At 37.7% G+C, this 144,179-nt stretch overlaps 4 protein-coding genes and 1 long non-coding RNA gene across 15 annotated transcripts; 3 read left to right on the forward strand and 2 right to left on the reverse strand.

The window, feature by feature from the left end:
- Positions 1-15,134: 15,134 nt before the first annotated feature.
- Positions 15,135-17,318, forward strand: LOC149926356 (uncharacterized). The gene is made up of 2 exons (XR_016474109.1): positions 15,135-15,410; positions 17,297-17,318. It is a non-coding gene; the product is annotated as an uncharacterized LOC149926356 (long non-coding RNA).
- On the forward strand, positions 16,967-110,855 carry LOC149926357 (uncharacterized). Of its 10 annotated transcripts, none has more exons than XR_016474102.1 (15): positions 16,967-17,401; positions 17,842-17,987; positions 20,635-20,703; positions 22,109-22,217; positions 22,654-22,799; positions 25,447-25,515; positions 26,921-27,029; positions 27,466-27,611; positions 30,259-30,327; positions 31,886-31,994; positions 32,431-32,576; positions 35,891-36,311; positions 36,385-36,722; positions 109,890-110,222; positions 110,292-110,855. XR_016474102.1 is itself a non-coding variant. In XM_090159417.1 (12 exons), exons 2-12 carry the CDS (start codon positions 17,844-17,846, stop codon positions 35,350-35,352), a joined length of 1,257 nt encoding a protein of 418 aa, XP_090015543.1. In that variant the 5' UTR covers positions 16,967-17,405; positions 17,842-17,843; the 3' UTR covers positions 35,353-35,976. The 10 variants fall into 10 exon arrangements, 3 of the variants coding, with proteins under 3 accessions (XP_090015543.1, XP_090015542.1, XP_090015544.1); XR_016474104.1 differs by lacking the exons at positions 109,890-110,222; positions 110,292-110,855 and adding exons at positions 72,630-72,655; positions 72,720-73,209; XR_016474105.1 differs by lacking the exons at positions 109,890-110,222; positions 110,292-110,855 and adding an exon at positions 51,850-51,906.
- LOC149926358 (uncharacterized) lies at positions 77,928-79,633 on the forward strand. 2 transcript variants are annotated; one of them, XM_090159070.1, is made up of 4 exons: positions 77,928-78,235; positions 78,294-78,805; positions 78,867-79,147; positions 79,211-79,633. In XM_090159070.1, the coding sequence occupies exons 3-4, from the start codon at positions 79,075-79,077 to the stop codon at positions 79,486-79,488; spliced, it is 351 nt and encodes a 116-aa protein (XP_090015196.1). In that variant the 5' UTR covers positions 77,928-78,235; positions 78,294-78,805; positions 78,867-79,074; the 3' UTR covers positions 79,489-79,633. Both variants share the same exon structure in this region; 1 of them encodes a protein (XP_090015196.1).
- LOC149926359 (uncharacterized protein F54H12.2-like) lies at positions 80,120-81,456 on the reverse strand. The gene is made up of 2 exons (XM_090157683.1): positions 81,193-81,456; positions 80,120-81,133 (listed from the first exon to the last, which is right to left on the reverse strand). The coding sequence occupies exons 1-2, from the start codon at positions 81,454-81,456 to the stop codon at positions 80,120-80,122; spliced, it is 1,278 nt and encodes a 425-aa protein (XP_090013809.1).
- Positions 85,589-86,304, reverse strand: LOC149926360 (uncharacterized). The gene is made up of 2 exons (XM_090157684.1): positions 86,236-86,304; positions 85,589-86,192 (listed from the first exon to the last, which is right to left on the reverse strand). The coding sequence occupies exon 2, from the start codon at positions 86,189-86,191 to the stop codon at positions 85,589-85,591; it is 603 nt and encodes a 200-aa protein (XP_090013810.1). The 5' UTR covers position 86,192; positions 86,236-86,304.
- Positions 110,856-144,179: the final 33,324 nt, after the last annotated feature.

Genomic DNA, 144,179 nt, shown 5'->3' on the forward strand with positions numbered 1-144,179 from the left:
CGTTACTCGGTTTATTGCGAACAACCCTAAAAACACATTTCTATCTCTTTGGTTTACGAATATGGCCGTCGCTATACACAACACCGCAAAATTTGACTAATCGCGTGAGTCATTAGTCAACCCATTACGTCATCAAATTATTATATATATATATATATATATATAAGGCACTCAGCCCATCCTCCATCGTCAGTACAACACATCCAGTTTTTCGAGCATCATGTCTAAACGAACCTGTGTAGATAACGTTCCAGGACCGACTAAAATGTTAATATTTGACCCGACTCAGCGGATAATTAACCCTCGGTATTCACTTTCATCCGAGCTTTTCGTTACTATGGGTTTTACGTCTCAGTAGCCATATGCAATAAAATCTCACACCAGGTCTTTGAGATGTCTTCGCGAGCCTGGGACGATTTATACGGCCACTGGGAACAAATAAATGATCCACAAAGGTTGCCCTTTCGATCACCGTTCCCGCTAGCGGATGCGATATTGACCGCAGCCATGTCTGACCAAAAAGAATAAACTTTGCAAAGTACGTTATCCGAAGCGTCAGTCGTAATCAAAGCGCCTGAAACTCGAGAATTGGACGGACTCAAATATTTCATTAATTCGCACATTCAACTCCTTACAGTGAACCAAAAACTCTTCGAATTAATGGGTCACGTTATTACCGATAATTATCGTAAAATTTACGAAATATTGTATAAAGAACCATGCGCACGAAACAATTTATTTCTATCAGTTGAACATGAAAGGTTTGATACCGTTGTACGCTACGCGTCCAATTACGTAACAGCATTTAAAATTATTGAAGATTTTAAAGAAACAGTGGCCAACCAATATGTTCTGCGTGTTTATCTTTTTTAATTTATTCGCTATGGTGTCTACAAACCATAAATATATTAAAAATAAACCGTTTTTATAAAACACTCGGCTCTTTTTTCCACACCACTTTTAGCGAGAACACCCGCTGTGCCCATTTTACGGGGCAAGCTACCCTTTACCCCTTAGGGGCGATATAAGACAGCTTTGCGCGCAAGTGTTTGAAATGGAAAGTGTTTGTCGGTTGGAAACACAAAAGGGTCGACCCATTTATTACATAACACCACTCGCACGTGGAGAAAGAGTTTGACAGATGCCGTAGGGGGACATGACGGACAGCTTTGCGCGAAAGTGTTTGAAAATAATGGTTTGCCGGCGGAAACCAAAAACGTACTTACGCGAAATTATCTAAAAAAAAATTTAAGACTTTTAGAGTCGGCAAGTGGTCCAAAATGAAAGGTAACCATACCGACTTTAAAAGCGACCAAAAACGTAATTACGAGGAATTATCTCAAAAACAATTAGGACTTTTAGAGTCGGCAAGTGGTCCAAAGTATTTGGTCACCGTACCGACTTTAATAGCAACCGAAACCGTACTTACGAGGAAATTTCTCAAAAACGTGTAAGACTTTTTCAGTCGGTATTTGGACCAGGATCCATAAGCGACTTTTCGACAAAAGCCAGACCCTTAGTGCTACAGGGGCGGATATCTGTGGATACAAAAAATTTATACGGGACGACCTCAAGATCAATGAAAAGTCACTCGGGGAGCTACTCAAGAGCCATAGAGGTTGAAAGCTTTGCAAAGCGGGAAGCTCTGGATCAGCATGCGGCGCTGTGAGTGTCTTGATTGGGCCGACAACGGAGCCAAAGTCCGACATAATATCACGCAAGTCCGAGTTTTCTAAGAGGGGCTGCACTTTAGGAACTACCACACGTGTTGGAGGGGTTCCGTAGGCGTGCCATTTTACAACTCACTAGACCGTTTCCTTTCTGATAAGCGGCTCCTTGAAAGGAACTAGACTCTCCGGTTTAAGCTAATAGTTTTTTATAATAATAATAATACTTATTTTTTATTAAGACAGCATAATCGTACAGATCTTTGAAGGCCAAGTCAAAAATCGACTTTTAGGCCTTAAACAAAAAACAACAATGTGTCAATATGAACAAATTTAAATAAATATGTAAGGTCAAACATGTTTGTTTAAAAAGGTCTACTTCATTGATAATAGAACCGTCAAGTTAAATCGCAGCGTGATGGGGCGGGGTTTATTAATATTCGAAAATACAATATTAACTGTCTTGTCTTTTTTAATGTCATGGAAATTACTTTTAAGCCAGTTATTCAGATACTTTAGTGTCTAATTCGCTTCGATAATTAATAAAGCGTAAGGGAATCGTTATCGTCTATCACTGTATTGTCATTGATGAATAGATTAAATAAAATTGGAGAGAGTATAGAGCCTTGGGGGACGCCGCAATTAGTCGTGTTTTCTGCAGAGCGGGTTTCATTCAGCCTAGTTTGACATCAACGATTAGTAAGGTACGAATGAAGCCAATCGTGACAGATCCCTCTTAAACCCATAATAGTTTTTGGAGGAGGCGATCCTGATTTATGGAATCGAATGTTTTCTTAAGGTCTAGAAAAATTACTTCGCATATTGACGGTTATTCAAGGCATCAATTGTTTTTATAAACTTTAAGGTTTGCTAGTTCAACATTGGAATTTTCACTGAAACCAAATTGATTATTAGAGATGCGATCATTTGCTGATAAAAACATTTGTCAGATATTTTTGCAAATATAGAAAGTACCGAAATGGGTCTATAATTTGTGGGTAATGTAATATCGTCTTTTTAAATATTGGGGTTTAAATTAATTAAAGTCCTAAGTGGATTTAAGATTATTCAAGCCGCATATTTAAGAATTTTGGGTAGTACTTAGTCAAATCCACGTACAGAGTCACTTCTAAGGCTGTTAATTATTTTACGGACTTCGTGCTCCTCCACTGGCAGTAACTCCAGAGTTCGGCAGATTTTTGACTCCTTGAAAATCACGATTTGTACCCGGGATATTATCAAAGTTGGTGGTAGAAAAAGTCATGGAAATTCTGAGCCGTATCAGTTTTCCCTTTTTAGTTTAGCCCAGTACGTCGTTTATCACTTTCCACGATTTTTTTGGGTCACCGTGACATCGTTTTAGTTTATTATAATAATAATTGATTCTTTAAATTCTAGTTAAATTATTGCATTGATTTCTGATAATTTTATAAATAATAATATTTTTATTTAAGGGCTGACTTTCCGCGATATTTTTTAAACTTCTTTGTCTTATTGCAAGGATAATGCCAATATTAGTCGGTTTTGGTAACCTTAGCAAAATTCAGTTGTCGAATTCGGACCGAATTGTCATATGAGTTGGTCAGTCATATCTCCTTAATACGCCCCTTCCTTGACCTATATATTAAACTATCCGTATCATGGTACAAAACGAGATTACCGAGCACTTCTTAATGCGAATAGAGTCTCAACCTAGCGGAAGCCGTGGTGTAGCAAACTAAAACTACATTAACTTCGGCTAAAGCGGGTTAATTTTTTTCAGATGTTCCCATTTGACCAACAAAGTCTTATCGTTGATCGCCAAAACACACTTCCGTTCGATATTCGGGTCGTTAATCGGTTTAAAAAATTATTTCCTGTCCCTAATGATATTAGTTTTTACGATATTATCGCTTTCCCCACTTCCCGTAAAAACTGTTAAACATTAGTTTGGCGTCCGTAAGTTTACCGGGGTTTAGAAATGATATATTTATTTTATATATCATATTTTTCAATGTAACCGGCGAACAAACCCCTTCTGTCTCTTTGTTATACTGCGTTTTTTTATAATTCCAAGCCTCGTACATTTCTATTACCCTATACGCTCTAGAAACGGCGAGTTTCCGTTAGTCGGAGACGAACTTTCCGACTATGGCTCGTTCGGGGTCAGAATGGGGACATTTACTTTGGTAGCTTTGGCGCGCGCAGCTGCCGCATAGGAAGAAAAGAAGATGGAATTGCAGTGCATGGGTTAGAAATGGAGAACGCGGCACTTAATTAACTTGGCTTGCGAATCGAGATCTTCCGGATCTATGAATATTTTAGGGTGTCCGACCGGCAGTCTATCTAAGAGGTTCACAGTCGGATAGCTTATCGACGTTATTGATACGTTGGTCGTCTGAAACCTTATGCTAAAGACAAGTGGCGTTAGTCCTCCCCCTGTAAAAGTAGTCTCTAGGATTTAAGGGTCAAATCTACTTTTTCGTACGTTTTCTAAAACCTTCTTGTTCTTGGGTTCGTTTCTGGTTTTCTCGTAACCACACTCCCACATTTCCTTAACGTTTTTTTTTTAAAGTTTCCCTCGTTGCACGACCACCCGGGTAGTTGTTTTTATAGAAGGTTAAAGGTTATCGAGGGGTCGGTCTCTTCCCAACACTTGACAGCGGAGGCAACCGTGAAAATAACACCCTTGAAATATCGTTTCCGTGTAACCCTAAATTTTCCCTACATTCGCCTTGCGCCCCCTCGTTGCCGAAACTATTTTAATACCCCTACGTTTTTATTCCCAGGCCATCCATTCATGACCTACTATTGACTGTCGATCTCTGTTCTGAAAACTGCCAGATGGTAATAATCCTATTGTATCAGGAATGAGGAAGTGAATTCATAAAACGTAATTGCAAGCCATCGGAAGTATTCTGGCAGCGCGGAAGTGAGCCGAATCAAAAATCTCCATTATTTAACGGCGAAACGTCGCGCAACCCAGCCGGATAATATTGACGTCGGAGGTACAAAAAGAGATAGCGTCCTTGAGGAAGTCAAAGCGTCCCTCCCCCGCGGCGAGTTGCTCGTCGTGCCATTTAAGGAGTGCTTCTCCTTCCTTTAATCCGAGGTAATTAGCACCACAGGCTTCCAGAGGAGGGAAACTATAACTCTTTGGTGAAATAGTTAGTCGTTAAGGGGTCGGTAGGATCGAAGCTATTCTCGACAAAGTTAAAAAGAAGGTGGGGGAATCTACCTTTTTCTAAATGCCCGCGAGTGTTCTGAAATATTCAACGGACCTTTGAACGCAGTTTCAATCGTAACATTTTTTACGCCGGAACTAAAACGGATGCAAGTGCCGCAAGAGAAGCTAGGCTCTCTCTCGTCTTTACACTCAAAGAAAACAATTTGAGAGATTAGGAGGAAAGTTTCTTGTTCGAAATCCGCGGTCTTATACGCGTGACATTTATTTTGAATACTTTCGATGTCGTTAAACACAAACACTCGTTTAGCCATCTTTGGAGTTCTCCCCTTTTGTATTTTTTTTTAGTCGTCGCGGGGTCGATGTGATATTTTATTCGTTGAACAAAGCAAAGATGGGGACGGGGAGTGCTTTTTGCCGATTCAACAGAAAACTTTCGAACATCAATAAACCTTTAGTACACGTATTTGTAACCGTCTTTGCAAAATTTTAACCTGACTACCAAGAGACGGAACCGATTCTTGATGAGTTTGATTCGTCGCAATGGATGAGCTCTCCTTCGCAATTTTGGGATCTCCAGCAGGATTTACCAAAATAGCGCAATAGAAGAAACTATGAAGTTCTTGTCTAGAACAATTGCAGCTCCGTACATCTGAATCAATTCCTACGAATTAGGCACCAGTTCTATATAGTGTTACATATTATAATAATTATAAATCTGGCCACAACTGCAGTTCTCTACATCCTGAAATGACTTTTAAAGTCTTTTGAAGTATAATTTAGCACAACACTTACAACTTTATCAGAAATCCTAGCAGGTGTTGACTGATTCTTAGTATTGAATAAAATAATACTAGCGGCCAAATTACCTGCAATAGATTGTTTTAAGAATTTACTTTTTAATTGAACTATTATTAACTTCAAATACATTTCCTTCGACTAGCGTATTCATTTGCTAATAAATCAAGTAGTTTTCTTTTCTTACAATTTTCAGGACCAGAAAACGTAGCAGCCGCCATTTAAAAAAGAAACGAACCAAAGTTATTGAATGTATTCCTGAATTTTTTTGTAAATATACTTTATTATTTTCTTTAGCTTATATTTATAACGTGCATTTCCACGTATCATAGCCGCGTAACAGCTCTTGAAACCCGGGTGTTGCCCCGTATATCCTACCATGGCTTTTATATTATAGTTTAATATTAGAAGTTGTTGGTCGAGTTTACGAATTCAAACTCGATTGTTTAAAGATGAATTGATCGAGACAGGGGGGCCCAAACTATGGCGACAAAATTTAAGAATGGCCAAGTCAACATTTTTAATTTTAGGAAACGAAATTATGCCATTCATTGAAAAAAGACATTAGTAGCAACCGCCGTTTATAAACTTGCGACAAACGCTGAATTCAGAACCCTTGGTACGTCGACTGTTGGCATGATTTTTATAGATTTTTGTTATGCAATAGCTGAAAATCTGTTGGAAAAATACTTAAGAAAGTTGCTGAAGGAATTCCAGATGTATGGAATTATCCTCAGTGCGCGGGGGAGACTTATGGATTACATATTCCCATAAAGCCCCAGTTGAAAATCACTGCGACTTTTATAATAGAAAGTTTTTTATTCCATAATTTTGCAATCAGTAGCTGATTATAAGTACATATTTACTGACACTTCGTCAGATGGCCTGGAAAGGTCCATGATGCTAGGGTTTTGGCAAATAATAAAATATATGATGATATCCGCAATAGGTCCCTGAATTCAATAGAAAATAAAAAGGAAATAAAGGGAGAAGATGTTCCACTAACGTTGAGTTGATAAAAACGTAACCCAGACCAAGAAAAGTTTAATTTTAGCCGTGAGTAGAGCGCGAATGGTTATTAAGGGTACGTTTGGAAGACTGAACGTGCGATGACGTATACTCCTAAAACGAATGCAGAATAACTTAAATAATGTTAGCAATATTGTTGCAAGTATTACAAAGAAGAATTCGACCAATCTCTTACCCCAAAAATTACAGAATACAGACGTTAACGAACAAATAATTGATAGTGGCGATGAATCGGATTTTGAAGATATTGAAGCGGAAAAACCAATTTAGGAACGCACTCTGGGAATATTTTAGTAAAATGCCCAAGGCTCCTACAAAACACCACAAATTAGACTTCGAAATAGTTTTTTTTAAATAATACATTTAGTTTTTAATTAAAAAATTGAAAAGGAAATTTTCGAAATTATTCATTAGAATAAGGTTTGTTGGGAAAACGTTGATGATCTGAGCTTAAAAGGGTGCAGATGGATACATTGAACTCACTGCATCGTAATAAGGGTGACAAGGTACTCAAAAGGCTTGTAGAGGATCCTCTTGGTTGAAATGGTGTATCATGGACAAATGTCCTCCTTATTGAATTGGTGACTGTACCGGCAGGTGCCATCCACGTAGGTAATCTTGGTTCCGAAAAACTTAATCTTCTCTATCCCGACCGGAAATGCAAGTTTCTAACATTATCTAATTGACTTAGGATGTGATCTTCCCCGCAAATAGATATTAACCAGATGGTTTCTTCGTCACTCCGCGTACTGTCGATACTACTCCTCAATTCCTGTCGAAGTTCAAAAATGAAATGTTTAAACGAAGAAAGTGGAATAATAATTATCAGCTAAGCTAATACCCAAGGCTCCACCTTAGGCCTTAGTCATCAAGTGACTTTTGAAGCCATTAATTTAGGGGACCGGGTTTCAATGCGTAGGAAGTTGATGCTATTTCGGGTCTTCCCTTTTTTGGGATTTTGGCACTCGAAAATATGATGTCCACCCGTTAGTCACTATCTTCCCCTAACATAATTTATTAATTATTTAACTTATATTAATGAACCTTTAGTTTCGGGTTCCGTAATTATGGCCAATTGATAAAATTCCGAGTTACATAATCGTCACTTATTAATATGAATTTAACATCTTACCAAATTAATACAACTAAAAATTAACTGTTAACTATTTTTCAGTCAGCCTAATAAATATTACTCATTCATTATTTTTAAATAAAGGATAATTTCATTTTATCTAGCTCAGTTTTGTTTCCACACGTACTGATAAATAGAAATAAGCCGAAACCATTCTAAGGGAGCCGCGCTGAACCCGGGCCGAGACCTTCACTTTTCGCTAGTTTCAGTCCAGTTTCGGCCTGCGCTACTTTTTGACGTGTGAACACGACTATCCCCGTTCCAAACCCGCACTAAAGGCATCGTGTTGAAACAGCTTCGGAAAAAACGAAGAGTTTCAGCTAGGAGAGGCAGTGATAATAACATTTAATTTATGTATTCACGCCGTGGATAAGCATTTGAAGGAAATTGATAAACAGAGAGACCATGGTCGAGGTGCTCAAACTACACGTCAAGCGAGTAGCCGGTTATCCTTACAGCGATAGTTTCGAAGACATAAATTTTGGTCCCAGAGACGGAGTTATCGTTAAAGTCGTTCGCAAGTTGGAAAATCCTTTTACCGTACTCACCGATTATAAGCATCTATTTGAAAGACGTACCTCCTCATCTTCAAGCGTAAAATCTGTTCATTTACGTTTTACCCATTTACCGAATCTGGTGTTATCAAAATTAGAAACAAAAGTTAAAAATAGAGTAGTTATTCCACATACCGTATGTTCTTTTGAAGCAATTGAATGTACGCGATGAATGCGTCTTATTGTTGAAAAAAAAGAAGGGAGAAGATAGTATTCTTCGATGGAATTCCCGGGTTGCTATTGTTACGGAAACAGACGGAAAGTCGTCGGGTGCGTCGTTCCAAAAATAAATCTCTTAATCAGCAAGTTGAATGGGAAACATTATTGCAGGTATATATAAAAGGAGATCTATAAAAAGGCTCTGGCGGGGTTCATAGAATCAGAGGGATGAAGATATGTATAAATATGGATCGCTTAGGTATCCACAATAGAGGTCGATAATCCGCTTATTTAAGCCCAGATTATATTCTGACTGTTGCCGGTGCTTCTGAAGCTATGCATACCCTTTTTAAATACCTGGAAGACCTCAGACCGGTGGTGTTTCATAGAATTATGCGATAAAATAACCGAAGCTGATGAGAAGTACAGTATAGATCAGCCAAAAACAAACCACATTAGGAAAGTTCCAAAAACTAACAATACAAAATTCAAACTAGTGCGAATCACACTTTTGATACTCCTTAAGTAAAACACAAAGCTTTCCATTTTGAAATGTTACAGTAGATTTGATCAACTAGTTATCAGGAAGTACAAATATTAAGAAGAAGCAAGTTTTGCCTTCGCGATTCCTCTAGTAACGCGTCGACTTCTACCCTCTCAATCCGTGAAAGCCCCGCGGGGACTTCTCGTAAATTTTTAAAACTGACTAGCGACGATAACGGTTCCATTTCATCATTCGAATGATCAGAGTGAAGACGATCCCCCTCCCCTCTGACGAAGAAGAAGAGGAAGACAGTGAAACGCGAGTGCGGGTCATTTAACATTAACAGTCTAGTTCATTTTCAATTTGTTCTTGCGCACTATCAAAAATTGTTGTAGAGGTAGTCAGTGACACACCAGAGGAAATAGAGAACCCTGAAAATTAAATGTTTTATATAAAACGAGAAACATTACGACGAAGTGGTCAAATTGACGCCAATTTTCGTTACAAATTACGCCTCCTCGAAATGACTTGACGGGTACGAGCAAAAATCAAATTATCGCGGGTCAGGACGTGGGTAGGGGTATTTTGAATTAAATTGTTTAATTCTAATAGATTATTACATTTCAGAGGTACTCAATTATTTCCCTAAATGCGTTAACCAAATCAATACCGTTAACCCAGTTCGGTATGAAATCGGGCATTGAAAAAGCAGGATTACCTGTCTATTGCTTGTATAGTATTGCAAATCTGCTAGTGACAAAAATTCAGTTGTTGGTATGATTTCAACCGGTGAGCTTAGTTTCCCAATCAAGAACTGAAACGCATTTTGAACGTTATTGAAATTGGTCAAGCATCAGATGTTTATGAAACATCCCTACCAGACACAATAAGCCCTTGCGGTGGTGATATTTTTGCATGATTAAAGATCCAGAGTTAGATGTAATCAAACGTTTTGGAGGGTAGGTGGAAACACTTTAAGCGGGGAAAAGTTAAAAAAAAAGCCTGGAGTTACTTACTACCGGTATCTGAGGACTGGTACTGATTTGGAGTTCACCACTGAATTCAAACAGGGAATTCATAAGTTACGACAACATAATAGCAATTCTTATTCACCACAATGGGAATGAAAATTTCGCAAAGAAACGCCAAAACGACAATGATTTATCGTCAAATCGACCATTCTGTCGAACAGCTCCTAGTCAAGTAGAATCGTTGAAGCAAACTTCCGCTTCTAGAAAATTAATACCTAAAATGAGTTACTTGAAAGGTCTAAATGAGTTAAACACTACTCGTAAAAGTATTGCTAAAGCGACCAAGATATCTGACGAAATTGAATATGGTAATGAAAATTTGCTTTTTTCACGGCGATTTAGCAACAAACTTAGCAACACGACACACAATGAAAAAAGTCTGAAGGTGAAGTAACAAACACACACGTGTCTTTAACAGCTCAAGAACTTGCCGGTACTAGCCTAAGAAAACTGAAGCAGACTCAGAATACAAAATATATCATATAAGAAGACCCTGTTAAAAACATTTATTTGCTAGCCGCTAACAGCAAAAGTTTCGAGCGCTTCATATTGCACATGACTGTCCATCCACATTAACTGGTAGTTTTTGCACATCCTGAAGCTTTAACACCAGCAAAGCGACTTCTCAAGGCTTCGCACTATAATGATACTCTCGAACAAGTTATCACTTACAATACAACATTTGAATTCGGAATATTTTATATCTCCCCAGTCATGATGAAAAATACCGAAGTACAAGGCAATCCTTTTTTAATGCATTAAAGACGTTCAATTGAAGCGCACAAACGACACTACTTTGACAGCTTGGTTTCAACTTAATCAAATTAACTCCGACGCACGCTGAAATTCCAGAGCATTTTGTTTTTGATAAGCGGAATAGTTAATGGAAACGGAGGGCCCGTAATTCGAATTAAATAAGCCGAATGTACTTAGTCAGTTTATCCGACCAAGAGTGGTATTATTTGCGGCTACTGTTGTTAAACGTTCGAGGCGCGCAAAGTTTTAAAGATTTAAGAACTGTTGATGGTCTAGAATGCTCAACATTCAAAGAAGCCGCGAGCAAAATAAATTTATTGGCCGATGATTCCGCATGGGATAAGGCTTTAACAGAAGCAGATTTTTTTGAAATGCCGAAACAATTCAGACAACTTTTGACATTTATTTGTATTTTCGGAGATGCGATTACGCTTTGGGAAAAGCAGACAGACGTCAGAGGATTTTCGCACAGAAACTCTTCGGACCCCAAAAACCAAGCGCTCTGGGATATACAAACAATTTTAGTCGTACACGGAAAAAAATGTGCTGATTTCCATTTACCAATTCAGAAACCGCCTACTTTGATTCCTTCCCATTATTCCTCATACTGTCTAGAAATTGAACAGAACCATATCTTTCAATTAGCTATGAAAGCCGTGAATGATGACACCGAGGCCGTGAGATATTTCTTCGTGGACAGTCCTGGTGGTACCGGAGAAACGTTCCTGTACAACTGAGTCTTCACTTAACTTAAGCTAACCGAAAATCTCAGTACCGGCGATGAAAAGACATTCGCGGAATGGCTTATTAAAGTGGGAGAGAGCCGAATTTGGGATTATACGTTTTGGAAATTCCACCCGAGATATTATCTAAGTCCGACTCTTAAGTCACCGTTATTTCTGGAACTTCTTTAACCGCTACTCAAGGAAAAGAATTTGCGAAACGAGCTATTGTCTGTCCGAAAAATGACCATACTTTTCAGATAAATTCACGCGTATTAGCTAGATTGGAAGGTTCACAGCAAGTTTATTACGCCATCGACTCAATACTGACTGATAATTAGCAAGAAAGGCTCAATTTTCCAACCGAATTTCTTAATACACTCACGCCTTACTAAGGAATATTAACACAAAAATTCGTTTGTGTAACGGAACTAGGTTGGTTGTTACAGCAATGAAAATTAACGTTATTTTCGCGGAGATTTTAACTGGGCGGTCAAAAGGATAAATCGTTTTTATTCCTAGGATAGATTTAACCTCTTCGGATACAAATATGCCCTTTGTGTTAAAGAGACGACAATTCCCGGTTAGGAAATCATTCGCCATGACAATTAACAAGGCTCAGGGTCAGACACTCAATAACGTTGGTTTTTACGTACCGGAACCAGTGTTTTCGCTAGGTCACGTAAACTCATAAAAACTAAAAAAGATTTCACTAGAAATGTTGTATATCAAGAAATACTTTGATAAATTTGTATCTTTGTTCTACATTAAATTATGCATTTTCTTAATTTCATAAAGTTTTCTTCTTTTTCCCAAATTCCGTTAGTTATTAGGCTGATTTGAAGTAATTAGTAGTTCTTGGAAATTATATTAAAGGTATAGTTAAACTAACATAACTTACTGAATTCGACTAGCTGAAGGCCTGCCCTTGCGACTATAACACCGAATAGAGAAACTAAACCTTAATATTAAAAGTTTCAAAACGAGTTGCATAGCAACGGAAAGCCGAATAGGGGGAGAGTGGTGGAGATTAATATATACGTAATGAACTGCATTGTAAAGGATGATAAAATTGGCCTACAGCTAGTTAAAAATTGGGAACAACTGGTGACAGTACATTTACAGACTAGCGATTCTTATCACCATTTACTAAAAGAGATGTTAAGCGAACTTCGTGGAGGTTTTATTGGAAGCTTCTGTAGTTTGTTTGACGAAACGTCCTGAAACGGCAGTTGATGTTTACACGTTCATAACGTTGGGTACTTAACCACTCTAATGTTAATATATTATCCCCACTATATTTCAGAATTTAAATAATCAGTTAACCGTGTGGAACCCACATTAAATGTACAACGGATACTGGTCCCTGATTTGGTCAAATGCGCAATTGGGAATAGGGTGCCCGTTAAACCTCCCGAGAGGTCCAAAGCTCCATTTCACAAATCTCTATTATGTTTGAAAACTGTAGGCCTTATGGAAATACATTATTTCTTAATGTAGTAGAAGAGGTTAATAATACCAAACAAAATCTTATACCTTTCAAGCATTCTTGCAATCGCCAATTGTCTACCTTAATTATAAAATGTATTATTAACGTTAAAAATATTAGATATAACGTAAGCTAGTATATCGATAACTAAACATGAACTTATATGCAAAATGATATACAAATAAATTAACTACCTTCAGGGGTCCCGCTATGTCTCTACCTTTAGCAATGGGGTCATTATGTGACAGGTAATCTTAATCCAACATCAATCGATCAATGAAAGCCATGTGAAACGCTTGATGCTGGGTTATACAGCTCACATGCACAATATTTTCCTCCACGGTTGGTTTTTCCCTACAACTCTGACCTGCGTCACGGGTTTTCATTGGGCGAAAATTTCCACGGGTACACCTGTATACAAAACTAACTTTAATTTGTGTTTCAAATATTGTTAAGTATCATAAAATTGTTATTCTTACCATTCAGCGTTGCGTTGTTCGTGAGCGGCCGCTTCATTCTGCACATCAATCTATTAGGTTTTCGCAGCCGTGTTGTCTTTATAATAACCAAATGTGAAGCTGCCTCCAGGAACTATTTGTCTATATTGTTCGCGAGTTCCCCATGAAATGATGACGGACTACGAAAGGGCTCTGAACAAAGCCTCATGCGACAATTTCCTGGGTGCTGGTTCTCCTACACGCAGGTTAAATTAAAGCACTCTTAAAAACATTTTGTTTCATAAAATAACCTTTTTATATAATGTTGAATAGAACTTAATGATATTTATTCTGTTAATGGTCTTGTTAGGGACGCCGTAAAAATGTTTATGGCCCTTCCTCAGTTGCCAGCCAACCGAATACAAGATGATTTAATTTCATTCGTTCATGTTCTAGGTAAGTTCAGAAATCTTTACTAGTATTAAACAATATGTAAATTAAAAATTAAGAGTGATATTAAATATGATACTTTCTTATATTATTGCGCAATATAACTATTTATTTATCAACTTCAACAGCTCCACTTTAAACATTATCGCGCAATACGTGCAAGATTTTTTGCTTTATATAGTAACCCCGAACATGCTATCTGTTTTGACCGTTTGCGTCAAAATAACAACAATGTGGAATCGTTTCATGCCCAACTATATAAACTTATTAATCAACAACACAGACTTGGACCCTAAAAAATTAACGTATAAATTAGCGATATTTGTTGCTTTATATTTAAGAAAATATATAAATATTTATGTTATATAGAGATCATGTAGCTTGTAGAAGATGCGCAACGAAGTGACCATACCAGCGCCCTTAATGTCCAAGAAACTAGGTCTCGATTTAACAGGGTGCACGATAAAAAGAACTAGTAAAATAATATTGAATCCATATTGGTAATAATTGATATTAACGTTACGTTATTTTTGAAGGTGAATTCTAATGCTTTCGGAGACAAGAAATTTCGATAGAAAATTTCCTTCTTACCGCCCCAAACTAAATAAACACAGGCGGTTTGCGTTCCGGTAGACAACGAGCAAACGATAATATACAAGCTTTTAAAGTAATATTGTAGCTGGGGCAGCTCAAGAAGGGTACATTCAGCATATCACCTCTCATATTTCGACCAAGAGAGAAAAAAACGACGCTTTCAGGAGTGTAATACCTCACAAGTTATCGAGTCCTCTGCAGATCTAGTAAAATGGTTGTGCTCTTATGATATTTACGTTTGTCTGTCTAACGCCGTATAACGCTAAGTTTCTATTGATAGAGAAACACTTTTTACAGCCGTGATAATAACAACCGTGATATTGAAACACTTCGTTATCGAGAAGTCCGTCAACGTTAATATTAAGAATTCTAGGTTCAAATCCATTAAAAGCGGACTGTATTTCCTTGCCTCGTAAGTGAGACATCCATTCAAGCCATTCAATCGCGCCAAAACTCTGGTTACAGTTCATACGATAGCCGAAAGGAGGCACTACATCAATCGTATCGGGCTGTAAAAAGTGTTTCCTAAAGATAAAACTGCATACTCCCGCAATCGTTATCGCGGTTAAGAACGGGTCTATTTCGAATTTATCCATGAAAATAGAACGATAAGATAAACAGCCTTGCAAAAGAATGTTTACGTCCTGGCATAAACGTGAAGAGTGTGGTACTAAAGGATAGGTTAACATCACGTCAAGTATTGGTCACGCCAAAACCCCTACGGAAGAAGTCTATAATACCACCAATGGCCGATGAAGAAAAGAGGTTAGCAGAGCTAGAGGAGATTATGGGGATGGAGACAGATGATGTCGATCAGCAGGAAACTGATTCTGAGGACCGAGCTTTCTATTTGAATACCTTAAAGAGCATGAGTCCCCCAATGGCATATGGGTACTTGATGAAAGCAAGAGTCTGCCCCCCTGATCAGCAAGACAGATTCTCTGAGTATGAGTATGCAAGTTTTTTTTTTTCCTTTTATTATCTTTGCAATATTTGGTCGTGTACGTTGAGATATGTACGACAATGCTGCAGCGTACATAAAGAAGTTGGTCCCAGAAATAGATGAGTTAGTAATGCTCAATGCAGTTAAGGAAGTTCGTGATGTTCTAGAAAGTGACATGAGCATAAACGTGAAGAGTGTGGTACTAAAGGATAGGTTAACATCACGTCCAGTATTGGTCACGCCAAAACCCCTACGGAAGAAGTCTATAATACCACCAATGTAGAATCGAGCTCCGTAAACCATCGCCTCCCACTCTGTTTCAGTCCATATATTGCCTTGCGTAAATGCCAGACATAGTTGTTTTTCCCTGGAACTTCAAATCCCTTTGGTTGTGCAATAAATATGTCCTCTTCTAGGGTACCAACTGTCTGATCCATCTATTATTCCCCATAGACTATATTCACATAACACCATCTTCATATCAGCCTTCCATTGACTATAATTCTCATCATTAAGCTTGTCAAAAGTGAAACTAGTTGCCAAAGATTACTCATGTCTGCCCTCCGCCATATTTGATTTATTCACCTACTTTTCAACATGGTAGCAGAGCGTGGTTAAAAGGCAAAGAAGATTAAAGGAAAGTAGATGGAATATTTTTGTTTTTGGAATTTTGCCACTAAGGCCAAGGCTTAAAAAATAGACGAAAAATCCAATATGGCGGAGGGCAGACATGAGTCATCTTTGGCAACTAGTTTCACTTTTGACAAGCTTAATGATGAGAATTATAGTCAATGGAAGGCTGATATGAAGATGGTGTTATGTGAATATAGTCTATGGGGAATTATAGATGGATCAGACATTGAACCAACTGGTGAAGGTGTTAAACCAGAAGAGAAGGCAAGATACATAGATAGGAAACAGAGAGCCCTTTCTAGAATTTATTTAGCTGTTGATAATCAACATAAGAAAATTATTGGCAATTGGGATATCTTATCTGATACCCACGAACCCAAGTCAAGGGCACGCATTGCGGTCAGAATTTCTTAGTTTGAAATATAGCCCTCCAGAATCAATGTCTGCCTACATTTACTAACTCATCTATTTCTGGGACCAACTTCTTTATGTACGCTGCAGCATTGACTTCATATCTTACTTCGTCTTCCAATCCCTTGGGCATCAAGTCAAAACTAACTTCAGTAGTGTGGTATGTGGACATGTAATGCTTTGTTGCTTCCATCATACCGGCAATTATGTTTATCCTAAGGACTATTGTATCTATTTCTGGGACCAACTTCTTTATGTACGCTGCAGCATTGACTTCATATCTTACTTCGTCTTCCAATCCCTTGGGCATCAAGTCAAAACTAACTTCAGTAGTGTGGTATGTGGACATGTAATGCTTTGTTGCTTCCATCATACCGGCTATTATGTTTATCCTAAGGACTATTGTATCTATTTCTGGGACCAACTTCTTTATGTACGCTGCAGCATTGACTTCATATCTTACTTCGTCTTCCAATCCCTTGGGCATCAAGTCAAAACTAACTTCAGTAGTGTGGTATGTGGACATGTAATGCTTTGTTGCTTCCATCATACCGGCAATTATGTTTATCCTAAGGACTATTGTGTCTATCCTCCCTCCAAACTCTAGAGTCCTACTCCCAGCAAGGTAAGTGTAAGCCTTGTAGATGCTTTTTTGCCTCTCTGTGCTTGATTTTTGCTTCCCTGCCTTATTAACTAACTTTGCATAGGCGAAGGACCATTGTGCTTTGTAAACCAAGACTGCGTCCTTGATGTCACTGCTACTTATTGAAACTGTGTCATAATCCTCGTACTTTAGCGGAGATATCTTGTAAATAATCTTTAAGACTATCCTTTTGAACAGCAGAAGAGAATCTTCCTTGTTGTAGTAGCTCATTATAAGTGGGAGCGTGCTGGGCCCATAACCCAGAGGTCCGTGGATCGAAACCACGCTCTGCTACCATGTTGGAAAGTAGGTGAATAAATCAAACCTGATTTACATAAACTGATTTATTATTGTATTTCGTTAAGGTTAAAGTTAAAATTACTATACATATTTACAAGACCACAAAGGCCTATGTTCTAGTTATAGTATTTGGGGAAGCTAATTCATCACACCCTGTCAGCTCAAGTTCTCCTTGACAACTTTTCGATAATTATGTCATATCTCTTTGTCATTATTTCTTCATAGTCATAGCTAAGGCCTAATGTATCACATAGTTGTTCTATGGATGATCTATTCTTTGATCTCACTCCCATGTGCATTAGCCTGTGTAGGACCTGTCCTTCATACCTAGGCCTATCATCTACTCTGGCCATTGCAAGAATAAGGACAATTTATTAGATAAGAGCGCAATGTCAATTGGTGAATCCATTTCCGTATAGTTATAGAACCATTCTTTCCTGTTGCAGAAATGGTGCGTTGCTGCGGAGTCATATGCAAAGGTGTCTCTCTCGCTGATTGCCACCATACATGTTGCAGATGCATAAAAAGATTGGGCTACGCTTCTTCTATTCCGGGTATCACGACCTCGTGTCTGTTGGGTATAAACTCTACGGTTAGCATTACTTCTTTGATCAAATCGGCAATCTTGTGCCTTATGTCCCCGTCCGTTACAATTTGAGCAAGTTATTCCCTCACGGTTAACTGGGCATTCACGAGAAATATGACCCATTCTATGACAAGTAAAACATTCAGCGAATCGTTATACCACTGGATAAATTCATCGTAGGCCTTACCGCTTAAACGATTAGGGTCGTACGCTTCGATCGGAGGCAAGTCATTATGTAGTACGTAATTGGTTTCATTCGAACAGGCGGGATCAAATTCATGGTCTACGGTATTAAACAATAAATGCGGGAAATGTCCCTTATTCAAATTATTATCTAAACCGAATGTGGAAACGAATTGAGAAAGTGCAAAGGGCATAAAATTTAAGGAATCTAAGAATTTTAATTTTTTATACTGTACATTCATGAATTTGGTCCCGTCTGTCAAGACTTTAGGGGTCCACTTTAAATCGACCATTTTACGTACTATAAATTGCGCATCGTAACCTTTAGCGTTATGGGCGATACATATTATCTTATCCGCCACTCTGTTAAGCGTACGAAGATACTCCAGAAAGTCGCCGACGGGGTCTTTTGAGAGAAATATTTTCTCCCGAGGACCTCCACCGCATTTAGCGCATGCGTACCGATTATCTTTTTCTTCGAAACAGAATTTACACGCTTTTTGCGAAACGCATAAAATTGGATCGTGAATCAAAGCATCGGCATCAGTACATTCAAAGTCATAACAAACAAAGACTTCCGTTTTTGGAGTACTTCTCTTGGTCGGTGGTGATTGTTCATTGTCGGAGTCGTGGACCCGTTTATTATTGCCATTTTTTCGAGAACGAGTAGTTTTTCGGCAGAATCTTTACGGTCGGTCTTTAATGGTTGCATATAACATATTTGACCTGCGGGGCTAAATTCACTACACGAAAGACAATAAATATCTCCGCAAACGTGTACTGCCTTACGCTTAAACATACTGACAAATTTCTAGCAAAGATTACAAACGTAAATTTTATTACATAACGTTTCGGGTCCTGATAAAGGGTAATCGTAACAATTTTGATTAGGGAAAACTCTTAAACATGTTTGGCAAGTTATTTTAGTCACTCCCTTCTGACATTCTTGCTTTCTACAACAAGCGTTACAGAAAAGAGAGCATTTATGATCTGTGAGATGATTATATCCTACCAAACATTTCTCGCAAAATCTATTAAATGCGAAAAGGGGCTTTGGGTTAGTAATTACGTTGAAATGATTGTCAATATTTAAAAGGTAAAGACGTTTGCGGAGAGGTCCATTGCATTCCCTCTCTTCATCTACGTCACCGAAAACAATTACAGGAGCCGGATCGCATTATCGAAAAACGATAATACTGTATTCGGGCAAGATTTCTTGGAACCGAGTTAACGCGTCCGGCCCCGAGCAATCGTCATCGGATAACGCGGCGTAAGATAAAAGTTCTCTAGCTTTCAAGGTCTGAAGCAAAGCTTCAATGTTTTTACCTCTACACTGTCTGATAATAGTATATTTTCTTTTAAGTTCTAAATCATCTTTATTAATTATATGCTCTCGGTGAGCTATAGCTACAACAAAAGCTCTAGCTAAACAAATTTTATTGTTATCGTTATCGTGCATTTTTTATAAAAAGAAAACTCTTTTTCGAGGTAAATACCTAACCCAGCAGGTCTAGTTCCTCCCTGGGGTAGCCTGACTCGATTAAAAGTGACCGTAATGATTCCTTCAAAAAAACTGCCGTCGTTCTCGGATCTATAGCTTTTTTCACCGATATACGTCATCAACCATTGCAAATCTAATTGGTCCCTTCGCCGGAAACTGACGTGAATTTGGAAGCCGGGTTTGTTGACATTCACAAATGAAACCGAAACCATATCGGAAGGCAAACAGTCTTCCAATAAGGTTTCCATCAACGTATAAATACCATTTTCGATATTATTTTCTAGTCTGACATTTAAAGTCCGTCCCAATAGTCCACAATTTGGGAAATTTTCGACATTAAATTAGGAAAGGACGGAGGCGTTATTGGAACGTCAGCTAGAGTACCTCCAACTTGAGGAAGAGACGAAGCGGGGTCAGCCAAATGCGCATTCTCGGGGTTCGCGTTACTAATTTCCGTAGCCTGAGGCAAGGGCTGTAAATACTGTGGAGCTCGTGACGGGCCTGCGACAGCTATGGGGTCATTATTACGCGGAGGGGAAATATTACGAGGGGGCCTACTACTACTACTAGCCGTACGGGCAGCTAACAACGCTTTAGCTTCCTCGAACATTTCGGCTGCCCTAGCGGCTGCAGCGGCAAGTTCCTCCGCGTCCCGTCGGGCAACTTGTACGTTCTCAGCTAAGCGATGAATGCTGTCCGTACTGGGCGACGACATGATAAAATTATCTTCCAAAGATAAAGAGTGGCACGTGTCATCTGATTCTAGAAAGGGTGAGGGGGCATTCGTAGGCGTATACGAGGACGAATTACGTACTGCGACAGGTGGAATAGAACTAGAACTTAAAAGGGGGGAAGGTAAATTAACGATAGGGGGCGTGCTCATTTGACAGGTTAGTTGATAAGCAGATAAATAGTCCATTGCCAATTCCATATATATTAAACGTTCAACCTGTGAATCTGTTACTACAGACTCTGGTGATGGGGGTACTGACTCAAGGCTATCTGTTAAATCTATTACTTCTATTTCTGGAGAATCAGGTAAAGTTACTATGGGTACTTCCGGGAGCTCGTTATCAGTTATATCAACTAGTTGCCAAAGATTACTCATGTCTGCCCTCCGCCATATTTGATTTATTCACCTACTTTTCAACATGGTAGCAGAGCGTGGTTAAAAGGCAAAGAAGATTAAAGGAAAGTAGATGGAATATTTTTGTTTTTGGAATTTTGCCACTAAGGCCAAGGCTTAAAAAATAGACGAAAAATCCAATATGGCGGAGGGCAGACATGAGTCATCTTTGGCAACTAGTTTCACTTTTGACAAGCTTAATGATGAGAATTATAGTCAATGGAAGGCTGATATGAAGATGGTGTTATGTGAATAAAGTCTATGGGGAATTATAGATGGATCAGACATTGAACCAACTGGTGAAGGTGTTAAACCAGAAGAGAAGGCAAGATACATAGATAGGAAACAGAGAGCCCTTTCTAGAATTTATTTAGCTGTTGATAATCAACATAAGAAAATTATTGGCAATTGGGATATCTTATCTGATACCCACGAACCCAAGTCAAGGGCACGCATTGCGGTCAGAATTTCTTAGTTTGAAATATAGCCCTCCAGAATCAATGTCTGCCTACATTTACTAACTCATCTATTTCTGGGACCAACTTCTTTATGTACGCTGCAGCATTGACTTCATATCTTACTTCGTCTTCCAATCCCTTGGGCATCAAGTCAAAACTAACTTCAGTAGTGTGGTATGTGGACATGTAATGCTTTGTTGCTTCCATCATACCGGCAATTATGTTTATCCTAAGGACTATTGTATCTATTTCTGGGACCAACTTCTTTATGTACGCTGCAGCATTGACTTCATATCTTACTTCGTCTTCCAATCCCTTGGGCATCAAGTCAAAACTAACTTCAGTAGTGTGGTATGTGGACATGTAATGCTTTGTTGCTTCCATCATACCGGCTATTATGTTTATCCTAAGGACTATTGTATCTATTTCTGGGACCAACTTCTTTATGTACGCTGCAGCATTGACTTCATATCTTACTTCGTCTTCCAATCCCTTGGGCATCAAGTCAAAACTAACTTCAGTAGTGTGGTATGTGGACATGTAATGCTTTGTTGCTTCCATCATACCGGCAATTATGTTTATCCTAAGGACTATTGTGTCTATCCTCCCTCCAAACTCTTAGAGTCCTACTCCCAGCAAGGTAAGTGTAAGCCTTGTAGATGCTTTTTTGCCTCTCTGTGCTTGATTTTTGCTTCCCTGCCTTATTAACTAACTTTGCATAGGCGAAGGACCATTGTGCTTTGTAAACCAAGACTGCGTCCTTGATGTCACTGCTACTTATTGAAACTGTGTCATAATCCTCGTACTTTAGCGGAGATATCTTGTAAATAATCTTTAAGACTATCCTTTTGAACAGCAGAAGAGAATCTTCCTTGTTGTAGTAGCTCATTATAAGTGGGAGCGTGCTGGGCCCATAACCCAGAGGTCCGTGGATCGAAACCACGCTCTGCTACCATGTTGGAAAGTAGGTGAATAAATCAAACCTGATTTACATAAACTGATTTATTATTGTATTTCGTTAAGGTTAAAGTTAAAATTACTATACATATTTACAAGACCACAAAGGCCTATGTTCTAGTTATAGTATTTGGGGAAGCTAATTCATCACACCCTGTCAGCTCAAGTTCTCCTTGACAACTTTTCGATAATTATGTCATATCTCTTTGTCATTATTTCTTCATAGTCATAGCTAAGGCCTAATGTATCACATTGTTGTTCTATGGATGATCTATTCTTTGATCTCACTCCCATGTGCATTAGCCTGTGTAGGACCTGTCCTTCATACCTAGGGCTATCATCCACTCTGGCCATTGCAAGAATAAGGACAATTTATTAGATAAGAGCGCAATGTCAATTGGTGAATCCATTTCCGTATAGTTATAGAACCATTCTTTCCTGTTGCAGAAATGGTGCGTTGCTGCGGAGTCATATGCAAAGGTGTCTCTCTCGCTGATTGCCACCATACATGTTGCAGATGCATAAAAAGATTGGGCTACGCTTCTTCTATTCCGGGTATCACGACCTCGTGTCTGTTGGGTATAAACTCTACGGTTAGCATAACTTCTTTGATCAAATCGGCAATCTTGTGCCTTATGTCCCCGTCCGTTACAATTTGAGCAAGTTATTCCCTCACGGTTAACTGGGCATTCACGAGAAATATGACCCATTCTATGACAAGTAAAACATTCAGCGAATCGTTATACCACTGGATAAATTCATCGTAGGCCTTACCGCTTAAACGATTAGGGTCGTACGCTTCGATCGGAGGCAAGTCATTATGTAGTACGTAATTGGTTTCATTCGAACAGGCGGGATCAAATTCATGGTCTACGGTATTAAACAATAAATGCGGGAAATGTCCCTTATTCAAATTATTATCTAAACCGAATGTGGAAACGAATTGAGAAAGTGCAAAGGGCATAAAATTTAAGGAATCTAAGAATTTTAATTTTTTATACTGTACATTCATGAATTTGGTCCCGTCTGTCAAGACTTTAGGGGTCCACTTTAAATCGACCATTTTACGTACTATAAATTGCGCATCGTAACCTTTAGCGTTATGGGCGATACATATTATCTTATCCGCCACTCTGTTAAGCGTACGAAGATACTCCAGAGAGTCGCCGACGGGGTCTTTTGAGAGAAATATTTTCTCTCGAGGACCTCCACCGCATTTAGCGCATGCGTACCGATTATCTTTTTCTTCGAAACAGAATTTACACGCTTTTTGCGAAACGCATAAAATTGGATCGTGAATCAAAGCATCGGCATCAGTACATTCAAAGTCATAACAAACAAAGACTTCCGTTTTTGGAGTACTTCTCTTGGTCGGTGGTGATTGTTCATTGTCGGAGTCGTGGACCCGTTTATTATTGCTATTTTTTCGAGAACGAGTAGTTTTTCGGCAGAATCTTTACGGTCGGTCTTTAATGGTTGCATATAACATATTTGACCTGCGGGGCTAAATTCACTACACGAAAGACAATAAATATCTCCGCAAACGTGTACTGCCTTACGCTTAAACATACTGACAAATTTCTAGCAAAGATTACAAACGAAAATTTTATTACATAACGGTTCGGGTCCTGATAAAGGGTAATCGTAACAATTTTGATTAGGGAAAACTCTTAAACATGTTTGGCAAGTTATTTTAGTCACTCCCTTCTGACATTCTTGCTTTCTACAACAAGCGTTACAGAAAAGAGAGCATTTATGATCTGTGAGATGATTATATCCTACCAAACATTTCTCGCAAAATCTATTAAATGCGAAAAGGGGCTTTGGGTTAGTAATTACGTTGAAATGATTGTCAATATTTAAAAGGTAAAAACGTTTGCGGAGAGGTCCATTGCATTCCCTCTCTTCATCTACGTCACCGAAAACAATTACAGGAGCCGGATCGCATTATCGAAAAACGATAATACTGTATTCGGGCAAGATTTCTTGGAACCGAGTTAACGCGTCCGGCCCCGAGCAATCGTCATCGGATAACGCGGCGTAAGATAAAAGTTCTCTAGCTTTCAAGGTCTGAAGCAAAGCTTCAATGTTTTTACCTCTACACTGTCTGATAATAGTATATTTTCTTTTAAGTTCTAAATCATCTTTATTAATTATATGCTCTCGGTGAGCTATAGCTACAACAAAAGCTCTAGCTAAACAAATTTTATTGTTATCGTTATCGTGCATTTTTTATAAAAAGAAAACTCTTTTTCGAGGTAAATACCTAACCCAGCAGGTCTAGTTCCTCCCTGGGGTAGCCTGACTCGATTAAAAGTGACCGTAATGATTCCTTCAAAAAAACTGCCGTCGTTCTCGGATCTATAGCTTTTTTCACCGATATACGTCATCAACCATTGCAAATCTAATTGGTCCCTTCGCCGGAAACTGACGTGAATTTGGAAGCCGGGTTTGTTGACATTCACAAATGAAACCGAAACCATATCGGAAGGCAAACAGTCTTCCAATAAGGTTTCCATCAACGTATAAATACCATTTTCGATATTATTTTCTAGTCTGACATTTAAAGTCCGTCCCAATAGTCCACAATTTGGGAAATTTTCGACATTAAATTAGGAAAGGACGGAGGCGTTATTGGAACGTCAGCTAGAGTACCTCCAACTTGAGGAAGAGACGAAGCGGGGTCAGCCAAATGCGCATTCTCGGGGTTCGCGTTACTAATTTCCGTAGCCTGAGGCAAGGGCTGTAAATACTGTGGAGCTCGTGACGGGCCTGCGACAGCTATGGGGTCATTATTACGCGGAGGGGAAATATTACGAGGGGGCCTACTACTACTACTAGCCGTACGGGCAGCTAACAACGCTTTAGCTTCCTCGAACATTTCGGCTGCCCTAGCGGCTGCAGCGGCAAGTTCCTCCGCGTCCCGTCGGGCAACTTGTACGTTCTCAGCTAAGCGATGAATGCTGTCCGTACTGGGCGACGACATGATAAAATTATCTTCCAAAGATAAAGAGTGGCACGTGTCATCTGATTCTAGAAAGGGTGAGGGGGCATTCGTAGGCGTATACGAGGGCGAATTACGTACTGCGACAGGTGGAATAGAACTAGAACTTAAAAGGGGGGAAGGTAAATTAACGATAGGGGGCGTGCTCATTTGACAGGTTAGTTGATAAGCAGATAAATAGTCCATTGCCAATTCCATATATATTAAACGTTCAACCTGTGAATCTGTTACTACAGACTCTGGTGATGGGGGTACTGACTCAAGGCTATCTGTTAAATTTATTACTTCTATTTCTGGAGAATCAGGTAAAGTTACTATGGGTACTTCCGGGAGCTCGTTATCAGTTATATCAACTAGTTGCCAAAGATTACTCATGTCTGCCCTCCGCCATATTTGATTTATTCACCTACTTTTCAACATGGTAGCAGAGCGTGGTTAAAAGGCAAAGAAGATTAAAGGAAAGTAGATGGAATATTTTTGTTTTTGGAATTTTGCCACTAAGGCCAAGGCTTAAAAAATAGACGAAAAATCCAATATGGCGGAGGGCAGACATGAGTCATCTTTGGCAACTAGTTTCACTTTTGACAAGCTTAATGATGAGAATTATAGTCAATGGAAGGCTGATATGAAGATGGTGTTATGTGAATAAAGTCTATGGGGAATTATAGATGGATCAGACATTGAACCAACTGGTGAAGGTGTTAAACCAGAAGAGAAGGCAAGATACATAGATAGGAAACAGAGAGCCCTTTCTAGAATTTATTTAGCTGTTGATAATCAACATAAGAAAATTATTGGCAATTGGGATATCTTATCTGATACCCACGAACCCAAGTCAAGGGCACGCATTGCGGTCAGAATTTCTTAGTTTGAAATATAGCCCTCCAGAATCAATGTCTGCCTACATTTACTAACTCATCTATTTCTGGGACCAACTTCTTTATGTACGCTGCAGCATTGACTTCATATCTTACTTCGTCTTCCAATCCCTTGGGCATCAAGTCAAAACTAACTTCAGTAGTGTGGTATGTGGACATGTAATGCTTTGTTGCTTCCATCATACCGGCAATTATGTTTATCCTAAGGACTATTGTATCTATTTCTGGGACCAACTTCTTTATGTACGCTGCAGCATTGACTTCATATCTTACTTCGTCTTCCAATCCCTTGGGCATCAAGTCAAAACTAACTTCAGTAGTGTGGTATGTGGACATGTAATGCTTTGTTGCTTCCATCATACCGGCTATTATGTTTATCCTAAGGACTATTGTATCTATTTCTGGGACCAACTTCTTTATGTACGCTGCAGCATTGACTTCATATCTTACTTCGTCTTCCAATCCCTTGGGCATCAAGTCAAAACTAACTTCAGTAGTGTGGTATGTGGACATGTAATGCTTTGTTGCTTCCATCATACCGGCAATTATGTTTATCCTAAGGACTATTGTGTCTATCCTCCCTCCAAACTCTTAGAGTCCTACTCCCAGCAAGGTAAGTGTAAGCCTTGTAGATGCTTTTTTGCCTCTCTGTGCTTGATTTTTGCTTCCCTGCCTTATTAACTAACTTTGCATAGGCGAAGGACCATTGTGCTTTGTAAACCAAGACTGCGTCCTTGATGTCACTGCTACTTATTGAAACTGTGTCATAATCCTCGTACTTTAGCGGAGATATCTTGTAAATAATCTTTAAGACTATCCTTTTGAACAGCAGAAGAGAATCTTCCTTGTTGTAGTAGCTCATTATAAGTGGGAGCGTGCTGGGCCCATAACCCAGAGGTCCGTGGATCGAAACCACGCTCTGCTACCATGTTGGAAAGTAGGTGAATAAATCAAACCTGATTTACATAAACTGATTTATTATTGTATTTCGTTAAGGTTAAAGTTAAAATTACTATACATATTTACAAGACCACAAAGGCCTATGTTCTAGTTATAGTATTTGGGGAAGCTAATTCATCACACCCTGTCAGCTCAAGTTCTCCTTGACAACTTTTCGATAATTATGTCATATCTCTTTGTCATTATTTCTTCATAGTCATAGCTAAGGCCTAATGTATCACATTGTTGTTCTATGGATGATCTATTCTTTGATCTCACTCCCATGTGCATTAGCCTGTGTAGGACCTGTCCTTCATACCTAGGGCTATCATCCACTCTGGCCATTGCAAGAATAAGGACAATTTATTAGATAAGAGCGCAATGTCAATTGGTGAATCCATTTCCGTATAGTTATAGAACCATTCTTTCCTGTTGCAGAAATGGTGCGTTGCTGCGGAGTCATATGCAAAGGTGTCTCTCTCGCTGATTGCCACCATACATGTTGCAGATGCATAAAAAGATTGGGCTACGCTTCTTCTATTCCGGGTATCACGACCTCGTGTCTGTTGGGTATAAACTCTACGGTTAGCATAACTTCTTTGATCAAATCGGCAATCTTGTGCCTTATGTCCCCGTCCGTTACAATTTGAGCAAGTTATTCCCTCACGGTTAACTGGGCATTCACGAGAAATATGACCCATTCTATGACAAGTAAAACATTCAGCGAATCGTTATACCACTGGATAAATTCATCGTAGGCCTTACCGCTTAAACGATTAGGGTCGTACGCTTCGATCGGAGGCAAGTCATTATGTAGTACGTAATTGGTTTCATTCGAACAGGCGGGATCAAATTCATGGTCTACGGTATTAAACAATAAATGCGGGAAATGTCCCTTATTCAAATTATTATCTAAACCGAATGTGGAAACGAATTGAGAAAGTGCAAAGGGCATAAAATTTAAGGAATCTAAGAATTTTAATTTTTTATACTGTACATTCATGAATTTGGTCCCGTCTGTCAAGACTTTAGGGGTCCACTTTAAATCGACCATTTTACGTACTATAAATTGCGCATCGTAACCTTTAGCGTTATGGGCGATACATATTATCTTATCCGCCACTCTGTTAAGCGTACGAAGATACTCCAGAGAGTCGCCGACGGGGTCTTTTGAGAGAAATATTTTCTCTCGAGGACCTCCACCGCATTTAGCGCATGCGTACCGATTATCTTTTTCTTCGAAACAGAATTTACACGCTTTTTGCGAAACGCATAAAATTGGATCGTGAATCAAAGCATCGGCATCAGTACATTCAAAGTCATAACAAACAAAGACTTCCGTTTTTGGAGTACTTCTCTTGGTCGGTGGTGATTGTTCATTGTCGGAGTCGTGGACCCGTTTATTATTGCTATTTTTTCGAGAACGAGTAGTTTTTCGGCAGAATCTTTACGGTCGGTCTTTAATGGTTGCATATAACATATTTGACCTGCGGGGCTAAATTCACTACACGAAAGACAATAAATATCTCCGCAAACGTGTACTGCCTTACGCTTAAACATACTGACAAATTTCTAGCAAAGATTACAAACGAAAATTTTATTACATAACGGTTCGGGTCCTGATAAAGGGTAATCGTAACAATTTTGATTAGGGAAAACTCTTAAACATGTTTGGCAAGTTATTTTAGTCACTCCCTTCTGACATTCTTGCTTTCTACAACAAGCGTTACAGAAAAGAGAGCATTTATGATCTGTGAGATGATTATATCCTACCAAACATTTCTCGCAAAATCTATTAAATGCGAAAAGGGGCTTTGGGTTAGTAATTACGTTGAAATGATTGTCAATATTTAAAAGGTAAAAACGTTTGCGGAGAGGTCCATTGCATTCCCTCTCTTCATCTACGTCACCGAAAACAATTACAGGAGCCGGATCGCATTATCGAAAAACGATAATACTGTATTCGGGCAAGATTTCTTGGAACCGAGTTAACGCGTCCGGCCCCGAGCAATCGTCATCGGATAACGCGGCGTAAGATAAAAGTTCTCTAGCTTTCAAGGTCTGAAGCAAAGCTTCAATGTTTTTACCTCTACACTGTCTGATAATAGTATATTTTCTTTTAAGTTCTAAATCATCTTTATTAATTATATGCTCTCGGTGAGCTATAGCTACAACAAAAGCTCTAGCTAAACAAATTTTATTGTTATCGTTATCGTGCATTTTTTATAAAAAGAAAACTCTTTTTCGAGGTAAATACCTAACCCAGCAGGTCTAGTTCCTCCCTGGGGTAGCCTGACTCGATTAAAAGTGACCGTAATGATTCCTTCAAAAAAACTGCCGTCGTTCTCGGATCTATAGCTTTTTTCACCGATATACGTCATCAACCATTGCAAATCTAATTGGTCCCTTCGCCGGAAACTGACGTGAATTTGGAAGCCGGGTTTGTTGACATTCACAAATGAAACCGAAACCATATCGGAAGGCAAACAGTCTTCCAATAAGGTTTCCATCAACGTATAAATACCATTTTCGATATTATTTTCTAGTCTGACATTTAAAGTCCGTCCCAATAGTCCACAATTTGGGAAATTTTCGACATTAAATTAGGAAAGGACGGAGGCGTTATTGGAACGTCAGCTAGAGTACCTCCAACTTGAGGAAGAGACGAAGCGGGGTCAGCCAAATGCGCATTCTCGGGGTTCGCGTTACTAATTTCCGTAGCCTGAGGCAAGGGCTGTAAATACTGTGGAGCTCGTGACGGGCCTGCGACAGCTATGGGGTCATTATTACGCGGAGGGGAAATATTACGAGGGGGCCTACTACTACTACTAGCCGTACGGGCAGCTAACAACGCTTTAGCTTCCTCGAACATTTCGGCTGCCCTAGCGGCTGCAGCGGCAAGTTCCTCCGCGTCCCGTCGGGCAACTTGTACGTTCTCAGCTAAGCGATGAATGCTGTCCGTACTGGGCGACGACATGATAAAATTATCTTCCAAAGATAAAGAGTGGCACGTGTCATCTGATTCTAGAAAGGGTGAGGGGGCATTCGTAGGCGTATACGAGGGCGAATTACGTACTGCGACAGGTGGAATAGAACTAGAACTTAAAAGGGGGGAAGGTAAATTAACGATAGGGGGCGTGCTCATTTGACAGGTTAGTTGATAAGCAGATAAATAGTCCATTGCCAATTCCATATATATTAAACGTTCAACCTGTGAATCTGTTACTACAGACTCTGGTGATGGGGGTACTGACTCAAGGCTATCTGTTAAATCTATTACTTCTATTTCTGGAGAATCAGGTAAAGTTACTATGGGTACTTCCGGGAGCTCGTTATCAGTTATATCAACTAGTTGCCAAAGATTACTCATGTCTGCCCTCCGCCATATTTGATTTATTCACCTACTTTTCAACATGGTAGCAGAGCGTGGTTAAAAGGCAAAGAAGATTAAAGGAAAGTAGATGGAATATTTTTGTTTTTGGAATTTTGCCACTAAGGCCAAGGCTTAAAAAATAGACGAAAAATCCAATATGGCGGAGGGCAGACATGAGTCATCTTTGGCAACTAGTTTCACTTTTGACAAGCTTAATGATGAGAATTATAGTCAATGGAAGGCTGATATGAAGATGGTGTTATGTGAATAAAGTCTATGGGGAATTATAGATGGATCAGACATTGAACCAACTGGTGAAGGTGTTAAACCAGAAGAGAAGGCAAGATACATAGATAGGAAACAGAGAGCCCTTTCTAGAATTTATTTAGCTGTTGATAATCAACATAAGAAAATTATTGGCAATTGGGATATCTTATCTGATACCCACGAACCCAAGTCAAGGGCACGCATTGCGGTCAGAATTTCTTAGTTTGAAATATAGCCCTCCAGAATCAATGTCTGCCTACATTTACTAACTCATCTATTTCTGGGACCAACTTCTTTATGTACGCTGCAGCATTGACTTCATATCTTACTTCGTCTTCCAATCCCTTGGGCATCAAGTCAAAACTAACTTCAGTAGTGTGGTATGTGGACATGTAATGCTTTGTTGCTTCCATCATACCGGCAATTATGTTTATCCTAAGGACTATTGTATCTATTTCTGGGACCAACTTCTTTATGTACGCTGCAGCATTGACTTCATATCTTACTTCGTCTTCCAATCCCTTGGGCATCAAGTCAAAACTAACTTCAGTAGTGTGGTATGTGGACATGTAATGCTTTGTTGCTTCCATCATACCGGCTATTATGTTTATCCTAAGGACTATTGTATCTATTTCTGGGACCAACTTCTTTATGTACGCTGCAGCATTGACTTCATATCTTACTTCGTCTTCCAATCCCTTGGGCATCAAGTCAAAACTAACTTCAGTAGTGTGGTATGTGGACATGTAATGCTTTGTTGCTTCCATCATACCGGCTATTATGTTTATCCTAAGGACTATTGTATCTATTTCTGGGACCAACTTCTTTATGTACGCTGCAGCATTGACTTCATATCTTACTTCGTCTTCCAATCCCTTGGGCATCAAGTCAAAACTAACTTCAGTAGTGTGGTATGTGGACATGTAATGCTTTGTTGCTTCCATCATACCGGCAATTATGTTTATCCTAAGGACTATTGTGTCTATCCTCCCTCCAAACTCTTAGAGTCCTACTCCCAGCAAGGTAAGTGTAAGCCTTGTAGATGCTTTTTTGCCTCTCTGTGCTTGATTTTTGCTTCCCTGCCTTATTAACTAACTTTGCATAGGCGAAGGACCATTGTGCTTTGTCACTGCTACTTATTGAAACTGTGTCATAATCCTCGTACTTTAGCGGAGATATCTTGTAAATAATCTTTAAGACTATCCTTTTGAACAGCAGAAGAGAATCTTCCTTGTTGTAGTAGCTCATTATAAGTGGGAGCGTGCTGGGCCCATAACCCAGAGGTCCGTGGATCGAAACCACGCTCTGCTACCATGTTGGAAAGTAGGTGAATAAATCAAACCTGATTTACATAAACTGATTTATTATTGTATTTCGTTAAGGTTAAAGTTAAAATTACTATACATATTTACAAGACCACAAAGGCCTATGTTCTAGTTATAGTATTTGGGGAAGCTAATTCATCACACCCTGTCAGCCCAAGTTCTCCTTGACAACTTTTCGATAATTATGTCATATCTCTTTGTCATTATTTCTTCATTGTCATAGCTAAGGCCTAATGTATCACATTGTTGTTCTATGGATGATCTATTCTTTGATCTCACTCCCATGTGCATTAGCCTGTGTAGGACCTGTCCTTCATACCTAGGGCTATCATCCACTCTGGCCATTGCAAGAATAAGGACAATTTATTAGATAAGAGCGCAATGTCAATTGGTGAATCCATTTCCGTATAGTTATAGAACCATTCTTTCCTGTTGCAGAAATGGTGCGTTGCTGCGGAGTCATATGCAAAGGTGTCTCTCTCGCTGATTGCCACCATACATGTTGCAGATGCATAAAAAGATTGGGCTACGCTTCTTCTATTCCGGGTATCACGACCTCGTGTCTGTTGGGTATAAACTCTACGGTTAGCATAACTTCTTTGATCAAATCGGCAATCTTGTGCCTTATGTCCCCGTCCGTTACAATTTGAGCAAGTTATTCCCTCACGGTTAACTGGGCATTCACGAGAAATATGACCCATTCTATGACAAGTAAAACATTCAGCGAATCGTTATACCACTGGATAAATTCATCGTAGGCCTTACCGCTTAAACGATTAGGGTCGTACGCTTCGATCGGAGGCAAGTCATTATGTAGTACGTAATTGGTTTCATTCGAACAGGCGGGATCAAATTCATGGTCTACGGTATTAAACAATAAATGCGGGAAATGTCCCTTATTCAAATTATTATCTGAAACGAATTGAGAAAGTGCAAAGGGCATAAAATTTAAGGAATCTAAGAATTTTAATTTTTTATACTGTACATTCATGAATTTGGTCCCGTCTGTCAAGACTTTAGGGGTCCACTTTAAATCGACCATTTTACGTACTATAAATTGCGCATCGTAACCTTTAGCGTTATGGGCGATACATATTATCTTATCCGCCACTCTGTTAAGCGTACGAAGATACTCCAGAGAGTCGCCGACGGGGTCTTTTGAGAGAAATATTTTCTCTCGAGGACCTCCACCGCATTTAGCGCATGCGTACCGATTATCTTTTTCTTCGAAACAGAATTTACACGCTTTTTGCGAAACGCATAAAATTGGATCGTGAATCAAAGCATCGGCATCAGTACATTCAAAGTCATAACAAACAAAGACTTCCGTTTTTGGAGTACTTCTCTTGGTCGGTGGTGATTGTTCATTGTCGGAGTCGTGGACCCGTTTATTATTGCTATTTTTTCGAGAACGAGTAGTTTTTCGGCAGAATCTTTACGGTCGGTCTTTAATGGTTGCATATAACATATTTGACCTGCGGGGCTAAATTCACTACACGAAAGACAATAAATATCTCCGCAAACGTGTACTGCCTTACGCTTAAACATACTGACAAATTTCTAGCAAAGATTACAAACGAAAATTTTATTACATAACGGTTCGGGTCCTGATAAAGGGTAATCGTAACAATTTTGATTAGGGAAAACTATTAAACATGTTTGGCAAGTTATTTTAGTCACTCCCTTCTGACATTCTTGCTTTCTACAACAAGCGTTACAGAAAAGAGAGCATTTATGATCTGTGAGATGATTATATCCTACCAAACATTTCTCGCAAAATCTATTAAATGCGAAAAGGGGCTTTGGGTTAGTAATTACGTTGAAATGATTGTCAATATTTAAAAGGTAAAGACGTTTGCGGAGAGGTCCATTGCATTCCCTCTCTTCATCTACGTCACCGAAAACAATTACAGGAGCCGGATCGCATTATCGAAAAACGATAATACTGTATTCGGGCAAGATTTCTTGGAACCGAGTTAACGCGTCCGGCCCCGAGCAATCGTCATCGGATAACGCGGCGTAAGATAAAAGTTCTCTAGCTTTCAAGGTCTGAAGCAAAGCTTCAATGTTTTTACCTCTACACTGTCTGATAATAGTATATTTTCTTTTAAGTTCTAAATCATCTTTATTAATTATATGCTCTCGGTGAGCTATAGCTACAACAAAAGCTCTAGCTAAACAAATTTTATTGTTATCGTTATCGTGCATTTTTTATAAAAAGAAAACTCTTTTTCGAGGGAAATACCTAACCCAGCAGGTCTAGTTCCTCCCTGGGGTAGCCTGACTCGATTAAAAGTGACCGTAATGATTCCTTCAAAAAAACTGCCGTCGTTCTCGGATCTATAGCTTTTTTCACCGATATACGTCATCAACCATTGCAAATCTAATTGGTCCCTTCGCCGGAAACTGACGTGAATTTGGAAGCCGGGTTTGTTGACATTCACAAATGAAACCGAAACCATATCGGAAGGCAAACAGTCTTCCAATAAGGTTTCCATCAACGTATAAATACCATTTTCGATATTATTTTCTAGTCTGACATTTAAAGTCCGTCCCAATAGTCCACAATTTGGGAAATTTTCGACATTAAATTAGGAAAGGACGGAGGCGTTATTGGAACGTCAGCTAGCCCACCTCCAACTTGAGGAAGAGACGAAGCGGGGTCAGCCAAATGCGCATTCTCGGGGTTCGCGTTACTAATTTCCGTAGCCTGAGGCAAGGGCTGTAAATACTGTGGAGCTCGTGACGGGCCTGCGACAGCTATGGGGTCATTATTACGCGGAGGGGAAATATTACGAGGGGGCCTACTACTACTACTAGCCGTACGGGCAGCTAACAACGCTTTAGCTTCCTCGAACATTTCGGCTGCCCTAGCGGCTGCAGCGGCAAGTTCCTCCGCGTCCCGTCGGGCAACTTGTACGTTCTCAGCTAAGCGATGAATGCTGTCCGTACTGGGCGACGACATGATAAAATTATCTTCCAAAGATAAAGAGTGGCACGTGTCATCTGATTCTAGAAAGGGTGAGGGGGCATTCGTAGGCGTATACGAGGGCGAATTACGTACTGCGACAGGTGGAATAGAACTAGAACTTAAAAGGGGGGAAGGTAAATTAACGATAGGGGGCGTGCTCATTTGACAGGTTAGTTGATAAGCAGATAAATAGTCCATTGCCAATTCCATATATATTAAACGTTCAACCTGTTAATCTGTTACTACAGACTCTGGTGATGGGGGTACTGACTCAAGGCTATCTGTTAAATCTATTACTTCTATTTCTGGAGAATCAGGTAAAGTTACTATGGGTACTTCCGGGAGCTCGTTATCAGTTATATCAATCAATTCAGGGGAGTCGATTATAATCATTTCCGGGGTATCAACTAAATTAATTTCTGGGTATTGTAAACCTTTCATTTTAAGGCCAATTTACTTTGAAAATGAAACCTAATTCCAAAAATTATGAAAAATATATCAAATTAAACTTACGTAGAGAGAGCGCTTCAAAAATCCTGGTACTAGACGCACAAAGGACAACAATAGAGTGACGTTCCCCGGTTTAAGAACCCCCTTATATAGGGCCGAGGGGAAGATAGTAAGTTTTCTCTTATTCCCAAAGAATATTTTAGGGTTATACTTATTTACGAAAATATTCCCTTTAACTTAATTTCCGATATGGACTCGGAAGTCTAAACATCGGCTATAATCGCCGTCCTGAAAAACCCATCTAAAATTATTGCCGTAGTGATAATTTTAATTACAATTTTCTTATTTGAGTTCATTTTATGGTATTTTGAAAACGTTTCTACCGTAAAATTGTAACTTTTTCCACTGTAGTTCGCAAAATCGTCTTAATCGTATACTAATTTAATGTAAATTTCTATTAATTGTATTGTTTTCTAGGATATTATTGCATCAAAAGCTCTCGAGAGAAATCTACATTGTTTTTTTTTCAAGTGGGTTAATTATGTGACGTCAAACAATAGGTTCCACTTTAGATATTAAACTGGGTTAATTATGTGACGTCTACAATGGATTTTTTTCAAGTGGGTAAAATTATATGACGTCAATGGGAATAATTAGATGCAGTTTCGAGCACGAGCCGGTTTAATTTCGAGTGTCTAGAACTGTTATCTCAGAGAGAGAGACAGCCAATAGAATTTGAGGGTTATTTGAAGTTTAGATCACGTAATGAAATAAATCTCAACAAGATAATAACTGATTAATCTCCCACGCGTCATTTCTCTCCGAGACGCTGAACTGAAAAGAAGTGCATCCGCTTTGCTCCCGTCGTCTACCGTAAACATGGAAAAACGATCTATTGGTAAGACTAATTTTATTAATACTATTACTTTTTCAATAGACAAAGGCTAAACATTTTTTTTCATTTTCTATAGACGAGACGCATACCGTATCCAAACGCAGGGCCCAAGAAAGACGTATCAACATAAAAATCACGTTAGGTGGATCAGTCTTCATTTCTTTTAGTTTCGACGGATCAAAATTACAAGTTCTTTTCTTCAAAAAATCGAACGAAAATATTCTGTTCCTGACCTCCGAAGCTTTCAACAATCTACTCTCTCTTTGGGAAAAACTTTTCCCTGCTACGCAAACCGAAGCATCGTCGCTAGCCCACAACATCATCGACTATCACGGCAACAACGTTTCCATCGTCGCCACATCAAATTGAACTCAGCCTACGGCCATGTTCTGGATCTGGGAGCTCGTGAAATCGGTGAGTTCCAAAAAAAATTGATTTTATTCGGTTTCAAATAGATCTTTTAAATGAGCATAAAAATGTTATCGAATGCATGTACTTAGCTATTGTTAAAAACCTTAAAGAAATTCACGAATTATTATATGGTAAACCTTTCGAGGGTTTATTTTTGTACCCCGATCATTTTAATTCTTACCATAAAGTAAAATCTTATTTTGGCTGTTTTAAATCACCCTCGGAAGCAGGGCCGTCTTAAGACCTTTTGGGGGCATGGGCTAAATTATTTCTTAAGACCTTTGCGATCCCCAATGGTCAGCCTTTGTATGTCCGTTTTCTAAATTGAACTACACAATAATCAAACCAAAGCTTTTAAAAGTATAACATAGTCCTACTGAAAATAAGATTTTTACTGACAGTGACTCGCTGTTAGGTTTTAGAAATTGTTGGTACCGTATGATGTGCGATGTGGCGATGAGTCAAATTACTTTAGACGTAGCTAAAAGATACATATTATTTATACCCATTTAATATTATGTATGTATGTATGGATGGCCTTTCCGGGGCCCCCAAACTGGCTGGAGGCCCTGGGCTGCAGCCCACTTAGCCCATGCCTTAAGACGGCCCTGCTCGGAAGTACTACAATATTTTACCAATTTACTCGTAGATAATCAATTAACCTGTAAACTTAGCTACTTTAATATCTAATGGAATATCTGATAGTACCTACTAACATGTAAACAAAGTTCTAAAATAAGAAATTTAAATTTAAATAACTTGTTTTTATTGCCTAGAGATTAGAAATTATGGTTAACGGGGTGAACAAAGAGGGCTTGGGGAGATATAGGGAATGGAAGCGTTAAAGAATTCTGGTGATCAGGGGGAGGGGTGAAATCCATTCTCCAAAAAAACTGTGTTAGGAAAACTAATTCTGGAGAACGGGAAGAGCAGAGAGAATCTGGTGATTAGATATTCTGGTGATTAGATATTAGAAAATATAGCCATATATTTATGGGGTTTAGGGTGGGTGTAAGCAGAGAGAGAGAGAGAATCTGGTGATTGGAAATTCTGGTGAATGGAAATGATAAGAAAAAGCGACTGGGGATGGGAGAGCAGATAGAATCTGGTGATTGAGAGGGGGGAGGGGGCTGAAGGAAGCAGAGAGGATCTTGCTGTTACCATCTGGTGATTGGAATAAGATATCAGACTGATTATTCCAATCACCAGACGATAACAGATCTCGAAGAACCTGATCACGACGAATATCACCCCTGATGTACCCATCATCAAACCCCAGTGGTAACAGAAGAAGAGGAGTAGTGAGTCCTTGGACCGCCAATCCCCCCGTGCCCATAAAAATGGGTTGATGAAAGAGCCGGAAGAAGGAATATATTTCGTAGGCATGCCCTTGTTTGGACCCTTAGAACGGTGGAAACGGGAAAGTGAACCTACTCCCCCGCCAAGCTCTAAAACCGAAAACCCCAAAAAATATCGTGCCTGGAATAATTATCCCCGAGACCCAACCATCCCCACCACCAACCTCCAACCCCCATCTCCTATGGAAGAGTATATACACGGGTACGCGCACACTCAACCCGACCCAACACCTACATTGTAGAGCGACCCCCAGCATCCCAGATCAAAAACTAACTATCCGTACCTCATAGCGGTTATCAAAAATGGCATCAACCGCAGAGCAAACTGGAAACCCCACCGAATTACCCCAACCCCCGCAACTTCAACAACGGAGACGCCAACGACGCGTCGGGATTTCAACAAGCCCGCCCACGCTGTCACAATTGCCGACGAGTCGGACATCAGACCTCCGAATGCAGCCCCACGAACACCGACAAATCAACCAGCACCTCCGATTGAGGTTCGGGACGAACTGTGTGGAACCCCCTCATGTTACCCCTGTGGCGCCATATGACGAGAAGTTTTTTTATTAATATTTTCATATTTAAATTCCCTCCATCGAGGAAGAAAAAAGTGTGATTGTTTCTTTTTTTATACGTTATTAATATTTTTTTCCCTTATCTCATAACATTCAATAAAAAAATTTCCCCCGCATAACGGTTTAAAATAACGAGAATCACTTTATCATAGCCACATAAGTAAATAGTAATGAGTAAGCCGACAATAATATTAAAAAGTAAAACTAGTTTAAAACCAAGCCTATATAAATAAATATCTAAATATAAAACTAATAAATAAAATAACCCATATAAAATCGTAGTCATAAATATTGTTTGTTTGTGTTTTTCGTTTTGTGTATACCATCAGTGAATGTTAAATGTAGAATTAAGATTGCTTTTCGTTTGTGTATCCCATAATCCTATATTTGATAATTTACCAAAGAATACACCCAGTTTTATCAAAAATCCCCAATTAAATAAAAAGTGATCAATGGCGATGTCATCCATGGGTTTATCTATTTGAATGAAAATAGACCTTCGTATTATCTACCAATTCAGATAAAAGAAAGCTTAACCGGAACATTTAATTTTATACGTTTCACCTTTGACCCCCCCCCTTATCTGTATGACGTTCAAACCATATAAATAAACCGTCACTTATGATCAGAATTCAATTATTTAGATTATCTAATTAGGAGGTCTATCTGAAAAAAGATAAAAAACAATTGTTCGTTGGGTAAATTATCCAAAATTTAAATAAAGTAGACATTCTATCAGATTAAAACAACATAACCTTTATCTCATTCGTTTTCGTAATATACTTGGTTTTTGCAAATGAACATTGCATCGGTTTACCAAATTTTTTTTATCCGATTATCCGTTACGAGGTAGGCTACATAGTTTGGTAGAATTCACAGGTGACTTGTAAACTCAGTTCCCGGATAAACGGATTTTCAAACGGAAGTGTGGCAGGCACCTCTAAACTAACAGCTCGCTTGGCGGGTAAATTTCGCTCGTTTTAAAAATTAATTTCTCGTCATTAAAAAAAGATACAATTTTACGACTGATATTTTTGGGTATATTTAAACGTGATATTTCAAATAGACCCGACTTTTCCTTTAAATTCACAGCGGGGGCACCCCCCTAGCTACTTTTCTTCGGGAATATATTGGGCAAAGTTGTTGTTTACTCAGGATACGAAGGTTTTTACCGAAAATAATATTGTCCCAGACATCTTGTTTTTGCCCTGCTTTCGTAAAAACGTTGGCAAGCGTCTGCTAATTACCCACCCGTGGAGGTTTAAACGGTTCTAGCCCGCGCCTAAAGTAACCCACGGGCGTAGCACTGTATGCCAAAATACCCTTGTTAGGGCTAGAAAAGTCAAAGAATGTACTGCATCAATAGCCTTCATACATTTTGGGAATCAGAGCCCAAGAAATTGGACATTGTCAAATTTACTGTTTTCGGTGGTTTCGCTTTGTGTAGTAGATATTTTGTTAAAATTAGGTCCGATAACGGCCAAAAATATTAATAGGTTAAGATTCAGCGAAACTACATTTTCCGTTATATCAGTTATTATTGATTTTAAGTATGGTTTTCGGGGTAATTTACGTGGTTTTATATTTTCGCCTAAAAGTCGAAATAACGTTCCTTAATTTATGTCCGATTTTCATGAAAGTTATATTTTTGAAGAGTTGTGGTTTCCATATAACCTAGTTTTGCAATTACGTTGCGTAATTATAAATTAAATTTTTGGAGCAGTATACAAACCCCGCAACTTCCAACATTGTCAATCCGTGTGTTTACAGAGGTTTATACGCTAGTTTTCTTTTCGCATTTTTCAAAGCTGTTCTCACACTCGACCAGTTGCGTACCTAGACCCTTTGACGCTCGGGGCGCATCACGAATTTGCCGCCCTCCCAATTTCCAAAAGTGTCATCGTTAAAAACAGTAAAAACTACAATACAAGGCACTGTAGGCACATCCTTACGAATAATGGTGTTCTAAAGGCTAGTAACCTTGCTTTATTATCTACAAATTATTTGAAATATTTCAGCAAAAGTACAAAAACACTAAGAATACGCATTCATTCTTGCCAAATGAACAAAAAGCTAGTCTCATTACTAAAAACAGGCAATTTTCTTTACTTGAATGAAAAATGTCGTCCTATAGAAAATGCCGCCCAGGGCGGATAGCCCCCTCCGCCCTCCCCTAGGTGCGCCACTGCCCTTGACAGAAAATTAACAACGTAAAGTTGAGCGTGAACGGTATATCGAATGTGAAACAAAATTCCTCGCGGCGTTTATCGTAGACACTCCGTAGAGTGTGAAACCAGCTTAAGTCGTATGCCTCGGTTTCAACGTATAACCAGAAATAACAAATAAGTGTAACACTTTTCGGAGCAGTACACGTTGCTTCCAACGTATGATCCGACGTAACATATATAAGTGTGACACTTATCGGAGCAGTACGCACGTCGCTCTCAACGTGTGACGAAAAGTTTAAAAATAAGTGTGACATTGAATTTAATCGGGTTTTCGACAGGATTGTGTGTATTCTGGCTGCCGTACGTCTTGTTTCAAAACGAAGGGCTTTGGAAATATCAGCCTGCATAAGCAATTAAGGGGTCGGCCTTATTCGGACCGCAGGCTTTGACGGATTTCGGGTGGCCAACCCCACTCATCTCTAAAAAATCGGAAGAAAAGTACTTCGGTACTATTGTGTTGAAATACGCTTACGTGATATATTTATTTATATAGCAAAGAACAAAAACCGTATGTAACGGTACCATGGTCACATTAGGACAACACGAATTTTCAGGACAAATAGTGGTTTCCCTAAGAAATGTAGACTAGCGCTGTTTAATTTATTTTAGTTACTTGCAAAATGCTATTTCTTCAATTGTCTGATTTTTTTCTTTTCGTTGAATAAAGAATTGATATGAACTTGGTTCCCGATTCTATATCATTAGTCCTAAACAATTTCGTATCGCTCAAATAATAAAACTAGCTTTCTAGAGCATTGTGGGAGTGCTTAATAAGGCTCCCTACACCGACCACAAAATTTAAACAGAGCCACGCGAGTAAAGGTTAAATTTCGCAAAAACAAAATTTACCAAATGGCAATAAATTTTGAATTTAATTTCCATATATATTGCGATATCATTATTAATCATTTCCAATTGACGGTAATCGCATTAATTTTAATTAGGCTTACGTTAAATTTAACATGTGGCAACATTTTGATGAGGGTGTATGAGTCTACCAGGGGTTGAGGGATACACAACATTGGACAAGTGGGGGTTGAGTCCAAAGAATAGCTAGATCACGCGTAAAACATCTCACGCCCGTATTGGCTTCCCTCTGGCTACAGGCCTGGTGTCTATAACCATCTGCCCACGCTCGCGATAGCCGTTGCCCAACCCACAACGTACGATGATTTATTCTTGAAGTGACGACATGGATATTGGTCAAGCTGATTATTATTAATTAATTTATTTAATATTAATAATAAATATAAATATAAATTATTTATAATAAAATATATATTTTTTAAACTTATATATCATTTAATCTTTATTATTGCATTTTATATGGATAAGTTTAATTCCATCTTTGCAGGCGACCTGCGCAAATTTTATGTATTATAATTCTTCAAACATTTTGTATTTTGTTAGGCAGTTAGTGTGTTGTTACGCACTTTAAAAATTATGTCCGTGGCCATGGACTACTTTATTTTTTGTGTACATTACATTTTTGTTTCCAGAAATTTTTTATCGTATATTTTGCATTGTTAAAGCTTGGTTCCGATTCATTACGAACAATGATAAAGAACAAGTTAACCATTGTAACATTTCCGGGACGAATTGGGGGGGGGGCGACAAAAATCACGAAAAGAACCAATAATGCCACTGTATTCTAAGCCCAGTTCGCACTATACAATTAATTGGCCCACTTAATTGTATCAAACTAATTGTAAGGAAGAAAATTGTATACAATGAACAGGACATTTGTAACAATTGTTCCCACTATACAATTATCAGGCTTACAATTAAGTGGCCCAATTAATTGTACAGTGTTAACTAGGCTTAATAATTATAAAGTGTGGAATATTTCAAGTATAACAGTAATGTTTCTATTAACGCCTAGATATTTCCAATTTTAGAATAGACAAATCGTTGTCTAAACAATTATTCGAACGGCCACTTTTATTCGAGGAAAAAACCACGCCATTGCTCAGCGTGATCAAGATTCGCCCTCTACTGGTTTTCAAAATTGAACATCCAATGCCGTCGATCGGGAAGATATTTCTCGACGCCCCGCTATTCGCTTTCAACTGAAAAACTGCCGCGCCGCTAAAGGGATTATCGCTCAAAAGTGAAAAGATTAGCCCGTTGATCGGCCGATCTCGCTCACCGCGCCGTGATTTATCAGCCAGTGAAAAAAACTATTCTGCGTTCGCAATGAGCTTGCTCAGTTGAGGATATATAAAATAAGATTGCCTGTCGTTAACACTCGCTCACTTGAAAAATCAAGGTAAAAAATTATGAGCGTTCATGTTGGACAGCTGCTCACAATTTTTGCCCACCTCTGTAATTTAATGCCGCGTGAAATGTTAATTTTCATATTCTAACATGTTTAAACATAATGATTTAAAACGAACAAATCTTCGATGATAAAAGGTAAATAATATAGTTGGCTTTCATTTCAACCTAAGTTTTGTCACTTTACGGTATTTGGTAATTCTAAATCCAGGGCCGGCGTTAGGGGGGGTAAGCGGGGCAAAAGTTACCCGGGCCCGGGCCTCCGAAAGGGGCCCGCCGGAACGGGTGCCTAACTAAAACTATCTGACTATTTCCAAAAAAAAAAACAAATTTTGGAGTAAAAATTATCTGGGGCCCGAAAATCCTAGCGCCAGCCCTGTAAATCGATTTAAATAAAAGTTAGGTTAAAATTTTTGCCTTGGGTATTATCACTGCCATAATTTAGGAGCCCGACTTTTCGGAATTTCACCTGGAATTTGGTAACAGCTTCACGGCGCATAGTCAATGTAAAAGCACCGAGATATCGAATACAGGATACGTATTATCTTTGGTTGAACTAAACTATCAGTATTTTTGACGGCTGTTAAGTTTGACAACTAATAATTTTCGAGCTTTAAAATGCAAAGGAGGCAAAACGACGGGCTGAGTATTTGCGCAGCAAAGGTAATTTTTAATAAATTATAAAATTGGGATGTAATTCTTGTAAAGCACCACGTCTCATAAATGGGCATATATTATAACAAAAACAGTTTAGAGCTCGTTAAATGTGCAGCCTTAATGGGACATATATTATTTTTATTGTTGATTAATATGTCAAATTCATTTAAAGTATTAAAAAATATTAGTGTGAACAACAGAATGACGTCATTCCGCCTTTCAAATCACAGTCCCATGCTCCTCCAATTTTTAACACAAAATCTCTGATTCAATTTTGCCCACAAAGGTATCCATATTTATATTTATTTTCTTCACTACACATTTAACATAAAAATTTATTCTTATTATTATTTATTTATTGCAATAATCTGCAACAAAAATAAAATAATAATAAGAATAAACTTTAAAATTTTTATGTTAAATGTGTAGTGAAGAAAATAAATATAAATATGGATACCTTTGTGGGCAAAATTGAATCAGAGATTTTGTGTTAAAAATTGGAGGAGCAGTGGACTGTGATTTGAAAGGCGGAATGACGTCATTCTGTTGTCACACTAATATTTTTTAATACTTTAAATGAATTTGACATATTAATCAACAATAAAAATAATATATGTCCCTTTAAGGCTGCACATTTAACGAGCTCTACACTGTTTTTTTCAGTTCGAAGAACTGTTTTTGTTATAATAGATATATCGACGTACTGCCGGATTTATCGGATTCTTATAACAACAACTTCCATAGATATATAAAATGTAAACCCGTTGAAGTAACAAGAGGAAATTCAAAACAGATATCGGATAATTTATATGGGAAAATTGATTTTTCTCCTCCTGACAAGTTTCATTTTGAAATAGGCGACTTACTTCGAATCAGAAAAAATAAAAGCTAACTTCACCGAGGAATTATTCAAAGTAGTAGAGCGAATAAACTCGAAGATTTGAACTCCGAGCTCATTTGGGAGTATTCTACAAAGAGTAAATACAGAAAATAGAGAAGGACCTCAACAATTGTAAGTTTTAAAGAGTACAAAACCTGACGGAACTTAAGAATTTATCTTGCGTTGGCGTGGTTACAGTTCCGATTTCGAGTGTGTAATTCGAATTTGGAAAACAATTTCGGAAGAATCAAAAGTAAAGCTAAAAAAACAAATGCAACAGGTAATGGATTTCGAGAAAAAAAGTAATACCACCAGGGTAATATGGAGTTGAGGATTTACTAGAAATTCTGTCGGTTGACGATTTTGGTCAGAATATAAGCTCTAGAGACAAGTTTCATTATAACAAACCAAATCGCAGGGTCGTGGTAACATTGGAGAGGAAGAACCAAATACATTTCCCCCACGAAATTGCATCTATATTAGGGTTAACGAGAGACCCCGGAGAAGATGTAACTGTTGACACCTCCATGACTGCACCTTTCAGCTGGGACATGGACGCGGGTTTACATTCCCTGTTCATCTACTCGGATATCGTTTAAGCCGATCGGTCGGTGACTCTGACTTACCCCTTTTGCGAATTATAAGTATTCAAGGGAAATGGTTGAGAAGGAGTTTTCGTAACCTCATTATATGCCTATATAATGATTGAAATTAATATTATGACTGAAATAGGCCGTCCGGTATATTTTAACGGGGAAAAGTGCACGTTTCGTTACACTTTAGACCAAGAAGAAAACCTAAGGAAAATCAGATTTATCTGCATTTACGACGTCAAAGAAGAAACATGCCGTCTCATAATTTTGATTAATTTTCCGTAAGCGACTTTCAAAATTACTACATGAATCAAATTGGACACGGATACATCCCTGTATATCGGGGTGTCGCTGTTCAAAGAGGGTATGGGCTCGGAAGTATATTGGCTTCAGCATTTCGATCTGACATGCCCATCTTACAAAAGGGAGCTTCCTTTTTAGGAAGGAAATTTTTAAACACAGGTGCTAAAATCGCTTCAGACATCTCCGGCGGGGTATCACTCAAAGAGGCTTTAAAAACTAGGGGGGAAAGAAGCGGGGAAAGAAACTTTGAGAAGAGCCGCTGAGCACGTGAAAGCTCTCACCGGTAATGGTAAAAGGGAAAAAAAGCGTGGAAAATAATCAGTTCAGTTTGAACCAGGCGTAAGCGAAGATCTGCTCGCCCAAGCTTCGATATTTTTTCATAATGCCACTCGCCCACCCCCGCTCTCAAAACCTCATTAGCTCGGAACTTGATTTATTTCGCGTACCGTAAACTCAATTTGGAATAATAGGAAAACAGTGGGTAGAATATAACCCTACATCAAACGTTAATGAAAATCAGACAATAACTTTCTCCATCACAAAAATATCAGCGTGCGTGCGTGTATATATATATTTATTTATTTAGTACAATTGGGAAACAAATTGACACATTTTCAAAAATCCAATTAGAAAACATGGAAGCCCTTTCTACGGCGCAATTTCGTGTAGATTTGTGGTTCTGTAAACATCGGATCGTTGGCATGTTGTCAATATCCGATGCTTAGGGGCAATTGAAGTTGTTTAAGTCATGCACTTTTCGTCCCAGAATAATTGCAAGAAGGACGCACTTTTCGGCCCCCCTTAAAAATATAAAATCGCAATCTTCAGTCAATATGTTGACGACCTGGTTTAGCTTTGTGTAGGACATATGACCCGCATTCCACAGGAGTCCGTGTATATTTCTCGATGTCCAAGCGTTTTGTTGTCTGCATTTAGCGGGGAGGGCGTCTTCAGCAAATGGAGGACTATCCACTATCGGTGATGAATCAACAGTCAAGCCTACGATCTCCGTAACTACTTCAGACGGTCCATCTGCGTCGTTCTCCAATCAAATAATCGATTTCAATTACTATAGCTTTCACGTTAACCATTTAATAAACAAGAAAAAAATCTAAGACTTCATATAGGAAAAAGAAAAACTAAATTAATTATTTTAGGTGAAAAAACACTTAGTGAATCCTTACAAATTGAGAAACACTGCTGGAAAATATTAATCTCGATAGATGAACCCGAAGTCTTTTGCACGAATCTTGAAGACTGATGCTCATAAGTTTGGTACGCTCTTTTAATACCGAACGGCCGTAACCCTAATATCCGGTAGTACTTGCACGCCAGGTGGATAGTCGTAATTTCCAATTTTCCGAGTTACCTGCCGGAAGCGTCAATATCCAATTAACCAGGGTTGCCAGTCGGAACTTCCAACTTGCAGACATGATTGAAACCCACAGTTTACCGGAACTGCTTATATCCGAAAATATGTGAATATAAACCCGTGGTCAATCTGAGGAAAGCACAAAATCTACAACTTAGATAGAGGGATTCATTACTGCCGATCTTCCGATGGATGTATCCTACATCGAAGTGGATGACGACGCTAGTACGGTCGCAAAACTCAGATTTGGAAAATGTGTAAGATTTCGTTTGTTAAATTTATCTTCGTTAGCGGTGATGATGCAGAAGAACAATATACGGCACCAAAAACTGCGATGGGAGGTACATTACACGAAACTTACGTGCTTTTTGGACCCGTGTTCATGATTTCGGGTATTACTGGACGCAATGTGTAGGATTGTCTCCGATCACATGGATTTTGAGTAAGAATTTAAAGGGAAAATATATATATATATATATATATATATATATATATATAATCTGTTATAGCCCCCTCCCCCCCCCCATTTAACTCCTGACGCTGACGGGATTGCCATACTGAATGACGTTATGACACTAATGATAACGAGGCGAAACGAATATCGCGACGTTCAACTTTCAGACTCCGAGTTTTCCCGCCTTAATAATTCGAAATCACTCATTCTTTATCAAAAAGAAACTTGTTAAATTTAGCTTGATCTTAAAGCAAAAGATGGAAGAGATTTAAGTCAGCGTTGAAAAGTATATTATACTAAAGAAGTTTACAAAGAACGAGTATTCCACAGTACTTAGTGGTGGAAATAACATACGAAAATGTAAATGTGATCGGTCAGAGGCAATAGAAAAAATTTATAAACTTGAACTGAAGATAAAAAAAATTATAAAATTACTTTTTCTGATATAGCAAAACGCATAGTAAACATGAAATTTAAAATTTCAAAATCCGTAATTTAAAAAAGATAATTCTAGGTTGAAGAAAGAAAATTAAGAAAACTTTATGCAGAAAGTAAAATTATTTTATAGAAAGAATTTTCTAATAGTCAAGTTAAAATGTTAATGGGCAAAAGAAGATTTAGCAAACGAATAAATTTGTACCTGAAAAACAAAATCAACATACCTCTGCCATACATTTCTACTTTAAAGCGATATGCCTATAAATTAGATTTCTCTGGGGGTATTTTAAATGGTGTTATCAATCTAATGAAAGCCCATGCCAAAAATATGCCTTTAATAGACAGAATAACAGTTTTAACTTACGATGAAGTGAATTTACGCTCAACTTATGACCCGAAACGTGAAAAATCATTGGAATGCCTAGTCAAATGCAAGTGCTCATGGCGAGAGGCTTATTCTCTAGTTGGTAACAACCAATTTATTACGCCTTTGATCAATAACTGACTAAAGAAATATTTTTCTCTACCATTAGAGCAACATGGGGTTCTGGCGGACACTCGGGTTATCCATACACAGAACCCATTTTTCTAATCCAGCCAGTCCTAATGACGATATTTATTGTTTCACCGATGTCCACCATTTGCTTAAGCTTATACGTTTATGTACTACGGATTTCTACATAATAACGTCAGAGATAAGGGAGGCGATCTACCGATAGGGGCCCCTGCGGGCGGGGGAAACGGGCCCCTGTGGGGGTAAGCATTCCCCCCCATTTTGCGTACATTTTCGGCGGGTCAAAAGGTTAGGTCAATAGGTTAGATGATTTACGATGTTATACCACCTCATAAAACCTAGGTGGTAACCCCCCATTGTGGGTCAATAGGTTATCTGCCCCTATGCCGGTATGGACAACGATGTTATGCAAACAGCTATAAACCGTTAAATAGGGTGAAACGGGCCTCTGTAGGGGCCCCCATTTTGCGGCAATATTCGGCAGGTCAATAGGTTAGGTCAATAGGTTAGATGATTTACGATGTAACCCTGGGTCAATAGGTTATCTGCCCCTATGGCGGTGTGGACAACGATGTTATGCAAACAGCCGTTAAATGGGCCCGTCATAGTTAATATCTGGAGGCACACCATTTTAGGTCAAAAGGTTAGCTGATTTACGAGGTTAGATGATTTACGATGTTAAAACCCAGGTGTTAACCCATTTTAGGTCAATAGGTTATCTGCCCCTATTCGGCAGGCGGTGTGGACTGACACGATGTTATGCAAACAGCCATTAAATAGTTTCCGTCATAGTGAATGTCTGGCACCTGTCTTTCGAGTTGGTAATAAATAGTTCAATGGGTTTTCGCCGACAAACACTTTCAAACACTTTCGGGCCCCTAAGGGTTGTAAAAGGGTATCGTAAAATAGCGGGTGGTCATCGGTAAAAGTGTTTTGGAAAAAAAGAGCAGAGTGTATACAAATTATAAGGTTTTATTATTGCTCCCAATCGCTAGAAATTGGCTTTTTTTTTCCCATTCACTATAAATCGCAGCAGTTTGCCAGAATTAGTTTTATCTCTCCGAAATAATTAATGTACCCAAAATTGGACCGCCAGTTTATTATTCTTTTTAGGGGGATCTCTATGGGCGTTTAACATTACAATAAAGCTAAAGGGTCCAGTTTGGGGTACATTTGGTCCGAAATGGGGTACATAGGGGCGAAAATGGTGACTTTGGTCGTTTTTTGGGTCCATTTTTGGGTACATCCGAATTGCAATTGGAAAAACGAAGAGCCGTAATTTGTTCCACCCATCCCTAAACTCCTTAAATTTATTGCTATAATTTATTTATCGCTGGCGAACCCTAGAATATAATTAATAAGGACAAGTTATTTAAATTTAATTTAGAACTTTTGTTTACATGATTACGACTAATCCGATATGATATATAAACCGTTTAAATCGTAATTTATCTATATAATTGTAATTAATTCGATATTTTAAAGGGTTGAAACGAACTACCTTCTGCAACTTGTATAAATAATTTAATTAAAAGTTCTAACTCACGTATTTGTAGTGTCTAGCCGCAGTATCGTCTGACATACGAGGGACAGCGACTTCCCACCCCACCACACCCCACAGTCGCATTCGAATCTTCTTTAACTAAGAACTCTCTGCATAATTAATTTTTATAAAGTAAAAAAATAACCTTATTAATAGTTAATTAATAAGATATATAAATAATTATGCTTTATATGCTTTACGTAATGTGTTTACTTCTATATTAAGCTATTTTAAATACCATTATTGGGCTCAAGTACATACCATAAATATAATATAGCAAATTTGAGGGTGTGTATTGACAATATAAATACCAAAACAGTAAAAAAAAATAACCTTGTTTAGCGTTTTTCGATTAGAAATTTATTATCAATGATCGTTATATAGTGATATACCATTTCTTATCTTGATAAGTTTACAGATAGAGGTAACCATTATTACGTTACAATGCGGTTTTTGTTATGGAACCAATGACAATAAGCTTTAAAATTTGCTTATCTTTGAAAAAAAGTCTCTTATTTCCAAGAACTATCTTATCGTGTGTAGATGCTCTAGAATTTTTAAAGAGGAAGTGGCTGTGCGATATAATATTATTTTGGCGTATTTCAATAGGTTTTTCTATAAAATGTTCAACGGCCGGTCTCCGTCACGCAACACCAACTTCACTAATAAAAGTTGGCAGTACTTTTTTATTTCCTCTTGGCCATCGAAATCTCATATGTATCTAGAATGCTGCCGCCTACGGCCGAGCTTGTCGCCAGTTCGTTTTGAACCTTCAGCCAATGAGAGGCCGTAGAGTGGTTCCACCAAGGAGGATAATAATTCTCCTTGGTAAATATAATAAAATAGAAACTTACTTTTTTTTCTCTTTGACGGTACAAAGGGATACAATATTTCCATCAACGCGACTTCCCACCCCACCACACCCCACAGTCGCATTCGAATCTTCTTTAACTAAGAACTCTCTGCATAATTAATTTTTATAAAGTAAAAAAATAACCTTATTAATAGTTAATTAATAAGCTATATAAATAATTATGCTTTATATGCTTTACGTAATGTGTTTACTTCTATATTAAGCTATTTTAAATACCATTATTGTCTCAAGTACATACCATAAATATAATATAGCAAATTTGAGTGTGTGTATTGACAATATAAATACCAAAACAGTAAAAAAAAATAACCTTGTTTAGCGTTTTACGATTAGAAATTTATTATCAATGATCGTTATATAGTGATATACCATTTCTTATCTTGATAAGTTTACAGATAGATGTAACCATTATTACGTTACAATGCGGTTTTTATTATGGAACCAATGACAATAAGCTTTAAAATTTGCTTATCTTTGAAAAAAGTCTCTTATTTCCAAGAACTTGTATAATTATCTAGAATGTACTAGAGCTATTAGATATTTTGGATGAAAGGCGATCTAAAATTTATGCTTGTTTACTTAATTATCTCATTTTGGGTATGATCACTCTAGTACAAACATTGATCATAATCGATATCCTGAAACAATCATCAAATTGATAATATTATATTTTTAATGATTAATTAATCGCTTGTTTTATTTTTTATTACCTTAAGACATTTTCTCGTTATTTATTAAATTAATTGTACATTATTTATCGTTATTTAGTTTTTCGTTGAGCAAAGTTTTTTGTCTATGATTATTTGATAAAAAACGTCTCTTATTCGCAAGAACTTGTATATTTATCGAGAATGTACTAGCGCTATTAGATATTTTGGAGGAAAGGCGATCTAAAATTTATGTCTATTTACTTAATTATTCCATTTCACTCTAGCCTTAACCCAACCAGTGCTTATTCTTTATATTTAAATAAAGCATATGATGTTTTTTATATTGACAACATTCCGATTAAACAGAAGCGAAGATATAAGAAAAGGTTTTTATTGGAATATCCATTTCAGAAGACCAACGTCAGTGAATGAATTGGGCTAAATTTGGAATGATGTAATGAATAAGGGAATTATACATAACATAAAACTGAATTGTTGGAAGATACAGGGTTATATCAAATGAAGGTGCGGAATAAGTAAACGTTATCTGAAACACTTAACTTGGAAGAAAATCAAAATAGGGCTGATATTATTTCTACCCTCAGAACCCACATTTTATACTTTATATACGGAGATCCCTCAAAAATCGAGAACAGTTTATGAATAGACTCGGTTCGAGTAAAACGTATGTGTTTTTCTTCTTCGAATATAATCCAAATGGGTCGAAACAAATATATTCAGTGTCCAAGTTGCGAGAAACGAATACGTGGCTATAGATTAAGAACCCATAAATGTAAACGTACATCGTGTACAACATGCAATAAATCGTTTAAATCACAACTGAGTCGGCATATTAGACGGTGCAGTCTAAGCCCTCACAAAGTAAACTTGGGTAAAGTAGAAGCGGAAATTGATAAACAACGAGTCCGCGCAGAAGTCGTTGCTCGATCGGGACTACCATCGCATCTTTTTGGAAATTTGACAAGTGCTTGGGTGGAACAAATGAAAACCCCTAAACGAATAAACAAAGATATAGAACTTAGACCATGGCAGAAAAGTTTATTGGAACATTTAATTCTCTCAGACAGAAAAATAATATTTGTAATAGGAAAAGATGGAAATGAAGGAAAATCGTGGATGTTAAATTACTTGAAATCCCGTAAGCCCGACTTTGTACATTGTCAGCAAGTGACAGTTTCGGGGAGTGAAATGCTTTTTCAATTGAAAAAAGTTTGCTCTGGTGTGAAGCACTTTTTCTTTAACACCTTGAGAAGTATAAAAATATGCGACGAACACTTGGCAGTATTTGAAAGTTTAAAAGATGGTGAAATTGTTAGTACGAAATATAATTGTGTGAGTATAAATATTAGTACTCCAAATGTAGTTTGTGTTTTTGGAAATTATATGCCTGAATCTTACGGTTTAAGTTCTGATAGAATTGTACGATTTTATATAAAAAATAATTATTTATGTAAAAATTAATTATGAAATATGTATAGTAGAAATGTTAATATAAAATTTGCATAATTGAGGACGTGTGAATATAAAAATAGTAAACTTAAGGTTGTTTGTGTTTAATTCCCGTTTTTTTTGGTATATGTTCATATTATAGCCGTCCTCAGGTTATCTATATAAAAACAAATGGTTGTACAAAAAAATGAAAAGAAAGAATAATAAAATTGTTGATTTAAACCAGAAAAGGTATGTCGGTCAAATGTTTGAGTTTTCTTAAATTTATTTCATATACATTTCTACATGTTTTTATTTCACTGTAATAAAGTCTCTAACACTTATGAATAGATAATTGTATAATTGATTTACAAGTTATTAGAGTTAGAAATTTAGTCTTAGCAATTGTTTTTTCACGCTTTATTTAAGTCAAGCAATAACATTTTTAAAAATGAAAGCTGTTAAACGAAATAAAATAAGCATTTCTGAACTTTTTTTATTAATTATGTTTTATTATTTATAACGATATGGATTTCAATACATTTGAAGAAGCGAGTAAACTCAGCTTATCAGACTTGGGCAAAGTGGTTTTTAATTGATGGTGTTATATAATAAAATATACTTCAGCTTTTGAATAAGATTTTTTTCTATCCAACCGATATCCTTTATATAAAAGCTGAAGTAATTTATCCATTCAATTCAACAAGCATTAAAAAACCCGGTTCAAGTCAGAATAGCTGTGCAAAGTACTAATAACGTAGAAAATGTTTTTGGGGGTTCCATTGACCTGATGAAAAATTTTCATAAGATAAAGTTACTGGACTGATGGAAGCTTCAGTGTTTTCAGAGCGAAGTCTTAATTGCATATTCTAAGTTTTTTTAAAAACAAGTTTATTTCTAAAAATGAAAAGGACATGTTTTATCGGGGGGCAAACTTTTTCCGTGTGAATGGAGAAATGATAATTAAAGAGTTAGCTATTTACGATACGGAAACGGAGAAGCATAACGTCTGGACCTTTAAACCACCATATCCATATTCCAGTCTTACGGAAGACGATAAATGGCATTGTAGATGGTTGTATTGGAACATTTGTGATCTCCGTTGGGACGACGGACAGGAAGACTACAACAGCCTAGGAGCCATCGCGAATTATATAAAAGAACAAGGGTTAAAGTTTTTTTTTGGAAAGGTTTAGTAAAGGCCAAAGTTTTATCGGATTTCATAGGAGTTAACGTCAAGAACGTCGAGGATTTAGACTGTCCTACCATTCTTTGTATAAGTGCTCCTAAACATTGTCATTTTCACCGTGACCCTAATAATTTCGCCGTTGTGAAATCTCACAAAATCGCTGTGTGGTACCGAAAAATCGTGTGTAAGAAAATATAAGTCGTTTTAAGATTATTTTTGCTACTTTTTCATCACATTGGTTTTACGTTATGTCTGTTTTCTAAAATTACGTTTCTTAAATAGCGTAACGTATTAAAGTTGAATAAAGAGTTTTTCATTTTATAATATCTTTCTGACTACATGTGTATTGTTTAACTTCTTTCATTTTTAAAAATGAAATTGCTTGATTTAAATAAAGCGTGAAAATTATTAGATTCGAAATGATATTTACAAATCTTATCCAATCTAAAGTCCATCGTTCGGGTATTAGTAAGTATTTCATACAAACTAACTTAATTAAGTATTTTTAGAAGTGAAGAGAAAACACATTGTGAAAAACCAAATGAAAAGAGACTTTAAACGGTTTTAAAAATCTTAATATATATATTTAAAAAATCCAACGTTTCGGCAGTGTAGCATATGAAAGTATTAAGTTTCAAAAAGTGCATTTAAATTGAAGTGAGGCCTATTTTGGGATTCCCCTTGTTCCTCCTTCTTTCATCTCAGCATGTTTCCCCTTTTATCATGGTTTCTGTCCAAAAAATAGCCAAAAATCTTAAATCAGTAGGTCTCGATCCTATTTATCACCCACCGCCCAAATTGTCAGCTTTATTATGTAATAACAAAGAACCAACAAGGCCATCATTTATAAAATCTCCCGTGTTTGTGGTGATTATTACATGGGGGGGCAATGCCGTAGCCCATTTCATCAAAGGCGTAAAGAGCCCCAAAATTATAAACAACCCGTACAATAATTCTCCCCCTTAGCGAACACCTTCGTGTTTTTGGTGCCATAATGCTAGATGGGACTCAATAGACATACTAGCTCAACCCAAAATTACATAAAACTCATTTCAATGTACGCGAATCCATCGAAATTTAAAAAAATTAATCTGCGCAATGTTTAAACCGTGGCGATGGTTCCCTTTAACGTAGCCACGTTTTCTCCACTGTTTAAAACGTGTTTATGGTCCTCACCCTCTCACACACACACACACAACAAACCAATTCATCCTCTCGCAGAATCCACCATTCCGACATAAAAGCCTCGAGCGCGAACGAAGATATCGAGCCCATATAACACTTCGACGGGGGTCGACTCGCCTTTGAGAAAAAACGCTCGCGGCTAAAGAACAGTAGCCCCCACTATATGTATGCATAAATATTTTTTCGTCCCAAAGTTTTACCATCGTACTGTCAGACTTGTAAAAATCCCATGAAGAAGGAGGAACAGTTCCTCCGAAACGTTCGATTTTTTAAATAAATATATTGTGAATTTTAAAAACGGTTAAAGTCTCTTTTCACTAAATATTTTTAAATATTTGAATATCGGAATTGTATTTCGTTGCGTTAATAGTAGAGTTTAGATGTATAGTCGTTTTAAGAAATACTCGTGATATAGGTTCAAGTGCCAAGCATATTTAAGTACTACAATGATATTAAAATAAAGTTTAAAAATATTTCCATTCTACGTTACTTTAACAACGAATATTCTATGACGTCAAAACACACAAATCCATGTTTCAAAGTCAAATTAACCGCGCAAAACACTTAAATCTATGTTTTCATTTGATTTTTAAATTAACCGCGACGCGCCCCCAGACCGCGCCCCCGAGAAATCCGCGTCCCCCCCAGGGGAAATCAGCGCACGCGCGCAAGACGGCGAGGTGGGGAGGGTAGCATGTCTTATGGGAAACCAAAGTCATTTTAAAATTTGTTTCAGCTTCAATTTTAAATATATATAATTAAACAAAATAAAAGAAAGAAAGAAATAAAAAATATAAAAAACATAGTTTGAAATTATGGTCGTTGTCTGAATTCGCGAACATATAGGGTCTTTTATCTAAGCGCGATTCCACCTTTGAGGTTGGGGATGGTTAACTTTTATTCAATAGATAATGCTCTCAAAATTATTCGTAAAACGTTTTGATCAAGTAATTTATATTTCTGTATTATCCGATTACGCGCGTCGCTCAGGTTATGACTTTTTACGCGTTCTATCTGTTTGTATTTGGATTTTTTAGCCATTTCTATCTGGGTTGAAAAGGAACGAGTGGGCTCGAAAAAGCTTCCCCAATATTCTTTTTAATAAAAGTTTATTTTAAACCATGAAGTATTTGTCTCTATAGTATATTAATTACTATTTACTAGTTTAAATTAACCATGGTTAAATATTGCGTTTAGTCATTACTTACTATTATTATTAAACTACGTTAGTCATTACATATTATTATCTTAAACCTCCACGAGTTATTATCGAAAGGGGAAAACCGATGAGCTCCGGGAAGTATTTGCGTCGACGAAGCCGGCATGTCCTTTTTGCCCTAGCGGAAACCAACTTTTAAAAGCTTTAACAATTTAACGGTATACGTTTTCGACAATAAGGCAAGTTCGCATTAACTTACGATGGACGACGTTACCTTTTTTGGTATGAACGAATCTTTTCTCTGTCACACAGGAAAAATAAATTCCGTTTTAATACTTTATTGAAACAGGTCTGCTCGTAACTTCAAACAAAAACTAACTCGGCTTGGAATTATTCACAAAAACGGGATACTAAAATATTCAGTGGATTAATTAGCGAGACAATCTAACTAATCTGAAGTTTCAAGTAATGAAAGTGCCCTATGTGTAGTTACAAATGTTTTTATGACGGTTAGATTTATTTAGTTATTTATTTAGTTATTTATTTAAGAGACATACCTACGAAGCCGGAACGACTTACATGTAGTCATCACGATATGTGGTTTAGCTGATTGATTGAATGATTAGCGCGATATTTTGCAGCGATGTTAATGTAACTGCAAGGCGTTAACCGACGCCTTGTGAAATACCTTGTTTATATACATTATACAGAGATGCTAATATTTTAATGGTAAGTTGCGAAAATCACAGTGCGCGTAAAACTCAGACATTATATAGTGACTAGTAAAACAATATAGCATAGTGAACAAGTTTGCCTGAACACAATATGTTGATATACGAAGCCCTCCCCACCTCGCCGTCTTGCGCGCGTGCGCTGATTTCCCCTGGGGGGGACGCGGTCTGGGGGCGCGTCGCGGTTAATTTAAAAATCAAATGAAAACATAGATTTAAGTGTTTTGCGCGGTTAATTTGACTTTGAAACATGGATTTGTGTGTTTTGACGTCATAGAATATTCGTTGTTAAAGTAACGTAGAATGGAAATATTTTTAAACTTTATTTTAATATCATTGTAGTACTTAAATATGCTTGGCACTTGACCCTATATCACGAGTATTTCTTAAAACGACTATACATCTAAACTCTACTTTTAACGCAACGAAATACAATTCCGATATTCAAATATTTAAAAATATTTAGTGAAAAGAGACTTTAACCGTTTTTAAAATTCACAATATATTTATTTAAAAAATCGAACGTTTCGGAGGAACTGTTCCTCCTTCTTCATGGGATTTTTACAAGTCTGACAGTACGATGGTAAAACTTTGGGACGAAAAAATATTTATGCATACATATAGTGGGGGCTACTGTTCTTTAGCCGCGAGCGTTTTTTCTCAAAGGCGAGTCGACCCCCGTCGAAGTGTTATATGGGCTCGATATCTTCGTTCGCGCTCGAGGCTTTTATGTCGGAATGGTGGATTCTGCGAGAGGATGAATTGGTTTGTTGTGTGTGTGTGTGTGAGAGGGTGAGGACCATAAACACGTTTTAAACAGTGGAGAAAACGTGGCTACGTTAAAGGGAACCATCGTCACGGTTTAAACATTGCGCAGATTTATTTTTTTAAATTTCGATGGATTCGCGTACATTGAAATGAGTTTTATGTAATTTTGGGTTGAGCTAGTATGTCTATTGAGTCCCATCTAGCATTATGGCACCAAAAACACGAAGGTGTTCGCTAAGGGGGAGAATTATTGTACGGGTTGTTTATAATTTTGGGGCTCTTTACGCCTTTGATGAAATGGGCTACGGCATTGCCCCCCCCATGTAATAATCACCACAAACACGGGAGATTTTATAAATGATGGCCTTGTTGGTTCTTTGTTATTACATAATAAAGCTGACAATTTGGGCGGTGGGTGATAAATAGGATCGAGACCTACTGATTTAAGATTTTTGGCTATTTTTTGGACAGAAACCATGATAAAAGGGGAAACATGCTGAGATGAAAGAAGGAGGAACAAGGGGAATCCCAAAATAGGCCTCACTTCAATTTAAATGCACTTTTTGAAACTTAATACTTTCATATGCTACACTGCCGAAACGTTGGATTTTTTAAATATATATATTAAGATTTTTAAAACCGTTTAAAGTCTCTTTTCATTTGGTTTTTCACAATGTGTTTTCTCTTCACTTCTAAAAATACTTAATTAAGTTAGTTTGTATGAAATACTTACTAATACCCGAACGATGGACTTTAGATTGGATAAGATTTGTAAATATCATTTCGAATCTAATAATTTTCACGCTTTATTTAAATCAAGCAATTTCATTTTTAAAAATGAAAGAAGTTAAACAATACACATGTAGTCAGAAAGATATTATAAAAACACTAAAATTAAAATAAAATGAAAAACTCTTTATTCAACTTTAATACGTTACGCTATTTAAGAAACGTAATTTTAGAAAACAGACATAACGTAAAACCAATGTGATGAAAAAGTAGCAAAAATAATCTTAAAACGACTTATATTTTCTTACACACGATTTTTCGGTACCACACAGCGATTTTGTGAGATTTCACAACGGCGAAATTATTAGGGTCACGGTGAAAATGACAATGTTTAGGAGCACTTATACAAAGAATGGTAGGACAGTCTAAATCCTCGACGTTCTTGACGTTAACTCCTATGAAATCCGATAAAACTTTGGCCTTTACTAAACCTTTCCAAAAAAAAACTTTAACCCTTGTTCTTTAATATAATTCGCGATGGCTCCTAGGCTGTTGTAGTCTTCCTGTCCGTCGTCCCAACGGAGATCACAAATGTTCCAATACAACCATCTACAATGCCATTTATCGTCTTCCGTAAGACTGGAATATGGATATGGTGGTTTAAAGGTCCAGACGTTATGCTTCTCCGTTTCCGTATCGTAAATAGCTAACTCTTTAATTATCATTTCTCCATTCACACGGAAAAAGTTTGCCCCCCGATAAAACATGTCCTTTTCATTTTTAGAAATAAACTTGTTTTTAAAAAAACTTAGAATATGCAATTAAGACTTCGCTCTGAAAACACTGAAGCTTCCATCAGTCCAGTAACTTTATCTTATGAAAATTTTTCATCAGGTCAATGGAACCCCCAAAAACATTTTCTACGTTATTAGTACTTTGCACAGCTATTCTGACTTCAACCGGGTTTTTTAATGCTTGTTGAATTGAATGGATAAATTACTTCAGCTTTTATATAAAGGATATCGGTTGGATAGAAAAAAATCTTATTCAAAAGCTGAAGTATATTTTATTATATAACACCATCAATTAAAAACCACTTTGCCCAAGTCTGATAAGCTGAGTTTACTCGCTTCTTCAAATGTATTGAAATCCATATCGTTATAAATAATAAAACATAATTAATATAAAAAGTTCAGAAATGCTTATTTTATTTCGTTTAACAGCTTTCATTTTTAAAAATGTTATTGCTTGACTTAAATAAAGCGTGAAAAAACAATTGCTAAGACTAAATTTCTAACTCTAATAACTTGTAAATCAATTATACAATTATCTATTCATAAGTGTTAGAGACTTTATTACAGTGAAATAAAAACATGTAGAAATGTATATGAAATAAATTTAAGAAAACTCAAACATTTGACCGACATACCTTTTCTGGTTTAAATCAACAATTTTATTATTCTTTCTTTTCATTTTTTTGTACAACCATTTGTTTTTATATAGATAACCTGAGGACGGCTATAATATGAACATATACCAAAAAAAACGGGAATTAAACACAAACAACCTTAAGTTTACTATTTTTATATTCACACGTCCTCAATTATGCAAATTTTATATTAACATTTCTACTATACATATTTCATAATTAATTTTTACATAAATAATTATTTTTTATATAAAATCGTACAATTCTATCAGAACTTAAACCGTAAGATTCAGGCATATAATTTCCAAAAACACAAACTACATTTGGAGTACTAATATTTATACTCACACAATTATATTTCGTACTAACAATTTCACCATCTTTTAAACTTTCAAATACTGCCAAGTGTTCGTCGCATATTTTTATACTTCTCAAGGTGTTAAAGAAAAAGTGCTTCACACCAGAGCAAACTTTTTTCAATTGAAAAAGCATTTCACTCCCCGAAACTGTCACTTGCTGACAATGTACAAAGTCGGGCTTACGGGATTTCAAGTAATTTAACATCCACGATTTTCCTTCATTTCCATCTTTTCCTATTACAAATATTATTTTTCTGTCTGAGAGAATTAAATGTTCCAATAAACTTTTCTGTCATGGTCTAAGTTCTATATCTTTGTTTATTCGTTTAGGGGTTTTCATTTGTTCCACCCAAGCACTTGTCAAATTTCCAAAAAGATGCGATGGTAGTCCCGATCGAGCAACGACTTCTGCGCGGACTCGTTGTTTATCAATTTCCGCTTCTACTTTACCCAAGTTTACTTTGTGAGGGCTTAGACTGCACCGTCTAATATGCCGACTCAGTTGTGATTTAAACGATTTATTGCATGTTGTACACGATGTACGTTTACATTTATGGGTTCTTAATCTATAGCCACGTATTCGTTTCTCGCAACTTGGACACTGAATATATTTGTTTCGACCCATTTGGATTATATTCGAAGAAGAAAAACACATACGTTTTACTCGAACCGAGTCTATTCATAAACTGTTCTCGATTTTTGAGGGATCTCCGTATATAAAGTATAAAATGTGGGTTCTGAGGGTAGAAATAATATCAGCCCTATTTTGATTTTCTTCCAAGTTAAGTGTTTCAGATAACGTTTACTTATTCCGCACCTTCATTTGATATAACCCTGTATCTTCCAACAATTCAGTTTTATGTTATGTATAATTCCCTTATTCATTACATCATTCCAAATTTAGCCCAATTCATTCACTGACGTTGGTCTTCTGAAATGGATATTCCAATAAAAACCTTTTCTTATATCTTCGCTTCTGTTTAATCGGAATGTTGTCAATATAAAAAACATCATATGCTTTATTTAAATATAAAGAATAAGCACTGGTTGGGTTAAGGCTAGAGTGAAATGGAATAATTAAGTAAATAGACATAAATTTTAGATCGCCTTTCCTCCAAAATATCTAATAGCGCTAGTACATTCTCGATAAATATACAAGTTCTTGCGAATAAGAGACGTTTTTTATCAAATAATCATAGACAAAAAACTTTGCTCAACGAAAAACTAAATAACGATAAATAATGTACAATTAATTTAATAAATAACGAGAAAATGTCTTAAGGTAATAAAAAATAAAACAAGCGATTAATTAATCATTAAAAATATAATATTATCAATTTGATGATTGTTTCAGGATATCGATTATGATCAATGTTTGTACTAGAGTGATCATACCCAAAATGAGATAATTAAGTAAACAAGCATAAATTTTAGATCGCCTTTCATCCAAAATATCTAATAGCTCTAGTACATTCTAGATAATTATACAAGTTCTTGGAAATAAGAGACTTTTTTCAAAGATAAGCAAATTTTAAAGCTTATTGTCATTGGTTCCATAATAAAAACCGCATTGTAACGTAATAATGGTTACATCTATCTGTAAACTTATCAAGATAAGAAATGGTATATCACTATATAACGATCATTGATAATAAATTTCTAATCGTAAAACGCTAAACAAGGTTATTTTTTTTTACTGTTTTGGTATTTATATTGTCAATACACACACTCAAATTTGCTATATTATATTTATGGTATGTACTTGAGACAATAATGGTATTTAAAATAGCTTAATATAGAAGTAAACACATTACGTAAAGCATATAAAGCATAATTATTTATATAGCTTATTAATTAACTATTAATAAGGTTATTTTTTTACTTTATAAAAATTAATTATGCAGAGAGTTCTTAGTTAAAGAAGATTCGAATGCGACTGTGGGGTGTGGTGGGGTGGGAAGTCGCGTTGATGGAAATATTGTATCCCTTTGTACCGTCAAAGAGAAAAAAAAGTAAGTTTCTATTTTATTATATTTACCAAGGAGAATTATTATCCTCCTTGGTGGAACCACTCTACGGCCTCTCATTGGCTGAAGGTTCAAAACGAACTGGCGACAAGCTCGGCCGTAGGCGGCAGCATTCTAGATACATATGAGATTTCGATGGCCAAGAGGAAATAAAAAAGTACTGCCAACTTTTATTAGTGAAGTTGGTGTTGCGTGACGGAGACCGGCCGTTGAACATTTTATAGAAAAACCTATTGAAATACGCCAAAATAATATTATATCGCACAGCCACTTCCTCTTTAAAAATTCTAGAGCATCTACACACGATAAGATAGTTCTTGGAAATAAGAGACTTTTTTTCAAAGATAAGCAAATTTTAAAGCTTATTGTCATTGGTTCCATAACAAAAACCGCATTGTAACGTAATAATGGTTACCTCTATCTGTAAACTTATCAAGATAAGAAATGGTATATCACTATATAACGATCATTGATAATAAATTTCTAATCGAAAAACGCTAAACAAGGTTATTTTTTTTTTACTGTTTTGGTATTTATATTGTCAATACACACCCTCAAATTTGCTATATTATATTTATGGTATGTACTTGAGCCCAATAATGGTATTTAAAATAGCTTAATATAGAAGTAAACACATTACGTAAAGCATATAAAGCATAATTATTTATATATCTTATTAATTAACTATTAATAAGGTTATTTTTTTACTTTATAAAAATTAATTATGCAGAGAGTTCTTAGTTAAAGAAGATTCGAATGCGACTGTGGGGTGTGGTGGGGTGGGAAGTCGCTGTCCCTCGTATGTCAGACGATACTGCGGCTAGACACTACAAATACGTGAGTTAGAACTTTTAATTAAATTATTTATACAAGTTGCAGAAGGTAGTTCGTTTCAACCCTTTAAAATATCGAATTAATTACAATTATATAGATAAATTACGATTTAAACGGTTTATATATCATATCGGATTAGTCGTAATCATGTAAACAAAAGTTCTAAATTAAATTTAAATAACTTGTCCTTATTAATTATATTCTAGGGTTCGCCAGCGATAAATAAATTATAGCAATAAATTTAAGGAGTTTAGGGATGGGTGGAACAAATTACGGCTCTTCGTTTTTCCAATTGCAATTCGGATGTACCCAAAAATGGACCCAAAAAACGACCAAAGTCACCATTTTCGCCCCTATGTACCCCATTTCGGACCAAATGTACCCCAAACTGGACCCTTTAGCTTTATTGTAATGTTAAACGCCCATAGAGATCCCCCTAAAAAGAATAATAAACTGGCGGTCCAATTTTGGGTACATTAATTATTTCGGAGAGATAAAACTAATTCTGGCAAACTGCTGCGATTTATAGTGAATGGGAAAAAAAAAGCCAATTTCTAGCGATTGGGAGCAATAATAAAACCTTATAATTTGTATACACTCTGCTCTTTTTTTCCAAAACACTTTTACCGATGACCACCCGCTATTTTACGATACCCTTTTACAACCCTTAGGGGCCCGAAAGTGTTTGAAAGTGTTTGTCGGCGAAAACCCATTGAACTATTTATTACCAACTCGAAAGACAGGTGCCAGACATTCACTATGACGGAAACTATTTAATGGCTGTTTGCATAACATCGTGTCAGTCCACACCGCCTGCCGAATAGGGGCAGATAACCTATTGACCTAAAATGGGTTAACACCTGGGTTTTAACATCGTAAATCATCTAACCTCGTAAATCAGCTAACCTTTTGACCTAAAATGGTGTGCCTCCAGATATTAACTATGACGGGCCCATTTAACGGCTGTTTGCATAACATCGTTGTCCACACCGCCATAGGGGCAGATAACCTATTGACCCAGGGTTACATCGTAAATCATCTAACCTATTGACCTGCCGAATATTGCCGCAAAATGGGGGCCCCTACAGAGGCCCGTTTCACCCTATTTAACGGTTTATAGCTGTTTGCATAACATCGTTGTCCATACCGGCATAGGGGCAGATAACCTATTGACCCACAATGGGGGGTTACCACCTAGGTTTTATGAGGTGGTATAACATCGTAAATCATCTAACCTATTGACCTAACCTTTTGACCCGCCGAAAATGTACGCAAAATGGGGGGGAATGCTTACCCCCACAGGGGCCCGTTTCACCCCCGTTTCCCCCGCCCGCAGGGGCCCCTATCGGTAGATCGCCTCCCTTATCTCTCTAACGTCTGAAGAATTTTTAGTGATTGATATCTCGAAATGCCTAGTTCTTTTGATTCTATTTTGCTTGGGAGAGCTTTTATTTTAATTTTTTACGCGCAGCTAACGGACTGAAACATTAACTGGGTTCTTATAATTTTAATTGAAGATTGAATTATCTAGTTAAGCTTATGATTTTGAATAAATTATCACAAGGTTATTTAAGACTAAATATTTTATTGAATGCTGCTTTAGCAGCCAAGACGCTGATTTTGGCCTTTCTCTGACAAGGTTTGTTTTTAATCTGCCCTAACTTCTCTCTCTCCTTGCCGAAGAAAGCTCGGTTTTTTCGGTCGGACCCACTATCCTGCTCATTGTTCAGGTGGGGAGGACCAATAATCCCCTAGCGTCTTTTAGGCGACTATTAGACGTGCATTACTCTGGAAATTTTCCCTTTTTTCGGGCGAGGAGATAGAGAGTTGAAGGGTTTTCCCAGAACTGACCAAGTTACAATAGGTCGGAAAGTTTTTGGGTTTTTCTTTCCTTTTGAAGCAATGTCCCTTAGAAACGAGCATTTTACAACGGTTTTTACATTTTGTCAAATTTCGAGTTTTAAATTATTTTATACAATTTTAGAAGATATAATTTTAAGTTTAAGATTTTAGTTAGAATTAAATTTGAATTAAATATTTTTTGAAGTTTTAGGATAAATTTCTTAACAATATCAAAAGAGCCAGTCCAGTTACCTTTACAAAGCTACAATAAAGAGTTAAAATCTTTTCATAAACACACAAAACTACATAATAATAATAATCAGCTAGGCTAATACCCAAGGCACCACCTTAGGCCTAAGTCATCAAGCGACTTTTGAAGCCATTAATTCAGGTGGCCGGGTTACAATGCGTAGGAGGGTGGTGGCAAGCCCTGTATGCCATGCGTTCGAGCCAACATCTCCCTACACTAACTATTACCGTTCAGACAGCGAGGCAGAATGTAAGATTAGCTGCAGAAGTATTATCGCATACGGTTGCTACGGCAGTGAATAGATTAAAAGTAAGTAATAATTTACAAGATCAAGAGCACAAAGCAACAGCTGAGATTATCGGGAGAACTAATAAATGGTTCGATGTAATGGATTGTTACCCTAACAAAAGCGCATTCGGTGTAAATTTCGATGAATAAAATGAAATTCTTAATGATATGACCAACATGAGGTGAATTAAAAAATGTAATTCTAAAAGTAAGAATAAACCAAAAAGTAATGAAATTCCCCAACACGGTTGTTTGCAGACATTTCAGAAAGGTATATTAACTTCGACAAAATCCTTAATCAGCCTTTGGTACGAACTAAACAAGAAGTATGGTATCAAATACATACTTACACATAGGTTAAATCAAGACTTGTCTGGAAAATTTATTTTTGCAGTTAAGAACGCGGGGAGGGTTTGACAACGACCCCACCCCATTAAATGCTATGTACCGCCTTAGGATGATTATTTAAGGGGAAAATCCAGGAATTGTTCAAAATAATGCGAATACAATTGCACAAGCAACATATGAATATTATGTCACTAATATGTTTAATTAATCAGGCATAACATATGGAGATCTAGACCTAGATTTTGAAACTAATGAAATTCTTAGCATAAACGAATCTGATACTTGCCCTACTTTCAATGATAAAATTGTTTCCCTCACTAAATCTTCTATGAGTAAGTGACATAAATCGAAGCAATGGTAGTCCCCAGCAAAACATTGTTTCTCAACCCCCCATTAAACACTGGAAAAGAGAACACGACCAAAAAAATAGTCTTAACTAAAGAGGAAGACGGTGGAATGGAATATTTGGCTGGTTGGGTAGCCAAAACGTTTTGGGAAAAATATCTTGACATTAGTTTAAAATGTGAATAAAAAAAGCAATAATCAATAACAAGTGAATGCAAAGTTGGGTAATTCAATTAAGGTATGGCGGAATGGTTGTTCCATCTAATGATTTTCTAAATGACGTAAAAGAATTTGAAAATTTGTTTTTAAACTAACATGGCTGCGGTGATAATGTAAAATCAATTTCTACCGAAGAAGATTTAGTTAAAAAAAGTCAGTGATACCATTTTCCAAAAATTTTAAAAATATCCTAGATAAATTATTTTGGCTCACGTAAAAATGAGAACTCTAATACGAATGAAATTTTTAATTCTTGTTAATAAAGAGAATGATGCTCAACCCAGGGTGGACAAGAACATGTTAAAATTTAAAACATAAGTGCAATGTAAACTATTATACATATATAAGTGCAATGTAAACTTAAATAGTATTTTTTTAGAGGCGGCAAGAATCTCATCTAAAAAATTGTTACACTTTTCATCAATTTGAAAATAAAAAAAGTTCAAATTTATAATTGAAATAAATGATTGTTTCTAAATACATTATAATTAAAATATAATACTATATATTTATACAGGGTCTTTTTTTTGCTCGGAAAAGTGTTTTTTTTTCAAAAATTATTTATAGTACCGATTTCAAATTTGGAAGGTCAATTCTCTATACCGGGGGACATCAGTTTGAGAAATTTGAGCGTTTTCGGTAATGTTTTTCACCAATTTTGAAAAATTATTTTTCGACCACTAGGTGCGAGATAAAAAATTTCTATTATAAAGTTGTAGGCCGTCATCGAAAACCCTTAAAAATTGTTCACTCGACGAAAAACAACTTATTTATCAGTGAAAATTCGAGCTTGAAAAATTTACAAGTTGGTGAAGCCAAATTACGATTGTTTGAAACGATAATTGAAAAGGGAACAAGTCTAATACAAACGTAGTAGAGTTTTCACACTTGAAAAAATGTACACGTTTGGTTTTTAAATGCAGATATTTTATTCACATAAATTTTTACAAAACATTTTCAATAATATCACCATTGGCTGCAACACAGGTTTGTGCGCGGACAATTAAGTTCTCAAACGCTTTCTCTACCATTTCTGGTGTGACGTCTCGGCAAGCACTGATTATTCGTCTAATGAGTATGGGTGATAGCGATTCTTACGAAGAATTTTCCACACACGATTTGCAGAACAACCCAAATCAGCAGCGGCGTTAGCGCAACTGTGACGAGGATATGCCACAAAGTACGCGAGTACATTGTTCTCGAAGTCTAAATCCGGTTGACCCAATCCGCGAAACCTAGGTTGCAAGTTACCAAATTGATTGAAATCGTGAATTGCTCGTCTTACTGTATTTACAGATGGTGCTCCATTTGGATGTCTTTCTGCGAAGATTTCAGTCACTCTTCTAAGGTTTTGCGCTGCTTCTCCATAGTAAATGGCAACTATCTCGGTACGCTCAGCTACTGAATAACGAGGCATTGTTCGAAATATTATCAAACACTGATAATAATCTCCCAAAGTTTTCCTTTAAATACCCAATGCATGTTTAGGATTGGCCTATAGCCTCGTGTTTTTTAAATCCGGTCGTTTTTTTAACCAAAGTTTCAACTGGATTAGGTAATTCGGTTTCAATTATCGTTTCAAACAATCGTAATTTGGCTTCACCAACTTGTAAATTTTTCAAGCTCGAATTTTCACTGATAAATAAATGGTTTTTCGTCGAGTGAACAATTTTTAAGGGTTTTCGATGACGGCCTACAACTTTATAATATAAATTTTTTATCTCGCACCTAGTGGTCGAAAAATAATTTTTCAAAATTGGTGAAAAACATTACCGAAAACGCTCAAATTTCTCAAACTGATGTCCCCCGGTATAGAGAATTGACCTTCCAAATTTGAAATCGGTACTATAAATAGTTTTTGAAAAAAAACACTTTTCCGAGCAAAAAAAAAGACCCTGTATATTTAACTCAATCTATACCTTAATATCAAGGTTCGAAAAAATGCTTGCAGCATTTATATGCTAGTTTCAAAACATAAGGCGTTAGACAGACAAACGTAAATATCATATGAGCCCAACCATTTTACTAGATCTGCAGAGGACTCGATAACTTGTGAGGTATTACTCTCTGCACGCGGAAGCGTTTTTCTCTCTTGGTCGAAATAAGAGAGGCGATATGCAGAATGTACCCTTCTTGAGCTGCCCCGGCTACAATATTACTTTAAAAGCTTGTATATTACCAAGAACTAATTTATGTATAAGAACGATCTACTGTAGCTTTGAAGCCTGCAGCTGCACTCATGTACGTTGTAGCTCCACCCTTTTTTTTTATTTTAAGTACAGACCGCCATCTGCCGAGCCACTGTGAAACTATTAAACAAGATTTAACATGGAGGGATCCGTTACATCCGTAGATCCTTTATTCCGTTAACTTCGGCTTTATCGTTTCTTTTCATAAAAGGTGATATATGTAATGTTGAGTTAATTCTTATTAGTGAAATTCCAAACAGTTCCGGGATTATAATAAAAACTCGGTGTCATTTTCACTTCCCTATGGAAATCAGAATATCGTGGGTTCGCGACCGGCTCCCGACCGAACAGTTTTTAGTGTAGAGTTTTATTAATTCAAATTTTATAAAACCAATTTAACATAATATATTTTAGAGAATTATAATTATGAATTATTTAGAAGAGTTAAATTTCAGTTTTGTAAAATTTAATTTTAAAAACTCTATAGTAAAAACCGTTCCGTCCGGAGCCGGGCGCGAACTCACGATCTTCTGATTGCCAGAAGCAAGTGCTCAGTAAAGAATGCCTGTGTGGAAGGCGGCCATAATTCCTCAGTAGATGGCGATGTCGAAAGTCCAAATACGAAACTCCGCCCATAAAATAAAAACAACTAGTACTTGACGCCTAGAAAATATGGCTCCTTGTTCGTTATTATACATAAATTAGTTCTTGATATTACCGTTTGCTCGTTGTCTACCGGAACGCAAACCGACTGTGTTTATTATACTCCGCGGCCGCGGAGTATATTTCGAGCTCATCTTTTTCCCCCATTTCCACCTCTGCTGCGCGTATATTGGCAATTTACCGCTTTGGTCGTGGAAGACGTCAACTCAGCTTGAGTGACTTTTAGGCCTTTTTTGGGTCGCGCTCTAACCTCAACCACTTGTCGTATTTTAATTCTGTAAACGGATTTAAAATCACCGTGTTTCACTTCATAGGCCCGTCTTTTCACGATTTATAATTTAATCAATAACGCCGAGAAAATATAAGTTTTTGAAGCCAGGAAATTACGGTTTCGAGGCATCCATTTTCCCTCTTAAGTTTCAGATTGGCGCGCATGCGCAACGGGAACGGGTGGAAGTCGGAAAAAAGTTGCCGACACGGCTTCGTTTGGATGGCGGTTTTAATGCCGCGTGCCCGGCTGCCCGCGTGAAATGTTAATTTTCATATTCTAACAAGTTTAAACATAATGATTTAAAACGAACAAATCTTCGATGATAAAAGGTAAATAAGATAGTTGGCTTTCATTTCAACCTAAGTTTTGTACGGTATTTGGTAATTCTAAATTGATTTAAATAAAAGTTAGGCTAAAATTTTGGGCCTTGGGTATTATCACTGCCATAATTTAGGAGCCCGACTTTTCGGGATTTCGCCTGGAATTCGGTAACAGCAGAGAGGGTAAAGTCGCTTCGCTACTGAGAGGCGTCTCTCGTTCAAAAATCCGTATTTATTTTTTGCCGCGAAAATGCCCATAGGATCCGAACGTTTGATGGCGGAAGTCCTAGCGCGCGATTCAATATTCAGTTTAGGACGACGCAAAAATTGATTAGTTTTTAATTTACATTTTAAGTAGTTTTTAAATGTTTTAAATATGCCTGGACCATTGTGTTCCGCCGAAAATTGTTCTAATACGAAAAATAAGAAACTTTCTTATCCCTATCATAGTTGAATAATGTAAAAAACGAGAAACTGACAAATAAAACAACGGAATACCTACACTTTAACCATAGGTTTTGCTCTAATCATTTCACTGACGATAGTTTTATGAATATTAAAACTAAAAATAGTCTAATCATCAGCTGTGCCAACAATATTTTATGAACACTACTCATTTTCCAGTACAGTTAGTAAAGGTAAAGAAAAACATCTAAGGGCTCTTAATGTCGTTTAAAAAATTTACTGACAATTAATATACTAAAATGTATAGCATATCCATACGCGACATATGAACATGGGTTGGAAGAAAGCGCGTTGGTCACAAACGCATCACAACCAATTTCAGAGGAAAACACATTGAATGTTCTAGATGAACATAATTACACTTTGTCCAACAGTATTTCATGCGAAAATTCAGAAAATGGTAATTGAAATTTGAAACTGTCTATCTCAATAATAAATAATTTTAATAAATTACATTACTTTAGTTGTTAATTACAATGGTAAAAGAACTTTAGATTTAAACACGCAATTGTCATCATCTTCTAAACAGAGCATATGCAATTCAATTGGGAGTCCAAATCTACTTAAACAAATTGTCCTTAGCTATATATCAGGATATTTAATCCATCGCTGATTTTCAAACCACCAATGCTCCTCTTGCCTCAGCCAACTCAAAAAGAACGATCCAATTATTGATCCTATAAATGTGCTCTTCTTCTTTTGGTAGCCTTATAGTACCTACTGACAATTTTTTAATGTTTATTACAGAAACAAATGAGGTATTTGATACTAGCTTTAAACTACTATCTCACATGACAAATGTCAAAGAGCGTATGGAAAAATTTATTACACGTCGAATTGACAAGACTTGGTTTCAAGCTTCAATAGATTCAACATGTCCGACTGTATTTCAAATCATGATAAGTTTCTTCGTTGAGTTTTACATACACAGTGCCCTGAAGAAACAAAATCTCGATCATGATTAAAAAAGACTGGACACCAAATTGATGAAGATACCTCATATTCGTCTTTTTTTAACTACTTCGAAGCTTTATCTTATATATTTATTTTCATTAAGTTATTTGATCTTATTTCATTTCCAATATATTAATTTCTATTGTTATTGTTGTTAGGCCTTGGCTATTTATGTTTCCCATTATTTTAGGCTGTTAAAAAGAATTGACACTTCAATATTCAAATATAATATTTAAAAATAATTAGTTGTACTTACTTGCGTCATAAATTCACATGAAACAACCATTTCACATTTTATTTAAATTTTTTAGTATCAGAATTCAGAAATAAGAAAATAATCGGTGCCATATTGCGGATGTAACAAAAATCTTCTAAAAAAATTTAACTAGCGACACCCTGTAGCACCCTGGTAGTGGGATCCTGAACTTCATTTGTTATTTCTTCTATTCGCGCGTGCGTCAAAAACTGGTAACGAAATTTTAACATTGCGGGAATAGGAAGAGACGCCTCTCAGTAGCGAAGCGACTTTACCCTCTCTGGTAACAGCTTCGTGGCGTATAGTCAATGTGGCGGCGTGATATCGAATAAAGGGTACGTATTATCTTTGGTGGAACAAAACTATCAGTATTTTTTGAATGTTTAATTTTTTGACAACAATGACAGCTGTTAAGTTTGACAACTAATAATTTTCGAGCTTTAAAATTTGAAATGTAAAGGAAACAAAAGAAAAGGGCAAAACGACGGGCTGAGTATTTGCGCAGCAAAGGTAATAATTTTTATGTGGTTGAACTAATATAACAATATTTTTTGAGTTTTAAATTATTTTTCTATGCAGGCCTTAGTTCGGCACTTTTATAAGAGACACTACAAACATTTAATTTTTAATTTTAGAAAGCACTAATTTTTTAAAAAATTATAAAATTGAGATGTAAGTCTTGTAAAGCACCACGTCAGTAGGGTAATCCTGCCGGTCCCAGGACTTAAACAGTGAAAGGCCTCCACCCGTGTGGAGCGGGGAGGAGTATGATGAAACGTTTGAGGGTGACGCAACGGTTGCAAATAAGTGAAAGGGTGGAGAAATGTCATCGTTTTGTGGAGAACCCCTTAATAAAGTATACATAGTTGGATATCCAGAGTGAATATCCATTCGAAACTCAAAAAAATATTTACCTCCACAGATCATAATGGAACCAACAGGAGCTGTGTAAGTATCCCTTTTAACAATTTAAGGGTCGTAAGATTTAAAATTTACAGGTGTTTTCTATTAGGGAGAGAAAATCTATTGTTGTCGACTTTTAGTTTCTCGACGGTCAGATAACGGGAGAGACCCCCGCCAGAATAGTGAAGGAACTTGCAGCATGCACGTCTGAATCATCACCACGGGTGGTGTCTTGGTTGTTTCTACCACCGTACCCTCTGTCCGATCTTCCATGGCGTATTCAACGTCAGAACACCTGGGTGGAAAAGAATATTCACGGACTAGCTTGGGACTATGGTTTCACCCCTTACAACAAGTTGGAGGAGTGTATAGATATGGCTGTTCAAGGTTACGACCGTGTCTTTTGTAAAGGGGAAGAGAAGTGTTTATTTTTGTGTAGTATAATCCACCGCGAAGTTATAGACTTAAACGGGGTTAGATGAAGACGGACCCATGTTTTTATGCCTAATTAAACACAATACTAATTTTTTAAGTAAGAAATACTCCTGCGCTTTGGAAAAAAGTAATTTGTTTGCAGAGTGGATATATGTATAAAAATAAGAATTATGTAACTACCCAATTGTTGGATGAATAAAACTTGAAATTAGTTGAACATTTTTTTTTTTTTCAAACACGAAATGAAACGTCAAATTTTTTTTCAATTTCTCCTAAAATTGTTGATATGATGTCCTTTGCCAACGCCCGGTCAACCTCGCTCATCAACTCAATAGCATCATTTGGTAGTTCATCTTGTTGCATAACCCGATACTCTCGTCTTTTGATAAAAAATGATGAGATTGCAGTTTGCACTCTAATAAAAGTTAAAGATAAATTAATATATTGGTATAATATATATATAGGTTCTTACACAAACCCGTCGGCGTTTGGGCTTGGATGTCATTCGGGAGATGTATACTCCTGTGCGTCATTCCGCGTGAGACTTTTATGGCAACAATATCTTCCAGTGTCTTCATTAACAATTCCGTGGAATCGCCAGGTTCCTCTACGTGTGGGTACATCAATTCCCTTATGTAATTGATGATTCTAAAATATGGAGCAAAGCAATTATTCTATAATTTTCTAACCCTTTTTTTAAGTGAATATAGTTATTCAAAATTATTTACATTAGACCGTCGATATTAAAAATTTGAGGTATGAAAACCTCACATATCTCTGGAATTGTGTTGGCTATCCCAGTCAATCTTTCTCTAATTAGAAATAATAAAGTAATTATCAAAATTCAACTCACCTTATTACATTCATTAAATCAATTTTTAAAAAGCCAAACAAATACTTACAGTTCTTCCGCTTCGTCCTCGACGATTTCGTTCTCTTCCACGGGTATTTCATCATCAATATCTATAAATTCTTCATCATCGGAATATTGCGATCTTAATTCCTCAAACATCTCCAAAGGGACATGTCCTAAAACCATTATTTTTTTGTATAGGGAGACAAACCTTACGAGTATGAAGTTGAAATAAATATGGTATTCCTACTTTCAAGTCGTGGTTTTTATATCGTGGGTCTTAGGGGTCAATGGGTATTTCCGTAGTAGTAAGTAGTAAGAAAATCCCTAAAGGACATCATAACGTCTCTCATCCTAAGGATGTAAAATCCTAATTTAGTGCAAAAAGCACTATAGTCGTAAGGTCGTCACTTACTCTAGGAAAACCCAAAAAAAATCAGGTGTACCATTTAGCGTCACTTTGTTATCGAGTGGTCCTTTACAATTGGAAGAAGCGTAAAGTGCGGATTACCTCTTTTACGTGTCAATCAAAACGCACGGGTTCCTTAGTAGGGGTCGTAGAGGTGAAATATAGTAACTAAATTTCAAGATCGTCATTCTTTAAAATATTGCGTTATTTTCTCGAACTTTCCATGTAGATGTCATCTTTACCCAATAGATGAAAATAACCACAAACACATGAACTGAATTACATCATTACTTTAAGCTTACAACCAATGAGGTCTTTGGATAATTTTTAATTACGTCATGTAGGCCTACGGTTGGTATAAAAGGCTAAACACAGTCCGTTAAGGTCATATTCAACCTAAAGATGTTTTCTTGTGATGTATGTCCAGCGGTTTTCACCGAAAAGCGGAACCTCGACCGTCATGTGTTTTCTAAACATAGTAATATAACCTTTAATTGCGCCGAATGCGATAGAAACTTTTCTCGGAAAGACGCGCTAATACGCCATCAACGAAAACTTAACCGAGGTCTACCGTCCCAAACTCAACCCGAGGTCCCCGTACTACCGACCGAACCGCCTCGGCGGGAACCGTTGGTACGGACACCAGCTGATTGTCAACCGTCAAAATCTAGCGGTGTTACTGCTTCACCGCAGCCGGGTCCATCTCATCGTGTTACACCACCGAATTCACCTGTAAAGAGGACTACATCACCAGTCCGCAACTATAACAAAAAAATCCGAATTGAAAATGGTATTTATTTATATAATTAAATGTATATATATTATAATTTTTTTTAAATTTATATAATATAATACATTTTTTTTTATTATAAATAAATTAAATATATTTATATTTATATATATATATATATATATATATATATTTAATTACATTTATCTTTAAAAATTTATATAATAATATATATGTATATATTTAGAAATCCAAGTTCGGAAGTCATCGACTACACCGGATGTTGATAATCATCAGCATCTCGGTAATATTATAGATGGTGCAGTTATTGATGTTCAAAATGACATACGTAATGGCGTGGTTCTCGATGAAATAGAATCTATAGACTTCCTTGACGAACCCGTCGAGAATATGAAGGTTTCTACACCACGTATAGAAATTACAGACATTGAATATGACCGTGCGGTTGACGCGCTTGGACAGCTGTTTAATAAAAACCAATATGAAAAATTAAACAAGCAAGTCACCGACGGTAATACTGTGGATAATACAGTTGCGGAACCAAGGTTATTGAACGCACCCCCACAAGACTCTACCCTGACGAACAACCAGCACGAACAGGAAGTCTCTGAGCTGGCGGAATTGGTTCCTAAAACCCAATTCTCGGAACTGAGGGATAGTCAGTATGACCGCGAAGCTATGGAATTAGGAGAAATTATGGAGGATTCCCAAAATGATGAAGAAATGGGAGACTTTCTTTCCAATTGGGAAGTTCAACAGCAAGACGCTAGTCTGCAACAACCTAACCAACCCGCTGACCCACCGATAGTCCCACCCATTGATCAACCTGGTGGGCAAGTTAATCAAATTGAAGAAATTAACGCGCTTGGAGATGCAATTTTTTCGGCTCGGATAACGGCACCAGATGGCGTTACTGACCCTGTACTTTTCGTAAATGAACACCGTGAAACGGTTGTGGGTTATCTAAGAAACCAACTAATCGCTAAGAAGTGTGTAAAATGGTATATGGTGGTGCGTGCACGATATACGCGTGAACTTGGTAACACCGGTACGGACGTTGAGGTATCACCGTATTTCAGGGGGTTTACCCACGCGACACTGTCACCTGAGGTAATCCCTCAACAAATAAACTCGAGTCGAGACAAAATCGCGGAAAGTATGAATAGCTACGAGGGGCTTGGAAGTGGTTGGGTATTGGACCGAATTTTATTTTTACAGATAAACATTATTCAGTATTTACCACTCGTAGGCGGAACTTATTTCCAACTACCACCCGTAATTGCTAATAAACGAGCTACGGTGAATATCAACCCAGAAGACCCAAGTGACGGCAAATGTTTCATGTGGTCTGTGCTAGCCAAGCTTCACCCAGTAAAAATACACCCCAGTCACATACATCATTATAAAAGGTATGATAATGAACTTGTTTTGTGCGGGATATCATTTCCATTTCAACTAGACTCCTATAAACTAAAAAAATTCGAACATGTAAATAATCTCTCTATAAACATTTTCGCGTACGAAAAGGGATTTTTCCCTCGCTATGTCAGTGACAAAAGAGTACCGGAATCCAGAGAAATTGATCTTCTCTGGGTATCAAACGGACAAATTAAACACTTCGTATTAATTCGAAGCATAAGTCGTCTCTTCAGTGGTTTCACTAAACATAACCACAAGACATTTTATTGCCGTCTCCACACTCAACATGTGCGTGATTGTAATGTTCACGACCCGCAACGTGTGGTCATGCCGCATAAAGAACCGATTTTAAAATTCAAAAATTTCGGATGGAATCAAATGGTATTTTTTTTAATAATAATTGATAAATTTCGAAATAATGAATTTATTGATTTTATAGGTTCCATATACCATATTTGCGGATTTCGAATCGTTACAGACAAAGGTGGCAACTTGTTTACCGGACGCAACGTTATCTTCGACAACGACCCTATCTTTACACGTGACGTGCGGGTTTTCATACACAATTATTGGACTTAATGGTGAGACAACACAAATGTCAACACAAAACGTATAGAGGTAAAGATGGGGCGTTGAAATTTCTGAAAATGCTTTTAAATGAATCGGACACTATATCAGAGAATTTGAAGAAAAATATTCCAATGCAACTAACGGTGGCCGAAGAAAATTCATATCAGTCAGCAAATAGCTGTTACGTTTGCGATGAACCCTTCACGGAAAAGTCAGTAAAAACCCGAGACCACGACCACTATTCGGGAACCTACAGGGGGTGTGCGTGTCAGAGCTGTAATTTGAAGTTAAAAGCACCCAAATTTATTCCAGTTTTTCTGCATAATCTAGCAGGTAACCTAAATGTGTATGAACTGGAAAACAATACGATATCATAAACAATTTATTCACGTAGATATGATGCTCATCTCATCATGCAACAAATCGCGAAGATCAAAAATAAAAACATAGACTGCATCGCGACCAATAGTGAAACATATATATCTTTCACCCTTGACAAGCTACGTTTTGTTGATTCAATACGATTTTTACCTGCTTCGTTGGAAACACTAGTTTCTAATCTAGCAAAAGGTGGTCCGCAAAACTTTTCCGCTTTGAATTCAGCGTTTAAACCGGAAGAGGTTAAATTACTTCTACGGAAGGGGGTCTACCCATATTCGTATATGGATTCGGAAGATCGATTTCGAGAGAGTAAACTACCCCCCATTGAATGCTTTTACAATGATCTTACAGACGAACCATTAAACGAAGAGGAATACAGTCATGCCCAAAACGTATGGAACACTTTCAACGTGGATAATTTGGGTATATTTATTTTTACAATAATATACCATTAACAAGTCCTAACTGTTATATATTTTTTTCTTAACGGGCAATATCACGACATTTACGTTTTATCTGATACTCTCCTACTAGCCGACGTTTTCCAGAATTTCCGACAAATGTGTATGACTTATTATCGTCTAGATCCTGCCCACGCTTACACCGGTCCTGGTTTTGCATGGCAATCGGCCCTTTTTATGTCCAAAGGTCACTTAGACCCTTTTCTGGATGAAAACATGCACCTATTCATGGAAAAGGGTATCCGAGGTGGAGTTTCTATGATAAGTCATCGCTTTGCACACGCTAACAACAAATACATTGAAAAATACGATCCATCCAAACCTAATAGTTATATTTGTTATCTTGGTAAGATGTTTTTAAAGTTTAATTTTCATGTTAATTTTAACGATAATTTTAATTAAAGACATGAACAACTTATATGGAACAGTTATGTGTGACCCTCTACCCATGAAAGCCTTCAAATGGGTCGAATCTACCCCTAACAGTGAACGGGAAATTTTAAGTTGTCTAGACGATTCGTTAGAGGGATTTACGTCGAAGTTGATTTTGAGTACCCGGAAATTTTACACGATGACCACAACTGTTATCCATTAGCTCCGGAAACTATGACGATCAAACCAGAAGCACTTTCAACCTTTTCCAAGGGTCAAATGTCATCTCTGCAAATCCCTATCAAAGAAAGCCTCCCAAAACTTGTCCCTAACCTTCTCAATAAAGAGCGATACGTGGTGCACTATAGAAACCTTAAATATTACATATCGAAGGGACTCAGAATAACGAAGATTCACCGAATTTTAAAATTTGAACAGGGGGCGTGGTTAAAATCATACATAGATTTTAACACAGAAAGACGAAAAATGGCTGCCAACGACTTTGAAAAGGACCTATTCAAATTAATGAATAATGCAGTGTTCGGTATACAATTAAAATTAACATTAAAATTGAAATTAAAATTAACATTATTTTTTTTCTTCAGGTAAAACAATGAAAACCTACGAAATCGGCAGGATTTCAAACTAGTTACTACGCCTGATAAGGCTGTGAAGAAAGCAAGTTCACCGGCGTTTGAAAAATTTACAATTTTTCAGAATGATCTGGTTGGTATTCACTCCATCAAGAAAAAACTCACTCTAAACCGTCCAATTTATACGGGATTCGCCATTTTGGATTTGTCAAAACTCTTAATGTATAAATTCCATTACGACATTATCAAACCGCAGTATGGTGACAAAGCAAAACTCCTTTTTACCGATACTGGTAAGTTCTTAAATCAACTATGATAATTAAAATTTAATCTTATACTCTTGTATCTATTTACAGACAGTCTCACGTATGAAATCAAAACACCGGATTTATACGAGGATTTTGCTCAACAGAAGCAAATGTATGATTTTTCTGGGTATCCTAAAGATCATCCTCTGTTTGACGAATCTAATAAAAAGAGACTCGAAAAATTTAAAGATGAGATGTATGGTGTACCAATCGAAGAATTTTGTGGACTTCGTCCCAAAATGTATTCATTTATATCAGCAAAAGGGGAGAAAAAAACGTGCAAAGGCGTCTGCAAGCGTGTTGTTCAAAAACGCGTCCGACACTAAACTAACGGTTGCCGAAATGAAAAGAATTGTTAGTAAAAAACATATTGTATCAACTATTCGTCAGAACAAATTGTGTCTTAATCCGTGCGACGACAAGCGTTATATTTTAAACGACGGTGTTACAACGTTAGCCCATGGACATTATAAGACAAAACAATAAAATATATTTATGACAAATTTATTGAGTATTTCTTATACATAAATTCTACAATCATATTATCATTAACGTTTCTGTTTTTAGAAAATCTTTGCAATACACCAAAAAGTTTAATTCCTTTACACAAATTATTAACGAAATATACACAATAGCCACCACAAGTCTTACTAGAATTTCCTTGCAATTGAACAGAATTATACGTCACAGTTAGGCTGTTTCGCTCAACAAAATAGTTAAATTTAAACAAATCAGGGCTGTTCCCAAAACTCTCGAAGAATGTACAATTGAGTGATCTTGAGAGATATATCAAACACCAATGTTCTCCTACTCCTTTGGATGTATCAGTGTTCACGATGTAAAGTGAAGGATACATTTTCACATTCTTGGGAAGTAGATCGGCAGGGAAGACTCCTCTGAACAAATATTTGGTATGCGGGTCATTCTTGAGTATGATTTCAAGTTGTTGCGAGTACATTATGAACTTTGGTCGTATAAAACTGCTCTGTTCTTGTCGATCTCGACCAAAGATTGATATTCGGAATAGTAAATCACGCTAACTGTTGACGGCAATGATTCTCCGAATATTAATTCGAGACGAACACTCCCGTTCTTTACCAGGTTGAAACAGTCAGTTGAACTTCCGTTAAGATCGGGAGTTAAATCGAATACGAATAGTGCGTTTCCATTGGCGAATTCATCACGGTCTATTAAATTTCCTTCGTTAATATTCCATTGACCAGTTTGAAGAAAGAGATTAGCGTATGATCGTATAAACAACTTATCATTGAAATTTGGATTTAATGGTTTTGCCGGGACACTACTACCATCAAGGTATAGGGCGATTTGAGTTAACGAAAAAATTTTAAAGTTAAAAGGTGACATTTTGTAGTCTCCCAAATACGCATTCTGGTCTACAAATACGATCACCACCTTACTCGGTATTTGACCATTATATAAGTTGTCTTTAACGCATATTTTGTTCCCTTGGGAAATTGAAAATGAATTACATTCCGTACGGGTGATGGGATATTTCATTGTTGCCAATTCCAAAGTTTTAGCGTGGGATAACATAATCTCGGGCGTCAATCTAACTTTTCTGACGAACATTGATGCGTGGGTGAAAATGACTTTGCATTTTTCACCGTCTGTGTGTAAACAAAACTCGTTTGAGCTTTTGATATACTTGAAATTTAGGTCGATCAGGTTAGGAATAAGTCGATTTTGTTGACAAATATCGGCTCGTACAACTCCTATCATGTCAATAACACCTTCTTGGGCAAATTTTGCACGTTTCTTAAATCCGTCATTATTGAAAAATTCGTAAAATTTCCCAGCTTTGTCCTTATAGAATAAAGACGCGGTTAAGAAACTTTCCTTCGCTGGCCCACCATATGTCAAGAGTGTTTGAATCATGCTCTTGTAAGGGTACTGTTGAGGGCATGACGTTACTGATCTGTCACCCAATGATACGTGAACGTCGCAAAGAGACTATGTAAAAACAAATTTTCTGGACCAACTTTGTCCGCCGGAGTTGTTGTTTTAGATACAGTGTCATGACTATCTGGTTTTGGTAAAGTTCCATCTGCTTTCACAATTTTCACTTGAACTTGGAGTAAAGTATTTTTCAAATCAATGTACGTTTCTGAGTTTCCAGCGATACTAAAGATAATTGCTTGATTTTCATTAATGTTCGATGTTGGATTAGATTCAACCCATTGACTTCCTATTATGCCAGTTTGAGTATACGGTACATGAAATAAATCAAGTTCCGAGCTAATACTGTTCTGCGAACTGGGGTGGGCTAGAGACATTATTCAATGGTGATGATGATTACGAGAATATATCAGACTGAAGTAGAGAACGTCTTTTCTTCTTCCTGGTTCGAACTGAACTGATGATGGGAGATCTAAGTTTACTCACTGCTTCGGCGGCTCTTCTTAAGGTTTCTTTCTCCGCTTCTTTCCCCCGAGATTTTAACGCATCTTTAATAGACACACCACTCGACACGTCAGAAGCAATTTTTGCTCCGGTATTTAAAAATTTTCGACCAAGGAATGTGGCACCCTTTTTGAGTAAAGGCATGGCCGACCGAAATGCCGAGGCTAATATATTTCCAAGACCATATCCTCTTTGCACGGCTACTCCACGGTGTACCGGAATTGATCCGTGTCCAATTTGATTTAAGTAATAGTTATTATAATCGTTTACAGAAACATGATCTAGATTACGTGGAGACATGTTTCTCCTTTGACTTGCTAGCCGCAAATGAATGGAAGAAAGATTTTGCATCTGATTTTATAGATAATACCATGTTCTTCGGGGTTTAAAATGAAGAGTGACGTGAACTTTTCCTCTTTCGAAATGTACAGGCTGACCCATTTCACTCATAATATTAATTTCAATGGTTTGGAAATTGTTATTCGCAATAGGCATATAATGAGGTCTACAAAACTCCTTCTCAACAGTGTCTCCGTCTTTTCCTTGAATACATATAATACGTATTAATGGAACATCTGAATTTCCAACCGACTGACTTTGTATGACTACCACTCGCCGATTAGGTTTGTTGTAATAAAACTCGACCCTTGAGTTAATTTTTTGTCCGTCGTCATCGAGTGACAAATCTCTAGTAATTCTTCGGTAGAGCCGTAATATCCGGGAGGTATAAGTACACTTATATCACGCACTTCATCCTCGAGATCGCTCTTCACAAAATTTTCGGTGTTCTTTGCCGTCTTATTGATTGACTGTTTTTTAGTCTTCTTGGGTATAGGTTTTTCCGGGTAGTCTATAATATCTTCTACATTATTCCAAATTCGAACTAAACATTCTTCATTAACGTTATTCCACGTTCTTGGATAACTTATTTCGGCTAGTCCAACTTCATACGCTCCCTCAAGTTTTATTGGTTCCGGTAAATACGTCCAGAACTTGCTTAAAGTGTTATTCCTGAAATAACCTATAGACGAGTCCGAGGGTAACGTTATATAGAAACTCATAGTAATACAATTTCTTGCACCCAAGAGTCAAAATCTGAACTGTAACCACGCCAACGTACTAAAAGCTCTTTCGTTCCGTCGGGTTTAGTTCTTTTTCTCAAAACTTTATCTATTTTAAATAAACAGTTGTCGAGGTCTTTCTGTAGTTCTTCCTTGTAGAACACACCCGAAATGAGCTCAGTTTTCAAATCCTCCAGCTTATATACCAGAGGGTCTCTCGGTAAACGCTCCACTACTTTGAATATTTCCTCGGTATAATTGGCTTTGTAACCCTTTTCGAACGTGGTTTTATTCTTGCTTATACGAACCAAGTCACCTATTTCAAAAGGGAACGAGACTGGGGGTGAAAAATTGACTTTCCCGTATAAGTTCTGCCACACTTGTTTAGAATTTTCCTTCTTCACTTCAACGGGTTTGCATTTAATAGATTTGTGGTAGTTGTTATTATAAGCTTCCAATAAATCTGGTAAAACGTCGATGTATTTGTGCGTATCTTTCTCCGTAAAATATCGATACATTCGAGACTTCAATGTTCGATTGAATCGTTCTATTATACTAGATTTTACTTCAGAGTGCGTTGCGAAAAACTTGATTCCTCTACGTTTTAATTCACCTTGAACTTCTTTGCATAGAAACTCGTTACCGTGATCAGTCTGTACACCCTTCGGTTGTCGACCTGATTCTAAAATAGATTTGAATGACTTTACCATAGTAGATCCTTTCTTATCCTTGGTGGCTACAGCGAATGCGTATTTACTAAATACATCAATACAACATAAGATATATCGGTATCCACTATTGTGGTTTTTGATATCTTGCATGTCTGCCAGATCAAGTTGCCATTGTTCGTCTATCCCATACGCTATCGTCTTGTTTCTTCGGAAATTGGGTCTCACTGGTCTGTGTTATGTGTATCTTGTCGTTTTAAAAATTCTCTCACGTCGTTTATGTTAACTTTAATTCCCCTCTCTCGGGCGGCCCGATAAAGACCACGAATGCCTCCGTAACTACCGGCATCCTTTACATTGAAGTATATTTCTTCTAACTTATCCATTTATCGTACAGTTCATTTTCCGTTCGTGATACCAGTACGCGAACTCAAATAGTTCAAAAACGATAACAATAAATAATAACAAAAACGCAGTAATAACTTTGGGTGATTTTAAGTACGATATCGATAAAGAGGTTATCAACCCAGACGGAGTAGGATCGATGCCTCCTTCCATGTTGAGGTGTAATTCGTGAATGAAAGAACTGAAACCTGATGTATGATTATATTCTTTATTTCAAATTTATCCAACTCAATAATCCATTACCATACATTGATTCGGGACTTGGGGGTAAATAATCAGAATCATCGTACACTTTCTCTGGTAGATCGTTTGGGGGTTTCAAAGAGGAATTTATTTTTTATAAGTGATTTTGGTACATTTTCCTTTGACAGCAATTTATAAAAGTTATCTAATCCAACAATTTCATGTTTTGGCTTGGTTTTGTATCCTTTAACTGATTCGTGTAAAATATCCATGATATTAGATCTAACTATAGGACGTCCTTTATATATAAGTTCACCACTGGTAGACCATTCAATTTTACTGTTTCTTTCAATCCACTTGTACAAAGCAATGACAGGTTTTAGATGTGAATCTGGTATCGTGATAGCTATTTCCGAATACCAGTCTTTCTTTCTTTTCGGTTCTTCAACGATTTTCACCTTCTTAGTTCTTTTGTTACGTTGTAATAAATGATTGTACAACTCCACTTTTTGTGACTAATTAAGGTTCCGATTATTTAAAACAGTTTTCGAATCCAAGTTTTCGTCAAGTTTCGGTTGCGAATTGAGTCGTTGATACACGTCTTCGGGAACTAAGGTCATCTTTCTAGCCATTTTTGATAGCTCTACTTATAGCCGCGCCTGCTGCACTGCTCACAATTGAAAGAAGTGGTGCTAAGAGTAACGGTAAAAATCCTCCCTTCTGTATTAATATCTTTTTCCGTTTTGCGATTGTATTGGGTTTAGATATCTTCCGCAAAATATGACAATGTCGCTTCAATCGCTTCTTATGATCATCTGACAGTTTTACATTACCACGCAGAACATTTATACAACATTCTACAATAGCTTTAATCGCGTCGTTATTAGCATATTTGATGGCGGCATTTCTCTGACATGAATTACACTTAGACAGATATTTTAAAAACTCCTTATGATTATGAATTCTCTTCATTTTGGGATAAAAACTGCAGTCTGTGATCATCTGACGTAGTTGGTTTCAAATCCACCCATAAATACCCAAAGTCTCTAGCAATTGCTTGATGAAAGGCGTCGATGACGTATTTACTGTTAGTTGGAGAAATCTGTCTAGCTAAATGAAATATCGCCGATTTAACACGTGGTGTCTTGAAAATTATCAGATAGTGCGCGTTTAAATTTAACGTTCTAATTTCCTTCCCAGGATAATACAAATTTTGCATAAGTACAAAAACCGACGTGTTTCTATGATGAGAACCTCTTATAAACAAATTCGTGACATCCTTGTTATTTGATATTTCACAAAGTAAATCATCGAGAATAACAAAATTCTTCACATTTGGATCTAAAATTTTAACGTCTAATAATCCCTCGTGAAATTCAACTGTGGGTGTATCATCTAATACCGAATTAAACAGTTTAGGTTGATATTCCGTATAACACCAAATAATTCTCTCTGGTGGAGGTGAAATACACGTATCTTTATATTTGATAAGACTAGCTACAAAAAAGATTTTCCTGATTGAGTCGCACCCGCGATCAGACCATTAAAAGGATGTTGCAACCTGAAATCCATTTTAAAGAACGACACATTTTTCCCTAATCAGCTAGTTTTTATTCACAAAAGATGTTTTGCGTTACAGACTATTTTAGCAACCATACATTTACAAAATTCATCATTTAAAAAGGTTCTTAAGCAAAAATTTTATAAATCTCGATATAGTCAAGATTTCTTATCGCAGTGTCATAGTTCATTTCAACACGCATATCCCAGTCTTCTAAACAGTTGTGTTGAGTCTGTGAGGGGTGGTCCACGGTACAACCGTAGCAACACTGGCGGATATTAGCACGCAACTGTTCTAAAATACTGTCCTTTAAAAGGTTAAATATCCTATTGGCTTCATTTAGGTATGTTACAACGTCTTTATACATACCCATTAACACTTTGGTTAGAGTGTAGCCAATGGCGAAACCCTTCTTGGTTGGGAAAATCTTCCCGTACAATTCACCGTACCCTGGAACCATCTCCCGGATATCCAAATTTTTTCGATTCTGATAGGTTCTTAGGTCAATACGTTTCGTCTCGGAACCGCTGAAAAAGCACGATGATCCTGGGGCGTCATCCTTCTCGAAGAAAGCTAATATTTCGTCCTTCTTTCTGAATAACTCATGAAAATCAGCTTCATCTAAGGTGATTCCCGTAGCACTATCTCGAAGTCCTAGACGTACATTTAGTGAAGACGTAACCTCGATAAATTTCTCTGACGAGACGGCGAACAAAACTTGAGCAAACATGCTATGGCAAAATATTAACTAAGTAAAAAAAATAATATACTTACATAGCTGATTTCGTGTTGATATTTACTCTTCGTAATGTCCTTTTACCAAGATCCCACCCATATTTATACTTTACATTTCGGTGGAGATGTAACATTGCTAGATCACTCCACTCTACACAGCCTCCACCCCGCTCCACACGAGTGGAGGCGTCCGTACTTTCACTTATATGCAACCGTTGCGTCACCCTCAAACGTTTCATCATACTCCAACCCGCTCCATCCCGCTCCTCCTCACTCCACAAGAGTGGAGCATAGCTCCACACGGGTGGAGGCCTTTCACTGTATAAGTCCTGGAACCGGCAGGATTACCCTACTCACGTCTCATAAATGGGCATATAATATAACAAAAACAGTTCTTCGAACTGAAAAAAGTTTAGAGCTCGTTAAATGTGCAGCCTTAAAGGTACATATATTACTTTTATTGTTGATTAATATGTCAAATTCATTTAAAGTATTAAAAAATATTCCTGTGAACAACAGAATATCGTCATTCCACCTTTCAAATCACAGTCCACTGCTCCTCCAATTTTTAACACAAAATCTTTGATCCAATTTTGCCCAATTTATTTTCTTCCCTACACATTTAACATAAAAATTTTAAAATTTATTATTATTATTATTTTATTTTTTGTTGCAGATTATTGCAATAAATAAATAATACATAATAATAATAATACATTTTAAAATTTTTATGTTAAATGTGTAGGGAAGAAAAATATAAATATGGATATCTTTGTGGGCAAAATTGGATCAAAGATTTTGTGTTAAAAATTGGAGGAGCAGTGTACTGTGATTTGAAAGGTGGAATGACGTCATTCTGTTGTTCACAGGAATATTTTTTTAAACAATAAAAGTAATATATAAAAGGGTTAATTAACAAACGACACTTGTGTATGATGTAAGATAAAAAAGAGTTAAAACTACTTAAGTTACACAGTAAAAACTTTTAATAAAATTTTAAAAATTTTAACGCGCTACAAAGAGCGAACTACTAGTTTCGCCATCGCATACGGAGGCATCATCAGGTCTGATTTTTACAAATTCGCAGCAAGGTGAAGGAAGTGCGGCTAGTCACGTGTCAAAGTGGAGGCGCTACCATCGTCGGACCAAAGTTCAGCAACAAAACTTCCTGGGCCGTTATCTCGATTAAGACAGTTATTTACATTTAGTTTTTTAATGATTTCAAGTGATTCTATAATATTAAGTTTGAATTCGTTTTCTAAGAAGGCTAGGTGTTTAGGTTTGTTGAAGAGAATTGTATGTTTAGGGTTGTCAGAAATGTGTGCCGCTAGGGCTGAACAATACTTTTTTTATTTTTAACATCGTTTATATGTTCGTTAAATCTTTTGTTAAAATTACGTTTACACTGGCCTATATAACTTTTTCCGCAAGAGCACTCTAGTTCATACACACCAAACTTATCTAATAACGAAGTTTTGTCTTTGAGGGAATTTAAACAGTTACTAATTTTATTGGTTGGTTTAAAAACCGGTTTCACGTTATTGTTGCCCAGTAAGTGGCTAGTGGGGTTAGAGAACGGAAGAACCACATATTTAGGTTTTTTAGTAATTAATTTAAGTTGGGTATTGCGGATAATTTTATCACGGTGAATTATTCTACTGAAACCTCTATTTAGGAGGGATGAGGAGGGGAGCTCTATCTGCAGCTATTGCTTTGATCATGTTCATTTCTAAAGACAGGGTATTTGCATCGGAACAGATGTTGACTGCTCTTGACATATAGGAATAAAACGCGGTTAGGTTCTGGTTAGTTGGATGACATGATCTCCAATGGGGTGGCATGGAGACAGCAAAAGGTTTACGATAGACACTGGTGATGACTTGGCAAGAATTATTGTTTATATTTTTGGTAATTAAAACATCTAGGAACGGAATTGAATTGTTCGTTTCCGTTTCTACTGTGAATTGGATATTAAGGTCAATAGAATTAAGGAAGTAAAGGAAGTTGTCGAGTGTCTCCCTGCCATGGATTCATTTGGAGATGATGTCGTCGACATAACGTTTCCAGAAGCCTATGGAGAAAGGAGAGTTAAGTAAGATAGAAGATTCCAGTTTGTTCATATAGAGGTCGCACAGTAACGGCGATAGAGGGCTACCCATTGCGAGGCCGGTCTTTTGCGTATACAATTTACCGTTGATTTTAAAAAATGGGTTCACAACACAAATTTCGACAAGATTAATGATGTCCTCCAGTTCAATACGAACGAAGCAAGTAGATCGCTAGGTTCCACTGGTAGGTCTTTAATAGCGGAAATAAGTTCAGAGGAATTTTTTAAAGTGTGAGTGTGCGCAGAGGTAAGGTGAAATAATTTATCAGCGGTATATTTGGCAATTTTTTGTGTTGAGGAACCGATACTATCTACTATCGGTCTGAACTTCATGGGTTGTTTATGAATTTTGGGGAGGGCATACATTCTTGGGGCTATAAAGTGGCTAGGAATACGGCGTTTCTTGAGTTGGTCATCTAGCGATAAACAGCTTTTCACAGTATTTTTCACTGTTTCATAAAATTTTTTGGTGGGGTCCTTTTAAAGTAACATCTGTTCCGATGCAAATACCCTGTCTTTAGAAATGAACATGATCAAAGCAATAGCGGCAGATAGAGAGCTCCCCTCATCCCTCCTAAATAGAGGTTTCAGTAGAATAATTCACCGTGATAAAATTATCCCCAATACCCAACTTAAATTAATTACAAAAAAACCTAAATATGTGGTTCTTCCGTTCTCTAACCCCACTAGCCACTTACTGGGCAACATTTTTAGCAACAATAACGTGAAACCGGTTTTTAAACCAACCAATAAAATTAGTAACTGTTTAAATTCCCTCAAAGACAAAACTTCGTTATTAGATAAGTTTGTTGTGTTTGAACTAGAGTGCTCTTGCGGAAAAAGTTATATAGGCCAGTGTAAACGTAATTTTAACAAAAGATTTAACGAACATATAAAAGATGTTAAAAATAAAAAACGTATTGTTCAGTCCTAGCGGCACACATTTCTGACAACCCTAAACATACCATTCTCTTCAACAAACCTAAACACCTAGCCTTCTTAGAAAACGAATTCAAACTTAATATTATAGAATCACTTGAAATCATTAAAAAACTAAATGTAAATAACTGTCTTAATAGAGATAACGGCCTGGGAAGTTTTGTTGCTGAACTTTGGTCCGACGATGGTAGCGCCTCCACTTTGACACGTGACTAGCCGCACTTCCTTCACCTTGCTGCGAATTTGTAAAAATCAGACCTGATGATGCCTCCGTATGCGATGGCGAAACTAGTCGTTCGCTCTTTGTAGCGCGTTAAATTTTTTAAAATTTTATTAAAAGTTTTTACTGTGTAACTAAAGTAGTTTTACTCTTTTTTATCTTAAAAGTAATATATGTCCCTTTAAGGCTGCACATTTAACGAGCTCTAAACTGTTTTTTCAGTTTGAAGAACTGTTTTTGTTATAATTTAGTTTGGGGCGGTAAGAAGGAAATCTTCCATCGAAATTTCTTGTCTCTCCGAGTGGTCTAGAATTCAGCTTCAAAAAGAACTTAACGTTAATATTAATTATTACCAATATGGATTCAAAATAATTTTACTTGTTCTTTTTATCGTGCACCCTGTTAAATCGAGACCTAGTTTCTTGGACATTAAGGGCGCAGGTGTGGTCACATCGTTGCGCATCTTCTACAAGCTACAGATTTATATATAACATAAATATTAATATATTTTGTTAAATATAAAGCAACAAATATCGCTATTTAATCGTTACTTTTTAAAGGTCCAAGTCTGTGTTGTTGATTAATAAATTTATTTATTTGGGCATGAAAAGATTCCACATTGTTGTTATTTCTACGCAAACGGTCGAAACAGATAGCATGTTCGGGGTAACTATATAAAGCCAAAAATCTTGCACGTATTTCGCGATAATGTGTAAAGTGGAGCTGTTGAAGTTGATAAATAAATAGTTATAATGCGCAATAATGTAAGAAAGTATCATATTTAATATCACTCTTAATTTTTAAGTAACATATTGTTTAATACTAGTAAAGGTTTCTGAACTTACCAAGAACATCCCCGCTATTCGTAAACGAATGAAATTGAATCATCTTGTATTCGGTTGGCTGGCAACTGAGGAAGGGCCATAAACATTTTTACGGCCTCCCTAACAAGACCATTAACAGAATAAATATCATTTAGTTCTATTCAACATTATATAATAAGGTTATTTAAGGAAACAAAATGTTTTTAAGAGTGCTTTAATTTAACCTGCGTGTAGGAGAACCAGCACCCAGGAAATTGTCGCGTGAGGCAGTAGCGTAACTAGGAACTCCGCGAAAAACGACTCGGGGCCCTTTTAAATAGTACCGATTTGAATCATAAACGTTTGGGGACCCCCTAGTTCTCGGGGGGGGGGGCGCACCGCGAGGTTTGCGGTGGCGCTATTTACGCCACTGGCGTGAGGCTGTTGTTCAAAGCCCTTTCGTAGTCCGTCATCTTTTCATTTGGCCTGAGCGTGGGGAACTCGCGAACAATATAGACAAATAGTTCCTGGAGGCAGCTTCATATTTGGTTATTATAAAGACAAACACGGCTGCGAAAACCTTAATAGAATTGAAGAGATTGATGTGCAGAATTAAGCGGCCGCTCACGAACAACAACGCAACGCTGAATGGTAGGAATAACAATTGTATGATACTTAACAACATTTGAAACACAAATTAAAGATTTCAAACCTATTAGAGATTTGGTAAATGGAGCTTCGGGCCTCTCGGGAGGTTAAACAGGCACCCTATTCCCAATTGCACATTTGACCAAATCAGGGACCAGTATCCGTTGTACATGTATTGTGGGTTCCACACGGTCGACTGATTATTTAAATTCTGAACTATAGTTGGGATAATATATTAACATTAGAGAGGTTAAGTACCCAACGTTATGAACGTGTAAACATCAACTGCCGTTTCAGGACGTTTCGTCAAACAAACTACAGAAGCTACCAATAAAACCTCCACGAAGTTTGCTTAACTTCTCTTTTTAAAGCAATTATCATTTATTTTAATAAATGGTGATAAGAATCGCTAGTCTGTAAATGTATTGTCACCAGTTGTGCCCAATTTTATCATCCTTTACAATGCAGTTCATTAGGTATATAATAATCTCCACCACTCTCCCCCTATTCGGCTTTCCGTTGCTATGCAACTCGTTTTGAAATTTTTTAATATTTAGGCTTAGTTTCTCTCTTCGGTGTTATAGTCTCAAGGGCTGGCCTTCAGCAAGTCGAATTCATTAAGTTATGTTAGTTTTACTATACCTTTAATATAATTTCCACGAACTACTAATAATCAGCCTAATAACTAACGGAATTTGGGAAAAAGAAGAAAACGCATTTAATGTAGAACAAAGATACAAATTTATCAAAGTATTTCTTGATATACCACATTTCTAGTGATATTTTTTTTTGGTTTTATGAGTTTACCTTGGTAATCGCTTTCTATGACTGTTAGTTTTAAGTTTTTCTTTGAGGTGACTCGGGTAATTGCTACGTATAAAAGACCTAGCGAAAACACTGGTTCCGATATGTAAATACCAACGTTATTGAGTGTCTGACATTGAGCCTTGTTAATTGTCATGGCGAATGCTTTCCTAATCGGGAATTGTCGTCTCTTTAACACAAAGGGCATATTTGTATCCGAAGGGGTTAAATCTATCCTAGGAATAAAAACGATTACTCCTTTTGACCGCCCAGTTAAAATCTCCGCGAAAATAACGTTATTTTCATTGCTGTAACAACCAACCTAGTTCCGTTACACAAACCAATTTTTGTGTTAAGATCCCCTAGTAACATAATTAAAGCTACCACTATTAACGTAAGTTCATAAAGTGGCATACCGGAAGGAGTGAGTGTATTAAGAAATTCGGTTGGAAAGTTGAGCCTTTCTTGCTCATCATCAGTCAGTATTGAGTCGATGGCGTAATAAACTTGATGTGAACCTTCCAATCTAGCTAATATGCGTGAATTTATCTGAAACGTATGGTCATATTTCGGACAAAGAATAGCTCGTTTTGCAAATTCTTTTCCTTGAGTAGCGGTAAAAGAAGTTCCAAAAATAACGGTGACTAAAGAGTCGGACTTAGATAAAATCTCGGGTGGAATTTCCAAAACGCCTAATGCCAAATTTTCAGAATTCGAAATTCGGCTCTCTCCCACTTTAGTAAGCCATTCCGCGAATGTCTTTTCATCGCCGGTCCTGAGATTTTCGGTTAGCTTAAGTTGAGTGAAGACTGGCCATAAGGAGGAATATTTGATAGTAGTTTGTACAATCGCTACTCTGTGGCCTCTAGGAACCACAGGTAGGGTTTGACGGAAATCACCTCCGAGAACCATAACCTTGCCACCGAAAGGCAAATTTTTGCCAGTTACTTCTTTTAAGAGCCTGTCGACAGCTAGCAGCACGTGACTTGGTGTCATACTGTCTTCGTCCCACAAAATTAGGTTGGCGTCTTTGAGTAGCTAAGCGTCTAAAGAGTTGCTTTTAATATTAGAAACCGACGTTTCTGACAGTGACACGGGTAGTTTAAATTGGAAATGGTACGTCGTACCTCCATCTAATAGGGTCGCCGCTATACCTGTTGGCGCTACCGGTAGAACAACTTCTGATCTCCCTCGCAAAACACTAAGGAGACTATTGTACAGGAATGTTTTTCCGGTACCACCGGGACCGTCCACGAAGAAATATCTCACGGCCTCGGTGTCATCATTCACGGCTTTCATAGCTAATTGAAATATATGGTTCTGTTCTCCGTTTAATTGCGACTGGAAAAATTCACCCTTTTCACGTTCAATTTCTGGACAGTATGACGAATTATGGTAGGCGGTTTCTGAATTGGTAAATGGAAAACATCACATTTTTTCCGTGTACGACTAAAATTGTTTGTATATCCCAGAGCGCTTGGTTTTTTGGGTCGCAAGCGTTTCTGTGCGAAAAATCCTCTGACGTCTTTGTGCTTTTCCGAAAGCGTAATCGCATCTCCGAAAATACAAATAAATGCCAAAAGTTGTCTTTATTGTTTCGGCATTTCAGACAAATCTGCTTCTGTAAAAGCCTTATCCCATGCGGAAACATCGGCCAATAAATTTTTTTTTATTCGCGGCTTCTTTGAATGTTGAGCATTCTAGACCGTCAACAGTTCTTAAATCTTTAAACTTTTAACAACAGTAGCCGCAAATTATTACCGCTCTTGGTCGGATAAACTGACTGAGTACATTCATCTTATTACATTCGAATTACGGGCCCTTCGTTTCCATTAACTATTCCGCTTATCAAAAACCAAATGCTCTGGAATTTCAACATACAGATGGCAGCGTGCGTCGGAGTTAATTTGATTAAGTTGAAACCAAGCTGTCAAAGTAGTGTCAAGTTTGTGCGCTTCAGTTGAACGTCTTTCATGCATTAAAAAAAGACTGGAAAACTACGATTGCCTTGTACTTCGGTATTTTTTATCATGACTGGGGAGAGATAAAATATTCAGAGTTCAAATGTTGTATCGTAAGTGATAACTTGTTCGAGAGTAGCATCATAGTGCGAAGCCTTGAGAAGTCGCTTTGCTAGTGTCAAAGCTTCAGGATGTGCAAAAACTATCAGTTAATGTGGATGGACAGTCATGTGCAATATGAAGCGCTCGAAACTTTTGCTGTTAGCGGCTAGCAAATAAATGTTATAAACAGGGTCTTCGGATATGATATATTTTGTATTCTGAGCCTGCTTAAGTTTTCTTAGGCTAGTACCGGCAAGTTCTTGAGCTGTTAAAGACACGTGTGTGTTTGTTACTTCACCCTCAGACTCTGTTTTAATTTCAGCGTCTTTTGTGTGTCGTGTTGCTAAGTTTGTCAATTAAATCGACGTGAAAAAACAAATTTTCATTACCATATTCAATTTGGTCAGATATCTTGGTCGCTTCCGCAATACTTTTATGAGTAGTGTTTAACTCATTTAGACCTTTCAAGTAACCCATTTTAGGTATTAATTTTCTAGAAGCGGAAGTTTGCTCCAACGATTCTACTTGACTAGGGGCTGTTCGACAGAATGGTCGATTCATTCCCAATGTAGTGAATAAGAATTGCTATTCTGTTGTCGTAACTTATGAATTCGCTGTTTGAATTCAGTGGTGAACTCCAAATCAGTACCAGTCCTCAGATACCGGTAGTAAGTAACTACAGGCTATTTTTTAACTTTTCCCCGCTTAAAGTGTTTCCACCTACCCTCCAAAACGTTTGATCACATCTAACTTTGTATCTTTAATCATGCAAAAATATCACCACCGCAAGGGCTTATTGTGTCTGGTAGGAAAGTTTCATAAACATCTGAAGCTTGACCAATTTCAATCACGTTCACAATGCGTTTCAGTTCTTGATTGGGAAACTAAGCTCACCGGTTTAAATCATACCAACAACTGAATTTTTGTCACTAGCAGATTTGCAATACTATTCAAGCAATAGACCGGTAATCCTGCTTTTTCTGTACAATTTTTATTTTAATCTGGTTTCTATAGCGCGCTGCTATATCGATAAGTTACATTTTAATGACGAAATGCCCGATTTCATACCGAACTAGGTTAAGGGTATTGATTTGGTTAACGCATTTAGGGAAATAATTGAGTACCTCTGAAATGTAATAATCTATTCGAATTAAACAATTTAATTCAAAATACCCCCACCCACGTCCTGACCCGCGATAATTTGTTGTATTTAAACAACCATTACGTAATTTTCTCCATTCGCGCGCATATTTTCCCTATGTATTAAATTAATAAATGTTTCGTTCGAATTTTTGTATTTCTTATTCAACATACGCGCCTAAACTTGTAAGGAGGGGAAAGAAAGAGAGTTGAGATTTTAAACCGTCTAGTCCCGGATCATTCCCGAAGTCGGAGAAGTTAATGAAAGATGTACTATTCTTAAAGGGCAACACAAGTGGTCATGCCGTAAGTAGGTTTTCCAAGGATGATTTTATACAGCGCAATTTCGCTCTCATTCGCGAATTTTTCGATTTTCTTCGCTGAGTTAGCTCGCAATCAACGAAGCTTAATTTGTTTATTATGGAGAAAAGAACTGGGTTAGTTTCCGAGAGTTGGACATTTTCGATTTAACAATGTTTTGGAATAAAATTATTTGTGAATTGAATATTTTTAATAATGGAAGTTGAAACATTAGGCCTTGGACGCGGTAAATCTCTGCCGCTAGCCTCACATTGGATTAAGAAAATTCAACACCACACACACTCCTATATCCCGTCTCTCTTAACAATTTCCATATCATTATAAGAGAGAAGGGTGTCCCGCTGGTGATTGAGAATTTCATTCTCAATCACCAGAAGGACACAAAGCTGTAGCTTGGCTCCCGCCGTTCACCCACTGCTTTCCCCCGTTCCTCCCGCCGTTCACCCGCGCCTCTCCCGTTCCTCCCTTAATCACCAGAATTTCTAATCACCAGATTCTCGTTCACCCGCGCCTCTCCCGTTCCTCCCTTAATCACCAGAATTTCTAATCACCAGATTCTCGTTCACCCGCTCCTTTCCCCCATTGCGTTCCTCCCTTAATCACCAGAATTTCTAATCACTAGATTATCTCTCCCGTTCACCAGCTGCTTTCCCCCAACCCCCATTCACTGGATACTTTATCTCTCTCGTTCACTGGTTGCTTTCCCCCATCCCCATTCTCCAAAATTAGTTTTGCTCGCTCAGATATCTGGAGATTAGATTTTTACCCGTTTGCTTATCGCTTCAGAACTCCTTAATTTCTAATCTCTAGGCAATAAAAACAAGAAATATACATTTCCAATTTTATTTTACTTTTAATTACATGATTGCGTAAAACAGGTTCTAATATTAGACCGACAATATAAATAACGCGTTTAAATCGCATTTTATCAATATAAAAAAATTAACTCGATCTTCGTAAGGAATATGTACAATTTCATTTAAAGGGCTGAAACGAACTACCTTCTGCAAGTGCGGTTTGTATAAATAATTTTATTAAAAGTTCTACCTCACCACGTCTGACCGGAATAGATATGAAATCGTCATCCTCCAGTGCGCTGCCCTTGGTGGTGCCGGGATCTCCCATTCTTGCGAAAGGTACTTTTTTTCCGATGGTGAATTATCCCTCGACGGACAGTGTGGAAAGAATCTAGCATGTTCCCATTCTGGTACGTCTCCTGATTCCCATCCTTCTAATACGCCATGGCACTTGTAACATCGTACTTCATCGCCCCGGTGAATATAGTAGAATCCAGCCTTCGCTAGTTGTTCCTTAGTAACGTGCGGATTTCTCCAGTGACGAAAAGTTAGTTTCTATAAGCTATTATCAACATTTCAATAAATGTTTTTCTATTTATTTTGGTTAGACTTTAAGTCTATTTACTTCAATTTAAACAAGGCCTAATTTCCCTCTACAGTAAAATAATAAAGTCACTTACTTTTACGGAAATCCTTTAGCCTTTGCCTGTAAATAGAGTCGAGAAGGCGGGGTACGGAGCGCGAAAATCTACGTGTCTCTTCTCGATGAGGTCCAGGAACTAAAAGAACGCTGAGTCGTATATCTAGAGATCAAATAACACTCGAAACTTCAAGTAAATCCTGATTTCTCATTGGCTGAAACCAATTGACGTCACGGGAGATTGTAAAATGTAACCAAAAATAGAGGTTACTGCTCATCGGTTAGCGATAAAAAATTCGTCACGTGTTAAATTAGGCAAATTAGAATAGCTGAAAATTCATTGCGCTTACTTCGCACTAATTTACTTCTGATACAACTTTGATAAAAATTAATCCTGTTTCGGGGAACCCACAGGAGGAAATCTTAGAGACTATTAACTCGGTAGAATACACTATTTTAGCAATTACAATTGCATATAATCCTTGTTATTGTAATGTTTGATATATACTGAAATGATTATTGTTGTATAGGAAAATAAAAGAATCGTGATAAATGTTAATTTTTTTATTATAAAATAATTGGGATGATGAGTAGTATCCTACTGCTATGTATTTCGCCCTCATCATCCCAATATAATTGATGCTCAAAGACTTGAAGAAGCATCCGGGGACCTCCCTTGGGCTCTCCCACCTCAAGGCTAACAGAACAATACATAAAATTTTAACTTAATTGAATCGTCGTTTGCGCTTTGCATCACTACACCCTTCAATTCTTCAATTCTACATGAAGAAAATTAAAATCTAAAATTTTTGTTCTAAAAGTTATTTAAATCTTAAAATAATATTTACCTCATTTTGATTTCGTTTTCGGTTTGCTCCAATCAAAGAAAAAAGGTTGGAATAATTTGTTCTAATTTTTTTACTCCGTTTTTATACCATTTTCCCACCCCACCAATTCCTAGCCCCTATAGCCTATCTCATTCTTTTCCGTGATGAAATCTAAGTTAGAGAGTGTGGAATCTATTCAGTGTGTAAATAAGTGGGTAAAGTCGGTAAATTTTTCCATGGGTAGTGTTCGTAGATAATTAATTTCGTGAGACTGGGAATTTCCACCATCTTCCTCTTAGCGTACGTCACGAGAAGATGGTTTAGGTTCGTGCAAAGTCTAACAAATTTACAGATAAGAGTCCGCATTGTAGTACGTTCTTGCATCGGACTGGTTGACTTAACGAAATTCTGGAAAAAAGGGGTAAGTGATTTTCAATAAAGAGTCTTTTTTTGTTACGTTTTAAAGTATTTATTAAGAGTGAAAAAAGTTACATAGGAAAAATTGTTTACAATTGTTTTTTTTCGCGTACATGAGTTTATATTATTAAATAAAATCAATAAATTCAATCTTTTTTATCATTACAAGACCCAAAGCTAACTAAATCCTTGTTAAATTATCTAAGGCAATGTTTTTTTCACCAATCTTATTTTGCGTGTACTAAAGATATTTTGTTAATGACGGGTAGAAAACATCTTTCAATGGTTCAAGACGGTAACAGATTTCAATGACTTTTAGAAAGTACTTTAAATAGAACGTGCAGGAATAATGCAATAATATATTTCTACCAATGTTTTGTTTTCATGCTAGATTGCGTAAACCACCCCCGTTGTCCTAACTAGTATACCAATACTTTCTGATTCTATTTTAATTTTTTTGTTTTTGGATGGTTTATTTTATTCGAAAGTAAATGGTTTGGCGCTCGTAGAAGCGCGCGCATGTTTTCGAGAGAGGTCGGGTCATATCTCTAAAAGATACCAGATAGCGTGGGAATATATTGTTTTATCCTCTGGAACCGGATTTTTTCCAGTCAGTCACCATACCTCTCTCTCTAGCTAATGGATTCGCCAAATTCGATGTGATGATTTTTCTAGCATGATTTGCGAAAGATAAAAATATCTTGCTGTCGTTTTTTTCCCAATTTTTGGAAAACTTTTGGTAGTACGTTTTTGTACTCTGTCCTTTAGTTCTATGCAAAATATACATTACGCAATATTCGCCGCAAACGTTACTAGTTAGTCCTTGCAATCATCTTTTGCTAAATGTCCACGTCTTACACATTGAATTTAAATATTTTCTGATTGGGGGTAAAAATGGGGGAAGCCCCATTGAATCAAAATAGAACCCCCGTTTTCGGCCATCGACGTAGACGCAAATCCAATGAGAACCTGTTTCTCCCCTTTTATCAAAATTAATGATAAGCGATTGCGGATATTTCACCATGGGTTTTAAATTATCGGAAGAAAAAACGCCTAAAAAGTTCTGTGTTTTATACAGTGCCTGAGATAAGTCCACGTTTGTCGTAGTCATTTTAATAGTCTCGAATAATGTTCCTATTTTTATCTATCTGTAAACAAGATTGAAATTCGGCGTATACGATAACGACCGTAGAATCTTTTAAAGGGGTACCAAATCCTAAATCTAAACGTAGTTGCCCTCTCTTTACGGGGTTCCAAAACGTGACGTCACTGGCCGAATTGTCAGGGGTTAAATCAAAAGCATATAAGGCAAAACCTAGAGGAAAGTGAGCCAACGCGATGTGATTTCCCTCGTCTTTGTAGAGTATCCCAGTTCCCGAGAATAGCAAATGATAGGCTAGCGTAAATTGTTTACTATTAAAATTAGGGGTCAACGCTTTCGAAGGGATTTGTTCGTTATCAACGCATAGAGCCAAATAATTTAGGTCGAAATTTTCAAAATTATAAGGATTAGACTTAACGGAGCCCTTATACGCTTTGTTGGTGGCTAAACCAATAATGACTCTGTTGGGCATCGGACCTAAGAATATATTGTCAAAACTATCGTTCTGAATAGAACTAGCCAATGTTTTAACTTTAATTTCGGTACGAGTAAAGGGATATTTGGCATTGCTACGTAATAATCCTTGCTGATGGGCTAATAAAATTTTAGGCATAATTTTAACTTTACGTACAATTAGAGCAGCGTCTATAAATTCGACTTTATACGCGTCGACAGTGTCGCTAAAAAGGGTAAAATTATCGCTATTTCTAGTGAGTGAAACCTTAAGTTGTACGCCATTAATTAAATATTTGTTGAAATTAAAAATGTCACAAAAAATGTTCCCGTAAAGTTCAATTTCTTTTGATTCAGCGGCTAGAGCCTGACGTTTTATGAATCCGGCGTTTGTTATCAGATCCATACTTCCAGCCGTGTCATCGTACCATCCAGATGTCGCAAGGTGAGTGTTTTTTGCATCATACCCAAAGTTGAGCAAGGTTTCGATATAGGCCCTATAGGGGTAATTTGCGGCCGATGGTGAAACCGTCGTATCATTGAGTTTCACTTCGCATTGTTTGAATAGCGAATGCAGAGAATTGTTCACGAGCGAAACGTTAGACCCGGCATCCAAGTTGTCACCGTTGGTCTTGACGATTTTGACTTTACAATATATCATTGTCATTGCCAAATCTGTGTAAGAGTCTCCCGTACCCGGTACCACGAATTCGATAATAGAACTGCTGTCGATAGATGAAATTGGCTTACACCATACCGTTTGACCTTTTTCAACGCTGAGTTGAGTTGGTTTTTCGTTGAAAATATTTAATTCGCTTTTAAGTACTTCCATTTTTAGAGAGCAAAAATATCACGAACCGTACGCGTGAACTTGCGGCGTTTAACTGAACTCTTTTTCTTTGCGCGGGGGTTCTTCTTCTTCAATGCTTTCTTAGTAGTTTTTCTTCTCTTGCGACGACCCGAACCTTCTTGCGCAGCCATTTCGTCTACAGTTTCTGTCATTCGTTTATTGGCTGACGTTTTTAAGTCCTGACCTTGCAAGACGTCTCCGAGTACTTTCTTTCCTATAGAAAGAGCCCTTTTTCCCACGTATTTGGCAGACTGTTTTAGGAATGGGAATACAAACCTAGCTAGCCCAGAAAAAAAGCTACCAATTCCGTGTCCTTTTTGTCCCGCAAACCCAGAGAAATAAGGTAAATCTACTCCGCCCCCCGCCTGATTTAAATAATATAATATTGCATGTAGGGACAATTTCTATCAACGTACTGATAAGCCATTTTTTTACTGAGCTCGTCGTAAATGTACATTACACGTGACTGAACCAAACTGAAATGGCACGAATTCACCTAAACTAGTTCTTATATTAATGTCGATACAGTCAAAATAATTTCTACTCAGTTTAAGGTAATGCGGAGAATCGAAAGTTTTTGAAACGGTTGATCCATTGGGGGCGTTTTGGTCTACAACAATTGTTCGCAAAAGGGGGGCTAATGTATCCCCAACCATTTCATTTCCTACCAAATCGGAATACACGAACATAAGATCGGGGATGAATAAGTTTAATTGCATAGGGGAATCTGATCTGAATGCTACCTTAGGTGAAATATCAGTAACATTATCTCTAAATCCTAAAATTTTCCTCAACTTTGGCGCTAACTCGAGTTGGTAATAATGTTTACTATAGGAAGTGTATTGTACGTGTCCACTTTCTAAACTATATTCAAATTTTCCTAATGAATCATTATCGAACTCCGAATTAGCGCTTTCCTTTAAATCAAGGTTCAAACTTTTAATATTTTCATTAAGTACGGCCAAAAGTTCATGAGGATTTTTGTAGTAACCCTGAGGTATCTCGCGGAAGTCGTACGTATATTTGTAATCTACTATGTGGGCTGGAGGGTTCAATAGTAATTCCTTAATTTCTATTCCGCGTCCCATTGGTTCGCTTACGTTATAAAAAGATAAAGGATAAATAATTTCTACCAGGGCAATTTCCCAATCTCCGCGTAAACTAATGGGTTTGGCCAACGTTGTAGAATACGAGGCTAGAGTATTTTCTGAATTATTCTTATTCTTATCTCTAGTATTACTAGGAAGAGTTATGTAAATCCCAGACGTCATCTTGATTAACCCAACTATTAAACGATGGAGGATATCCTAGCCAACTAACGTACAATTGTTTTACTCCGTTTTTAGTTCTCTGACGTAAAATCTTGTTTAACTTGAACGAACGAGGCGCACTGACCTTTTGAAGCTCTCGAAAATAGAACGTCCCTTTTATATTGATTTCTGCTAAGTCTTTTATTTTATAAACGGGGGGATGTCTTTTAACTATAGCTACGACTTTAAATATTTCTTCGGTATAATTAGCTTCGAAACCCTTTTGAAATATCATTTTAGTTGTATTTATTCTAATCAAATCCCCTACTTGGAATTGCGGTTTCATTTTCAGTTTCTCGGCATAATATTTAGAGTAGATATTATTGTACACACGTAATACGTTATTTTCCGAAATGTCATTAGGGGCCATTTTAATTGAGCTATGATAAGAGGAATTGTACGCTTCGACCAAGTCCTGTAAGACTTCCAAATATCTATTTGTGGAGTGATGTGTAAAATATCTATACATTTTTGTTTTTAACGTTCTATTAAACCTTTCTACGATAGAGGCTTTTATTTCGTCATTTTCGGTACTAAAAAATTTAACTTTATTCTTTTTGAAATATCCTTGTACTTCTTTATTCCTAAATTCCGTGCCCTTGTCCGATTGAAATTTATCTGGAATTCCGTCTTTAAAAACAATTTTTATATTTTTCAAAACCTCTTTCCCCGATTTAGTTTTAAGAGGTAACCCCCACGCTTTTCTACTAAAACAGTCTATAATTGTTAAAATGTATTTGTATCCGTCATTATCAGCCTCTAACGAGCGCATATCGTTAATATCCGCCTGGTATTGTTCCCTTATATTACTAATTACTATTTTATTTCGTTGAAACTTTTTATATTTCGGCCTATGCATCGTAAAAGCGTCGATTCCTCTTAACCATTTTTCTACAGTTTCCCTACTTAAGCCGTGAGACTTTACAGACTGGAATAACCTTTAAGCACCTCCGAAAGACGCCGGATGCTTCGGGTCAAAATATATTTTTTCTAAAATAGCTTCGCCCATATTTTCGACTTTTGAGCGCGACTCCTTGTTTGTTTATAAGAGTGATGAGAAGAGTCGGACGTGGAGTGATCTCGGTCGAGGCTACGAGTGGGGCGGGGCTTATCTGTCCTGCGCGCGCGTCCTCTTTGAGGAACCGGATACTCGCGCTTAACGGGAGAACGTCGTTGTCGGGTTCTCGGAGCTAGTGGGGAGGGAAAGCCTTGGATCGCCGGTGAAGAGTTAAATTGGGTCAAATTGGAAATAAATGCGAAATATCCGATAGGTTTTGGGTAGGCTTTAGGATTTAAATACGCTTTGGCAATTTCGCTAATATTGGAACCTTTAATAGGTCGACCGTTTATTACGAGCTCCCCGTTTTCATCCCACCGTATTCTTTCGGGTACAGTTTCCAACTGATCCACCATGCTTTGCGCTTTTTGGTAATATATCAAAGGCAAATCGTCTATCCAGTCCCTACTTAGCGAGCCGAGTGCGGGGGCCATTTCGATTTCTTTAGGAGCCGAGGCTAGCTTACGTAGATTTCCGTGTCTCATTAAAGCTTGTTCGTATAAAATCCATTTCGAGGAGTCGTCTAAATCTTTCATATTTAATATTTGGTCCATCTTAACGTCTAATTCAGAGACTGTCAGAGCGAGGGGGTGCGGGAACGGGTCGGGCTTTAAAACGCCGCTAGGGACGAGAATCATTTTTCTGGCGTGTTTCATTGTTTACTACCAAATATAGAACCAAGAAGGGTTGAAACGACGGGTAGAAAAAACGAGAAAAATCCGCCCCCACACTGAACTAACAATTTCTTTTTTCCAAGCTACCCGCTTACTGGCAAGTTTTCGAAGGGTATTTTTATGACGAGATAACCTGATTTTTTGGGTATTTGATAGTTTTACGTTACCAATTAAAGTGTTATGAATACATTCACTGATAGCGTCTATGAGGGATTTGTCGGCTTTAGCTAAAATGGCTTTTCTTTGAACGGGTTTGCAACGACCGAGATATCGGAGAGCGTCTCTCTCGATACGTACTCTACGAGACATGATTCATAACTGATTGAAGTTACGAAATGTAAGTTCTATTTATTTAGGGAGATAAGCGTAGCACGTTTCTCCCGGTAAAATATTAGTTAAGACTCTTTGATCTTCGGGACAAGTTTGAGTTAAATTGAATACTAGGTAACCGTGAGGTCTAGAAGTCGCGTCTTCGTAAGCGTCTACTACAAAACGCCACTTATCAGGGAACATTTGTCTAGCGAGATAAGCCACTTGCTGACGGTCTCGGGGGCTTTTCAATAAAATTATGTAATGCGAATTCAGGGAAATGGTTCTGCTATCTTTTGATTGATGGAATAAGTTCTGTGTAATAAAAATAACGCTTAGAGAACGGTGATGGGTCCCTTTCACGAATAAATCACCAATTTGACCTTTACTCTCGCTCATCTGGTCGTCGATAACTAATAATATAGGATCTTTTCCGTCATAATCAGATAAAACAGGCAATCCTTTTTTAAAAACTACCCTGTGCTTCATTTTATCGTATAGAGCTTGCCATTCTCCGTAATACCAATGTATTTCTTTGAAACCCGGAACAAACATTTCCTCTTCGTGATTAATTATAGATTCAATTAAATAGCTTTTGCCACTCTGACTCGGGCCTGCCGTTACGCAATTAAACGGATGAATAAATTGCATGGTAATCTCCCTTCGAGTACTAGCGTACAAATGAAAATGTAAATTAAAATTCGGTTAAATTTATGGGACTCTTCAGCGGAGGAAAAATATATTCGAATAACCTATTTCGTCCCTTACCCCGTATAGGTTTGATATTCACATTAGAGTCACAAGACTATACTTACTTTAGAGTCGTAAGACTGAAACCTATATTCACTTTAGAGTAGTGAGACTAATTTTAAGCGAGAATTAGCGATTGGAGGGCTCTACGTCTCCGTCCTCAGGACCAATTAGATTCGCTCTATAGCCGTAGGGTACCGTAGTGAAGTCGTTCAGTAACCGTACCTTGTCTACGACGGGTCTATATATTTTAGTACGGTCGACGGAAACGACCGTATGATCGGGTAGACGCAAAATCTGCCTCGGCTGGGGTACGGTTACTGGCTCGTTCGTTTCTCCGTCGACAGCTATCAATCTTTTAAGCGTGTCCATATTAACCAAATCTTTAATGCCATGATTTATACGGAACCCTTTGACTTTCATTTCGTAGGAGACTTTACCGGTCGTAGGGTTCAGTACTTTAAAGGCGTAATTTTTTGCGCCACCTGTTGCCAATTCTTGGATGTACGAACCTTTTCCGTACTTCTCCAACTCATCGGTCATGTCTCCGAGATAGTTTCCCGTCTCAATCTCTATTCCATCTCGTTCTTTTAGATAAATGCAACTGTCCGTATCATAATAATACGTAAGCTGGCCTAATCTCCTTAGTATAACGTGATCCTAGCCATTGCGGTCGTATAGGCTGCAATTACTACGTTCGTGTTTGGGTAAACAAGATCAATATCTTTCAAAAACGCCCACTTGATCACGCAATGCGTTTGACTTAAGGGAATAACCGATTTCACTTCTATGTCTGGGTCTAAGAATAAATCGAAAAACGTTTTGGGATCGCTATTAATAGCCGATTGGTCTTTGCGAGGGTTTAAACCAAAACGACCCCAAAAAGAGTTAAGACAAAGCTTCGCGATGGTGCGAAGACCAGGGTTCTTTTTAATATTGGTAGGATCAAGTTTTACTCCTTCCTTTTCGTAATATTCGTCAACGTATTTCTTAATCGGTCTCTATTCCCGTGGGTAAGCCGCTGGATTCCTGTTTGAGTTTAAGAAACGCGTTGACGTACTCGGAGAAAAGACCGCCCTCTTTCGATATCGGGTCGTATTTTACTACCTCGTATTCCCAAATTTCGTGAATAGAAATGATCTTGTAACCAATTTCGATTGCCAACTGTACCTCATCTGCAACCCAAGTACCAGTTATTTGTCGTTCTGAGTCTTCGTGGGGACAATCCTGCTGGTTTCGAGACTCACTACATTTTTGGCAGTTGGCAAACACTAGTTTCGATCCTATTCTTTGGGGTAAAACGGGATGGTAGAGAGATTGAGGCGGTAACATTGTGGCTTTTATTAAACCGTTTACGGTAGAAATGTCAGGGAAAGAAGCTTTTACATGTATTTTAGGGTGCCCCACGGGTAACTTGCAATACTTGTTACACCACGGATAGAGTGAACAAATATCAATGTATTTAATTTCCTCCCCCTCTTTACACTTGTGATGTAATTTCAAGGCTGACGTACGTCCTCCGAAAAAGGCTTCGCGGGGTCGGATTGGCTCTTTAATTTTAAATTTTAAATTTTCGGTAGAAAGATATGCGTCGATGGAGGGGTTAGTACTCCTCTCAGCTTTGAAGGTACATTCCCATTTTTCTCGGACCGTGTATCCCAATTGTTTCAAGTGGTTTGTGATAGCAACGGTTGAGGCGTATCACGAATTATGGGTCTGAGTGTGATCGCCGTATAACGCTAAGTTTCTATTGATAGGAAAACACTTTTTACAGCCGTGATAATAACAACCGTGATATTGAAAGACTTCGTTATCGAGAAGTCCGTCTACGTTAATGTTAAGAATTCTAGGTTCAAATCCATTAAAAGCAGACTGAATTTCCGTCCCCCGTAAGTGAGACTCCCATTCAAGCCATTCGATCGCTCCAAAACTCTGGTTGCAGTTCATACGATAGCCGAAAGGGGGGACTACACCAATCGTATCGGGCTGTAAAAAGTGTTTCCTAAAGATAAAACTGCATACTCCCACAATCGTTATCGCGGTTAAGAACGGGTCTATTTCGAATTTATCCATGAAAATAGAACGATACGACAAACAGCCTTGCAAATGAATGTTTACGTCCTGGCGACAGTACCGGATTAAATCTCTTTTAAAATCAAAATAATTAAAGTTGGGGTCCGAATTACTGCAAGCTTCGGACTGGGAATCGTTATACCACTGGATAAATTCATCGTAGGCCTTACCGCTTAAACGATTAGGGTCGTACGCGTCCATCGGAGGCATGTCATTATGTAGTACGTAATTGGTTTCGTTCGAACGAGCTGGATCAAATTCATGGTCTACGGTATTAAACAGTAAATGCGGGAAATGTCCCTTATTTAAATTATTATCTAAACCAAATGTGGAAACGAATTGAGAAAGGGCAAAGGGCATAAAATTTAAGGAATCTAAGAATTTTAATTTTTTATACTGTACATTCATGAATTTGGTCCCGTCTGTCAAGACTTTAGGGGTCCACATTAAATCGACCATTTTACGTACTATAAATTGCGCGTCGTAACCTTTAGCGTTATGGGCGATACATATAATCTTATCAGCCACTCTGTTAAGCGTACGAATATACTCTAGAAAGTCTAGAACGGGGTCTTTTGAGAGAAATATTTTCTCCCGAGGACCACTACCGCATTTAGCACATGCGTACTGACTATCTTTTTCTTCGAAACAGAATTTACACGCTTTTTGCGAAACGCATAAAATTGGTTCGTTAATCAAAGCATTGGCGTCAGTACGATTTGTTTGTTTACATTCCAGTCATAAAAAACAAAGACTTCCGTTTTTGGAGTACTTCTCTTAGTTGGTGGTGATTGTTCATTGTCGGAGTCGTGGACCCGTTTATTATTGCTATTTATTCGAGAACGAGTAGTTTTATCGGCAGAATCTTTACGGTCGGTCTTTAAAGGTTGCATGTAACATAGATGACCTGCGGGGTTAAACTCACTACACGAAAGACAATAGGTCTCTCCGCAAACGTGTACTGCCTTACGCTTAAACATACTGATAAATTTTCCGCAAAGATTACAAACGTAAATTTTATTACATAAGGGCTCGGTTCCTGATAAATGGTAATCGTAACAATTTTGATTAGGGAAAACTCTTAAACATGTTTGGCAAGTTATTTTATCTACCTCCTTCAGGCAATCTTGTTTTCTACAACAAGCGTGACAGAAAAGAAGGCATTTATGGTCAGCGAGATGATTAAAACCTACTAAACATTATTCGCAAAAGTAATTAAACGCGGAAAGGGGTTTAGGGTTAGTAATTACGTTGAAATGTCTGTCAATATTTATAAGATAAAGACGTTTGCGGAGAGGCCCTTCTAGTTCCCTCTCTTCTTCGACGTCGCCGAAAATAACTAAGGGTACGGGATCGCGTAATCGAAAAACGATAATACTGTATTCAGGCAAGATTTCTTGGAACCGAGTTAAAGCGTCCGGACCCGCGCATTCTTCGTCTGTTAATGCAGAATATACCAAAAGGGTCCTAGCTTCGCGGGTCTGTAATATCGTTTCAATATTTTTTCCTCTACTCTGTCTTATAGTAGTATATTTTCTTTTAAGTTCTCCATCATTTTTATTATCCATGTATTCTCTATGAGCTATGGCTACTACAAGAGCTCGTGCTAAACAAATTTTATCAGGGTTATTTATCGTTATGGTGCATTTTTTATAAAAAGAAAACTCTTTTTCGAGGGAAATCCCTAACCCAACTGGTCTAGTTCCTCCTTGCGGTAATCTGACTCGGTTAAACGGAACCGTAACTATTCCTTCAAAAAAACTACCATCGTTCTCGGATCTATAGCTTTTTTCATCGATATACGTCATCAACCATTGCAAGTCTAATTGGTCCCGACGCCTGAAACTGACGTGAATTTGAAAGCCGTGGTTAGTGACGTTCACGAATGAAACCGAAACCATATCTGAAGGCAAACAGTCCTCCAATAGGGTTTCCATCAATATATAAATACCGTTTTCTATATTATTTTCTAGTCTGACATTTAAAGTTCGTCCCATTAGTCCGAAATTTGGGAAATTTTGAATATTATTATTTAATATTTTAATAGAACCTGGTAAATTAGGAAAGGACGGAGGCGTTATTGGAACTTCAACTAAACCACCTCCAACTTGAGGGGGAGACGAAGTGGGGGCAGCCAAATTTGTGTTCTCGGAGTTCGCGTTTTTCTCAGCAGTCTGAGACGGTGGAGGTGAATATTGCGGAGCTCGTGAGGGGCCAGCGACCGCTATAGGGTCATTATTACGCTGAGGGGAAATATTATGATGTGGCCTGCTACTACTAGCCGTACGAGCAGCTAACAACGCTTTAGCTTCCTCGAACATTTCGGCTGCTCTTGCGGCTGCGGCTGCAAGTTCCTCCGCGTCCCTTCGGGCAACTTGTACGTTCTCAGCTAAACGCTGAATACTGTCCGTACTGGGGGACGCCGTGATAAAATTATCTTCCAAAGATAAAGAGTGGCACGTGTCATCTGATTCTAGAAAGGGTGAGGGAGCATCCATAGGCGTATACGAGGGCGAATAACGTACTTCGTCAGGTGGGATAGAACTAGGTCTTAAAAGGGGTGAAGGTAAATTAACGATAGGGGGCGAACAAATTTGATGGGTTAGTTGATATTCTCTAAGATAATCTCGTACCATTGTCATTTCTTTTAAACGTTCCAATAGCGAATCAGTTACTGTAGTTAAGGAAAGGGTAGGATCTTGGGTATCAGTTAAATCTATTATTTCCATTTCTGGAGAATCGGGTAAAGTTACTATGGGTACTTCCGGGAGCTCGTTATCAGTTATATCAATCAATTCTGGGGAGTCGATTATAATCATTTCCGGGGTATCAACTAAATTAATTTCTGGGTATTGTACACCTTTCATTTTTATGCCAATTTACTTAAACCTTATTCAAAAAAATTACGATAAAAAAAAATCAAAATAAACTTACGTAGAGAGAGAGGGCGCGCTCCAAAAAAATCCTGGTACTAGACGCACAAAGAACAACAATAGAGTGACGTTCCCCCGGTTCAGGCACCCCCTTATATAGGGCCTAGGGGAAGATAGTAAGCTTATCTCTTATTCCCAAAGAACTTGTTCAGTTCTCGAGAATATATTAGGGTTATGCTAAAATTTATACTTATTTATGCAAAATATTCCATTTAACTTCATTTCCGATATGGACACTGAAGTACAAACATCTGCCATAATCACCGTCCTGAAACAACCTTCTAAAATTATAGCCGTAGTGATTATTTTAATTACAATTTTCTTATTTGAGTTCATTTTGTGGTATTTTGAAAACGTTTCTACCGTAAAATTGTAACTTTTTCACTGTAGTTCACAAAATGGTATTAAAAGTATACTAATTTTATGTTAATTTCTATTAATTGTATTGTTTTCTAGGATATGATTGCATCACAAGCTCTCGAGAGGAAACTACAATGGGTTTTTTACTTCTTCCAAGTGGATTAATATGTGACGTCAATGGGAATAATTAGAGGCAGTTTCGAGCACGGGACGGTTTAATTTCGAGTGTCTAGAACTGTTATCTCAGAGAGAGACAGCTGATAGAATTTGAGGGTTATTTGAAGTTTAGATCACGTGATGAATTAATCTCAACAAGATAGGAATTGATTAATCTCCCATGCGTCATTTCTCTCTGAGACGCTGAACTGAAAAGAAGTGCATCCGCTTTGCTCTCGTCATCTACCGTAAACATGGAAAAACGATCTATTGGTAAGCATTATTTTATTAATACTATTACTATTTCAATAGACAAAGGCTTAACATTTTCATTTTCTATAGCCGAGACGCATACCGTATCCAAACGCAGGGGCAAAGAAAGACGTATCAACATAAAAATCACGTAAGGAGGATCAGTCTACATTTCTTTTGGTTTCGACGGATCAAAATTACAAGTTCTCTTCTTCAAAAAATCGAACGAAAATATTCTGTTCCTGACCTCCGAAGCTTTCACCAATCTACTCTCTCTTTGGGGAGAGCTTTTCGCCGCTACGCAAACCGGAGCATCGTCTCTAACCCACAACATCATCGACTATCGCGACAACAACGTATCCGTCGTCTCCACGACCAACAACATCAAATTGAACTCTGCCTACGGTCATGTTCTGGATCTGGGAGCTCGCGAAATCGGTGAGTTCCAAAAAAAAATTGCTTTTATTCGGTTTCAAATAAATCTTTTAAACGAACATAAAAATGTTATCGAATGCATGTACTTAGCTATTGTTAAAAACCTTAAAAAAATTCACGAATTATTATATGGAAAACCTTTCGAGGGTTTATTTTTGTACCCAGATCAATTTAATTCGTACCATCAAGTAAAATCTTATTTTGGCTGTTTTAAATCACCCTCAGAAGTACTACAAGATTTTACTAATTTACTCGTAGATAATCAATTAACCTGTAAACTTAGCTACTTTAATTTGTTTTCATTGTGTAATGCACAAGATAACCATCTAATAGAATATCTGATAGTACCTACTAACATGTAAACAAAGTTCTAAAATAAAAAATTAAATGTAAATAACTTGTTATTATTATTGCTTATATCCTAGAAATTAAGGGGTTCGGAAGCGATAGGGGAAATTATGGTTAACGAGGTGTGGGGTTAAGAGTAGAGAGGGGTAAATTCCATCCTTCAGAAATCTGCGCGAGGAAAACAAATTCTGGAGAATGGGGATGGGGGAAAGCAACTGGTGATTAGAAGGGATGAAAGCAATGGGGGAAAGCAACTGGTGATTAGAAGGGATGAAAGCAATGGGGGAAAGGAGCTGGTGAACGAGAGAGATAAAGTATCCAGTGAATGGGGGTTGGGGGAAAGGATCTGGTGATTAGAAATTCTGGTGATTAAGGGAGGAACGGGAGAGGCGCGGGTGAACGAGAATCTGGTGATTAGAAATTCTGGTGATTAAGGGAGGAACGGGAGAGGCGCGGGTGAACGGCGGGAGGAACGGGGGAAAGCAGTGGGTGAACGGCGGGAGCCAAGCTACAGCTTTGTGTCCTTCTGGTGATTGAGAATGAAATTCTCAATCACCAGCGGGACACCCTTCTATGAAATTCTCAATCACCAGCGGAACACCCTTCTCTCTATTATACCCCGACAGAATATTTATCTTTTTTTATTACATTTATTTTGTAGAAGTTTAGGATCCGATTTGTCGGTATAAGCACGGAGACTTCACTTTCCTCGGCCATTTTCGCGACTAAAGAATGCATGGATTTTGCGTAGAAACCGCGAGAGGCGCATTTATACAAAATAAATTCGGAAAATATGGTTCTGCTTTTTTTACAGAGGGAAAGGCTATGGCAGATAGCGCATGCGCAGTCGTTCTTTTTATCTATAAGATAATTTACCCCCCTGCATGGTCACTTGCGTTGCCCTTTAACCTAAACATGAATTTTGAGAAAAATAGAATCGCTAGTTTCAGAGGTTTTCCCTGCAAGTTTTTAAACGTAAACGAGCTAGCTAAAGCGGGTTTCTTTTAAACCGGGCACACCGATAACGTTATGTGCTTTTCCTGCGAGAGGGTCGTCGAGGACTGGATGGCTGACCACGTTCCTTTACTAAGGCATGTTAAAGCGTGTTCCTTTTGCAAATTCCTGAAAAATGATTTTACCGGGAATGTCTCCGCCGTAACACTGGAGCTTGAAGATGCAGGTTCAAAGTCGATGCGTTACGAGATCGCGTGACTTCGCTCTTTTACTAAAGGGTTTAATAATAATGGAGGCTTTATGATTAATCGTTTAAAAGAAGCTACGTTGTTATCCAAAGCTGGTTTTTATTATACTAATTTTAAAGATTGCGTTAAATGTTTTTCTTGCGGGGGGGACTTATTTAAGAGAAGAGTGCGGTAACGTACGACATTTTATAGCTGCTAAGGATATTGTAGAAATAAACCGACGGGATAATTCGGGCATACCCGAAAAATCCTTAATATACGATTTTTTAAACGAGATAGTCGATGTCTTAGACGGCGGGGGAATCTAGACCAGTGGCGGCTTAAGAAGGCTGGGACCCCGGGACGGCAATGTTTTGTGACACTCCCAGGACCGTGCAGAGGTTTTCACGGGTCCTTCGTTTTGCACCGCGCCTCGAGCCCAAAAACATTCTTCAAGTTTAATCATTCTGATTTGCACCCCCCTCAAGCTCCCTCGATGTCACTCCTGGCTATCCTGGTACCCGGGGCAGACCGCCCCCTCGCCCCCCCCCCCTTACGCCGCCACTTATCTAGACATTCCAATACGTCCGGTACAATAGTTTTTCCCCGTTAACGATGCATTTTGAGCAAAATAGAATAGTTTCAGAGGTTTTCCCTGGAAGTTTTTAAACGTAAACGTGCTAGCTAAAGCGGGTTTCTTCTACACCGGGCACAGCGATAATGTTATGTGCTTTTCCTGCGAGGGGATTGTCAAAGGTTGGATGACTAACATCGTCCCGTTACTGAAACATATAGAAATGTTTCGCTTAGATGACGAGAATACCGCGAATGTCCCTGCCCTATAAGGGGCGAAAGACGAGTTAAATCCTATGCGTTACGAACTCGCTAGAATTCGATCTTTAATAAATGGTTCGCGGTTAATATCGTAGATGGTAGAGCGTTAGCTTGGGCGGGGTTTTATTACACTATTCATAAGGACTCGGTTAAATGTTTGTCTAGCGAGAAGGAAATATTTCCCTCATTGTAAATTTCTATTAGGCGAGGAATGCGTTAAAGTAAGTCATTTTATAGCTGATGATAATATTGTAGAAACTAATCAGTCACCTTATTCGTCGAATCCCAAGAAATCCGTAATATACTGTTTTTTAAAAGAGGTGGTTGACATTATAGAGGGAATAAAGAAACGACAAGAGTCTAGACATTTTTGTACAATCTTTTTTTCAACTTTCTCACGGTTCGAGGTATTACTTTGTTCATGGGTGGTGGGGGGTTCTGTCTGTCGCTCTCTCTCTCTTCTTGAGGGAAGCCGGGCGTGCTTTGCGCGCGCTCCTATAAAAACCGCGTTTTAGCCGCGTTCACAAAGACGTTAAAAATGGTAAATAGCTTAAGTTGAAAGCGAATGGTAGAAGACGAAGTTAGAAATCGGCGGTTCACAAACCCGCCGAAAGTCGAAAGGGGAAAGAAAACTTCTCAAGACGAGAGGGAAATCGGCGGCCAACCCTTATCTACTCCAGTTTGATATTTCGACCTTCGGCTGAAAATCACGTGCCAGTTTTGGCGGCTATTTTTAACAATAGGTACTTTTGTTTTTTTTTTTGTTTATTTTTTTAGATGTATTATTTGTCAAGGATTACAATAATGCAAAAAGTTTTAACCGCAATTTATTATTTAGAAAGTTTTTGTATTTGTTGGATGAGGTAGGACTGATGACGAATTAGATTTAACGACAAGATATTACTAAATTTTTAAAACGTATGCAAACCGAAAATGTGTTTACGGCTTTTTTGGTTTTGTTATTGTTTTTTGTTTATTATTTGTCAAGGATTACAGTAATGCGAAAAGTTTTAACCGCAATTTATTTTTAGAAAGAGTGTAGAATAGCTGCCCCCCACCCGATTTTTTATATATTTTTTTGGATAGAGGGCAAGATGGGGATTACTTTAATTTTCATTTTATTTTGGCGAAAATGAATATTAACCAAGATATGCATTTTTAAACATTGGCCTTTTGCAGTGAATTTTCCCTAGGACGATTCTTTAAATTCCTAGATTTTAGTGCGTTGTGGATAACGTGGCGCTGATGACGAAAAAGAAAATGTGGAAATGCAAAACATATTAACTTTTTTTTATTTCAGGTATTTTCGCCGTATTTCAATGCATTTTAGGGGTTTTGGCGGGGATAATGGGTTAGGTTATTTATATTATTAGGTTGGATTAATATCGGGTTGACGATACTTGATGCGTCAGGCTTGGTGCTGTCCTCTAGGTTGCGTTATAGATGGCCCATATCTTTTTTTAGTATGAGCGAAGTGAGTGCGCGGCGCCGTCAGGCGCCAATACTTAGAATATATTCGACATTGTATAAGTCAACATCATACAGACGACATATAATATGACATAGTATGGTTAAAAAAAGGCTAAAATGCGTTGAAATACCGGAAAAATCCCCAACCCTTAAAAGTTAGTACTGTTTTGTATTTCAGCCTTTTTCTTTTTCGTCATCCGTCCTACTTTATCCAAAAAGTATTAAAATCTAGTAATTTAAAGAATCGTCCTCGTCAACAGTCCTACCTCATCCAACACATACAGAAATCTCGAAATATGTCGTATTTTCCGTTGTAAAAAGTGTTAGCAAGTAGCAATTTTACATTGATCATATCTTTTTAAATAATAACTTGCGGTTAAAACTTTTTGCATTACTGTAATCCTTGACAAATAGCAAACCAAAAAAAAAACAAAAAAAAGTACCTATTGTTAAAATCCCGTTTTGGCTAATAGAGAAGCGGTTATGACGTCGTGTCGGTCATGTGATACACAAACACCGGGTTTCTCGAGAGAGAGTGGTGGAGTCCGAGGCCCGAAGGAACGAAAGACTTTGTTTACCTCGTGGTTTCGGTGCGCTATGGCTGCCACAAATAAAACTGTGCTAGCGCGAGTAAAGGAAGTCTTTGTGAACTGCTGACCTTGTGCAGAGCAGCAGAAAGAGAAAGAGAAACGCTGAAGTCCGATCACCCCGCCGAAAGCGGAATGCTCTCCCCCCTTTTACTTTAGAATTCTCCTCAACAAAATGTCTTTGTGAACGCGGCTTTTTAAGACTAGTTTCTTTCTAACTTTCCGCCAACCTTTCAGCAAAATCGTCGTGCTTAATGAATTTCCTTTCGTTTGCCACTTTTCGTGTCTTAGTCGGCTTCGTCTAAGTCGCGAAATGACATTTTCGATTTTCCGTCGCCTCGTGCGGGCCTCGCCATTGCAGACCTTCGCCGACGCCGTCGCCATTATCACAGCCGCCGATGCTGTTCTCGTCTCCGGCGTGTCGGATTCGCCTTCTCGGACCGGCTTGCCGCTTGTAGCCGCCTTCTTCAAGGATAATCTTCGATGACGCTGGACTCCCGACGGTCATTGACGTTGCGTTTTCAAACCGAACTAACCCGGAAAGGATTTAATTTCTGAAGTGTACTGTGTTTCGGATCCTTCTCGCCACTGCAGTCGGCCCCGACATGGAAGTTTTTTACTGGCTTTTTCGGGTTTCACTTTTTCTCATTTCGTAATGTTAAATTCCTTTTCCGCTCGTCTTTGTAACTTATATTTTTTTTTCGCACTCATGCGTTTTCAAATTTTTCCTATTTGTTTACGTCCATTCGCACCGTTTGCGTTAAAGTAATAGGCGTCTCAATAAAAGCAGATCAGCGAGTCCCCAAGGAGTAATAGCACTGAGAGCGTAGAATGGAAAGCAATGTTTTATTTAGTCCTTGTCTCTTGGTTTTGAAGCGGTGCCGAAAATAAGACCACATTTTAGGCGGTAAAAGTTATATAAATGTTTAAAAAAGGTAATATTTTACCTTTATATCATATAAAATTTATCATTTACGAACACGTGTGCAAAGGCTTGTCTCTTTTGGGAAAGCATGGTGAAAGTGAAATCTATTTTACAAGTCGGATTGAAGTTGGCTTAGTTGGTTGGTTACCGGTTGAATTGGCAACCCTGTTACCGCCCGACCGAAAATATTTCAGATCAGTGACTACGTCGTGGGAGAAGCGAACGGCGAGCGGCGTTTATTGAGACGACTATTAACTATATGTATTCATTTTTTTTTGCTTTGCAATATTTCGACGCCAATAAAGGCCTTTTTTAAACAAAACAAAACAAAAACTCTCTCGGTAATTTACGAACGTGACAGACGAAATTTTTAGCTTCCTCTTAAGCTAACTAGCGAGTCGCCAGTTTAAAAAAATTCCCGGCGGCATATATGGACTGCCCTGAGCTAGCCCAGGCGGGGTTTTTCTACATCGGCCATAAGGCAATGACTATTTGCTTTTGGGCTGACGGTTGGGTGATGGGGTCTAACAATATACATACCCACGTCTGCGCTTTTCATGATTGCGACTACGCCAAGCTGGAGTACGCCGAGCTACAGGACACGTACGATGCGCAGCTAGGCCCGATGCGATATTCAGTGGAGAGGTTGAAGTCCTTCGCTTTGGTTTCCCGATAACTAAGCCGTCCCCTGAGGGTCTCACCAACGAATGTTTTTTTATACCAACTTTTCAGACTGCGTAAAATGTTTTTATTGCGGTGGTGAGATCAAGGACTGGGGGCGGAAGACTGTTTCCCGGGTGTAAATTCGCGAAAAACTATCACTGCGAGAAAGTGTTTGCAAAAAATAAATGGTCCTCAGCGTCGCGTAAAATGCGATGATCTTACTGTAACTTTAATTTTCCTCGTTGTGAAAAGTTAATTCGGATAATATTCGCGGTGTAAAAAAGCAAGTGAAGTAAGAGGGCTTCATAATTTTGTATCTATAAATTCGTCTGTTATGGATAAGAGTATTATGGATAAGTATCTATAATTATGCGTATCCATACTAGCGGTCTATAATCGTCTGATCTATGCCCAGGTTTCATTATCTGCCCAGATAAATCCAAATTGCGAAAACATCGTCAATACGTAGTATTTAAGCCGGAAGTGTGGACACACATCGTTTAAAAATACATTCTAGAGAAGACAAAATTGCCTCGCGTATTTTCGTTGAAAGGAGCGCGAATTGTAAAGGGAGGGCATGTCTTCGCCAAAATACACGGTTGCTGTTGAGATTGTAAAGCAGAGTTTTTTGGGTATGTACAGAAAGAACCAAATCCACTTTACGGCATGGAAGTGCAATGTTAATGGCGGGGCACTTTAATTTATCCACATGAAAAGGGAATACGCTGAAATTCATCACGGGTAAAAGAGAAATGTTCGTTGAAAAAATGGTTGAAAAACGGTTAACGCCTAGCGCCATTAGAAATGAGCTGGTGACTGAATTGGTGGATTTTGGAGACGCCGAACCTTGTACCATTCCTTCGGCGGAATCTTTGAAAGTTTCGAAATGGCAATTTTTTAAATCACAGAGACTAGACTATGATCCTTTTATTGCGATTTCCATTTTTCTTTGGTTACCAATGTGGGTGAACTCTGGTGCACCGCAACCAAAGGAATGCGTGTCGGACATACGCAAGCCCTGCTTCACGTGGTATGCAGGGCTTTCACGAATTGTCTATCACTAAATATCGCTTTTTGCGGATATTTTAATTTCCAAGAAACCGATGGAAAAATTCACAGTAAATCAGATAAGCTTACACTGAAAATTACCGAGAAACTAAGTTTTCGGCTTGCAACATGGTAGTGAAGGTTTCCATATATATTGAGAATCCATTCCGTCGACCCCTCAGGCTATATTTTGGGCATTATTAGCGCTTGAAGGAGATAAGTTGTTATCTCCTCCAAGATTAGCGTAGTTTCGCTAATGACGGTAGAAAGTCTTGTGTTATTCCACATAACCAAATATTTTACCAAAATACCCATTTTTAAAATGGTTCGACCCTGCGCCTTTCATCGTCAACCTTAAAATCAGAAGCGTTTACTTTGAAACTTTCAAAACACTTCTTAAATGGTTCAAGCTAAGAACATTTTGATCGCGGACATTATTTAAAAACAAAAAAAATGGCTAGCGTGAGTAGTGAAACTTGGAAGTTGATAGAATAGCATATCGGATGTAAAACGAAAGCGTGGCCTCTGGGCATAATTGATTGGTTTTTCCAAAAACAAATACATAATCCCTCGACATTTGTGGTTTTTGCTATGTTAATCGACGTGTACCTGTTAACTTAATTTACGAAGCTCTTCTCGCGAACGGTGCATCCGAAGCTTACCAAGATTGTTACCGCGCTATTAAAACGTCTTATCGGGCATTGGATATCAGCGTGGACTTACGCCGATCGAAAATGGCATACAATTTGGAATATAGAAGATCAACTAGGAAGGAGATGGTAAATATATTTCTTCTTGATTCAATAATTGGCCCATTAATTATCTCCGAAAAATTAGGCATAGCGAGTTCAGTTGAATAATAATGTTAATACATTTTAGAAAATAAAATTAGATTTTTGTACTATTAGATATAATAAAATTTTAGATATTTCCCCATAAGTATGACCATTAACAAGATTCACAACCAAACTGATTTTCATAGCTATTGCGTAATCAAGATGTTTTATCAGCACAGAGCACTCTAGTGTCTAAAATACGAAAAGCTTCCGCCTAAGACAAAATATCTAGTTTCCGATAGATAGGTAGAATATTAGGCTTAAATGCAAAATTTAAAAGTTTTTCTTGGCGCCACGAGCAAGTATTTTTTAGCATGCATGATTCGCACACAAGCTTCAAAACAAAGCCAAAGCCTCTCGCGACTCCAGAACGTGCACTATGATATTAGGCTTAAATTTTTATCAAAATTTATTCATCCGAAACGGTAAGTTTCTTCCATGGTTTCTAGTCCAAGTCACAGCTTGAAGAGAGTATCAGTGCCGAAAAAAGCTTCGGTTAGAAAATTAGCATTAAAGCAATAAGAAGAGTCATACTTATTGTTATAAAGTTACTTATGATTTCACTAACACCTTTTCTCACGTTGGAAAAATAAGGCTGACAACATGAATTTTCAGTTTAGCCTAATTTTAACTGGAATTAGGCTTACTGCATTGCACATGTGCCTTACAGATTTGCGACTTTCGTTAAATGGTAACTTCGTATACTAGAAAATTAGTTAGCGCACCAATTAGGCCTAAGGTGGTGCCTTAGTTATAAGCCTAGCTGATTATTTTTATTATTATTATAAAATATATTAATTTAGGGCTAAGCTAAAAGTATCCCCTCAACCGGGGTTAGTGCTTGACCTTCTCTGTCGGGTTTGCACTTTCTTTAATAGGCAAAGAAAACCGTAAATTCGTGAAGTCGGCCTTTAAGGCACCGAATATGCAACAACCTAGAGGGATTAATTTCTTGTTTTCGAAATGATATACATAGCGTTTAACGGATGTTAATAATAAACTTATTTAATTCAACTCCATTTCAGCGATTATCGATTCGATTTGCAAGCCGCTCAAAAGCGAAAGCGTTTGGCGGTGGCCAGAAAAAAACATCAATAAATTCAGACTAAACCTAGCTCCCTGACACCACCAGCGTATACGACAAATAAAACAAAAAGAAGCCTCATAATTATAACCGTAAAATTATTTTTCTTAGGACGCCGATAAAAATTACCATTCCACAGATTGATATTATCGATCTATGTGACTCGGGCTCTGATCCTTTTGACGGGGAGTTCGACTCTTTATTGGCCACGTACAAAGAATCTACCCCCACTAAAAAACATTAAGGTTGAGAAATGTGAACTAGCCGCAACTTTGGAAGTTGTGGCTGAGGTCGCTGAGAAAGATCTTACAGAAAAAGAGGAGAAAGAGTACCCAAAAGAGATTGATTAAACTGTTTATTTTACGTAATACTATTACAGTTTTTTTATTTTTCTAGTATTTCACCCATTGTCGTATTATAATATTTATCTGCATGTATATATATAACTATATTAAACGCCTTGAAACTGTAATCTTTCGTTACTGGTTCCATATTATAGACAAACTGTGATTTATTACATATTTGTAGGTCACTTAATATAATTAATTTAAAGGCCTATCAGAAAAGTGCGTCCGCCACTGTCGAAAAATTATGAAACCTCTTTTATGCCTCCCCCCACGTAACCGGTCCTCTATTCATAGCGAAGGTCAGCTAATAATTCAGGCTTCTCAAAAACATTGTTAGTATTGACGATTTTGACAATAGTGATCAATTTGGGGTCCTCTGTACTTAAATTTTACCCGATTGGGCTAATTTTCAAATTCAAAACTCAGTCCCACTTTTAATACTACCCGCCCCTCGTAAAATGCTGCTCGCTCGCTCCCTTGCCCAACAACTTTGCTACGGCACTGCTTTCATGCGAGTCCGAGAAGCAGTCATTACTAAAAGATAGGTTAGCTAGGGAAGCCAAAAAAGACAATAGAACTTCTTATTCGAGAATAACGGTTAATCTTAAACCTTTAATAGAACGCTCCTCGGTACCCTTAAAGTCCCTTGTTTGGAATGTAAAGGTAGGATTTTATTTAGCTTAGAGGAATTAAGGTTAAGACATATGCAGCCGTAGTTTACATTTTTGTGGGTGGAATGGCGCTACCTGTTTTGAATTTAAGAAAATATTTACCTGTTCTAGTTCTCACCGTACCCATATGTCACCTTTAGCCAATTTGAGAGGGAAGAAGGGTTGGGTTATTATCGGCATACAGCTATTGTGCTATTGTGCTATTGTCCAGATTGCAGGATGCTTCGAAAATTTACCTTTCGTTTCTTCTATCTATACGTTTTTTTTCTATATATATTCAAGAAAATTCACGGACTACCATATTTTTTTCTCCCCCGATCTTAACACCTATTATGTTACTTAATATATCTCTTAACCCCAGATATGTCAGTTGCGTAGCTAGGACTTGGTTTCGGGGAGGGCACAAAATGAAAAAATAAAATAAAATAAAAAATTTAAAAATTGTACATACAACCATACGTTTCCGGAGGGGCACGTTCTCCCTGTGCCCCCCTGGCTACGCCACTTAGTTAAGTACTACATCGCGATGCAGGGGTACACAAATAACTTTATATATTTCCCTAAGCGTAAATAAATTATTTTTTTAATATCATATTTTTCCTTGATGTCAATTTTATTAATTGACTTAGGTATTAGCTTAGCTGATTAATACTATATTATTATTATATTTTCTTTCGTGTAATATATTACTTATGCTACTTCTATAACTTTATAGTAGTAGTATATTAAACGTAAGTATGCTATTTATTCAATGATAATTTTTAATATGATAGTCCGTTTCGATAATCATAACACCATAAGTAACATAATATCATATATTTGACACTTCGTATTCATTCAATGCAAATTTTTTAATGATAGTCTATTTCGCCAATGACAACATACATCATTATGTGACTAAGGACTAACCAGCTAGGCTTACTGCGTATTGCTCTTAGTTTTTGGAAACTTGCAGGTACCGGGAAATCACCGCATGCCGCAGCCAAGGCTCATTGGAAATTTAAACGCTTTCAAAAATGTAAAAAATTATTCTGTTGCAGTATTATGAATCGTAACGAGATTTTCAAAAACACACGGCGATCTCGCGCTGGCGGCGTCTGCTATTTTTAATGTAGTTTTAATATTTTTAAACTTAAAGTTTAAATTTTTTCTAATGACTGAAAATTGAAAAAATATGTAGTTTTGAAATCTGAATAGCTTGAATTTATTATGTATTTTCCTATTGCATTATCGCTTTAACAAATATGTCCACCACTAGATATAATCAAGGTTTTTAAAACCTTGATGTCGGTAAAGTCGTACGTTGGGCCAAATAGATCACTCCCCCTCAAGGTCATTGGGGATACGCCCTGTCTCGCGCTTTCGTGCTTACAGCTTCTGCTAGAGGTATTGTACTTTCCGCTCCAGACTACAGACTCATCTTATTCTAGAGTCTACTGCATACCATGAAGGAATGCGTACATACGACGTATTCCCCTCCGCCTTGAAAAAATGTCCGAGGGCGACCATGTATTTTTGAGACATTATTTTTAATTTAAAAAATTTACAAAATTCCAGAAAACAAGGTCTCTAAAAAGGAAAAGGGGGCGTAATAAGAATTAAAAAAATACTTGGTAGTTTTAGTCTGCTACTCTTGTTTACTATTAACCTATTTACTCAGGATATGATTAAAATAAAATTAATTCCACCATTGAAGCAAATCTGAAGTTTTTATTTATAAAGGTTTTCAATTTAGAAAATTACAATTATGCCCATTAGGAATCGACATATATATAATATTATGTTACCTATGCTAATTTATATATTAAATTTTTATTTGCTCTAGCAATTTAGTTGCAGCACTATGAAACGTTACTATCTACCCTAGCCCTTCCGTTAATCCGATTGTTTATTTATAAATAAATAAAAAGATAATAACACCAGTATCAATCGCTTTATTTAAGTTTTTAAAAATGTGAAGCATAAAATCAAATAAAAAATATACATCGCCATCATTAGTTTCATTTTGTCAGGTTCGATTCCATTTCTCCTTTGGGTGTTTCCTTAACTCCTTTGGAAACGTCCGCGTTAACGAATCGGAGCTCTAAAGATACGTTTTTTAACTAATTCATAGACATTGAATTTCCTGTTACGCGATGGGTTCATTTCAAAAAAAGCTTCATCATCTGAAAATTAGAATGCTTCATATACGGATAGTCTGAAAAATTTTAACTCTACCTATTATAGTGTCAGACAAAAACGCGATGTAATAGCAAAATAATACACCCTGTATATAGGGTTCAAAGAGCGAGAAAGGCCGCAGTACCGAATTTCGAAAATAATTTCTTTTTAGTCGAGTTCAAGTGGCGGACACGCTTTGTCAGTTTATTTTATATATAGCTAGACTACGAAAAAAATCGGTCACGCGTAAATTCGAAAATGGATTTACCATTACCTATGCAAGGATCCCTAACAAATCCATGGGAAGGGTGTTGCAATTGCAGACTCGGTTGTAAGAAAATTACCGGGAGATATTCTTGCCTCTGCAAAAAAATTGAAGCCATGCAGTGATAAATGCATGTGCGATGAAATTGGCACTAAGAAACTAACGTGCAAGAACGGCAAAAGTTTTCCTAAAAGAAAGATTACCGAAAAGGGAACAAGAGGTTTATTTGAACCAGAATTTGATTCTGGCAGTTCTGAATCTTCTGAACCACTGGATTCTTCAGAAGCAAAGATTCAGTACCTTAACCAGCTTTTGCTAAAGCAAATTGGAATTTGGGTATAGAATCCATGTTGCGCAAAGTTAGTTAATAGCGATTTACATTCATTAAAATGGTTGCAGCAATATTGATAATTTTGTTAATAAAAATAATTTTAGAAAGATGCTTTTGCTTCAAGAAGGAAGTGAGGAAATTGGAGAGGTATGAAATGGAAATAGAGCATAGAGCAAGCGCTGATTAGATTTTGGTCGGCGGCAGCGTTTGACTAACAAGAAACCGCGTTCACACTAGTAACTTTTAAAAGCGTTTTCGACCACTTGGAATGGTCAAGTGGGACATTTTCGTGTTATTTCTGAATCAGTAGAAATGCTATTCAGAAATGACATAAAGACGTCTTGCTTGACCATTCTAAAGTGGTCGAAAACGGTTTTAAAAGTTACTAGCGTGAATGCAGGTTTAGTCGATTTTTCCAAAATCATTGGTGACGTCAAGTGGGGTGAAAGGAAAACAATTTAACCCCCCTTTATAAAAAAAAGGTTTGTAAAATCATGGACACTGTATCTCTAACCGGACGGGAAAAGCTGTAGCTTCCACCATACAAAATCACCTGCCGCCGCCACCGTCTCTCTGTAAAGGGGGTGAGGTTCAAGAATTTTGAAAGTTGCGGGCTGTCAAGGCCATATAATACGTCACGTGGTCGACAAAACGTTCCGTTTGAAATGGGGGTTTATATTCTTTTGAATGACCTTGACGGCCCTGCGAATCGAGTACGGCCGACTATTTCAGCTAATACGAAGTACCCGTTTGAGTTAAAAGCGTCGATGTAAAATTATCCTAAAGGTTATTTGATTTATTGTCAGGTTAATAATACTTGTTTCCCCATAGGAATAAGAGGAAGAGCCATGCGTGGTTTTAAAAGCAAATCCTAAAGCAAAGACCAGCGTTGCTAAAAAGAGAACCAAGCCGCAAGCCAAAAACGACAGAGACCGTCTGGTCCTAAAGTGACGGGAAACAGACCTATGAAGGCAGCGATGGCTCAAATTGACGAGCATTACGAATCGTACTTAGACAAAAGAGAAGAGGAAGTATGATGAACATAAATATTTATCCCTAAATAATAGTCTTTGAATATCATTAAAACGATGTCACAAAATGCGAAAGATTTACTACTACAAAGAGTAGCGGGAATTTTACCGGAATTTTCATTGCTCGCAAATGAGGCTATATCAGAAAGCATTGCAATGGAAATTTCGGAGATGAATATTCAAGCACCTTCTCGGGAAGACTGTCAGGTACCGGAAAAGGGGCAACAATCAGGAAGGTCACCTGAAAATCTGGGAACAATGACCATGGACATAAATGCGTGTGCTGCGGCGGAAAGTAGTCCGCCTATTTCACCGAATGCCGCACTCGCCCAATTTTGCATTTGCAACTATTGCCGACCTATGCCAACGGTATTGGAAAACTAATGTTGCAATCTGCGGAACTGCGTGACAAGGAGTCAGCAGTTCCGAATTCTCTGTTTGGAACCTTTCGTTTTGGTTCTCAATATGAGAATGAGAAACGAACTGATCATGGACGCAAACATGTTGCGAATAGATAACGACCGCTTGCGATTTGCCACATATTAAAACTATGCATTGTGGCTCTACGGATGTTTGGGCGTTGGAAATCGTTTAGTACACCCTTCTTGTGCGGTTATTAGAATAAGCGAACGATTTCCAAGCCCAAACGGGTAAAATAGAGGTTTTAGAAGGGGATTTTATCCGGACTAGAAAGCGAAATGTAACTTACGCTAGACGACTAGTTTCGCCGACCTGACAGTGTTTTGCATATTTAAAGAAATTTGTTAAATGAGTAGCGTTAGTTCTGTTTATCTTTGTAATTTTTATATGTGTGTTTGTATTTGTGTATGTATGTGTATATATTCCAATAAATATTCTAATAAATATAATGCGAATAGATTCTAAAACATTTCCTATTCTTTAATTTCGCGAGAGTAATACTGGCGTGACGTATGTCGACGTCACCAATACGTTTTTCTATAAATTGTCTCCAAAATGGCACCCATGGACCAAAGCTTGATTCCTCTTATGATTTCGACACAATTAATCTCTAGCTGTAGCGAAATGTTGCATAACGCTGTTCAACCATGCTATGGTTAAACGGTGTTATACAACGTTTTATTATCACTAAATTCAATAAACGTCACTTTGGTAAGAGGAACCAAGTGTTCTAGAAAGGAAACAATAACACATATGTTGGAGGTTCAGACTCCAAAGTCATCGATACCGTCAATGATAATAATCAGCTAGGCTAATACCCAAGGCACCAACTTCGGTGTAAGTCATCTAGCGACTTTTAAAGTCATTAATTCAGGTGGCCGGGTTAAGATTGCGTAGGAGGGTGGTGGCAAGCCCGTCATCCCACGCAAGCCAACAGCTCCCTACTTTAACTATTACCTCTACAAGTTTTTATGGAAAGGGGAAACCTAAGAGCCCAGGGAGGGAACTTGCAAACTCAACGCAGAAGAAGTTATCTATACTACGATAATCAGACATAGACAGCAATGGTCTGTTGGTCAAGGGCAGCGCTTAAGTCGGTTCAGGCCGATTTACACACTGTGTAAGACTGACTTGTGTCAACATTACAGGAGCTATATGAGAACTGCCCCAATCGCTTCTCTGGAGGTGCTCTTGAATATTCTTATGCTCCATCTTTATATAGAGGAAGCTGTGATTATAAGTGCCTATCGGCTACTGCATAATGGCTGGTGGAAGTCTGCTAATTAGGAATGGAGCCATACCAATTTGTTTCGGAAATAATCTATTCATTACCGATCATATTGATGGGTTCGCACAACAAATGGCTCCAAAGTAACCCTTTGTTTGAGAATCTGTTTAGTGTGTGCTGAATTGAAAACACAGTTCTCTGAACCAAAGGTTATGTTGTATGTTTTACGGATGGCTCCAAAACCAACTCAGGTGTGGGAGCTGGGGTTTACTGCCAAACTAAAAAGTTTGACTTTTGTTAGACCCTTGGGTGTTTTTCCACGGTTTTTCAGGCAGAGATTTCTGCCATCTGCTTCTGCGTAGACTTTGTTCTTTGCAAGTGCATGTGGGTCGATGGGGTTTAAAAAATACTTAGATACTTGGTTTTGTGGACGAATGACATATCATTTGCGTAAAGCTGTTGAGGACCTTCAGCTTAGGCTCTACGTTATACATTTTGTAACAGGTGGAAAAAACAGCCATGTAGGGAAATCTGTGAAAAACACCGGCGAAAGGCACTTAGAGCGCTGTTTTCAAAATCGCATAGAACGCTTGTCGGTAAAATATGTCAGTTTCAACTACGTAGCCCGAAGAACTTCGGAATTATCTATATCTTCTACACTTGCCTTATTACCAAAAACATTCCAAAATAAACTTTGAATTTCGAGTGTTTTATCGTTTTCTAGAACCTAGGTTGCCTCTAATAGCGAAGTTGTAATGGCTAGATGATGGAGATAAGGTACTCTTAAAGCCCTTGCATAAGCATGACCCTTAAGAATTCGATCAATAGAGATTTTACATAAACTGTGCACTTTCGATCATATGGCCAACAACTCCCAAAACGACATCAGTAGGTGAAATCCTCCAAGACGTGATTTTATTTTTATTATAGGACTATCATTTCAACAGCTTTCACATATGACGTTTATTCAAATGTTGCAATGCTGTGGGATTGGTTATGACTTGCGTAATTAAAGGCCGACTACATAAATCTTCGGTTTACTCTGTCTTTCACTGGTAGTAGGCTGACTGCATGGCACACGTGTATTGCAGTAAGCCTACTTCCAGTGTAAAACCTAGTAAATCGAAGATCTATGTAGTCGGCCTTTAAGTACTGTGTTAATTACCGTGAGGTTAGTTTTTTATTCAAGTGTCGAACCAATTCCCCAAAGACAAGTCTAATTCGTTATGCAAAATAATTACTTCACAAAGAAATTATTTTGCATGAAAAGATCTAAAGCAAAAATATTTTTCATGCCAGAGATATCCAGCTTGTTAAAGACATCGTGTGTGGTGTTGCCCGAAGCTTAAATTGCACAGTATGAGAAGAGATACATATAACAGCAAACGAAATATTTACCAATTGTGATAGCGTTACACATTTTATACTTCCCGTGCTGTGAAAGTTGTGCGAATAGTCTGCGTTGTCGAAAAAGAGTTGAACGGAAGATCTAAACACCCTGTTTGAAAAGAAACCAAGTTCATTTCAGTGACAGAAATCCTCTCACCAATCGTCATATTTGATTTAATTGCTTCATTTTCCAACCACCAGAACAAGACGATAACGTGAAGATAATTATTTAAATATCTCGAATTTAAAACATTTAAAATGGGATTGAGAAGACAGATCATAGGATGATCTGTATTTATTTGAGATTAGTCTATATAGAAAGCTATTTTCGGTATTGCATTTGCACTTAAAGAAATCACGAATTAGGCATAACAGGATTTTTTCAAATGAACGTAAAATTTTTGAAAGTGATATTTACTTGTGAAGCCTAGGCTGAGCTCAGTAACGCTCACTGGTGACATCGTTATTTAATTGAACGGGCTTTTAGTCACATTAACGTAATGATGGTAACCGGTGAGCCAGCGAAGAGACCGAAAACATATTTAGATAACGTAGTTTTGGAGAAACGATAAAACGGCGGATGAAAATTTGGTTCAAGTAGCGCTTGTGGATAAAGATTTACGTTTTTTATTGCTGTGCATCCTGAAGATCAAAACAAAATTTTAAGAGGTATAATATATTCTCAATACTTAGTCACTCATATTTAATATTCATGTATTTAAATATGTTTTCTCAATTTTAAATGAAATGCCTTGGTATCTAACATTTCTTTTTTGCTTTCTTTACATATCCAACCTCTATTTTGCATATTTCCAAAACAATTGTTGACAAGTTTTCCTATTCAAATAGATTCAGACTAAACGGCATTTGGCTTAGAACAAGCCCAAGCAATTGATTTTGTACCTATAAAAACCTGTGATGCTTTCAACCAAATTAAGTTTCGGAACTGACACATTATCCCAAAGCTAAAGTAATGATTGGTCATCCATGTAATTTAACATTGTGTCACCTCAAAACAACAGTCATGCATTCACTTCAAAAGAAAGTTTAGAATCACATTTAAATGAAACCGGACAAACAGCAAAATATTCTAAAGGTAAAATTATTACATTCGCTGTTGTTAGCTATTTCTTCATTATGAATCTAAATTAAGTTTTCTCTGTTCTAGATTTCTCTAAGAAACTACAAAATAAACTAGACGATGATTCATATTCTTCTATGCGATGGCAACATCAATCAACGTTGCTTTTAATAAGTTAGTATAAAAATACAAGGAGGAAATGTCTAGCGTAAAATAGCATCGGAAATTAAAAAAGGGATATGTCTGGTCTGCTGACGATTGTGAAGCAAAGTTTCGAAATTTGAAAGGAACGTAAGTTTAACTATGGGATTATGTTAGATGTGATTGTCATGCACATATATTCCTAGGGCTGTGCGAGTATCGAGTAACAAAAAACTACTACTCGAAGAGACCTAAAGCCGCGTTCACAAAGACATTTTGTTGAGGAAGATCCTAAAGTAAAAGGGGGAAGAGCATTCCGCTTTCGGCGGGGTGATCCAAATTCAGCCTTTCTCTTTCTCCTTCTGCACAAGGTCAGCAGTTCACAAAGACTTCCTTTACTCGTGCTAACAGTTTTATTTGTGGCAGCCATAGCGCACCGAAACCACGAGGTAAACAAAGTCTTTCGTTCCCTCGGGCCTCGGACTCCACTTTCTCTCGAGAAAACTGGTGTTTGTGTATCACATGACCGACACGACGTCATAACCGCTTCTCTATTGGCCAAAACTGGCACGTGATTTTTAGCCGAAGGTTGAAATATCAAACTGGAGTAGATACGGGTTGACCGCCGATTTCTAACTTCAACTTTCAACTTAAGCTATTTACCATTTTTAACGTCTTTGTGAACGCTGCTTAATAAATACCTTTTGGTTTATGTAAAGACTAGATCTCCCTTAATCTATAAAAGGGCGAAAGACAAATCAAGCAAAACCGGTTAAGGAAAGCGGTCATGGACCTATTTTCAGGAAATGGATGAAATCTTTAGCAACGATCATGCCATTGCACCAATTAATCTTTTAAAATATTGAAGAACCACCTAGACGTAATTGAAATTGTTTTCGAATGCATAGCTAATGAAATACGTAAAATATAAAACAAATTTTAAATTTGAGAGCTTAAAACGCTTCTAGTTCTCAATCTATATCGCGCTACGCACCAATCTCAGCATCATTGCTAAGTTCTTCTTCAACATTATTAGAAGGAATTGATATAACTGTAGATAATGACAAAGCTAAAGAACCTGATAAACTTGTAGTGCAAGACAGAAAGAAAATACCATTCGAGAAGCTCCGAATTAGTTCGTTAATTGGGTTAACAAGTAAGAGGACACTGATGGGAAGACATTGGAACAAAATCGAAAATTCTAAACTGAGCTACTGAAAAGGATTGACTCTAGAAATGAAACTCTATCCAAAGTATTTAACTCAATTTATATATAATTTATAACATTTTAATTTCTGTTCTGAGGAACACTTATGAACTTAGCCAAATTATTTTTAAAATTGTTTAATGGGGACTATAAAACTATTTGAGGCAACATTTTTTAAAGTTTCATGAAATTCCAAGTAAAAGCTGTTCTTTAAGCTTTAGTAGCTTAAGCTCCAGGACCTGCGTTTTCGGCTTCATGTGCAATTTCTGCAGTTGGTGGTGCAACGTTTATGTCTTCTATGTAATCTTTAACATCATTGTTACCATCATTTATTAAAATGAAATTATGCAATACGCATGAAGACATAAAAACTTCGGATATTCAAGCCAAGTCCAAGTACTTCAAATTAAGAAACCTGCCCTTCAAGAGAGAAAAACTACGCTCGATCAATTGCCGAGTAGAACTGTGGCACTTGTTGTATTTCCTTTAATTAGCAGAAAGATGGCCATGTCTTTATATGGGGTCATCACAAACATATCCAAAGGATAAGCACTATCCCCTAAAGGTGAAAACATCCCGCAGCCCACCTTTTAGACTCGTAAATAAAGCTTAATCTTCGCATTATGGACAGATCCTGGCCATCCGGCACACACGTCGATGAAAAGCAATTGCATATTCCTGGAATATTTCGAGAATAAATTAGTGGTTAGTCAAAAATTATATTATTTATAAGGGTGTGAAAGTATAAGATCATTGAATCGACTACCAAAAGCCACTACTCGCACACCCCTAATTATTCACCATGCCAAAGTATAGAGGTAGCTCTTTTGCGGTTGGAACAGATAGTTTATAGTAAAGACAGGCGCCTCTCTTTCAAAAATGTCCACTAGTATTGGACGTTTGAGGGCGCTACTATCAGAGATCCCGGCAGTTATAGAGATGCGAAACTCCGCCGAAAACCTGACAAAAAATGCAAGCATCAGCGCCGCCCCTCGGCCGGAAGGAAGCGCCCGTTTCAAGCCGAGAGACGCAAAAATTGTAAACGCGTTTTATTTTCGAAATAAAGTTTTAAAATGCCTCGAACCTATTGTTCAGCGATTTTTTGTAATTCTTGTAAAGAAAAACAGCCCATTTCTTTATTTAAGTTTCCAAAAGAAAAAGAACGGTGGGATATAACATAAGTTATTTTAATTAGAGTTATATTTTAATCTTTGTTTTTCAAAATACAGTTCAAAACAATGGCTAGAAAATGTAGGAAGCCGCGATCTTTTTGAAAAAGATACCAATTATCTACATAATAATAATAAAATGTGCCCTGCATTTTGAGGAGTCTTGTTTCATGAACAATAAAACCAGAAATAGATATATAGAAATAGAAACGTTTAGATCGCAAGTTACTTAAAGTTAATCACTAAATATTAACAAACTTTAAAATATCCTTGATTTAATCCTAATTTCTCAAAAATCCTGTTTCTTATTTCTTTATTGTGGTTTAACAAGGCCTAAAATATTTTAAAATGATAAACAGTTAAAATATGAACTTTATTTCAAATAAATTTTAAATATATACTAATGTATAAAAAAATACTTAAACTAATAAATTGTAGTTCAATTCCAGTTTCAACTTGGTTTCTTCTTCGTTGGCGTTAGCCCAAAAAAAATGTAAACAACGGTATCAATCCTAGGATCTCTGCGATTACTCCCCACGTACAGGCGTCTCTGCGATCGGCAAAAATTTAAAAAAAAAACGGTTTGCTTACGGTATAGGGAGTTTCGCATCTCTATAACTGCCAGGATCTCTGCTACTATCACCACAGGTTTGTGCTGGATACTGAACTTCGGTTCAGGCTAACGGAGAGGGTCCGGGCAAACTGGTCGCCTCGGCGGATTGGGTAGCGAGCTTCCGTATGAGGGTACGGCGGACCCATCTCCCGGCCTTTTGGACTCCCACCGGGATCTCCGGTGCCAGCTGTGCCGGCTTATGTGGGCTGCTGTGTGCTCGTCGTTCCCCTTTAGGAGCTCTCTCCAAAGGGTTTGACTCTTTACCTTCATAGGTAGGGTGTCGGCTGGAGTTGCTATAGCATTCACTCTTAATCCCACTGCTGTATGCGAACTGGGGATTGGTCCACCCGTTGCTGCACCTTCTGCTGGGTTGAGTGGCTTGCGTCAAAGGTGCGACCATCAGTAGTGGGGTTCTGCTACCCATGCTGGATTTGTCACCTGTCCGGGCTTGGGGACGCTGGCGTAGGGCACTATGATGATAGGCCTCCGGTGGTATGGTCTCTGTTACTAGGTACACCGGGTTATAAATTCTGGCAAACTGCTACTATCACCATTCGCCTCGAGCGGCACGCGATTTAATATTAGGCGTAGAACGACGCAAAACGTTTTCTATTTGTTGGATAACTTAACATTAATAAATATATCAATATGTATTTATCGGCGAGAAATAGTCCGCAAACTAAGAAAATTAAGGTAAGTTGATCTTCTTTTAAGTTTCCAAGGGATAAAGAACGATGAATATGCGTTTGTATTAGATAAGCTTATATATTAACTTTTAAACTAAGTTCTACATTGTGGCTGCAAAATGACAAACAATAAATAAATATTTTTACACAAACCATCCACTTTGTTCTCTCTATTTTATTGACGATTGTATCATGGATGTTAAAACCAGAAATTGACTAATAGCTTTTTTAAAACATTTATTAAAAATTAATTATTCCAATAAGTAGTAAATGGAAACCGGGCAAATGAACATTGGTTAGAAGATATCTCAAACGAAAACACGTTGGCTACACACAGGGCCAGATCGCTAATGAATCGAATTGTTCAAATGGAAATTTAAATTTAAAGTTGTAAGGCAGATATACAATAAATTGATAATTTTGGATTTAAACCTAGAATTGATATTCTCAATTAAACGCATTCCAATAGAATTCAATTATAACCATCCAAACGAAAGCTACGCTTCAAATAATTACAATGTTATATTGGACTCATAACCAAAGCTGTGGTTTGTGACCAAGGGACGGGAAACCAAACTTTGTTGAGAGGAATGGGGATATCCGTTGAAAAGCCATACCTTGAAATTGATGCAGAGAAAATTCGTTTCGTCTTTGATCCTCCCCATCTCTTGAAAAGTGTGAAGAACAATTTCAAACGATAACCAATTATGGGGGAGGGCCAAGTAGTTTCTTGGATAGATCTTGAAAATTCCATTACGCCATAGTCGCTCGCTTTTTGGTATACAAGGTGATACTTCAGTACGGAATCTCCAAAGAACTCATCAGCAATCGGGGAACTGAATTTTTAAACAAAGTTGTGGCTGAAATAACTCAACTATTCAGCGGGGAACACCGTCGCACAACAGCCTATAATCCTAGAACCAACGGACTAGTCGAACGATTTAATAAAACCTTGACTGAAATGATATCGCAGTACGTGTCTGGCAACCACAGGGATTCGGATAGTTTTCTTCCCCACCTAATGCTTGCCTATAACACCTCCATGTATGACACCACTGGCTACACACCATTCTTTCTACTACACGGTTACGGAGCCAACCTGATGCTTGATGCTGCTCTGAACCTTCCCGCTGCTACTATGGCAAACCAGTTCGGATTCGAAAACATCGCGTACACCGAACACGCTAGAGCTATAGCAGCCGGCCGCCACGCCATCTCCCAAACAAACGTAGGGAGGTAGATTTTAAAGAAAGCGACCTAGTATAATTGCGCACGCATACCCGCATCCCAGGACTAATACGCTGGCCCTTACCGGATAATTCGTAAATCTGCGCCAAACGATTTCGAGATATCGGACTCTTCGGGGAAAAAGACTGACGTAGTGTCTGTTGCGAGGCTAAAACCATTTGTTCAGCGAGCTGATTGGGAAGATAACATCCCTTCTCCCCCTCTTCGTAAAGTTCAATTCCATTCTGAACCAGAAATTAGCGAATTTTCTATTTTGGACGCTCCAGGCTCTTAAGCAGAGATCGTAAAATCGCTAAGGAGATGCGAAACTTGCTATACCGCTAGTGCTAGAGAAACGAACAGGTTTTTTTTCTTTCCCCCCTCCGCGCTCGTAGCGATCCTGGTGTCAAGGGAGATGGCTTTGGTGCGAATTTTAAAGAACCGAATTTTTGGTTGAACTTGGTCAAGATTCGTCAAGAAAAATACGCTATTGGAACTAGGTTCCTTTAAAAAAAATGGTACTTAATGGGAATTACTCTATAATTGTTTAAGTTATCATCAAACATTAAATAAAAAACATTACTTTATATTTTAATTTAAATAAGAGTAATATTCAAAACCAAATAGTAATTTTTAAAAATTTCCGTTATTCCAAAAAGTTAAAAACTAACAATATTTTGAGCATTTTCCTAGGAACTTATCTAGTTTGAACTTTAAATGGCTTTGCCAATAACATTTATCACACACTATCACTAAATAGGAACAGTGATTTTAGCTTCCATACTTTATCACAATTATAGCAAAATGGTAAGCTAAGACTTTAAATTTAGAAGCCTATATTTATATCACAATTTAGTTTCTTAAAATGACTTCAAAATAGGAACATTTTTAACTAGTGAAATTTTTAATGACAGTCTAGTATAAAAATAGTAATTTAATACTAGATAACTAAGTACCTTTAATTATTGCTTATTGATTTGCACTATGGCCGACTTTCGTAGCTTTCCTATCTAAACGTTCCTGTTTCTTGTTAGATTGTATTGTATCCGTAATTTTTTTAAGGCAGCAAATATACTAAACCTTATAAAATATTTTATAACGTAGTCTAGGAGAATAGAGCATTTATCTTCTTTCGGTTGAAACCAACTTAATGTGGTTATTTCTGCGTTTAAATTACGAAATATTCGTTCCTTAATGCTTTTCATATGAAATATTTTTAGAAAGACATTATCAAATTTTATACTGGCGTTGTTGAGGAAATCCATAAATTTTGTACTGGGTCTAGTAATTTGATCAGCAGTGGCGATGCTGTAAGTTTTAAACGAGATGAAAGTATCTTCGTGCGAGAATGTTGAATGTAAGCGTAACAGCTGGTTTTTGCAGGAATTGCAATTTAAATGTTTTTTATTTTCGAAACATTTCTTTAAAATGTACCCCCCGATGTAGCATAATGAATTCAAATCGTCGTTATTGTTTACATTTAAAACAAATTCTTTTTGGAATAATGATTCTGCTTCATTGAATTCTGATAATACTGAATCTTCGAGAGGAGTTTCCGCTACGTGGACATTTTTATTACATTTCACTGAATCAATGTCCAGCATTATATTGTCCATATCTTCTGCGCAGTTACCCTTTGAAGTTGGTTTTAATAATTGATTTATGCTGGCGCTTGCATATGCTTTTCTAAAAAACACAGGTGAAGGGTGATCTCGGTTTGCTCCTTTTTGCCTCATTACTCCGAAGAAATTTTCAAGGTAATCTTGATTTAATTTGCCAGTTAGTAGAAATTTAAATCCATTATCGCTCTTCAAATTATCCCAAAGTGCTGTTAATGATCGTATAGACAATTTCCAGCCTTTCACACATGGCATGGTTTTAAATCTGCAACCTTTAAAAACCCAGGAATTCAGCCACGTTAACGCTTCCTGAAACATTTCCAGATGAGGAGACTTATCTGTCATCGGGCCTTTACAGGGAGTATTTTTTAAAAACGTGCGATTGAAATTGACAGTTCTACAGTTGAACAGGTCGAATAAATCGTTCATTCTCTCAAGGAATTCGACAGTAAATACCGCATCAAATTTCATTTTTGCCTGAGATGTATACGTATATATTGCACACGAAACAGTTCGACTACATAGTTGGGATGCTAGTGGAACCCGCATTTTTGAAAAATTAGTTAATTGCACAAGTTTCTTTTTCAACTTTGGAGCCAGTCGAAATTTTCCGTTACTCTGCTCCAGATCTGTACAAACTTAGCACAATACTCACCAGCAGAAACTTTAGAGGACCTTGGTGACTCAATGTATTTAGTGGAATTTGGTGACTGAAATGTATTCTCATTAATATTTTTATCAATATTTTCGACTGGGGAAAAGACGCTCCTTGAATCTAAAATTTAATAAATGAAAATAGTTTAATAATTTTAAAATAATACATTAGGTAACGTAAGTGTAGTTACTTTGGTATTCCTGAATTTTAGGTGTAATAATCCCTATTTATGAAAGGCTAAAAAGTTTACTAGGAAATAAACATGGAAACGCATGAGGGACAAGTTTATTTCGCCTTTCCGAGTTCATAAATTGATTCTCGGCAAAATGCTTGGCACACACTTTATAGCCATCGTGCAACTGTTTAGGAGATTTCTTAAATAAATCTCGACGATTTAAAATTTCAATCCATTGTTTCGATCTAATTAAAACGAGAAAACATTAGTTTTGCCACGAGCCCCTCTTACAAATGGAAACAAAGGCTTAAATACAAATTTACGATTTCGTACCTTCTTTCGTCTTTAGGAAATTTGAAAAAAGAACCAGAAATGTTACTTTTCACGTTGGAACAATTAGCAACTGCACATTTAATTGGAGCCATGAAAATAAATATTTTCTCCTCCGGCCGCAATCGCGAAACTGGCTCTGCAGTCGCTTGGTACCATCCCCCCTTTTCGGGTGTAGGAAACGAGTTTCACATCTCCTTAGCGATTTTACGATCTCTGCTCTTAAGCCACATGCCAACAAGCTCCTCACTCACTACAAACCGATACCAGCCGATCTACACGACTGCGCCGAAGCCCGGACCGGCTGACCTACGTTGCGTTTGAAACTCTTCCCCGCCAAATGACTCCCCAGAGACCCACTTACGATTGCCACGACTTAATCTCCTCTATCCTTCGATACCTTGCTGTCATAAACCACCCCATCACGCGATGGAAAATGGGAAACGAAACGAAGACTCGACATTTGGTTAAAAGCTCCTACTACGTACACTTCTCTAGAACTCAGTCGCCGTCACCTACTTTTTCAGCTTTAATTTTATTTAAAATTAACGGCATGCGGCCCTCTCGCGTTAAAAAGTTCCGTGAAGATATACTCTTACTAAGGAAAATTGACCCCCTCAATCTAAGTCTTGTCAATCATCTATCCCGACGGAAGCAGGATTTTCCTCGCAATCCGACCTCTCATTTCGGATTTGCATTAACAACGACGGATTTATCACGCATTCGAGATCCAGAACTGGGTCCATTGCCGGCGAGCGTTGTTGAGATGTATCTTCCTACGCTACTAGTCTCAAGCTCTCGTACGGCATTCGTCTTCGCTACCGCATTTGTTCGGAGTCTGGTTAACACCGATAGCACTTGTGCCCAAGCTGAGTTGGAAACTGACCTGTTCGGTTGCGACATTTTGTTAATGCCGCCATTTCGCCATTCCCACAGGAGTCACATCGTGATCGACATCAGTAGTAAAACCATCACCCATTTGTCGCCCGTAGCGTCAACCGCTGCCACTAGCCTCTCCAGGATCAGCGCGTATTTCTGTCAGGCAGTCCGACTACAGGGGATATTCGACATCACGCCATCCGACTTCATAACCGTCTCCGCCAACATTTCACCTCAATTCGCGGCCTCAGCCCATCCGCACGATGATGGCGAATACGCTCGTCGTGTGCTGTATAGGTTACCTCTGCTGTTCACAAACCACTACGATGTTCTACGTCGAATAATGCGTGCCATAATATCGTAACTACTTGTATTTATTTTATTTTTTGCATATTTTTTTGGATCAAGTGCCGGGACGGCTCTTTCCTAGAGGGAGAGCTGTCACGCGTAACTAGGGATAGGTAGACGGACCGACCAAGCCTCATCAATAAGACGTACACTTTATAGTCCTTCATAATAAAGGGCCCGAAGGTCACCGTCCACTATAAAAGGCTGGGTCTCTCCGTGTAGACCGAAGAGAAAAGATATATGCCGGATAGGCTGAGCCTTCTCTGACGGGACGACTGGACCGCCTGCTGTAAAAGCTCGCTCCAGACGTCTAGGTAATAGCGAGAGGACTAACGCTCAACAAGTGCAGCCTCTTGTGAAAAGCCTCCTACGGCGGGGAATTTAACTCCCTCTGCTGGACCTTCGTCGGTCGGCCCGTCTACCAGTTCGCGTTTCACGCTATTTCTGTATTTTCATAAACTAGGACGTCGCCAAAACCGAAAACGGCTCTCTCAACAAAGACCTGAGCGGAGCGAGTTGGAAATTAACTGGTTAATTAGGATTAAGGGCGCCCAATGTTAATACCTGGGTCAAATATAATCCCATCCAAAGTTTTAACTCGCGACACGGCAACATAAGTCATTCCGAGGGCAAATTCGTTAGGCCCAATGTCCGCAACTGCTTTCTCCAGAGTTAAACCTTGGGAACGGTGAATACTTGTGGCGTAAGCAAGTTGAAGCGGAAACTGTTTTCGGGTACAATTGGTAGACCTCTTTTTAAAAGATATGGTGACTGGAGGAATCGGAATAACGTTATTGTACGGCGTCGGGCCTCTGTAGGTTGGAAAATTGACGAGTACACACAACGGCAACTCGTTCAAATGATCGTGGTCATCGGTGGAGTTCGAAATTATGTCAGTAACGCTCGCAGTTGTTCCGTTACAAAGTCCCATTGCCGTCCACATATTGCGGCGAAGTATAACTTTGGTGCCTACAGCCAGAGCTTAAAACGGTTCTAAGCTTTGGGCTTCATCTGCGGTTGCCCCTGCAGCCGAGATATTATTATGCTGCGCTATAATTTCCGTAACGGGTTCGCCTAAGTCTCGAAGCTTTTGTTCATTAAACGCTTGACTATTTTCATTGAGAGATTCTATGCGTAAAACGTGATATACGTCCAAGTTGGCGTTTTTGCTCCGAGAAATAAGCATTTCCATAAACTCTCTGAATCTTAATCGTTTTTTGCCAAATTGCCTCATAATTTGGGTTAAAAAATATATTTTTTAATTGCAAATAGACTGCCTTTCCCGCAATTGCAGTATCCATTCTAGGGTTGGGTTGACCATAAAGGGGAGTGTCGCCAACGGGTTGCAGCTGCTTGAAGTATTCGAAAAACAAAATGATAAAACCCCCCTTTCGCTCTCTTTGAGTTGCAGGTCCGTCTTGACGAAAACTTTGATCCATACGACCTAACAAATTGAGACCAATCATGCTATACGCGTCAATTATAATAACCCAAATATTGTCTTCTTGAAATTGTAATTCTGCCTCGCTAGACAGTTGCTGTGTCGTTCTTGTGGTGATAAATTTGAGGGCAGTATGGATTGTTTGCCCTCCGATGTTGTGCATGACGACGCCAGATGGGGCCATGAGCAATACCTTTTCTGGGCCAACTACTCGGACTATCTCACGGATGATGCACGATTTACCAGTTCCAGCGGGTCCCATAACAAAAGCCAACTTTTCATTGCAATTACCAGCTAGAACTTGGTGTTCTGTTTTTAAAACGAAATTGTCGGCACATCAGAGGCGCTCCGTTTAGCAACTTGAATAAAATTAACTTTATCACGAATGTCAAGATAATTGTGGGCGGAAGCGTACCAGTTATGCTGACGATCAAAATCACGATAACCCAGCCTTTTCGCACCTGGCAATGGCCAGGATGAGAACCTGATACATTCCTTGCAACGGTTAACTCAAGATAAGGTTGCGGTACATCTACAACTTCTGGATTTTCATCAACCTCTTAGCTCCGGTTACCAATTGGGTTGGCTGTGTAACTGTCAGCGCACGAGCTATGAGTTTTTACGTGCTCAATGGTCCTCCATGGAATATGAAGTGCCAGGTGTTGCTTAATTTGTTGCATATTTCATCTGTTTCGATAGATTGACCCCTGCAGACCTTTGGTATAATTTGCAACACTGGTTCTTTGATTCTAACATGAGTTTTAGGAGCAACTACGCTGCCACTGATGCTAAACGTCTTAGCGAATTTTAGAAAAAAAAATTGTTGCGGTCCGTTGACGACATCGCATTCAGCTCGTGTGTTAACCACTACACTGGTTTCTGTCGAAAAGTAAACCTTTACAAACGAGCGAGAGGCGTTATATAATTTTTGGCTCGTTACCAAATGCATGCTTTCACAAGCTGAAACGTCGCGCTGACCAATAATTTTCATTATAAGTTTGATGATTGCTGTTGAAATACGATCCACGGTATTTGAGGTATTTAAAATATCAACAAGCATTTCCTTAAAGCTTTGCTAAGATGATGGTTCACCTTCAGCCGCGTACTTGGTAATATATGAAACAATGGCATGTTCCGATGCTACTACCTGTAGATCAGTATTTGCGCGCCACCGGTGAGTAATAAATGGGTTGTAGGTATTCAACAATGAGTCCTTCCTTTTTGGTTTAAAAATAAAAATACCATGTTCCAATCGGTCCAACATCGAATTTGGGTATTTAAAGCGGCATTTCAAATTCGTCTCAGGGCCACGCAAGCAATAATTACGGGAGCAATTGGAATGTTTCTGTAAACGAACTACCATTTTGCCTTGAAGGGTGAAATTCAGTCATTTCAGCTTCCAACACGGGGTTTGTGGCCAACATTAGGCTGTTGTAAAATAGATAATTTGCTCAGGTATCATTCGGTCGAAACTTCTAACGTCTAACACACCAGAAATCCAAAACACCCCGTGCACATGATAAAAATCCACAATCTTCAATTTCCTAGCCAACACTTCTATCATTACGGACACTCTTTTACTAAAATACTCATCGGCTCTCCGGGAGTATAGTAAAGCCGCATTAAGTCGGGCCACCACAAATCAGCGGCACTAAGGGTTAGGAACAATGTCGGCACACCAAGTTGGTTGACCATCGCTTCCAGCTCTAATCGCTGTTCTTACCAATATCCAGCCATAAGTCGGATACGAGATGGAACATGCATAAGCCTCCTAAATAGATTTGGGTTTTGTCTGATGTCAGTTAGTTTGGGTTTGCAAAAACAGTCCCTACTTGACAAGCGTAGCGGCGAAGCATATTATTCAAGCAAAAATAAAGGAATCTCTGATCTTTGGCGAAACATCCATCTTTAAATCTAATCAAAAACTCAACCCATTCACGGAATGTGACGGTTTTGACTCGCGTGTTATCCGTGAAATCGGCGGCTCCAGTGGGAAACAAATGCGGGAATGCCATAGCGATGTAACCTAAAAATAATAATAATAATCAGCTAGGCTAATACCCAAGGCACGAAATTCATTTATAGGATGACGATTTCCTCTAGGCCAATCCAAAACATTGTTAATGACTGTTCGTTGATCACTGTGTTTTAGTAATGGCAGAGTAGTTTCTCTTATTTCATCTTCTTCAAGTTGTTGGTTATCACAAACGGAACCCTCGCCGCGATGACTCAACTGATCCATTACACTAACGTCCTCGGGTAAATTTCCAAAAGTCGATCGCTATTCCAGCGTAGAGCGGATTGTTTCAAACCAGCCAACGCAAAGCGCAAAGGACAGCATTGCGCCGCACGCGAAAATCACGATGGCCATCCATACCAGCACGACGCATTATTATTACACTGACATTGGCAGGTGTACGTGGGAGGCTTGTTGCTAGTTCCTGTACATCTTCTTCTATATTTACGATTTTTCTAGTATATCGTAACTGCCCACCGCCTCCGTTGTATGCACGTGTTTGATAGTAACGAAGTACGGGTTGTGTTATCGCTTTTATCATTTACTCTATGATACTTAAGTTCGCCAGGTTGCATATTGATTTGAGCGGAAAATTTCAAGCCTTCGCGCAAGCAGGCAGAACATTTAATGATGCCGTTAAAGGGGTTAAAGAGTTTATTCTTTAAAAAAACAACTGAAACCCCAACTCAAATTTTAGATATATCCGCTTTTTGCTATCTAAAGAAAATACCAGTCGATCTTGTTTACCACACTTTAAAATTTACGGGAGGTTGTAAGGCGTACGGCGACTGTCGCGCGGCAGTGAAATCTGCCTACGAAAGCTGGCATTGCAGCGTAGATTTACGGAGAACAATCATCAGTTTTTGTGTTCGAGACAACAAAACATGGAAGGCGAATTAAGGTATTGTTGAAATTTTAAAATATTTGTACTTTATGAAACAGAAAATTGTAGCTTAAAACTTAACAACCTCGGTAAAAATCTTAATATCTGGGTAAAAACATTTGCAGTTCTTAGATATACTGGTATTTTTTTGGGCAAAAATTTAAATCTATCTGGGAGAGCACAAGTTATCCCAGGACCTGAAGTCGAATTATAAGCGCAAAAAACGCAACCCGAGTCTTCAACAACTATACCAACACCTAACAGGACCAATGTACGTCCAACTCAGTAAGTAACTTAATTTATTCTTCCACGGACAATAATCAAGATAAGGATATTAAATAGTGCTATTTTGATATGGCCGAGGAAATTAGCGGAAGAACCCCTGTTTTTCATAGATAGTGACGACGACGATTTCGTCATTTCAATTCCGTTTCGCCACTAATGAGTGGCGAAATAGTCGTCAAATGTGGAGAATGGCTCGCCGGAATCTAATCTGAGGTCGACGTCGATGAAGTCGACACCATAAATTTCATTTAAAAATATATATTAACTTCCGAAATAAAACTAAATAAAAAGAATTGTTAGACCCCCATTCTCTTTCCCACACCCGTTCACGACTGGCACTTAGTGCTCTCTTTCCCACACCGATCCACGACGATATTTCTCCAGCCGCGTATCGTGCCTCCCCTTCTTTTCTACCCCCGCCCCCAGTACCTTGCGACGGACAGCCAGATTCCCTATCAACTTTCCACAGTGAGAGCTTCACTACCGTAACAATATATTATATCCATCGCAGCTTTCAAATTATCAATGTTCTTCGTGTATCAGTCAACTAAGGCAGGACAATCCAGTTATTGATCCCAACTAATGTGCGTGCTTATTTAAACGCATTCAAATGCACCCAAAACTCTTCTTTTGGTAGCATCAATGTACTAACTGCCAATTTCTTGGAATTTGTAACAAAAGTAAATGAAATGTTTGACACCAGTTTCAAACTATTATCACACATGATAAATGCGAAAGGACACACAGATTCATAGAATGGAGAATTGACAATAAATGGTTCCCGGCTCCTGAAGATTCAAGATGCACAACTGTGTTTCAAAACAAGATATCTTTTTTGTGGGGTTCTGCATAAAGAGTACTCCTAAAAACAAGATCTAGTTCACCAATATTCAAAAGCACAGAAAAGATTAACAGAAATCTATTAAAAATACAACACTGAACGTTATTCATCCAAAGATATTCGTATGGAATTACTATTTAGTTCATATTTATATTACTTTTTTATTTTAATCCACTCCACCCTAAGTTATAAACTTGTTAGAGTTCTTATGTTCCTGTTCATCTAAGACTTGGCCTCCCTTACAATTTCTAGTGATTTTTTTAATTATTAAAAATATCGGAGTTATTATTATTGAAATATTGTAAAAACTAAATTTTTGTTGTACTTACATCTCATATTTAATAATAATAATAATAATCAGCTAGGCTAATACCCAAGGCACCACCTTAGGCCTAAGTCGTCAAGCGACTTTTGAAGCCTTTTAATTCAGGTGGCCGGGTTACAATGCGTAGGAGGGTGGTGGCAAGCCCTGCATGCCACGAGATCGAGCCAACAGCTCCCTACACTAACTATTACCGTTAACCTCAACAAGTTTTTATGGGGAAACCGAAGAACTCGGGGGAAAACCCCTTAAACCAGTGGGGAGAGAACTTGCAAACTCAACGCAGAAGGAGTTGTTCCGAGTTTTCACCCAGTGCCACAAGCTGGGATCGAACCCGGCTCCTCTTGCTGCGAGGCGAACGTGCTAACCACTCTAATGATATCCACCATTTGATTTTAAAGAATTCAAAATAACAAAGAAAAATATATTGCAGCTGTTTTTTTGAATAATTGATTTTTCCTGTGGCGCCATCGAACGTCTAAGACTTAACGTACGATCAAATTATTACATTACGGGAATAGGAAGAGGTGGCTCTCTATATTGTACACTCTCTGGTTGGAATAGCAACGTTTGTTTTCTTCTGATTCTTTGTTTCTATGTGGCAGCCATCTACCGCACCAATAACTCCTGTAAAAAACAATATAATTTCACAGAATGCTTAGGTATTAACCATCGTTTCATTAGTTGGCCAAGCAATGAAGTTTTCCTTTCGTTCGTTATAACGTTTATATATTCCATAAAAACGTAATGTAAGTTGACTTTTAATACATCAAATCTATCTAAACACTTCTAAATGATACCCGAGTG

The sequence above is a fragment of the Leiobunum rupestre genome, chromosome 9, assembly GCF_980474605.1.
Source record: "Leiobunum rupestre chromosome 9, qqLeiRupe1.1.hap1, whole genome shotgun sequence".
Lineage (NCBI taxonomy): Eukaryota > Metazoa > Arthropoda > Arachnida > Opiliones > Sclerosomatidae > Leiobunum > Leiobunum rupestre.

Bases quoted from the DNA above. Each gene is read 5' to 3' on its own strand.
- LOC149926357 (XM_090159416.1), top strand. The intron at 25,516-26,920 runs GTAAAGTTACTA...TTTGAACAGCAG, and splicing joins TTCTATTTCTGGAGAATCAG to AAGAGAATCTTCCTTGTTGT. The intron at 27,030-27,465 runs GTGAATAAATCA...TTCCTGTTGCAG, and splicing joins GCTACCATGTTGGAAAGTAG to AAATGGTGCGTTGCTGCGGA.
- LOC149926358 (XM_090159070.1), top strand. From the start codon at position 79,075: ATGTATAAATTCCATTACGACATTATCAAACCGCAGTATGGTGACAAA. The intron at 79,148-79,210 runs GTAAGTTCTTAA...ATCTATTTACAG, and splicing joins ACTCCTTTTTACCGATACTG to ACAGTCTCACGTATGAAATC.
- LOC149926359 (XM_090157683.1), bottom strand. From the start codon at position 81,456: ATGTCTCTAGCCCACCCCAGTTCGCAGAACAGTATTAGCTCGGAACTT. The intron at 81,134-81,192 runs GTATCTAAAACA...GTTTTTACATAG, and splicing joins AACCAGATAGTCATGACACT to TCTCTTTGCGACGTTCACGT.
- LOC149926360 (XM_090157684.1), bottom strand. From the start codon at position 86,191: ATGTTTGCTCAAGTTTTGTTCGCCGTCTCGTCAGAGAAATTTATCGAG.